The sequence below is a fragment of the Oxyura jamaicensis genome, chromosome 8, assembly GCF_011077185.1.
Source record: "Oxyura jamaicensis isolate SHBP4307 breed ruddy duck chromosome 8, BPBGC_Ojam_1.0, whole genome shotgun sequence".
NCBI lineage: Eukaryota > Metazoa > Chordata > Aves > Anseriformes > Anatidae > Oxyura > Oxyura jamaicensis.
In genome coordinates, this window is record NC_048900.1 from 1,466,240 (window position 1) to 1,610,418 (window position 144,179).

General features: G+C 39.1%; 3 protein-coding genes and 2 long non-coding RNA genes across 10 annotated transcripts; 2 read left to right on the forward strand and 3 right to left on the reverse strand.

The window, feature by feature from the left end:
• Nucleotides 1–1,251: 1,251 nt before the first annotated feature.
• ARHGAP29 (Rho GTPase activating protein 29) lies at nucleotides 1,252–61,131 on the reverse strand. Of its 6 annotated transcripts, XM_035333881.1 has the most exons (25): nucleotides 61,114–61,131; nucleotides 60,690–60,810; nucleotides 55,126–55,471; nucleotides 30,799–30,942; nucleotides 21,674–21,770; nucleotides 21,217–21,289; nucleotides 17,284–17,344; nucleotides 16,696–16,833; nucleotides 16,353–16,417; nucleotides 15,764–15,874; nucleotides 15,554–15,634; nucleotides 15,058–15,246; nucleotides 14,677–14,814; nucleotides 12,325–12,515; nucleotides 10,350–10,516; nucleotides 9,685–9,813; nucleotides 9,454–9,552; nucleotides 7,823–7,986; nucleotides 7,398–7,586; nucleotides 7,104–7,241; nucleotides 5,381–5,613; nucleotides 4,362–4,668; nucleotides 4,102–4,210; nucleotides 3,622–3,738; nucleotides 1,252–3,119 (listed from the first exon to the last, which is right to left on the reverse strand). In XM_035333881.1, the coding sequence occupies exons 3-25, from the start codon at nucleotides 55,385–55,387 to the stop codon at nucleotides 2,218–2,220; spliced, it is 4,104 nt and encodes a 1,367-aa protein (XP_035189772.1). In that variant the 5' UTR covers nucleotides 55,388–55,471; nucleotides 60,690–60,810; nucleotides 61,114–61,131; the 3' UTR covers nucleotides 1,252–2,217. The 6 variants fall into 6 exon arrangements, with proteins under 6 accessions (XP_035189772.1, XP_035189774.1, XP_035189775.1 ...); XM_035333883.1 differs by lacking the exons at nucleotides 60,690–60,810; nucleotides 61,114–61,131 and adding an exon at nucleotides 57,753–57,803 and having other exon boundaries at nucleotides 9,457–9,552; XM_035333884.1 differs by lacking the exons at nucleotides 60,690–60,810; nucleotides 61,114–61,131 and adding an exon at nucleotides 57,753–57,803 and having other exon boundaries at nucleotides 1,252–3,065.
• Nucleotides 61,132–79,657: 18,526 nt separating this feature from the next.
• ABCD3 (ATP binding cassette subfamily D member 3) lies at nucleotides 79,658–110,372 on the forward strand. The gene is made up of 23 exons (XM_035332673.1): nucleotides 79,658–79,947; nucleotides 91,936–91,972; nucleotides 94,290–94,388; nucleotides 95,164–95,252; nucleotides 96,470–96,539; nucleotides 97,270–97,367; nucleotides 97,840–97,963; nucleotides 99,077–99,133; nucleotides 101,046–101,188; nucleotides 101,506–101,575; nucleotides 102,926–102,995; nucleotides 103,121–103,218; nucleotides 103,297–103,388; nucleotides 103,920–104,008; nucleotides 104,089–104,161; nucleotides 104,816–104,879; nucleotides 105,249–105,326; nucleotides 105,424–105,489; nucleotides 105,591–105,680; nucleotides 105,908–106,027; nucleotides 106,465–106,569; nucleotides 106,741–106,797; nucleotides 107,356–110,372. Exons 1-23 carry the CDS (start codon nucleotides 79,829–79,831, stop codon nucleotides 107,431–107,433), a joined length of 1,986 nt encoding a protein of 661 aa, XP_035188564.1. The 5' UTR covers nucleotides 79,658–79,828; the 3' UTR covers nucleotides 107,434–110,372.
• A 9,013-nt stretch (nucleotides 110,373–119,385) lies between these two features.
• F3 (coagulation factor III, tissue factor) lies at nucleotides 119,386–126,197 on the reverse strand. Its single transcript, XM_035332677.1, has 6 exons — nucleotides 126,046–126,197; nucleotides 124,957–125,071; nucleotides 122,610–122,794; nucleotides 121,994–122,175; nucleotides 121,714–121,873; nucleotides 119,386–120,560 (listed from the first exon to the last, which is right to left on the reverse strand). Exons 1-6 carry the CDS (start codon nucleotides 126,113–126,115, stop codon nucleotides 120,421–120,423), a joined length of 852 nt encoding a protein of 283 aa, XP_035188568.1. The 5' UTR covers nucleotides 126,116–126,197; the 3' UTR covers nucleotides 119,386–120,420.
• A 1,043-nt stretch (nucleotides 126,198–127,240) lies between these two features.
• On the reverse strand, nucleotides 127,241–136,090 carry LOC118170447. Its single transcript, XR_004752721.1, has 3 exons — nucleotides 135,734–136,090; nucleotides 133,048–133,123; nucleotides 127,241–127,999 (listed from the first exon to the last, which is right to left on the reverse strand). It is a non-coding gene; the product is annotated as an uncharacterized LOC118170447 (long non-coding RNA).
• Nucleotides 136,091–142,502: 6,412 nt separating this feature from the next.
• On the forward strand, nucleotides 142,503–143,130 carry LOC118170448. The gene is made up of 2 exons (XR_004752722.1): nucleotides 142,503–142,552; nucleotides 142,870–143,130. It is a non-coding gene; the product is annotated as an uncharacterized LOC118170448 (long non-coding RNA).
• Nucleotides 143,131–144,179: the final 1,049 nt, after the last annotated feature.

Consider the following 144,179-nt stretch of genomic DNA (forward strand, 5'->3'; position numbering starts at 1 on the left):
TTCGGCTGCGGTGAAGCAACTCCAAGCGCAAGACCTGGAGAAATTTACATTAGAATAGAAACAAACAATAGGGCCCGTTCGTAACATTTCCAGTCAAAAACAAAACCAGCGGCTTTCCCGTCAACCTTACGGCCGTGCTACCCGCGGAGCCGTGCTGGGGGCCCGCCCCCCCACGTCCCTCACGCCTCCGGCCTGCTGAGGCGTTTCTCCCCCCGGGCGAGAAGGCCTCCCTGAGCCACCCCCAGCAGAAGGGCCTAAAACCGAGATACAGCGACTTGCGAAGAATTTAGAAATACTTTTTAAAAGAGGTCGCTGCCTCCGCTCCCCTGTGAGCGGTCGAGGCCGGGCAGGGCGGCCCCCTATTACTGCTCCCGGCTGAAGGGCAGCGGGGTCGCTGCTCGGCGCCTCACCTCACGCCTTGTTTGCAGACGTACGCTAGCTGCTACACTCATATTCAGTACTGGATATATGCTACAGTATTTAAAAATATAGTGAGATAATAGATTTAACTGAAGTTCAAAGATAGACTAGCCATCATGCAGTCCTAATCCATACAGATAATACCACCTTTTCACAACTGTGCTATAATGTTCAACTACTGTGCCTCTAGATTTCATTAATGCTATTTCTGCTCATAAAGCAGATTTTTTCCCTCCTCCATTCTCAAAACTCCCTTCTATGTCAAGATGATGTAGAACTCCTCTGATTTTATTATACAGCTTGAAATGCGGTTGTCTGGCTGGCATCCTCAGGCTCCCTGAGGCAGCACCCTCAGAACATGGCTCATACCATGACCAGAACTGACCAGTGGTAGCATGGCCTTTGACAAGTATGTGGGCTGTGCCTCTGTGCTAAGATGACAAGGAAATCAAAGCTCTGTACTTTGAGTTTATCTTTTGTTCTGGAAACTAAAATCAGATTATGTCCACTGAATGCAATGTGAGATTTATTTGGGTATTTTGGGAGGAAGGACTAAAGGAATGGAGTAGAAAAATTCAGTACGTTTAACACTAAAACAGAAAATTGTTTCTTTGCTCTTCCTATCCTTAGAGTCCTTTTAGTTATTTTTAGAAAGTACTATTGCTAACTGTGCTCTATAGCATTTTAGAAAAGGTCAAATTAACCGTAATCTGATTAAGAGAAGTGTAACCACCCCCCAAAGACAGATGCAGAAAAGTATTATACTATTGCAAAGGCCAAATGTCTGTATTTTAATAAGTTAGAAGATATCCAGATATAGAAGCCACAGAGTCACTGAAACGTTAACAAGTTAATATATTTTAAAGCAAATATAACAGTGTACACATAAAAACCATTTAATACAATGTGAAAACCATTAGATGCACCTACTACTGCAGATTTTTGGTTATTTTCAGCTCTTTCATTGAAACTTGGAAACAGTGCTTTTCGTTTCAGTTATACCAGGTTAAATGGCAAAACTGATCTATAGCAAGCAAATCACTGCCTTTTCATTCCACTGAGAAAGACATCACCACTGCAACTGAGTCTCTCCAGAAGGGCACCCATATGGAACTGACTGTGCACATTTTTCCCACTCACTGACATATATAAGAAATTAGATGTAGTTTGATTGCTGCTTCTGAATAGCAAAGCTCAGCAAGTGCATCTTTGCTGTACAAAAAACATTAAAGTGACACAGAAAACTGGCAACAGATAATCATATCTGCCTAAATATACACATATGATACATAATGATGGGCCATGCTGGCCAGTAAGTAAGTCTCTTCAGGAGCAAAGCTTTAATTGCACAGATTATAAAACTGAACAAATGCTTCTACAGAGCAAATTACAAGCTTTGGTTTATGCTTAGACAGTGAACAAACCCTTCCATTTTTATTAACACCATCTATCGTGATGGGTCATCTCATTGCTACATGCAATACTCAGTTCTCTATGATTAAGTACTTCATTCCATACAATGAAATGAAGCTCTGTCTTATCCAATGAACCCATTAGCTGTATCTAGTTTGGAAATGCAATAAATCCTTATGAAAATCCACTGAATTACAAAAAAGTTCAACTTATTTCCTTCACAATTCCCCCCCACCCCCCATTTTTAAAATGCTGCATATATAAAAATAACTTTAATATGGCACAGAAGTGGGATTCTCAAGGGAAAGCAAAGGTAAATGGGTAAAGGGAAGTATCCCCTGGCAAGATCAACAAACCACATACAGTCCATGAGGAGCTTGCACCCTACACAAAATGAGCTTCCCTGTGTTCCAACTCTTGGATCCTTTTTGGTCTCAGTCTCTGATAAGTAGGCTTCAAATCTGTAGGGTGAGCATCCTCTGAGCTAGTTTTTTGTTCATCTGTGTTTTGTCCAGGATCACCTGATGGAGGCACAGAGCTCCTAGCTAGTTTCACAGTATTATCCTGGTGAAGCACTGAGCTAGCACTGGTTGGTGTACAAGCTTTTGCGGTAGAACTCTCTTCATTTTGTTTTGATTTGTTAGAGGGTGGTTTATAAAATGTCCCTGGGGGTGGCTGCAATGTTCTCGGTGCTCTGAAGGTAGCAACAGGCTTGGCATCAGGACCATTCCCTTCTGCTGCTGTCCTTCCTGACCTTACAGAAACAGAGTATGGCTTAACATGAAGAATGGTGTTAGCAGAATTGTTACTCATGCTGCATGATGAAGATAAGGCACCTGCAGTTCCACTTTCAAGTGCTCGGTTTTCCTGGGGCACATTAGTCACTATCATCGCTGTCCTTGCTGTGATATCATACTGTTTATATTGCTTGTCCCAAGTTTTTCGCAGCATCTGGGTGTCACAACAAGAAAGTCTGCAACAGGTACTAACAGCAGGGACTGCCTTTACCTCTGAAACTTCTTCAATAGTAGGGCTCTTGCTGAGATTCTCCGGACTTACTGCTCCTACATTTTTTGTATTTCTTTCATTCAAAACACATGGAGGAAGTATTCTGTCTATGGGTAAGCTCACAGGGCGAATAGCTAGTTTTGTCCTTGGAGCCCGCAATGGAACTTTGTTAATTTGACGATTAGGTTTTGCAGGAATTAAGTTAATTTTACAGCCATCTTCACCTGGAGAAACAAATGAATCACTGTCTTTTTCTGAAGCTGGACTCACAGTATCACCTAGAAACACATAAACAGATATTAGTCAAGTCAGCAAGACTTTGACAAACAGAATACAATCTTCATTAATGACTCCTTCACAGCTGGTATTGTAATAGGCTAACAGCTTTTAGGTATAACTTTCCACATAGCTATGAGCAACCTACTAAAAACCAAAACGTTAGTATTTCATTAACAGTAAAACAGATATTGTACAGATGTGACTAAGGAGAAAGCAGACAAAGAGACACTAAACTCCTTTTTTTTTGCTAATGCTTTCCCATTTCCTGGATAACTTTCCATTTTTATGATTTTAACACGTTTCAGAATGTTGTACTCTACATACAGAACATCACCAAACTGGTAACAACAGCTCAAAATCATTAGAATTAAGAGATCACATATAGTCACACCTAAATGAAGTGTAAGAAATCATGCCTCTGTTAAAATGAACCTCTGTAGTAGCACATGCAAACAGGAGAACAAAAACCTTATATAAGATTCACAGCTAGGATAGGCAAACCTGTCTCTTTTGGAGCAGAGATAGTGATGTCCAAAATACCTGCAGCTGTTGATTCTGCCAGAGAGCTATTCTTTCCAGAGCCTTCTTGTTTACCACCAAGAGGTAATGATGCACGTTCTGGGAGAAAACAATGATCAAAATATGTTAATCACTGGATATTGCTTCATAGCATCACAGTAGATTGCAGAAATCCACAGCCACAGTGTTTTTTACCATTTTTTTTTCCTAAAGAAGTCTACTCACCATTGCATTGTCTTAAACACTTTAAGCTGATTCTATAACCACATTTATTTCCGATAGCCTTTAGAAAGATTTAATTCTGTTTCTCTTACTAAGATAAGTACTATATCAAGCACTGACAAGCAAGCTTTTAGGCAAGACTAGCTTGTTTGAATTGAAGAGCTGCATGCACTATAATCTAATGCATCTATGCATCCATCTAAATGGATTTTATTCACCCAAGAATAAAATTCCACTAACCAGTTGCAGATGTATCTACTTGTTCTTTTGTATTCTTGCTGTTGTTTGATTCCAAGAACAACACAGCTGTTTCTGAAGCTCTGTTTTCACTTGGAGCTATCAGAATACCCTGTTAACACAAGTCAGAGTGAAAGTAAATGAGAACAAGAGAAAAGACTCAAAAAAGTACTTTATAGTAATGTGCTTCAGAATGCTTCAGCATTTAACACAAGAGAAGATGGCACAGGTAGCACTGCATCAGCACAAGAGAAGTCACTCACTTCCTTTACAGTAACAAATGACTTCCTCTGCTGCTGTGGCTCCCTCTCTCCTCCTGATAATGCAACTCTGACTGTAATGGCAGCTTCTTCAGACTGAGATGTGCTCAGAAGTGGTTGCAACGAAACATCAAATATCTTTTCATAGTACGTTATGAGTAACTCCACTATCCGTGCCTGATATGGATAATCCACAAGTGATGACAAGGAAACTGTAGCATCTGTTTGACGTGGCCTGATCAGAGTTGGGCCAAATATTATGCCAAGGTTGCTGGCTGACATTTTATTTTCATCAGACTGTTCTGTAACCCTGCATAAGGAGAGGGGAGAAAAAAAACACAGGAGTAAGAGGGCATTTCACTACTTCAGAATTATTTTAGGTATTAATTCTAAGTTATGTCTAAAGAGGCTAAAAGAAAAATACCAAAGGTGGGTTTGGGTGGCATGCAGAACCAAGGATGACAGCACTTAACAGCAACTTGGACTAAGCCCTTTCAGTGTGTTTTTTATGTCTAATTCAGTGTTATTGGTGACCATCTGGAATTTTGAGTAAATGAGGCAGGAGGGTAGGCAAGGGTATGTGCAAACAGATTGAGAAATACAGGTTAGAATCTAGTAATGTGACAACTCAAAGACCTAAACCCAACATCATTACACATAGAGCACGCTTAGGCAAACTATAAAGTCTCTATGCTAGTTTTGAAGCACCTAGTGAGAGTAATTGATGAATACAAATACAGATCTGTCTTTTTCCATAGGACCTCTTAAAAGGTCAGAACGTGCCAAACTTCATTATATTTTCTTCTGGCATAAGGATGGGTAATATAGGACCTAATAATATAACTGCAGCACACTCAAAACCACATGTAACTATTTCTGTGAATAAACAGTGACAAATGACAACCAATCCTGCAACTTTTTCCTTTACAGTCATCCAGAAGGGTACAATGGTTTCCTGGTATACACCACCTAGCATGCAGCTCAATTTTCAACAGCAATTTGCATTTCAAGTCTTTTCTCACCTGTGAAGGTGTCCAATAAGGTACTGAAGAGTGTTATAGTTTGGTACAGGCAGCTGTTTCAGAAGGTCTTTAATTTTAATGATGATCCTATTCAGTTCAATACAGATTGACTGCCTTTTCTTTGATTTGGGGCTAACTTGTTTAGCATCCACTTCCTCATTAACACTCTGGCTTTCCTTTGCAAGTCCAATGAACTCATTGTAAAGCCGAAACAAAATCAAGGGTTCTGGAAGCTGAATAAATAAGAACATTTCAGAAACCACTCAAGCCTGAATTTTAACTTGTTTCCTTCCTGTTTTTCTTCAGCTTTGTCTGGTCTAACAGATTTTCTTAGATGACGTTTTATCTTTGTTTATTAGCTCAAACAACAAGTTCTCAAAAACAAACCTCAGTAACAGTAAAAGACTCCCTCCTACACTTTTTCCATAAATTATTTGCTAGCACCTTACTGCAAGAGCTTTGGCATTGAGCATTTATCGATATACGTAGGTATTTCCATAACAAGATTGCTGTGAGAGGTGTTACACTGCAGACGCATGAAACAAACATTTGTGATAACAAAACAGTATTCCTTCCTCCATTCTTTGATAGTTACTATATGTGGTATCCAGTTTAGTCCATATTCTATTTTTTATTGGATTTTAGGCCATAGAGTGTTTTAAATCATGATTCAAATGTTCTCTTGGTGTAACAGTAGTGTATTACAAAGTGAATGTTAAGAAAAAAATCACAGAAAGACAAAAAAACTCAAACCTAACCTGGTTACTTGTTTAGCTCCAGTTTAGATAAAAGTAAAAAGCAGGAAAACTAGTTAAAACTCAATTAGGGTAAATAACTATTTGTAGGGTTTAAATCAGGATTCTGTCTAAAAATGTCTGCAGGTTTCTAGAATTATTTCAACATTTAAAATGGACAGGTCTACTTAAAAAAACACAGATTATCTACAAAAGTAATTAGACCAGAAGAAAACAAGTTAGCTAGCTATTTTTAGAGTTATAAGCCATATTCAAAAGACAGCACAGTGCCTCAAACTATCCCACTATGATGTATTTAGGACAGGACCATGAAGCTAAGGAATGCTCTTCTCAGTGTTAACTTTTTTTTTTTTTTTTTGAGTGACTCAGTAATCACACTGGGCAACATCTCATCCTCATCTTTTCAGTTACACACTGAAATCCCTTTGGAGAAATCAATCCTAAAGCTTTAAAACCCCATTCTGTAAGGAAAAGATGGACGATCCCTCCATTATGAGCATATCATTATGATGATTATGAGTGTCTGATCAAATCATTGTTAGCATATATTAACAGCAATATTTTAGCATGTCTGCATATTGAGGCAAGAATATGAGAATATGGCAGTGCTTTAAACTACACATATAACAGCCAAAACACAGTAACCAAAGGTTTTTAAAAGTTTAGCTTCACTACAAATGGATAAATAAAAGCTAGGTCTGTGTATAGTACTGGTAGTTAAGAGACACCGTATCACATGGAATCTAGATTGCAATACAAGCTCAATACAAGCTATCAGCCATCTCAGAGCTTTCCCTGCCCTTATCACAGCCTCCATATGAAAATTAAAAAAGCCTACTGCAAATATACAAGGCATTCAAGGCATCTGCATGTGCTGCAGGATTGCTGAAAAGGATTTTTTTTTTGTCTTGTGCAATGAAATATACTATCCTACTATGTTTTTTCCATTTGACCTCTCAAGTGCATACCTGGCGGAGATACAACTTGAGAACATTGCTGATATCATGTGCATAGAGTTCTGAAAGCTCAACCAAATCCTTTCCGTTTTCAAAAGCTTGACAAAGCTTTTCAACTCTTGATTTGGCTCCATTCACACGATAGATGCCCTGAAATAAAAAGACCAGCACAACTCTATTGTAATTTGAAATGCAAGTGCAAGTTTAAAATACAGACAAATTCAACAGTATAATATTATCTTGAAAGCCTTTTTTATTTAAAAAAGTGTGTTCATACTTAAGTTTCATAAACAAACTTGGGCATACCTTGACATTCAGTGCTCTGCTTTCAATTTCTGATGTGCACTTTTTGATGATGAAAGGAATGCCATCAGGAACGTTTTTAGCAGCTTGGGCAAATTCCACTCCAAACAAGTGAAGCCTTCCATGAAGTTTTTTGTGCCCACATTGAATAGCTAAAGTCTCTAAACACTTTTTATGGCATGCAAGTGAACACTACAAGGGAAAAAAAAAGTACATGGTTTGACATAGTTTAACACTATAAGAAATCTCTGGTGTTTGTCACCCCACATGTGAACAAAAAGGAAAATTCATTAGTCAGTGGTTCTTTTGCTCATGAGGGTTCTGTGAGCCACAAAGTCTGTGCTTTTTAGATAGAAAAAATCTAAGCTTCCCAAACTCCCAACTTCACATAAATCCCAAGCAGCAACTTAAACTATTTTTCAACTTACCTCCTCACATTCAGCTCCATGAAATACCACTAAGCTGTCACATTCTCTGCATTTAGATGGAGCTCTCAGCTTCCGCAGTTTGTGTGTTTGTGCTGCTTTAGACATATTAGTGTTTCTAAAAGGTCCCGGAGAGTTTGCAGTTTCAGATGTCAGATCATTTAAACCTGGAGAGAATTTTTTTGTTTCAGTCACTGTAATATCTACTATTGGAATGGGCTTTTTTTTTTTAAGAACTGTGCTGTAGAACACGGAGTTCTGTAACAGAAACTATTAAAGTAACCAAAACCATTTCAATCACAAGGAAGCAAAGCATTGTTACAGTTTAACCATCAAATAATATTATATAGAAGTAGAATCAAATAGTTTTGCATAAAGTATTTCAGTTCTCTTCTGTCAATGGCACATGAAAACACTAGGATATTTAATTCCAGCTACCCCACAGATCAGGCAAGTTTCTTTCTATTTACTTCAAAGCCCTGTACTGGAGTATGAAAAAATCACACTATGGTTTGGTCTGTAATCTTTCAGAAGTACTTCATAAACATACACTGCATATGGTAAGAATTAATACACACTCACAGCAGAACTTATATAAAACAATGACTCCTCCCCAGTCACTAATTCTCAGTCTCCTATGATAACATCAAAATAGTTTCAGGGGATTCTACAACACAATAGCAATTGGTGCTTTTCATGACTTTTTTTTTTTCCAAGTTATCACCAATTCTGAGAAACAAAAATTAAGATTTTATCTGTAGAACATAGGAAAGTAATACATACAGTTCGAAAGCCCAGAAAGCTTCTGAATTGCTCAAATAGTGATTAGATACTATTCCAAGTGAAAGTTTACATTAATTGGTATGTTGTCATACTTTAAATCTAAATCTAAACTAGTATTAACAACAGGCTCATTCATAGAGGGTGAAGTATATATTTAGGAAATAAGGACTAACTAGAGGATTTCCTAAATGCTTTAATGAACAGTGGCACAAATATAGCTGAACTAGTTTGCAGGTACTGCAGATATCCCTTAGAATTATTTCTGATAATCGAGTTATTCAAGCTGCAGTACCTGTGGCAACTTCATCTTTATACAGTAAAAAATTAATTCATATGAAAGTTAGAAATGGTCTGTTCAAATGTGGGACAGACGTTATGAAACGAGTTTCTCCACATTCAAAAGGGTAAAATCCCAATTACCCCCCTAAACATTTGAATTCTATTTTTTCACAGATTTGACTACTACCAGCTCTCCATATCTGTGCATTTTACCTGACTTTATAAAGTTATCTTAAATAACTGACTCAATGCTATGCAGTTAATGAATGTTAAGTGAAAATGGTTAGTGGATCATTCATGTTTACCTCATGAGGCTGAAAACACTAGAAATATTCACTGGTTGCCTGCAGAGTTCATCTAAATGTATTAAGACAATTCAGCACCACTTCATTAAAATGACTTGAACGTTATTTCTCAACTTCCAACATCAAGTGGAAAATATACTGTACTGAAAAACTACACTACTGGTAACCACAGCACTGTATTTTTCTCGAGAGCATTAAAGAGAAAAAGACAAATTCCACAACAAAAAACATCTTTGGGGGAACTTTCAGGTGTGGAAACAACATTACCACAGTCTGAAGGAGATGGCGGTTCTCTTTCATCAAGATCATCTGCAGATGACATAGTACCAGTAGAAGGTGTTCGTGGAAGTCGTCTTTTAAAATCCCCTGGAAGATGACAAAAAAAATCAGGAAGCTGAAAGTATCACTTCTGTCATAAACTAATAAAGTTATCTTTATTAATTTAAAACAGTCCAAAGCAAAGATTTTAAATTAGTACATCAGTGAGTGTAACTATACCTGGGCTAGCAGATGGAGAATCCATAGATCGTGACTCACTGCTTCCCCCTGCACTTTCAGAATCACTGCACATTCCTCCACTCTGGTTTCCAACTGACCAAGATCTGAACGGTGGTGGCCCTCGTATTGCTTTTAGAAAGAAAATCCAAGAATTCCAAATGTAAAGGACAAAGTGACAGTCTTTTTATTGAAAAAAGTAACTATGATTATATTCTAAATAGGCAAATATTACAACAGTTATATGAACATGCAGTGCAGTGAAAAACACAGCATATATTTCTGTAAAAGCTTCAGAATGAAAGAAATTAATTTTGAAAACTTGACGCTTGTACTTTTGCAGAAAAGCAGAAATCAATGCAGTATTTACAAAAACACAGGATATTAAGTTGCTAATGTCAATGTAAGTAATTCAGTACACTGAGCTTAACAGAACTTACTGTTTGAGTTACCCCTTACCTTTCTTGCTCAAAGAATCTAAGCTACACATACATGTACTTTTCAATTTCTCCTTATGCTTGAATGTATAATTGCTTTCAGGCTTCAAACTTTAAAATGCATTTTTTTCCCTTGAAAACTGCTACGTTTCTGGCAGTGAGACATCAAGCACCTATTTCTTGATATTTTTATTTAGGGACTGAACTGCAGTTGAAATGCAGAAGAACTACCTTGGATATCTGTGCTGCTGGATGATCTCTTTTCTCCAATCCTTTGTGAACGACAGTAAATTGGACTTCCCACATCATCTAACATCTGGGATGGAAAATCTCCTGAACACTGCGATAAGTTACCATGTGATGTATGGACACTGTTGGTTGATTGTTTATTAAAAACCCTTTGGAAAGCAGAAAGTAATTTGAATAGTGGATAAAACAGAATTGAACAAAAGACAAAGTTGTCGTCGTCCCCCCCCGCCCATGCCAGGGCACTAAAAATGCTTCATTTAATGAACATTCTTGTTCATTAATGTTCATGAACAAATGTATTTTTACTTGTAATCAGTAAAGCCCAAATTTAAAAAGGCAATTTATTTCTAATTAAATAAGTGCAATTTCCTTTTTTTTCTTTCATGTAAATCAGCTTTTCCACATATCTGCAAGGTGTTATGACTGGTCCGGTAGATTTTGAAAATACAGCAGATCTGTTTAGCTGAAGACCAGAAAAATTTAGTGGCTATTGCATCCTACTCTCAGTCCTTTCATATGAAAGATTCTCTGCCCAGCCATCACCCCTATTCATCTATAAACACATAGATGTTAACACATTGCTAGATACTGCTGCAGAACCAACATTCACTAAAAACCAGAAAATATTTTGAAGCTACCAGAGATGTTAAGTCCATTGTGAAATACTTGTTCTCAAGCTGAGAACAGAAAACAGTTAGCAGCCTAATGTAAAATGCTGAAGCGCTCTGTGGACAAAATGGCCTGCTAGCCAAGTTTAGCAGTCAGGAAGTTGTTGCTTAATCAGTTTTACCCTGTCCAGCTGAAGGAAATAACAGACTTAAGAAACATTAAAACATGCATTTGTCCAAGCTACTATCCCTTAAATAAACGCAGACCTGAACAATAAAAACGATCACTTCAAGTGCATGAAGAATCACAAGGCCACGTCAAAGAAAACAAGAGGGAAGAAGGGAGGAGAAAAAACAAGCTCCTATGAATCTTAAGCATTAAATAGCTGGGAGACCATAAAAAGAGATTGAAATTTCATGCTCATCAGTTTCTTGGGGAGCTGCATAGTTACATCCCCTAAGTCAAAGTTTATGAGCATGTCTAAATCAGTCTTAAAAGGCAGGAAATTGACAGACAAGAACTAAGAATCTCAGCTTTAACTTTGAATTTCCTGGCTTTTGTTGGTACAAGTCTGACTCAAGCATTAGGTTTTTGTATTTAGTTCTCTTTTGAAAGACGATGACGACACTTTCCTGTACAACTGTGAAACATACAGACTGGAATGAGTATTCTGGTACTTTAGTGCCAAGATGACTATTTTACAACAAGTTAAAGGTGGAAAAAGCATTTGGCATACTGGCACAGTATCTTTTCGTCTTGCTGTCTTTACTTCCATATTAGCAATATCTTTAATAGATTAACATTAAAAGCTGCTATTTCACACTGCTTGGAAAAAAGAACTAAGGGACATGTAATAACAAAGGGACATGAGGACCTGAACTTTTTTTTTGTCACACAGCAAGAGACAGAAATCAAACTTCCTGCCTGAAGTTTTCCAAACCTAAACAATATACCAGAATGTACAGTAGCAAGCTTTTCTCCTGCAGAAGGAGAAAAGCACCTTCCCAGGCATTCTAAAACAGATTATCAAATATTACTAACACACCACACTAGTAAACCGTACAGTTCAAAATTTTTTTTCATATTAACTACTATCTACATTAAAGTAGTAATAAGTAAATTCTTGCACAGCAATTGTCAATGTTTTAGCAAGCATTGTCATATTTGTATGTGAAAATTATATGTAATCAATCACCAAATTATGTATTAAAGAAATAAAGAATGGTAAAATAAAACACGAAGATTCATTTGATGCTACTTTACTCCTCTGGAAGTTTTTACTAGTAAGCACGTATGCCTTGAATTTAACTCTGAAACAAGCAAATGCCACAAGTAGTCTGGGACTCACCCATCAACCTGGGAGCTATGGGTTTCAAAAGAACCTGATTCAATAGGAGCACCTTCCTTTGGCAAACTTTTCACGAACTCTGAATACTGCTGACCAGGGTCATAAAGTTTGGCACTCTCACAGAGGGACTGGCAGTTAACTGGAAGAGATACAACCTGAGCATGCTGCAGCTGGAACAGGTTAACTGTTGCCTGTTAGGAGGAGAAAAATTTGTACATGATTTACTAGGTTTTTCAATTCACTATGCTCAACCTAAATTAGCATCATGACAGCGATTTAAATAATACTAGAAAATGCTAGGAACTTGTAACACATGCAGGGATGGGTTTTGTGCAAGATTCCTGGACGTCTACTGCAAATACTTCATATGAGGCAGTATTCCTCTTTTGCTCTCTGGGTTATCAAATACTCAAAGTAGCAAAGGCAACTCCAGTGTTTTCCTACTTTGGGTTAAACAAGCAAGGTTTGTTGCTACCAAAAAGGCAATTTTAATCCTCTGGGAATTAAATGCTACAATGAAGTAGTTGGAGTTCCAAACCCAAATCATTTCTGTATCACCTTGAGACATGAAAAAGGACAAAATGCCTTGCCCCAACAAAACAGACTAACTGAACACTAAGTACAATAAAGCTTCTAAAATACTTTATCCAAGTCAGAGACGAGGGAAGGGGACACTTCATGGCTTCTGCTTCAGGTAGGGGGTTGCAGGAATAACTGCTACTGCTTTGCCCCTGTTTCAGCTAGGATAGAGTTAATTTTCCTCCTAGTAGCTGGTATCATGCTGTGTTTTGGATTTAGGACGAGAATAATGCTGATAACAAGCTGATGTTTTCGTTGTTGCAGAGCATTACTTACACTAAAACAAGGACTTTTCAGCTTCTCGTACTGTCCTGGCAGTAAGGAGGCTGCAGGTGCTCAAGGAGCTGGGACAGCTGACCCAAACTGGCCAAAGGGACATTCCATACCACACGGTGTCATGTATGGGGTGGCTGGCTGGGGTGGGTGGGGCCACTGCTTGGGGATGGGATGGGCATCAGTCAGGGGGCAGTGAACCATTGCCTCGTGTTATCACTTGCTTTGTACATTCTATTATCATCATCATAATTTCCCTTCCTTTTTTTTCCTTTTAAGCTGTCTTTATCTTAACCAACAAGCTTTTACCTTTCCTCCTGCCCCGATTCTCTGCCCCATCCCACTGTGGGTGGGGAGTGAGTGAACGGCTGTGTGGTACTTAGCAGCCTGCTGATTTAAACCACAACACATCTCCAACTTTTTCAAGAGGGAAAAGATTTTTTTGCCTTCACACCTTCCTTCTTCTTTGGCCTTTAACAAGCTGGTACCTGACCAGCTTGCACTAATGTGGCAGCATGCAGCCAGGTAAGGAATTCAAGCTTGCTCATTACATTATTTGTAAATGAGAAACGCTTTCATCTTCCTAAACTGTCCAACAGAATTTCTAACTTTCTTCATCAGCCAGCTAAAAGCTTGGGCTTTTGATTTTCACAAGCAGAATTCAATTGTCAGTGAAATTTATTTTGCTAGTGTGTTAGTTGGAGATGAAGATTAAAACATCAACTAGTTGGTAAGCATTACTTTTCCTCAAACCGTTGATTTCAGAATAATTTGCAAGAGAAACTTGCACTGACAGATTTAAGCTTTCCACTAAGCTTATTGTGTTTTTTTTGTCAACCCCCCCCTCCCATGACACAGCACTGTATCCGATTTCATCTCATCTAAAAAATATGCATCTATTAGCAAAATGCACTCAAGGTTTTGTACAAGCAGCATACACAGATATAACATTTTGACAATCCTTTGCTTATTTACACCCATTACATTTGTATATTAAATTAGTCACAGTAGATACTGCAGTAATCAGGGAAGTTTTTAAGGCTAGCAGGCTCCATGCTGCAGTACATTAACAAACACTTGAGCCAAACTTCTTTGCTAATGCACAAATGAAAATAACAGGAACGTGAGCTGTACTCAAGGTAACAAGGTAATACTGCTGCCCTCAATATAACTAGAAGGATTTAACATGAATTCTGTAGTCAAGGTTCTTGCAGTGCAACAGCTCATCAAAAACATCTACAAATTCAAGATGGGTATACTCACATCTTTTTTTTAAAAAAAATATTAAAAATACCTCTTAATACTAAGAGGAACAACAAACATTAAAAGTTTTCCTTCTTTTTCTACTGGCTTGCCCTCTGTCCTTTGAAAACTTTCAATTTTAAGCAGATAACACTATCAATACAGTTTTCTCTCAGTCTTAAGAATCTTTATATAGCTCTATTTAACAATTAGGCCAAGCCACTTCATTACCAAAGCTATTTTAAAAAGCATACTTACAGCTTTAAGAGTAAGATCACACTGGAAAATAAGCTCCCGAAGCTGCATTAAGACATCACTTTTAAAGCTTTCCAAATCATTTCTCTTTTCTTCAATCTCTGCTATGCTTGCTTTATAGTGTTCATTGGCCTCTTCAGCCTATGGAAAAACACATGTATAAAGGTTGATGGACAACAAACCTTGATACTAACAGGTGAGAAAAATACATACACATGACAAATTGTAACAGAAGATTCTCTTTTAGGATAGAAGCCTGAAAGCACAGCAAGATTAAAATGAAGGATTACTAACAGAACATTCCCACCAATGCTCTCAAATGGGAAAGAACAAGCGAAACCAGCTAAGACTTATCTTTAAAAGTAAGAAAAAAAAAACTCTTACTTTTTGAAGAGCCTCCTCCTCTAGCCTTCGTTTTTTTTCCAGTTGCTTGCTGAAATCTTTTACAAAGCTTCCACTTGAGCTAAGATGCTCCTCCTCAGCACGAGCGGTACAGGATTTCGCCTTTTCATACTCATCTTGACGCTGTGTGTATAGCAACTTCGCTTTTCTTAGAGCAGCTTCCAGCTCTTGCTACAGAATGCAACAAAGAAAAAATGCAAAAGAAATAATTATTTTCATTTCCTGTTTGTTTAATGTGATGTTTAAAGAAAATGTTACACCCAGGTCGGTACTCTTCAGTTCAGACTAGGAAGTCATAGAAGGATAACCTCTTACAAATAGGAATATGCCATGAAATTTACAGTTATATTCTACATCCATTATGTCCTATGGGTTCTACATGTGAATTAAGATGCGTAACATTAGACAGCATAGTTTGAAAATATTGACCTTTTGAATAATTTGAGATTGAACACTGCTAGGTATGAAAAATACCAACCATTTTTTTCTGTTCTCGCTGCCAAAGCTCCTTGATATCTTTCCTTTGTCTATCCAACTCATTTTTTCTTCCCAGAAGGGGCTAGATAAGAAATATTAGAGAAATATGTCAAGACTTACAGGTTGCAAGTTTGTTCTTTCAAATAAGCCATTTTGTTGCAAAACCTTTTACAAACCTAAACAATATTTTTGTCAGTTTCTGTAAGCTTACCTGCACAAATTTGTTAGACTGGAGAGCAGCAGCTGTTTGTTGCCAGAGCTGATTGTTCTCAATATCATTTTGAAAAGCATTAAGGAATATTGATTGAAATGGCATATAATCCTAAAATTATACAGAACAAAACGTAAGTGTTCTGGGTAAGGTAGAGCCGACGTTCTAAGTGTCAGTATAATTGAACTAGATTTTCAATTACGTTTAATACCATGTTAATGTGTGCGTGGAAGTCAGTTAAGCATGCATATCGAAAGTGAGATTTCTCAGCTACCTTTCATTTTTACTCAAAAAACTTGGGAAGGCAAGTCTACAAGTCCAAATTACACAACATACAAGATGTTAGAAAGAAAAATAACATGGAATATCATAAGGCTACTCTGTATTTTCAACAAAAATGTATTTATCCAAATTTCCATAGAGAATGGGAAAAGATAAAATGCAACAAGTCTTTTACAGTGATTTGCAGTATAAATCAATTTCTGTATCAACTTAAAAATATATTCCTTGATGTCCCGAAATTTTCATTTTTGCTCAAGGCATCTAATGCATATTTAAGACTTAAAAAGAGCTCCTAAATCATACTCACCTGGGGTCCAACAACAGCTTTAGCAGTTTCAGCCATTTTTGCTAGATTTTTAGCACACTCCACTTCTGTTAAGAAAATAAATGACATAATTAACTGTTTATGATAATTATACCACCTCCCAAATGCACATTCTTCCTCTAACAGATAGGCTACAGAGGGGACCACCTTCACTTTGTTACAAGCCTTTAATTATAGGAAATGGGTGTTAGTTCTGTCCACTTCAGTGGAACAGCTACTAATTTAGAAATCACATTATTGACAGTCTGCAGCACAGGAGCCTGACAACAGATTTAATTTTATCATGACAATGCTGATTAAATGCCAGGAAAAAAAAAACACTCACCCAAGCTAAGCTTTTTTTCTACCCACGCGACTACATCCTTGGTATATTTTGACCATGCTTTAGCATAGGACAGAGCTGATTCAATTCCGCTGTCATTCCTTAGAAGCATGTTATCAACCTCCTCTGCTCGAAGATGTCCTGAAAATAAAGCATCAAACACAAAGAAGTGAATTTTAGACATGACCACACACTGAGAGCAAAGCCAGTATTAGCCAACTGTGAATACTTAAGCAGCTCTCATCTTGAGTTGTTCTTTAATGCTAATTGATTCTAAACAGGACTGACAGAGGTTTTAGAACAAATTAACAGGTCATAGTATTTTATCTTGACTAGTCATATGGCCAGCATAGCTTTCTTAAAGAAATCAACCCAAAAAAACACTAATCAATGACATACAGAAGTGCTTTGGGTCTTGTTTTTTCTTTTTCCCAAAAAGCAACCTAGAGTGGTTATTCACAGAAGTGCAAAACCTCTGCAAAAGTTATTTACACTGAAATTTTACTGGCAAAAAGTGACCAAACAACTTATTTAGAAGATGAGAACATATATACAGAATTGTATTTATTAAATATTAAAGCAATGACCTACCTTGAATATCATCCCTTTCATGCAGTGAACCCCCAGACTCCACAGACAGATTTTCAAAAGACTGGTGTATAGGGAAGAGATCAAGTTAGGGAAGATAAGTTCTCACTAGAGCTGATAGCCCAAAAAATTAAACTTCAAATTATACCCTCCCCCCCTTTTTTTCCCCTCTGCAAAGTAAGGAAAGAACTATGCTGTAACTCCCTCTCATCTAATATAGGATCTAAGCTCCCATAGCTGTCAACTGAGACAGAACAAATAGCAGGGAATCATTATATATCTTTAAGCCAACAATCCTGAAAGGTTGTGATGAAAAAAAAAAAAAAAATCATTGTTTAACATTCAGGGGGTCTAGAGGGGAAGATATCTGAGGAGCAGCTGAGGTCCCTTGGTTTGCTCAGCCCAGAGCAGAGCAGGCTGAGGGGAGGCCTCATGGCGGCCTGCAGCTCCCTCACGAGGGGAGCAGAGGGGCAGGTGCTGAGCTCTGCTCTCTGGGGACAGCGACAGGACCCGAGGGAATGGCATGGAGCTGGGACAGGGGAGGGTCAGGCTGGGGGTTAGGGAAAGGTTCTTCATTGAGGGGATGGTCGGGCACTGGGACAGGCTCCCCAGGGAAGTGATCACAGCACCGGGCCTGCCGGAGTCCAAGAAGCAGTTGGACAATGCCCTCAGACATACAGCTTGATTTTTGGGTGGTCCTGTGTTTGAGCCAGGAGTTGGACTCGATGCTCCTTGTGGGTCCCTTCCAACTCAGGATATTCTGTCATTTGCTACCTATCTTTTAAGAAGGATTTCATCCAGACCTGATGTCATATACATGTAACAGACACCATTCTACAAGCCCTAAAAATCCTGAATTTCTTCCATAGGAGAATAAAACCATGATTTCACCTAAATTACTTGCAGGTGTGCAGTGCAGGCACAACAGCTGACTAGTAACACTTTCTAATGAAGCACTGATACTCAGTACTACCTGACAGAATTTAATCCAACAATAAGTAAATAGAATTTAGCTTAGCTTAAGATTTCATCCCTTTGTCCTCATGCTGCATCTCTTTTAATTGTTGAAGTAGAATTATTTGTAGGACTGTGCTGCAAACCAGGCCAATTAAAATTGAATTAAAAGTTTACCGTGTAAAAAATTTCCCCTGCTTTTAAAGACCTGAATCATTTTAAATGAATAAATTACTCTAGACAACTCAGAAGCAGAGAGCAGGCAGAAGACAAACTCGAAGACATGGCTGCAAAATAGCCTTAAGCTTCACAAGAACTTGTTTCCATTTTAGATTTTGGTGTTTTATCATCAGACAAAGCTAAAATGGAGCATGGTAGCAATGATGCAAGTAGGTCTTTTTGCATTTCATTTTTTTTAATGTAAATGAGAACTGATCATAAATCAGAAAAATCTACGATCACTGTTCACTTCACAGCAAAAATTTTAGCTTTTAAAGTGGGATACTGTTAGGTTAGAATAAATAAGAAAAGGAAAAAAAAAAAAAAACAACAACCACATCTTATACTAATTCAGTAAGTACTTAGAGGTTCCGGTCCTAAAAAATTACTTCCCATTCTATAAAACCTAAATCATTTTAGCCCTGAGAACTGTTCAGTCTTCTCCACTATCTCAGGCACACAGCTTGGTTAGGGCAGCTATTTAATGCTCAGTTGTCCATCCAGATTCACCCCACTACAAATATGCAATACCATGTTGTAAAGGCAAGCATAGACTGCTGTTGAGGCTCGGCTACTTCTCTTTATATACTACTTTATTGTCAAAACTCAGCCCACCACCAAAAAGACAGTGACTCATCCCAGCAAACCTGCCCCCCCCATAAACCCAAACTTGCTGACTTGTACATAGATTTTATTTTAAATTGAACTTCAACCAAGCCTGTTTTCCCATTGCCCAAGAACTTGTAACCTGTCAGAGGCAAAACTCTGCAAACAGCACACTTTGACATTTTATTCGTCTCTTATTGCGCTTTCAGACCTACATAATGTCCAATAGCATTCCAATAGCTTGTTGAACGATGAAAGGTCACACATGCCTGTCTCACTTCTCCCAATATATTCTAAAGCTCTTCTGTTTTTAATTAAGACATATCTGTTTCTACCTTGTACTGCTGGTTGTACTACAAGGACTAAAATGAGAATAACTGCACTTGCTAAGAGGGGGTATATATATCACTTAACTTAAGCCTTCAAGCTGAATGCCTGAACTAAAGAATGTAGGTGCCCCTGTAGTCAAAAGCAGCAAGATCAACCCCCTCACTCTGAAGCCTTAGAGCAATCCTCAATAGCTTAGCTAAGAAGGCCTTTAACAGGCAATTACAAGCTTTCTCCTAAATTAACCTTCAAACTGTTTATACATTAATTTCTCTCAAAATGCTATGCTCTAATCTTTAAGATACAGCTAGCTGCTATGTTTGACCAGTGAACATACAGATCTGAAGGAATGAAAAGTTAATACAGCTACTTAAATATTTTGCACTTAGCTCCTCCTAACACATCTACTAGTTAGCCTCCAAATTACTTTCTGAATTGCAAAACAAAGTGAAATGCTTCATCTGTTAAATACTTGTCTGAATGCAATGCATATGTATTTAAGAGAGATTTCCAACAAAGTGAACCATGTTATTCTACCTGCTCCAAAATTTAAATTTGTTCTTTTCCACATTAGGGAAAGCAAATGACACTACATAAAGGAGACTTTAAAAACAAGCTGGTGACTTCTGGAGAAGCTAGACTAGAAATTCTTCATGTCACTAGACCCTAATTTTTTCTTGGCTTCCACCTACCCCCACATTTAGACACATGACCATCTCATTTCTTGGGAATATATTTTTGCATTATGCAGCCATTACAGGATTAAAAAGCAAACAAATTCATCACCTTCCTTCTGCTGGTGAACTAATCATCTGAAACAGCACTTGTTCAAATAATTTCATCTATGTTACTTGAGATGCTGGCTTCTATGCTATTTTATTTCATATTTTTCTCAGCAACCTAACCCTCATGTCCTTTGAGGAGACTAGCTTTGTAGCAGCTACAGATTTAGAAGAATTTCCATGACTGTCCATCTTATTCTCATGTGTTAACAAGCATAGCGTAAATTTAAAAAGACTATTTCTCAGCCATAACTGCACAGCACTTCTATGATCAAGCCTGTATGAAGGAATGCTATGTCTTAAGTACATATCAGTAAAACCTAAAAAAAAAAAAAAAGAAACTTTTTTTTAACCTTGCTACAACTTCGCTTGGCATACACACTTTTGTTACATTAATCTGAATTGATTTACCTGCAAGCCTGATTCGACATAAACAAAAATTCAGAGTTGCATGCGGTACTGAGCGTTTTTTAAATCTCACCTTCAGAGTGTTTAACAGGGAGTTTAAAAAAACTAATATTTTTCTTTGACTACCTATAAGTTGACACTGCTATTTTCAGTTCTCTCAGTGAATTGTTCAAACAGCTACAGCACAAACTGGGCTCTGGAAGAACAAAAGGTTATTTTGTAAGGAATAACTGTTTTTAAAAACCCAAAAGACGTCATTAAATCTCAATTTAGAATCTTGATCTGACACGTCTATTCCAGCTACTCCTGCATGCAAATAATTCATTTCATCAAGTATCTTATTATAAAGTATTTAGCTTTTTTCACTAAACCAATTTAAAATATCAAGTGAACTTAGAGCAGGTTATCATTTATCCTAACACTTATGTGCTAGCCCAGTTGAATCATCACTGGCATTGAGAACAGAGAACATGTATGAGTACTTGAAACCCTAAATACTATTTTTTTCCATGGGTTTAATCTTATTTTCACACTCAGAAGACTTCAAGCACCCTAGACCCATGATGCACAGAGTTTCAGTGGAAATTAAAATCTCCTTTAAAAGATATGATTTCACATGCCAAGAAAACGTTTAGCCTACCTGACTTCTCCGAGATACAGGAAGTCCCAGTGACGAGCCATTGTCTACATCTCCCATAAGGAAGTCTGAAACACTACCAGAAAAACAAAGAGCTGTGTTACTTCATTAATTCACCTATGTAATTTCAAATCACTGAGAACAAAAATTCAGATCATCTCTCTAATACTCTTTAAAAGTTCTGCAGAAGTATTTTCAGAAGTAGTTTTGAATTCCCTGCAATTTCTATACCATGTCCTACCATTTCTATACAATCTATTTCCATCATGGCTTCCCTTGTTAAGAAAAAAACAAACATCAAAACAAAGCAGAAAAAGTATTCTGAATATGGTCAATTTAAATTCATTTATCAGTCAATATTTGGTTGTAAGAAAACAAAAGGCTTTTCTGTTGTTGTTGTTCAGATCTTAATTTGATTCAGCTCCACTGAACTCTTTACAACTCTTAGATTCCAACTTACACGTTTCCAAAGGTAAATGCCAATGTTTCAATGGAAGTAAATATTTCACTGAAGAATTCTCTCTTGTTTTCTTCATTAACTTCTTTGAAGTTCACCGCTTATGAAAAAAATGAAAACCAAAGGGTGAGAGGTGGGGTCAAGAAAGTTCACTGTGCCTGAAGACAAGTTTATACAGTCTCCCATAGAACAGGCAGTTGTATACCTCTCAACAATTTCAAAAACACATTAAAAATTCCAAGAACTTGAAAGGAAAGAAATGACTGCCTTCCAGATGCTTCCCACAATGCAAACAGATTACTCTTACATCCTACATCTTCCTACTAAACAGGAGTTTTGTGCAGGAACACGACGGTAATGTTGGTGGAAGAGGTGAATAGTTAAATGTCAGCAAGCATCAAATCAAACCACAGTAGTGACACCATCATAAAAGAGCTCACAAAAACAGAAACAAAATATTTGAACAATTGCTTCTTCCTTTCTGGCTAGATACTTCAGAACAGGAGCAGCAGTTTATGAGGGTCCCGCCTCCATCTGCATGCAATCCTGTGTACACCCAGAACGTGGGGTTTCTGTTTTGGAAAACAAAGCTACCAAGAAGTAGCATCCATTGCTAAACACTTCAATTATTAGCTTCATAGTCTGGCAAAACCCCACAGCCTGTTAGAAGTGTGGAAGAAGCAAGGCATAGCTATCATTGTTTCGAAATAGGAAAGGGAACATTTTGGACAAACTAGATGATTTGAACTGGTAACCAAGAAGAGTAGTTAGGCAGGCAACACTAACCCTTTAACAGGCTTCCATGACAAACTGGAATAACGTGGAGACAAAAGGAATGATTCATTCCGAGTTTCTATTAATACAACTGCCAGACAAGGGAGAGGACAGGGAAAGGAGAAGACAAAAACCACTACATTTTAAATCTAGTTTCCAACCCAATTCCTAAATCATTGGTGACAGGGATTTTTTTTTTTTGTACAAAAGTCAAATACACCCCCTTGAGCCAAAGCTGAGCCCTTTTCATGGAAGTCAGTTTCACATGGGGAGCCGTGACAGTCCCACATTAGCATTTTTAAATGCTTGATTTTATTTAAGCAATATACTCTAACTACATGCCTAAATTACTATAAATTATATACTGTTCCAGAAATCCTGCAATGACACACACAGTTATTCACCCCTTTTCATCGCTTCTATTGTGATTTTATTAATTACTTTTTGCAAGATCTGTGACTATTAACCCTCCATACATCTTAAGTACTAATATGGAAATAATCAACTGTGATGACTTCTGAAAGTAGCAAAAAGTAAATCACTTTATTCCATTATCCATTCTATGCACATTTTCTTAACAAATTAATGTAACAGACTTTAATCTTTAAAAGCATTCAAGCTTCCTGCCAGGTGCCTAAACCCCAACGGGTAACAAAATCTGCTCCCCCATAAGAACTTTTCCTTTCATAAAGGAAATCTAAACTAGTAAATTAACACAATTGAATCCATTCCTTTTTACACAGCATGCCAACAGGCCTGACCAACATTTCTATAACAAATATTTCTGTACAAAGCTATTACATAAAATATGTATTCTTCTTGAGGGCTATTTCCACAATTACTTGCAGACCTGGAAAAATGTGTTGTAATAAGCCTACAGCAATAAAAAACACCACGTATTACAAAAATGTTAATAGTCTCTGTAGCCACAGTTCCCTGCTAAATTAAGGCTTCTCCCACCTCTTCATTCTTCTGGTACATTATATTAAAAAAAAAGTTTCTGGCAGCTTTGTTTGAAATGAGACCCAAAACACCACAGTTTTAAACAACTTGGTAAATACCAGAGGATTTTTTTATACACGTATTTTTAAAATTCGGGTTAGTGGAAAGTCTCAGCTTTCCTGAGATAACACTAATTATAAATCTAAACTTTGCATTCCAAATCAGTAAACAACAACGGCTATTACGAGATCCATTGATTAACAGCCACTAATGACTAGAAAAATCCTTTGAGTGCCAGCATGACATGCAAACTGTTTCAAAGTTAAAAGGAACTGACAAAAGCTGACTGTATGTTCAAAACACTTACCACTGAAATATTCAGATATCCATTAGCTGCAGAGTCTTCAGAGAAAGAGCTATTCTTTCACTTTGCTAACAAGACATTAATGCAGAAAATCTCTCCCTAAAGAAATGCCGTCTGTTTCGCTCTGTCTTCCTTTTCCAGAAAGGGTTTTATAAAGCTTTACGTATTAGTCATTTCTTTTCAGGTTCCATAGCAAACAGAACAACAAATCTCAAAATTTTCAGTTACCACTTCTCCTCCACAGCAAAAAATAATAATAATAATATAATAATAAAAAAAGGTTAGCCCAATCTCCAATTCAGCTAGATACAAACAGCTTTCTTCTAGCTTATAACCGCTGGAACGCTGATGGACTTAACATCTACTTTAAACCATGCACGCTCTTTCCCCAGGACATCCTGACTGCACACAATAGCTACTGACAACAATGAACTATAGTAATATTTCCATGTCTGGAAGTGACAGCTATCTATCTATAGTTGTACGCATTTCAAAGTGAGAATGCAACGTAGCAATGCTTTTAAGTAAGACTTCAGATTCCACATGACAGGCTTTTAAAAAAATTATATGGTAGCAATACATTAAGATCTAGAAGCTTGTACCTGAACTGCAAACCTGGCTTGCATGAAAGTGTGTCTTTATTTCCAGTGCTAGCAAAACTGTCTTCAAACTGAGGCGGGCTTGGTATCCTCATGAAAATGCCGCTAAACACTGCAGAGTTTCCATTTCTGGGTCACGCTCTCTAAAGCTTTCTGAACCAAGCACAGAAGAGACTGGGGAACCAGCAATTGCTGTGGAACTTCAGGAAGCTGCAATCCCACGAGCTGGACTGAGGATACTTAGGCAAAGTTTTCTGAGACTCTGCAGAAGAGGCTGTCAAGCGTCAAGACCAAAGTGCGACCAAGGTCATCAAAAGATTAAGCTGGGACAACTCAGAGTGGCTACAGCACACAAGCTCCTGCGCTGCTCTCTCATCCCCTGCCAGTCCGGTGAGGCCAGCACAGCCCAGGAACCCAGGGGACATGCTGGAGACTGCAGCAGTTTGTTCGCTTCCTCCTTCCCCCTCCCAGAGACATGTGCAGGACTGGATGCAGCAAAGCTACCTTGCCAGCTACGTGCAGAGCCCAGGCAAGTCTAAATAAAGTACAGGCTGCGAGTTTCTCTCTTTGCTGATCAATTTTCTCACACCTGATAGGCTGAGATGGCAACACCACCACCCACTTCCTCAGGCAGGATATTTCAACCCATGCCTCACCAGCTGACTTTTAAGCAGCAAGTCAGAACCAACTTGCTGATTTGTTGGACCAGAGTATCCCTGCAATCTATTTGCTTTCCTTAAACTCCCAACAGCTTTCAAGAACATTTTAGAATTGTTTCAAAAAACATAAAACACCAAACAAGAAAACAGACAAAACTAAAAAACAGATGCCCCCCTCAGATGAAAAGTATTTAATGCTTATTACCTATCATCACCCCAGTTCCACTTTGAGCTCTCTGTGCCATAAAATTTCACCCACCTGTAACTACTACCAGGTTTGACAACACCCCTCTAGCTTACTCCCAGTACTTACAAGTTTGAGGAACTGTTTCCTACACACTCCATAATAAATTTTGCTTTGAATTTACACCACAGATACATCAAATTGAAATGACTTCACCCTGCTAGAGGTGTTTAACTTTGACACAGAGCTATAATAAGAAACATATCTAAACCAGGAATTCCTAAGTGCAATTTTCAGCTTTACCAGGAATCCCTTTTTATTCTAGGAATTCAATTAAGTCAAGAAATGCAATTTAGAGCAAAATAACATTGCAGCCTTGACTTCAGCATGTGATCATGAGAACCATGCACTTTGTGCTGTCTGTGGCCGTCAACAATTTAAGGATACTGAATGGGAAAATAACTACAAGTATGACGGTGTGCCAGACTGGGAAGTGGCTTCCAGAAATAGGAGTCTGAATCAGTTCCAAGTGAGAAGCTTCAGTAAGTCTCAATTCTTCCAGATCAAGTGAGGTGTTGTTTAAAAGACACTTCACAAAACACACAAGCAAGCATGCATGAGGAGTACAGTCCAAGCATAGAGGCACAGTGAACCACGTTAAGTCCACGCTGTATCAGCTGAACGTTCCTGGGGACTGACAGGATTCACTCCAGAGAACCGAGGAAGTTAGTGGGTGTTACAGCTGGACCTATCTCAACAATTTACCAAAGGTCTTGAGATTCTGAGGATGTCCCTGCTGACCCAGGAAACTACAGACCTGTTAGTTCAACCTCAGTCACTGGAAAATTTATGGAGAAGATTATTCTATGTGCTACTGAAATGCATTTAAACCACTAAGCTGTTATCAGGCATAATCTACATGGGTTAAGGAGGGCAACTCCTGCCTTCTTAATTTGATATCATTCTAGAACAAGGTCACCTGCTTGGTGGATGAAGGGAAGGCAGTTGATGTGGTCTTTCTGGACTTCAGTAAGGTCTTCGATACTGTCCCTCACAGCATCCTTCTGGATGAATTGTGCAACTGCGAGATGAACAGGAGGGCAACAAAGCTGGTAAAGGGCTGGAGGGCATGTCCTATGAGGAGAGGCTGAGTACACTTGGGTTGTCTGGTCTGAAGAGGAGGAGTCAGAGGCACGACCTCGTTGCTCTCTACAGCTCCTGAGGCAGGGAAGCCCAAAAGGAGGTGCTGGCCTCTGCTCCCTGGGAACTGATAACAGGACATAAGGGACAGCACAAAGTTGCGCCAGGCGAGGTTCAGATTTGGCACAAGGAAGAATTTCTTTACCTTAAGGGTGGGTGAACACTGGAACAGGCTTCTTAGAAAGGTGGTTGATGCCGCACACCTGTCAGTGTCAAGAGGCATTTGGACAATGCCCTCAACAGTATGTTTTAACTGTGATTAGCCCTGAAGTGGTCAGGCAGTTGGACTTCATGATTTTTGTGGGTTCCTTCCAACTGAACTGCTCTATTAAAGGTCTAACTTGAGAGAACACGGCTGTTGTTTTTTTTTTCCTTCACATTTTCCTGCAGCCTCAGTTTAGAATGGTTGAGTCTGACATGATCTGTTCTGCCAAACATCATTCTCTGTAACAAGATTAAGGTAACATGCTACATAATTAGTTTCTCCTTCAACCTGTCCAAAAGGTTGAAAATACCATTAGGTATTAAAAACGTATCACAAGCCTGATTTCCAACTCTTCTCCCAATCACTGTTTCTAAAGTTACTCTGATTTCTTTAAGAACAAAGGCAATCATTTGTTAAAATCACCATATGTCCCTGTGTAAAGTTCCAGATACAATCTAGGACTGAAAACCTGGCATTCTGCAGATTCACAGAGATTTTTCAAGAACCTACAACAGTTAAGTTTCTATTCCTGAAAAGGGAAAAAAATAATCATGTGTAAATCCCAAGTTGCTGTTGTTTCATCGTCTTCTATATAAAGAACATGAGAAATTTTCTGTGGCAGGTTAAGCTTCCTAGTCATAAATTTGACTACAGAGTGCTTCCACATCTTTTTATAGTTCTGTCCTCCAGTGACAAGAAGCAGATGATTCAGATGAACTTATTCCATAATGTCACATTAACACAGCCTGGGAAGACAGAGGAAAAAGGATACTACTTCTATCCTACTGAGTCCTCTCATTCTTGTAGCTTCCTGTTTATCCAAAAGTTACATTGCTTCCAGTGAAATAACCACAGATGAAAACCTGTGAACTCGTGTTACTGACAGGCCACTGTAAGCAAACACAAGGTCTGATATGATTACTATTCACTGCAACATGTGATATTTTTACTTCAATTTCCTCCCTTCCAGCAGCAGTTTACTTCAGTTTGAACCCAGACACTGAGTAACACAATGCTCACACAAAAACCAGCTGTGAGAACCGAACAGGTGCTGAGGAGAGGGACAAGCTGCCCTCACATTTAGTACAGATGATGCTGCGGGGGGGGGGGGGGACGACACACGACACAGTTTCATACAACAAAGGTTTTGCTGTTCTCTGAGAAGACTGCAGGAACAATCTGAACAAGCTGAAGCCCTGTAACTGCCCATTTCCATCTCCAGACCTGAGGAATACTCTAAGTGGCTGAGCAAACAACAGTAAGTGATACTAAAGTCTTCATGTACATGTTGTTTGTATCAAAGGCTACAAATACTGAGGCAGGACTGATGGAGACTATGGTCTTTAGCTTCAGCCCAGGCTCCATTTCCTTGGCAATTAACTTGGGAACTGCACAGTGCCAGGTCACACAGCGCAGGATCAGAAGAATGATGATTCACCACAGAGCAAGCTCATGTTTGCTTTAGCCAAAGAATAGTCAGACAATTTATGCCAACTTCTCAATTCTAGGCCAGTTGAATGTATGCTGCTATGAGACAGATGAATAACTCCATGAGAAACTATTCAGAATGCTATTAAGAGTAATTTCACACCACAGTCTTTTATTCTATCTGATAACCTATTTATATATTCTAACTGGAAGAACGCATTTGTATCAGATCAGCACTGTGCACCATACAATCACCATAGCAGGAGTCTTGAAGCTAGATTTTCAGTACTGTTAAACTACAAGAAAACTATTCAAAAACTAATGCAACCTGGTGTGTGTCAAAACTTGTACTCAATTCCAGCTCAAGGCCAAAGTCCAACTGTACCAAAATCACCCGCTAACTTGCTTTTTCTTTGAGAGGTTTCTCATCACACAAGATCATATTTAAGATAGTTCAAGTGAGCTGTGGCTGAACACACACTTTTCAGACATACCTCAAGTAGTGTCTTACAACTTGACCCACCTGAATACATTTGCCAGAAAACTGGATGACATGACTCTGCTGCTTTTGCTTCAAGTGGCATTCTTAGAATAAAGAATGTTTACTTCAAAATTCAGTACTTATACAACATGCAATAGTTTTCCTAACAGTAATTTCTTTCCATCTAGGAAATTATGCAATCCTCTACATATATAGTTCCTGATAACATATTAACAGTAAGTGAACTTAACTAGCTGCTAACATTGAGGTTTTTATTTGAAGTGCAAACATATTAAATCCTGTTACCGTGAGAAGTCAAGAAGTATTTGTAAGTATCTGTATCACCATAAAACAGCCTAATACAAGTTATTTCTTCTGCTCATTATCCAGAGAAATGAATGAATCCTAAAGTAACTATTCAAAGAACAGCTACTCATCAAACCAGGCAGAAATAGATACCTGTAAGAGACTGTATGAAACACCAGTACACCTGACCAGGGTTCAGTGCTATTGAAACTCAATGATGGAACAGAGTGTGAAAAGATGAGGGAATAACTATGCATGGTATCGGATTCAGAAAATTACAAGTACTCTGAAGGATTTGATTAGAATTTGGAACATCCCGGACACTCCCCCTCGCCCAGTATCAAAAAAAAAAGACAAAAAATGGCACTTGTTATAAAGAAGACCAACATATTTATGGGATCCATCAACATCACAACCTCACAAGAGGATGAAAATAATCCTACTGCTTTACCCAGCAATGGTATACTCAAATGGCATAGGAATTGGTCGCTCTGGGGGCACTGCATATCAACAGCAATCTTGAAAAAGCACATAGTCCAGAAATGATCAATATCATTGCAAAAGTTTTTGGAAATGGGATTTAGTAAAGGTTGACATAATTTGATTTGCTTGTGTATCTTGAGTCAGTTCTCCTCAAGGTTGTTCTAACTAAAGAAAGAACAGCTCGACATTGCCGTGTCCAACAAAGGAATCTTACCATAACACTACAGCATGGGAACAGCACGTCTAAGGTGGCTGTAGAGTTACGTTCACTAAACATTTAACCTATTCTCATTGATACATATCTGATTACAATTTCACTCATGTACTTCAGTCTTCCAGAGAGCAGCCAGGCAAACAACGTTTCAGGGGTACCCTCTTTTTCCACTGCTACATACAATGCTCTAAAGCAAGCCCAGAGATTGCAGAGTTACAATCCTGCAATCATATCAGATACCAGGGAGACCTAGAGCACATTCTACATGCAGCCAGAATAAAATGCAAAATGGGCTGCTAGTAGCTGCCATACTCCAGGATCAAACAAACAGCTAAAACTACCTATTAATATAAAGAAGCTAGGAAAAGCCTGGAAGAATCCAAGATAGAGGAATCAGGCAGCTAAACACGTTAGTATTTTTACTGAAATTCCTGCTTCACTGAGTTGGCAGTATATATTCAGACATACTAACATGAATTAGGAAATGAGGAAAAAACTAGAACAAGGAGAAAAACTAAGCTAGACATCTCTGATCGAAGACGTTCCACATGATTTAACACAAGAGGTGCAGATTTAACCCTACTGAAAGTGTTCTCCATGCCACTGAATAAACTGCTTGTTCCACAGGAATATACTGGATTTATTCCAGAACAGGGAGAGCTGTAGTCAAAAGCTACACAGTGAAGAAACAGCTATGATTTACCGGGCTGGAACAGTTGTATGCTACACCATTGGTATTTGTCTGACACACAGAAAACTGTAAAGGCCAACAACAGAAAGTATTAACATATATGCCTGCAATCCTTTGTTGTTACCTTTACCATGCTTATGATCTGTTTTAAGGAATTTATTTAAGAAGTGTTAGGCCATTCAAACTTGGATTGCTCATTTAAATATTTCTTCACTTGATATAAATCTAAAACCATCCCTATAAATTCACACAACTCAAAGACTTATGGCAAATCTCAGTGGATAAACCTGATGTTTATCATTCTGAGATATTATTCTGAGATAAAGGTAAAGAACAGATCAAGATCAAAGGTTTGTGCTTTTAGAATTCAGTGTGGTTTTGCAGCTAGCTTCCTTTCAACAGAATTTTATTACAACAGGAGAACAAACTATTTAATATTACATTTCACTTAGAGAAGGTATATTAAACATGTTAATGTTTTGCTATTAAAAAACTTGTTTCTTCTGTATACAAAGAACCCCAGCTAAAACTCTAAGCCATAGTCAAGCAAATCACTCATTAAATTTCTCTCTGAATTTAAAAGGCATTATTTCCTTACCTTTAACTTTTGCAATAACTGTTCCAGCAGCACTAAGAATATCAACTGAGTTTAGAGTCTGATGTTTATTTATCACTGCTTTTAGAACACGCAGCAACTCTCCCAAGCGTTCGTGTACTACCTGATGCAGGCCATCTCGATTTTCTGAAAAAAAAAAAAAAAAAAGTAAATGAGAAACTATGTTAGAACAGTGAATTAATACCCAAACATTACATTGAAAACTACTTTGCTGATATTTGGCTGCACTGAAGTAGGCCATATGGAAGCTGGGCATGCTTGAAACAGGGAAACTGTTAGAAAATAGGTTATACTCGCATTTGCCAAAAGTTTATATGTAAATGACACGCCACATTGCAAGTGAAGTCATTTTCAAAAAAAAAAAAGTCAAGTAGGAATAATAAAAAACTTAAAACCCATGTTAGGGATTATACACCAATACCCTCAGGCTTCTGAATTAAACCAACTTCTTGTGGCATTTGATCAATCACCATTTTAATAATTACATATATTCAAAAAACAGATACAAAAAACATAAATTCCGTGTCACTTCTGTATACTCAGAATTAAACAAAATAAATTTCTGGCAAATGTTGGTTAGCTTTTAACACATAAGTCTTAAGCATCTTTAATACATAGGCCTAGATCCAACAAAGGTCTGTCTTTGGGCATGTCAAACCAGATAAAGAAGTTGAAAACCAAAATATTTTCTGTAGAATTTTCCAAGCTAGGAGAATTCTCCAAAAAGCCTACACAGGACAACATACACTCCTTTCTACAGCATATTTCTCCTGCTTTGTGCCTCTGCCTTCAGTCACCCTCCCCCCCCCCCCTTTTTTTTTTAATAGTTCCTGTTGTATACATTGCACAGGTTGAACCACAAGCTCTTCTGCTCTGTTACAGAAAAGGTGCTGGTGCACAGAATAAAGTTTCACATGCATGAGAGTGCTGCGTTGCAAGTTGTGGTAAAAAGCTTTCAAAGTCAGGAAAGTCTAGCTTATGAAAAAGAAAAAGAGGATCTAGTACAAGCTGACTCACTTCCCCATAGAGTAGAAAGGAATGGCATTTCTGTGCTGTCTGTGGGCATGATAACAAACAGGTCAATACAGACAATTTAGTACAGTGCAAATTGATCCAGTATTACTTGGAGCAAATTTGAGCCATTTTATTCTGACTACAAGACATTACATTCAGGCCAGAAGTACCTGAATTTTCTAAAAAATCGGCAAAGTACAACACGATACATCAGTACCATCTATCACTACTGTTGTGTGTAGGTGGGGAAGACTATCAACAATACTGCATTATATCGCGTACAGAAGTAAATTTATACAATCCCCAATAGCGAGCCTTCTAAGGATAGCTATGTTTCAGGCTTTATGTCCCTAGATGTCCAGTATCAGGAGATTTTCTTTAACTCTGGCTGGCTTTTACAAAGGAAAAACCTTGACTCAGGAAGTGCACTAAGGCAAAACATTATCTACCCTTCACTGGCACTTTGCATGTTTTTTCCTGCTGAAGGGGGGTAGGAAGCTCTGTATCCTTGACAGGATATACAGAAGACCAGAAAAACCCATCTCACACAGCCATAAATTAAGCAAGCTGTATGCAATTTATTAAAGAGAAACCTAGTTGTATCTTCATCTTCATTTACGTTTATACATCCCGTGATTTTGAACTGACAAGGTAACAGCGGACAACAGCAGAAAGTGTGAAGAGACTGGTACAAAAAATGGCAAGAATCAGTACATACACATTAACAGTGGAAGTAATTTATGACAAATACACTTTGATCTAAAGGCTCCAGGTTTGAAATTTAATATGAAAAGTTATCCAGGCTTGAAACAACAGTAGTGGGAGTTGGGACACTGGATAAGAGGTGACTTACAGGGTCTGAAAGAAGCCTACAGAAATCAAAAAAGGCATCAAAACAGTGGATTGAATCAACTGCTTACCATCTCTGTCAGTTAAGAGCAACACACCTCAGAAGATTAAACCGAGTAAGCCGGAGTCAAAACAAGAAATGGTGATTCTTCACGCAAGAGACCTGCATAATTCCTCGCTAAAACACAGCATTGACAAAAGCTCACATGGAAACAAGGACGATTAGCAATGGTCTGCACCAGTGCACTATCTGACCAGGACTGCATCTCTCATGTAGCCAAGATGAAGGCACCCAATCTTCTGATGGACACACGTCCACTTGTGGCCAGAGAAAAAAAACATCAGGTTATGATCAGGTGATCTGGAATACCCATGCACATACGCCATAGCCAGGTCCTTTGGGGACATGGTGGGCAGACTTATGGTCCCATAACACGTATGGGAAGGCAAACAAGGCAGGAAAGCAGGCAAGGCAGTCTACTGACTGCTCCCAGATCCTCAGGAAGGACGGCATTACAGACATATGACAAACTGGACAAGTTCCTCTGCAGAGTTCAGTATGATCTGCAAATACAGGCTTGTTATTACGGGATAAAATAGCCTCTTATGGTTCCTTACAGGTTGGGGAAAAAAAAAAAAAAAAGAAAAGAAAGTCATCCAGAAGGCTAATTAAAGTACTTCTGATACCAAGATGCAGTTTCTGAGTATTAACATTTAATAGCTTCCCAGACTGGCAGAGCTGGGGAAAACAAGCAGAAAAGGGGAGAGAGGGAAAGGAGGTATAGAAAAATCTCAAAGGACACAAGCCTCTTCAAGTCTGAAATAGAAGCGGTAAGCTTCAAAGGAAAACACATGTTGAAAACAACTGCTGAGTTGAATTAGAAGTTTATCATACCATCCCAGAGAAACACTATCACTAAAAGGCATTCAAGCATGAAGTTAGTTATTTACTCTCAAAAGCAAAAATCTGGCTACACCCAACTGAGATTTCTTTGTATTCCACCACAGTATTATTTGTTTACAGAATAACAAACATTGTTTCTGTGCCTGTGAGGACAAAAGGACCGTGACACAAGGAGTGATCAGGGAAGGGGCAGAAGCCATCAGGAACTACAGTGACCCCGCACTCTGCAAGTGAAACTCAAACATGCGCTAATAGAAGGATTTCCTGGTCGTGACAGATTTATAAACCTCAGGTAGTAAAAGAATCTAAATATACCAGATTAATAAAAACAGTTTCAATACTAAAGAGTTCCCAGAGACCAAAACAACGCTAGAGCAAACACTGTTTACAGTGAAAAAATGCATGAGGAAATGTAGCAGCAATTGCTCCTGCAGCAATCCAATCTGACTTCAGTAGTCACAAAACTCAGAATTTACTTTCAGTTTTTCTGTTCTTTCTTGCCTCACTGTACAAGTTCATTTATCTACATGAAGGCAAGCAGGAATTTCTTCCAGCAATGGATACTATGTCAAGTTTAAAATATATATACGTTGTTCTCAAGCTTGATAACATCAATTCCAATACCATGAAAGACTAGTTAGCACTCTGGACCAGAGCAACGCAACGGTGTTGGTGGCAGAGAGGACACACAAGTCCAGCTGCTTGCCTCACTGATGAGTCTGTTGGAAGTCTTGCTTTAAGAATCAACCAGCCCTCTCTGCCCGGAAAGAAAAGAGAGCTCCTAAAAGTGAACAAAAATGGCTTGGGAGAGCTTAGTAGTTGCTCTGCAAATCTTCTGTCACTGGGGTTTAACACATCAGTTACTTCAGCTGAAAAAAAATTGATTCCAAATGTAAAGGCGACTGCAAGGGAAGTGTGTTCTGCAGAGGCAGAAAGATAGGACATAAAAAGCTTGTTTTCAAAGTTGACAAACCTACATTAAGATCTTACTTGACAGCATCAACTCACCTGCAGAAAAATCTAATACACAAGGACGGTAGAGCAAAGTAGCTGGCCTGACCAACAGGCTTTCCACCTGAGGAGCACGCTGTTCTGGCATTAGCCTCCCACTCCTCGATGGAGTGGTCGTGAATGTGATTGAAACAGCTACCCTTAGTGTAAAAAATATGCTACCTATTTTAATTGTAGATATTTCTCAAAGGGAAGCCCTCGTTTAATAAACATTAGCTAGCAGTAATGGCCTTACCGCTATGGATTCATCCAAAACAAAGGAAGATTTGCTAATCAAGCTTGCCAGCGCCAGTCACCCTCCCTGCCAAGTCAGGGCTGATCACAATACACATGGTTGGGAAAAGCACTGCTGTGTCAGTTGGCTGGCATTCTTTTGTCTGATCCGATTTATTGTTGGCCCAAACATTTCTGAAGCCGTTTATTTCAACTAACGTTTGCCAGGAAAAGTTTCAATGTGGACTAACATAGAGCTGTTCCCCTGCACTGCCACCACCCACCCTTCACTGCTGTTCAGACCCCTGCAAGGGACATGTGCCATCCTGGTCACAGCTGTTCCACCTAGAACATCAGCACTTTCTAGCAACAGCAAACTCATCGTCTACCACCCAACTTCCAGAAGCCATGAGATAAAAGAGGCCAGTTACACAACTATTGTTATGCCACAGCTAAAAAAGCTCATTTAAAACTGAAGCTGGTGACAGTCATTTGTTTGAAACTGAAACCGGTCACAGGCCGTCTAGATAAAACAGCTGAGAAGTAACACATCTGTGAAAAATTCTTGGAGACAGGTTACACGCGAGACATTCAAAGCAAATAGTCCAGTGAACACCACATAACGATATCCTGCTTTCCACACAAAGCTTATTAGAAACAGAAAATTTGAATTATTCTAGTACGTGCATTTCACTTCTTGTATTATCAGCGTGGAATAACACACCATGCATTCTTTCTAGAGTCACACAGACCAGACTTTGAACTACGAGGGAAACACATATACACTCATCTCGCATGTCATTAAAATTTTATTGTAAAACAAGCTAACCTGTGTTTTTTTCACAGTTTATCTCCCTTCACAAGTATGATTTAATGTTTTGTCTTTGATAGGGGTCTAATATGAAATAACTAACTAGATCCACAGAAGCTGTTACTAGTTCAAGAAAATGACAATGCAACTGGGTGAGAACACAAACTCCTCTCTTATCTGAAGGATTCAGACAGATTATGTTTGAGTACCCAATGTTTCAATCTGCAAGGCCAACACCTTGGCTAAAAGACCGCCATCTCTTATTTACCAAAATTCTCATTTTTTGCATCACAGTAATCCACATTCTGTTTCTGTTATGTTACTGAGAAAGTTTAAATGGTATTGCTACTTATGTCACTGAGATTTAATAATAATAATAAAAAAAGAACAGTTTTAGAATGAAGCTAAGAAAGAAAAGACAACATTAAGCTAGAGTTGTGTTACTGTCAGGTTCAACAGTGCCCATGTTGTGTACTAGGAAACTGCCAGCAGTCAGTTCTGAACCCCATCCAAATGGCTATGAGACTTCCCAATGAGCATCACAGCGTAAGCAAAACAACCATACAGCAGTGAACTGTGTGGAAATCACCTAATTCATATATCCACAGCTCTGGGAGACAGCCTCAGATTAACCCGTTGTTTTATTCCTGCCTTTCCTCCTCCCTCTCTTTAGCCCCACTAACACTCCTGGCAGCCTGCCCTACTTGTCTGATCTGACAGAGGTCACTATCAGTCAAAAACCTCAAGATCTAAATCAAAGCGTACAGTTGAAGTGTCTTTTACACAGTGGGCTGACCACATGTACAGCTGACCTTTATCAGTGCTTTTTATTCTAGTCTCTTGGAAGCTTTTGTAACAAAATATACGTATCAGCTAGAAGTGATTTTATTTAATTGTACAAACATAAAATGAACAAATTTTATTTACTGCAATGACAGTGTAGGTATTTTATTTCTTGGTGGCCATGGTTCCGGAGGTATGAGAATAACAGCAGCCTTAGCTATCATTTATTCCTTTATTTGGCTGTATAAACATGCTGCAAATATAAAGAACAAAGCATTTTAAGTAACTGAAAAACAAAAACTCAAAATTCTGAAATAATTTATCCTAGAATCTTGTAGTGTTAACATCTCTAGAAAGACTGCAAGCTGCCAGTGGCACTAGGGAAGTCATCATGCTTTAGCCTCATTTTATGGCACAGAATTAGAAGCTACCTACCTCTCCTTTCAACATCAAGAAACCGTAAAGGGGCTGGTGACAAGCAACCTATCTTTAGGTTTGTCCAGTGCCAGAAAATGCTATTGCCACACAGCACAGAGTGCTGACTAGTCATAAAGCAGCCTGAGGCTGTTCAAAATGGTAAGGGGTTAATCATTAGACACCACCTGAATGTACCTCGAGCTTGATGCTAAATCAGCTGCCTGTCTTCTCACAGCTGACAGACTACTGGTGAAGCTGGCAGAACACCCTGAAATGAGCCCAGAGTTTGTATTATGTGCTCTGGCAAGTGCAATAAATACAAGCATGCACCCAGATCAGTTTGGGTATTATTCATCTGCTCCACCGATTTTATACCAAATTAATTATTGTTGTTCTTCAGCAGCTGGCCTGAACTTTAGGAAATCTTATTTTTCAGCTACTTAAGAAAGTCACAATTTCTACAGTAGCAATGCCTCCCCTCTGAGCTATGCAAGCCAGTGTGAATGGTTTAGAGAAGGGCAGGAGAGGTGGCAATCAAATGAAGTCTTTTTACACAGAATGAAACCCAGGACTTATAGCTACGAATCCTTCAAAAGTCAAAGTCTATAAGCTATATTGTTAAAGCAAATCAGGTGTTGCTAACTGTATTTTCATTCTTTTTTTTTTTTTTTTTGTCAGAACAATTGTAAATGGATTATTTATTCTCCTTGGCTTTGAGCCTTGTACACCTAGGCTTTCAAGATCCATCTCTGACTACAGTTAGTTTATTAAGTTTCATTGGGAAATGAAACAACTATTCCTATTAGCACGCATTGAAATTAGATCCTGTATATTTATAAAAATCTTCATTTCTGTGAAATTTGTACTTTCACATATACTGCTACAAAACGAAAGCTGTAATTGCTGTAGCACAGTCTCATGTTCAAGTCGCACTCAGTGTATTAAATGGTTCAGACAAAAACTAAGCCACGATGATTTCTGCTCTGGTAGAAACCTGTAGGCCTGAAGCCAAAAACCACACACAACTAATCATCTGCATAAAACAGCTAGCAGTGTTCTTCATAGAAAAGCACATTAAAACAGCATTAGTGTCCGTTACATCCTTAGCATTGCTTTCAGCCATTTTCCTGCTCTGCATGCATAAGCACCTGGAAAAATAAAAACACCCAACGCACTTTTCTAGCACATAACAAGGCGTCTATCCACATCAACTTTTCATTATTTACCTGGTTCACAAGAGTCACAGACAAAGACCTACCTCTCACCACAAAACAACCACTACATTTTTTTGAATATTGCCTTTGTAATTGATCACAAAAAAACAACCACCACCACACAACACAACACCACCACCACAAACAACTATCGGAAACCCAACATGTGAAATAACTTGTTCTAGAATTTCAGATGAGAAAATGTGACCTGTTTATGAATTTTCCCAAGAGGGATGAACATTAATTTCTGCAGAAATAGCTAATAAAATACTCAAAAATTAACAGATGTTTTTAAGAAACTACTGTAAAAACCTCTGAGGAAGATTTATGCCAAGTGAAAAGTATATACTTTTCAGCTATGACTGCTGAGCTCATTTCTTCCCAGATTATTCAACATATTGAGAAGCTGTCTACTTTTGAAGATTCCAAGGAATAAATTACCTTAAAACAGCTTTAAATCTAGAATTTTATTTTTTTTTATTTTTTTTTTCCCTTGTACTAGAACTTTTCAAAATAAGCTGACCAGTCCTACCTTTTTTGTTCAGTATCATGGCAATGTTATCATAGCATCATTAAGAGATACTACACCAAATTCATAGTCTTTCGGAACATGGGCTCCAGAATTCATTGCAAACAGTACTTCAATCACTTTATATTGCAGCAAATGTGACCACTTGTGGAAAACAAACAGTTAAACAAGTAATTCAATAAAGAAAATCTACGAACATTTGATATTTCATTAGGAATGAAGGCATAAAAAATTGTAGCCCCAAACCCTACATTTGACATAGAAGCATCAAAATTTAGGACTTATTTTTAGAAGAATAATGTACATATCCAATTCTATGAGGCTCCATGGATATTTTATGCAAATGCTTATTGAGTATAGTACATTAAATTTAGTATTTTTTTTTTCATTTATTGTATTATAAAAACATAATTTGCACATCAAGTATTTCACATTTAGCAAGTTGGTTCCCTAAACTATTAGGTTTTATCTTAAAATTAGGTTACAAATTTAGGTTTAAATGAAAGAATATCTGGTATTTGCTGTTTTAGATATTTTAAGGGCAGTTCTTCCTTGACTTTTTGAGGAAATCAGTGTAAAAGTGCAGATTTTTTTTTTTCAGAACAACTGCTCTTGGATAAAAACATGAGACTATCCTCTGATAGAAAAGAGTTCCAAGCAAGATTTCCCGCATGAAAACCTTTTGTTGAGTACCACATGAATATCCACCTTGCTCTTTTGAAATCTGTCATTTGACCAAAACACATCACTCTACCCAGTCACGTTCTACTTGAACGAATCGCACCTACAGGGAGTTATCAACGTGCTGTAAGAAGAAAGCAGCTGTTCTTCGTGGCAATCCTCTTTTCAACTGCTCTTACAGAAAAGAAGTATACATATTTATCCCACTCCTCACAGAATACAAAAGAAAGAAATACCAGGATGGAAGAAGACAGGAAGAGCACACGGGCGCCCAACACCTACCGCTCGTCACAGCTGAGGCAATGCAGGTTCCACCCACAGCAGGCCTCGCGCTGAGTGACATCAGCCAGCAGGGCCTCTTACAGCACATCCATATTGCCTCAAATGTCTCCTACCTCCATTCCCATCCCCAACCTGAGCATGGACAGTATGTGGTTTTATAACAGTGGGAACTGGGGTGACAGACAAAACAAGCAGACATCCCAATTATTTGGTAGGTAGCTAAGACCCTACAGGGTTAGCTCTGTAAATGGCTTCCCACCTCGGGTCAGGAGGTGGGGGCTCAGGTTCTTACTTTACACATTCCAGTCAAAACCCTTCAAATCATTATCAGACAGCAGATGGGTTTAGGTCTTAATGTTAGCAAGCCACTGATGACTCCCTGAAAGTTGAGGTACACTTCACAGGAAGCTTCGGGACCTCTAAAGCCTGTTCTCTGATTAAGATAAGTGTCATTAAACACTCAATGAGGCAATTTAAGATAAAAAGCCTTTGAATGGGTCCCATAGAAGGAACAATAAGACAATGATCATACCGAAGACACATTACGGAAGGGTGTCTAAGTACCACTTAGGCACTAAGATGCCATTATCAGGGACACCCCAGACTCAAGACTTCTGCAACACCTGTTTTTTTTTTTTCCCCCTGTTAGTTACAAAAAGAAAAACACTGCCAGTAAGGAGTTATGTGGTGCGTGGGAAAGCTGCTATCATACAGTATTTGTCTGGAGCTTTAAGCATGGAAGGACTGTTTTGGTCCCAAATGACCATACCTTACCAATGCTGGACATAAGTTACAACCAGTACAAGAAAATCTTACCAGGTTATTTCACTTCTGTTCCAAATCAATTGCCTGCAGCCATTTGCTCGAGGACAGGGGGTTGCCACTCTTTATAGCAAATATTACCCTCATCCGTGCAGGCAGAATTAGCAAATAAAAACATTTTTTTTCCATGGCTCTGTAAAGGAGCTCAAGTGCTTTTTTTTTTTTTGCATTTTTTTAGGCATAGTGGTGGTGGTAAAGTAGCCTATTTTGATTCCAAATTTCTTTATAAGTCTAAATTGGTATAATGACAAACCCATGACAATTAAGGATGTACAATTTAATTAGAAATGATTAGAAGTTAAAGAAATTAAAGTTGCAAAAACTAAGATGTCCTAACAAAAAAATCTTAGAAAAGTTACAGAATCACAGAATCATCTAGGTTGGAAGAGACCTCCAAGATCACCGAGTCCAACCTCTGACCTATCCCTAAGCTCTACATCTAAACGTCTTTTAAAGACCTCCAGGGATGGTGACTCAACCACTTCCCTGGGCAGTCCACTCCAATGCGAAACAACCCTTCCAGTAAAGAAGTTCTTCCTAATATCCAACCCAAACCTCCCCTGGCACAACTTTAGCCCATTCCCCCTCCTCCTGTCACCAGGCACGTGGGAGAATAGACCAACCGCCACCTCGCTACAGCCTCCTTTCAGGTACCTGTAGAGTGCAATAAGGTCGCCCCTGAGCCTCCTCTTCTCCAGGCTGAACAACCCCAGCTCCCTCAGCTGCTCCTCATAAGACTTCTCCAGACTCCTCACCAGCTTCGTAGCCCTTCTCTGGACTCGCTCGAGCACCTCCATGTCCTTCTTGTAGTGAGGGGCCCAAAACTGAACGCAGTACTCGAGGTGCGGCCTCACCAGAGCCGAGTACAGGGGGACAATCACTTCCCTGGACCTGCTGGCCACACTGTTTCTTATACAAGCCAGGATGCTGCTGGCCTTCTTGGCCGCCTGAGCACACTGCTGGCTCATATTCAGCCGACTATCAACCACTACTCCCAGGTCCTTCTCTGCCTGGCAGCTTTCTAACCACTCATCTCCCAGCCTGTAGCTCTGCTTGGGGTTGTTGGGCCCCAGGTGCAGGACCCGGCACTTGGCCTTGTTGAACTTCATACCGTTGGCCTCGGCCCATCAGTCCAGCCTGTCCAGATCCTCCTGCAGAGCCTTCCTACCCTCGAGCAGATCGACACACGCACCTAACTCGGTGTCATCTGCAAACGTACTGAGGGGGCACTCAATCCCCTCATGCAGATCATCGATAAAGATAGTAAAGAGTGGCCCCAGTACTGAGCCCTGGGGAACGCCACAAGTGGCCATTCTCCAACTGGATTTAACTCCATTCACCACGACTCTTTGGGCCTGGCTACCCAGCCAGTTTCTAACCCAATAAAGTCACAATAAATAGTGTACACATGTAAAATACATTAGAATAATCAAAATCTTTTAATTCTGCCTACACTGAAAACAGTTAAATGTTTTCATTATGCTTGGTGTGCCGACTGATATCAACAGAACAGTTGTTACTTCACATCCATTTCACATTTAAATTCACAGATAAACTCCGCATTTGTGTGTGGGAGGAAGCCTTTCAAAAAACCTACCACAATGCAGCTTTTCATTAATCTATTTCAATATGCTGTACGCCACATTCCTCCAACTTTTGTATTCTTGAGATTCCAGTCAACTAACCTAGATGTGCTCAGCCATGCAGTTTAATCTTTAGAATATATTAAATTTTCTGTTAATAAAACATTAAAGACCAAAAAACAAGAACGAAAACTGCTGAAGTTTCCTTCCATATTTACCTGCTTCTGACAAATGTGAGTGGCATAACTATAGGGCCGTTTTAGCCACTATTAATATTTCCTCCGCTATCACCCCCCCCCCCCCCCGAATATGCCAGCAGTTCAAGAATAAAACTAGGTAAGGGTAATATGTCAACACTTCCAGTACACATTTTGAAGTCAGAATTGTAAATTGTCAAGTGGATGCAAGACTGCATTCTTAATGAATACAATTACACTGTCAGACCAGTAACATTTCACCAGTCATATCCATCAAGATTACTGACTACTGGCTATCCTTCTAGTAGTATGCTACTAATTTCTAAGTCAATGGCATTTCACTACAGCCTAGCACAATAGTCCCAGTTTACCAAAGATGCTCATAAAATAAGAAGTAGAAAACAATTATGCCTCATCAAGCAACTATGTTTCTTGTGTACTGCTTCAAATTGAGTATTACTTTTTTTTTTTTTCCCTCCCAGAACTTTCACAACACAAATTTCTGGAGGAAAAGAAAACAAACACCACATCCCCTAAAAGCACCACAAGTCAGAAAAGAAAAAAACATCCCCAGAAAGTTGATCACACTACCAAACAGAAAGGACAGTATGGACTTTATTTTTAATTCATTCAAAAGAAAATGAATTTAGCCTTTGGTAAACCATTATCAAAGAATACTTAACCTTTAACTCATTTTACTTTTAGTCTAAATATGATTTGTTCTACATGGCTGCTCCTTCCACTTTTAGCCTAAGTCACTGACTGAGTGCAGAAGCTATTTTATTGCTGCCAGCCCACCTAGTTTTCAAAAGACCACACAAAGCCAGGATTATCAGATTATATAATGTTAAAGAAGAGGTGAATTTACTTTGTCCATTTCTTTTAAAGGATCTTTTAAACACAGTTATGGACTGATATAGGGTGTGATAGCATTCCACTTCTATTTTGCTGAAGAAGAGAAAACAAAAAAAAATCAACTTATATTTTAAGTAATATTCAAATCACTGCAGTAGTCACCAATTGCATCCATTATCTGGGAAAGTGGTGAACATAAAGGATTAACTGAAGTCTTGCTGAAAGAACCACCCAACAATAGAGTACAGCCTGGCTATATGACTTCCACAGGTGACAGCAGAACGATGAGCCATTTGAATGCTCAAAAGGAAATACTTTCAAAATCTTCCCATTTCCTAGAACCAGGAACAGCCAATCCCCACTGCAACACAATGCTTTGGTAGCAGGTAATTCACACCAAAGCATCTTTGATTATTTTTTATGGAGAGAAGACACAAACACTTTCGTTGTACTAGTAAGCAATGTCATACTAGTACTTGCACACACCCAAAGACAACAACAACCCACAGCACAGCTCACTATATATTTTTAGCTGAGCAGTATTTCTTCACAAATAACTTAGAATAGAAAGGTGAAATAAAGACAGACCACAGAAGGTTTGCTTTATGATCCTGGATTGACACAGCTGTTGTAGAAAACAAAAACAGTAACAAGCAAAGAAACCAAAACAGTAACACGCAAAAGGAAGTGCAGGCAAGTAAAAGTTACAGAAGGAGAAAATTGTAACAGAAACAGGCAGAACTTGGTCAACTACATACTTAGTAGCCCCATGCATTTCATTTTTCATCCAGAGGCATGCAGCATTTGAGGATGCCCAACAAGCTTCTCTCATTACTAAGAAATTGATTACTTACATGCTCCAGACCTATTACTTGCTTTCTAATTAAGATCTCAGCCTGTTTCTCATGTCTAGTCATCAGCTGAAGCCAGCTACTGCTAAAAGGAATTCTCCATTTCTTGTTACATTTGTTAGTGTGTTCTTACACAACGGCTCAAAGATGAATAAGAGAGAGCATTTAAATATGACCACTCTGCAAGCTTAATCCTACTGTTAATTTCGCCTTATTCATCACTACATAAGCTATTTATCATGGTCACTTTGTTTCACATTTTCACAAACTGTCTTTGCTCAATCAGCACAATGCCAATTTCAGTCACTTACGCTACCATGCTTTCAGGTAAACAATTCACATCTTACCAAACGAAGCACAAAACATCTGGGATCATCCTTTGAGCAGCTGCCTCCTTCAGCAGCTGCCTCCTTCAGCAGCCCTTCACTGGCAGCAGTTAACTTACTTGTGTGACCATGGACCACTGTCCATTTTGTTGACCTGCACTCAAATTTGGCCCCAAACCATCAAGATGTAAAAGCCCTTTGTTGAAAAGGGATGAGCATGGAGTAAGAGAGAACATACTTGTGCTTAAACTCCATCCAACAAATATATTTCCTACAAATTATTCATCTACAATCCTGCAACTTATTTTAAACAAAGCCAATTTTTTTTTCAATACATCTTAGCTGAAACTTCCTTACCAGGCCTTCCACATCTTGCAGATTCTTGAAACTAGAAGGTAATTAAGACATAATTACTAGAGATTCCCTTTATTCTTTCTAAAATAGAAACCTTATTCTTTCCAAAATAATAGCCTCCTTTTCCCTTCAGCTTTCAGTGTGCAAGGCCACATGAGCGGTATCACTGTCACTATCTCCTTGCTTAGTATTTACATTTTTAAAAATATATAAATGTAATAGTAATATAATATAAACCCACGTAATATACAGCACATAGAGTCAAAAGAGTCTGTATGTTACTTCGTGAGTTACAAGAAAATGAGTCCATGAAGTCCTCACATTCATTCTCTATTCATTTGCCTTTCTAGACCAAATCAACCAGAAGCATTCCAAATGATGCTTCACATGTAAAAGCACTGCAACTGAGAACTATAACCCCAGAAATCAGTCCTCTAAATTCCTTTAAAAGCTTTTCAATGGTCCACGCATTAGATACATCATCATTGCCATTTGAAATTTAAACAATAATAGAGCTTTCATTGCCACTTCAAACTTAATAACTGGGTTTGCTCGAATATCTCAAGCAGCTTAATCACAACGCAGAGCACAGCTCCAAAGAGGTTAAGTTTGATCAACCAATCTTCACCTTACTAGGCTGACAGAGTCTGTGAAGTAAAGGTAACTAAAACTGGAAAACATGAATTCCTACAGATTTTTAAAAATTAGCCCAACAAAGTGCTTTGAAACAGCAAGGAAAATGGTAAAAAGGAAGAATCTCTTGTTGAGCTAAATCACAGCCTCTACAATAAAACTACTTTGGTCCTATGCTTTCCACTTACACTCTTCTATAATGGATGTCATTAAGATGAAAGTTTAACCTGAACATAATGATTTGCTACAGCATCATATAAGTCACTTGAAAGTTCTATTAAAAAGTGACATTTTAGGGGAGACAACGGAACGAGTCCCCATAAAATCCCTATTTTCCTTTAAAAAAGGCAATCAGCTCCCTATGAAGATCAAGGTCCCAGCCGCATATCAAACCTATTATCCTGCCATACAGTTCTAACTCCAATCCATTAATAAGACATTAAAAACAAAACAAAACAACCAAATCACTGCAACTGCCAGGTTACATGAACATTTACTCAGAATTAAGAAACAAGTTAGCTTCAGTTCTGTGACTTAGCAACATAAATAGGAAGCACACTTCCAATGAAACAGAGGGAAGGTATGATGTAGTCTATGAAAACTTCACGAAGTCACAATCATTAAAGGGACAATCAGAACTTGTTTCTATGCTGTTAGGTTCACAGTAACCATTTGTATTGATGTTCTTGTTTTGCGTTGCAATTTATCGGAATTCATGCATCAGAGAAATGATAAAACAGAATACATTTGTGGATATGCTATAATGTATTTTAGCAATAGCGGATATATATATTTTTTAAACACAAGTACTCCTACATTCATGGAAACGGCCATTTAAAACAGAAGATTTCAGTGGAAATGGATCAAGTCTAATCCTTCAGGTGCTGGTGCAGAGTTCTCAGAGAGACAAGTTTGTGTGTCCCAGTGTTCCCTTTTCTCGATGAAGCTGCCAACTATATCAGAAAATACTCTGTTGTTAAGAGGCCTAACTTTACATTTAAAGTCAAATAAGAGAAAATCTGACTTGATTTTCTCCCTCACTACTCAAATTTCATCTTGCTAATCTTACAATAAGTTTCATTAGTCTAGTTACTGCTGTGGAAAGGAAAGGCTCTAATTCTCATTAATAAAAAACTAAGGTTCTTTAAATGAGATGTCCTGAGATTCTTTTGCACGTTGGAGAAAGACTGGAGGTTTTACTTGTATTACATTTGTTGGACTTCCAAAGCAACATGAAAATGGAAAATGCTGGTGCTTTCATAATAAAAAGAAAGTTTTCCTCAAGACAGATATGCTAATTATTTAAGTCAACAAAAATATCCGGAGTACCCATAAAGGTTGATTTTACATTTTAAACACTCACAGGCAGCCAAGACACACACACCCCTCCTGGCTGCTGCTCCTGGACACTATAGCAACAAGTGAGCATTTGTTCTGCAGGAATGCTGAGTATGTGGCTGGGGGAGGGGGGTGGTATCAACCACAGACTTGTCTACCAGTCCACTAAGTTATTGTTTAACTTAAATCTTCTCCAAACCCTGAAATTGAGGAAACAGCATTTATTATCCAGCATTAGCAACCTGCGTTTATTTAGTAGCTTACACTTTACTTTGACTATGAAGAGCACGGCTTTGCTGAAATGAACTTCAAGAAGTGTTTTTGCTTACACCGTTCAGAGAATTGGAAACAGCAGACTTGTTCCATGACTGCAGATTAACTAAGCAGCATCCTAATAGTACAAACCTGCAAAGAAAAGCAATTGCCCAATTCCTCCATTTCTCCTTAGGTCACAGCCACTGAGAGTCCAAGACTCCCTAACAAAAGCCTGAAAGATGTAGACTGGTGAGAGAGAAACAAGCAGCTTGGGCAAAACAGCTTTTGGAATGACCTGAAGTGAAGAAGCAAGACAGGTGGGAAGTTCTCTCCCCTGGTTCAAGCGTAGCACCCCCTGGGAAAAGCAGTCTGTAGCTACTGATGACTCCCATCAGGTTTGAAGGTAAACTTAAATAGCATAGGCTTGTTGTGGGCTTCCTTCATACAGGTTTCACTAGTGTTTATGGACTGAGCTCTCTGGAGTACATCAAACTTCTGCTTTCTTTGCAGAAATTGTCAGGTTTGAGAAATCTAGCACTGGATAGGACAGGACTCACAACCAGGGATCTCAGTGCTCTGCTCATCAAAGAGACAGTAAAAACACAACAGCATGAAGGAAAGGGAAGCATAGGAAAAAAAAACACGAGGTCTTCAGTGTGCTGTGGTCATGGAGCTCTTCTAAAATGTTTACAGGCCTGGTTATTTTTCCCCTGCAAGTTTTACCATAAAAGTATCAAAAGCTGTGAAAAATGAGTAAATCACTACTATTGGCTTTGAGCTCTTAGTAATAATTTTTAACTTGTTAAAACAAAGAGTTTAAGGAACTATTTACTTTGGTCTTATCTCTGTTTACATCCTTTAGCTTGAAAGACATTCACATTTGTCAAAGACCAGTTTCAATTCAGATTGGCAGTACTAACATTTAGAAGTGACTACTAGGATATGGATATGTGTGCAGGGGTATGCTAAGAAATTTCCAGGTCAGAAAGACTACCAGAACCACTTCTGTTTTAGCATACATATAGAAAGCAAGTTTCAGAAGGTGAGTTTAAGAGATGACTGTCCAATTCAAATATGCCTAAAGCTCAACCAACTGATTAATTTGCCATCTACAAAGGGCGTTTTCTGCTTGCAGTCCTTTCCTCACCACCTTTCATATATCTCTGCCAAACATAACATTCAACAGAGAGGACAGAAAAAAAGCTGGGAGAGCTGACATCACAGTGTATGCTGTAATGTCAGGGTTGAGTGCACCAACCATCAAAGTCTCATTCCATTTTTAACCTCTGGCCACTTGTTCCTTTGCCAGCTGCCTTCTCCCTCTTTAGCTTGTACTCTGTACAACCTTACAGCCAGTCAGTTCAGAGAGCTGATCTGGCTGAAAACTATTCCGTTTTCTTCCTAGGACTTGTAATCCATCAGATCTGCTCACAGGAGCACTACGCGATCACCAGAGGACTACTGCCACTACCAGAAAGAAGTGGTGAGACCACAGCAACTCACACTTAAATTTAAAGACAAATACATTATTAGCATGGTTTAAAACAGAGTACTAAACATAACAAGCTTTATAATAACATGAGTGATCAACAATATCTGGTAGATATTCAACACTTACAGAATTGTACTATCATTCCAGCTGTTGATGGGGGAAGAAAAAGCTGGAATTTCTGCAGGATCACTTTCAGAAATTCACTTTCAGCTTTGCCCAGCTGCCTCACACCTGCCCCAGTCTGTTCGAATCTCAGCTTCTCTGCTACTGCAGTTCACAAGATCACTTCTGCCAGTTACGGGAGCAACAATATCCAAAACAGCAAATGCAAACTGCTAGAATTCAGCTCTTAACACATTATTTGATTCAGCAGGAGTCTGAACAAAGTTATTGTAAGTTAATACATTTAAAACACACCGTTAGTCCCTTGTGAACCAAGGGTGAGCAGAGCTGTGAAATCAAAGAAATGAAAAAAGGCGTATTTTAACAGTAAGTTACAAAATTTACAAAATCATAACGCAGATATTACATGTATATATCACTTCAATAGATCCTGTAAGTGATCAACCTGAAATTCCACTTCAGTCTGTATGTTAGCTTTCTGAAGCGGCATGATTTCTGTAACAGGATTTATGTTCCAGAGGGTTTATTTTCCCTTTTTTTTGCGCTACATGGAATAAAAGACAACACGCTACGCTTCACATGAATTCAGGATTCTCAAAGGTCACAATCACTTCACAAACAGATTGTTTACATATTTGATAATCACTGTGTTCTCACGGTCCCTGAAAGTTAGCTGCTCTATCAGCATTTTACTTTTCCCTTCCCCAAAATGCTTTTTAATTTCAGACATAAAACACTATCAAGAAGAAAAACTGCATCATCTTCCCCCCAAAACTAAAGAAAACAATACATCACTCAAAAAAAAATAATCTTTCAGGCAGTGCTACAAAGAAAGGTAAACACTATTAGAACCTTGCTTAAAGCAGTTTGCCCACCTATCAAGCAATACTACTACCATACTACAAGTTACATTTTTAGACTCTGAAGTGTCATTAGAGAGGTAATACATCCAGTTTAAGGTGTATCAAAGACAGCAGCTTCCACTAAGAAGCAACAAAACTGGAATAAAGAACAAACAGAATTACACTCAGTATTATAAATTCTCATAATTTCAATCTGCAATCTTCACTGCCAAAGCTAATGAACTTCAGATTTCCCTAGCAAAACAGGACAAGCTAACTTTCCAAAATACTGCCTCAGAACTTTGCTGCAGAGAACTTGAATGTTTTACACTACAAGCAGATAAAGAAATAAAAAGCTAAGATACAGCAGTGCCTTAATCATACTAAGAATGTAAGCAGTATGAGAAAAAACACACAGTCAAACCTGGAAGGAGTGAAGAGAAATGGTTCATCTTTGACCCTCAGGCACTATATTTAGTAGACAACTTCTGGCTTTTAGCGTAGCATGCGATTAATACTAATCTCCACAGTGGTTTTGAAGTCACTAGGGCCTACAAGTTCCTTATTTTGAGAAACTATTTAACTTGACACACCTTTACAGACGTCCTGTCCACTGGGCTGAATATCTAGCTTTCAAGAATAAGGGCCTGATAGATTTCAAGTTTGGTAGCATTCCTGATCCTTTTGAAAGTACTGCTGCTGCTACAAGGAGGATGCAAGCATTCCTGACCAGGCCATCCAGCTTCACCAGTATTTTCACTTCTGCTTTGGATAAGAGAAGGAGAAAAAAAAAAAAACCAACACCTTATCAAACTCTCAGAAACCAGATAGTGAAATCTGATCCTCAAAGTGCAACTTGTGATGAAAGGCAAGAGCTCTACCTTGCTAGTCCTTGCTGTTTTTTCTAATCTATCTGGAAAAAGAGTACATTACCATTTTAGAATAAGCTCCAATTTGCATTAGTTGAAGACAGGATGAACTTGAGGAAAAAAGCGTTTGCTCTTGAAAAGTATGCAGAACTGCCCACATGAAGCACACAATATCATACTTTGAAGATTAGTTCAAAGTGTGTGATAAAGAAAGCAGTAACACCTAAATATATTTTGAAGTAGAGTCAAGCCGATTATATATTCGACTATAAAGTATAATTACACCAACACTTTCAGACCACATGCAAATTTTACCCTTACAGCTATTCATAATACAACACTGTTTCCCACAGTCCCAAGGGCAGACCTTACAGTATGAAGCATACGCTACATTCCTTAAAAAATAAATAGCAGATGTCACAAAACTAGTAGTTAACTATCTTCAGACCAGGGAAACAGGAATGTTTCCCGTCTCTGACTTCATGCAAGTAAAAGCTACTATTTACTACTTAAAAATGAAGCCCTAAGTAAAATATTCTAATTAGGAACTCAGACTGTGCCCTAAATATTCTTTTGTGTGATCCTTTTAAATCTAAGTAAACGACAGTCATCTGAGCAGAGACCACAGTGACATCATCTGCTTAAGGCAGCAGTGGAATTTATTATGGGCAGTAACAGACTATGATGGCAGCAGCTTCACAGAAATACCTTTTCTTAGGCAGATTCTCAACTTTGCACATCTATCCAATAAGCAAAACTATTTTTGAATCAATAAATTCTGTAATAGAAGTTTGTAGGAGTTAGGTCCTCTATGTTTCACCCCCCAAAAGTGGCTTAGGTACTTTCTATACAAGTTCTATAAAGTATAGGCATCCTTATACTTTGAAGAGGTTGGACAGTATGAAGTAATTACCCCATATCTCCTCTCTGCCAAAAGAAGATATTCTGCATGCAAAAGTCACTCAGACTTATAAAACTGAAGAGCATTTATTTGCAGACACATGAAACGCATGCTTTGGGACAAGAATTAACCTTCTTTCAAGTCACAAGATGTAGTTTAGGTATATTCCACACACTTCAAATTCTGAAGTATTTTCAGTCCTGTGGTCAGGTTGCCAGGCCCTCAGCACGTCTGTGGGAGCCAAACAACCGTTCAGTTTCTGCAGCTCTCTCAACTGTGGCAAGTTACTTCTTCTCTTGTGTAACACTACCTCTGAAGATCCAAGATAGCTCCAGCCTTTAGACTGTACTTCACTGGATGTCCTACCATTTGAAGGAGGGGTGCCAGCTGGAGCCAGCAGACACTTTTTCACACTCTCAACATATAGCTGAAAAGCCACTATTTGGACTCAAAACACAAACAGAAAACCCATCAGCTTTCAAGCCATCACATCTTCACAGCTTGTGTTTAACATGTACATTAAAACTGAGACAAGAAGTAAACCTGGGGTACCAAATGCAGGATGCCATCAGTAAAATTGAACACCAGATGAACAGTCTTAGGAGTAGCACAGATTGTAGGTGACAAAAATAGTGTTGAGTCTTCTAGGTATTAATTCAGCATATACACTCAAGTTTGGCCTTCCAGGCAGGGATTCCCTTTTTCCTTTCAGGGATCCCCTGATTTCATTTTTTTCTTATCAGAAAGGAAAGAAAACTGACTTATTTTGAGCCTCCTCAATACACTTCAATTATCTTTGACCCCAGAAAGTACTAATGATACAAAATTACCAGGCCTTTCAGCTCGAGCACAAATACATGACGACAATGAAGTTATCCTTACTAATATCAGCCATATGACACAATCTCACTCATCTGGAAACCTAACTTAAGACCACACCAACAGATTGATCCATTAACTGTTTGTGCAGTTCAACCACCGCAGATACAGCCTGTCATCAGCTAGAATTAAATACAGTTTCTCTTGCAAAACAGTACTGGACTCATTGACCTACGTTCAAAAAACACATGCAGCTCTTCTTTAATGAAGACCTTGGTAAGCGCCTTGGTCCTGTGCCTCAAGATGGATTGCTAATAATACATTATTAGGACCAGCAAGTACAATGCCTAGAGTCAGAGAGGGAGTTGAACTGAAGTGCAGGGAACACATGGTATTTCACTCACCACCAGAGGCAACTGCAGCTCCCTCACGTCCAAGCAGCTGAAAAACTTCCAGCCGGCAATTCCATTCAGAGGGTGGGTTGGTTGTTTTGGGGAAGGGGGATGATTTGTTTAGTTTTTGTGTGTTGCTGAGAAGGAAGTTTCCTACTTGGTGCCAACAGGGAGACTCCCCGTTTCGTAGATTTCAGATAGCAATCATTGTTACCTATCTACACTTAAAAGTAATAGCCAGGTTTCATTCAGTATTACGACAATGAAGCTGCTCTAAGTGATATTAGTGTAAGTAATGCAAAGAGAAATAGGACCAAAGTTTACAAAAAATGGTTGAGAAATTTCAGTTATCTAACACTCTCCACCTAGTATGAAGTTGTTGAGGTCTTTCATTTATTGACTCGCATTGGTACCATTCAAAACAGTATAACTCTGTATCTCAAGACACTTAGGATCTAGTCAAGACATGAACGCATGTTGTAGACCAAAATAGCTTAAATTTTTCACTCCAAATATCATCACTCCATCAGGAGAACATTAAGCGAGCTGTTGGCAAGTACCCACAGAGGCTGGCAGTGCGCAGCTCACGTGAGCAGGGCACACACCGCCCTGACCGCCGGCACAGCACACAGGGCCAGCCCCTCCAGGCGCCAGCACACGACTGATGCAGACCCGAGCCATGGAGCAGCCTGGAGCCAGCTGAGCCCCGTGGCCAGAGTGAAGTTACTGTGCACTGCAAAGGAATTTGTAGACGAGTCTGGCAAAGCAATGACGCTATGGCTAGGAGTAGAGGCTGAAGATAACTGGGGAACAGCAGTCACAAGTCAAGAGACCTGCACCAGGCTCTAGGAACGCCTGCCAGACAAAAAACACCAGAGCTTGTGGTTGCAACCCCAACCCTGCTGCACCACTTACATGTGTTGCTTCTGAGCTGCTTGAAGATGCACGTAGTATATGCACATCAGGGTAAGATGTCTGCTGCAGCTAGAAGCAGAACTTATTTTTGGTTCATGAAGTCAGAACTTCAGAGCAAAGCTTTACTATTCAACAACAAAAAAATACATCAAGTCATTACATTAATGCTGTCCAGAAAGGAAAAGAAAATCCTGTACCTGCAATTGATTCCACCTTGAAATAAATCACGCAAGTAATTCCAGAATGGTGGTATAAACTGCAAGCCTTACAAGCCAGAGTTGTGTAAAGAGAGTGTTCAGCCACCTTAGTAAGTTTTTGTCAATTTTTGGATAGAAAACTATAAACATTTCTAAAGATAGGATGGAAAAATGCAACCCAAACTACTCGGCTTCAGAAAGGCTGTCTCCAGCCAGCAGTAAGCAAGCCCAATATTACAGAACTCACTATATGATGAGATTTTGGGGACAGAGATCCAAAAAATGTGCCCAATGAAGGAAAAGAAACATCTCTCCTTTATAAATAATCCTTTAAATGAACAACATTGTTTCACACATTAGTTCTGCAATCTAATGTAAAACAAGAAGACAGCTCTCATGTTCCACGTTAGCTTCTCCAACCTTCCGAGTCCAAAATTTTATACTGAATATTACTTAGCAAGCACTGCATGGCAGCTGGAATACATTCCTATTTTGATAGTCCTTTCCTAACAGGATGCCTACTTCACTGTCAGTAGGCACCAGACACCTGACCTCACAAATAACTGTGCTCATCCTGTGTGTTCAGCAGAAATACTGTTGACATGAAGCAATCACGAGTCTCAAGTTACTGCCCTGTTAAGATTTGTTCACACTTTTTGGTACAGCTGCTTCAGCTGTGTGCATACTCAAGCACTTTGGGTTTACATAGCACCGGATCCGTTCACTGTCAGGCCTTCTCCTCCTCAAAGAAGGCTCAATGCAAGACCTGAAATCACAGGGTAATCATTCTTTTCATTCCTGCTAAGGCTTAGTATCAGATCTATAAACAAAGTGGTAATCCCACATACAAAGTTAGAGGTAACAAGCGTTGCACTGACCCAGTATACAAGATGAACACTACCAAATTCACTGCCTTTGAACTGAGGAGGGCTCTTTAAACATGATTTTACTCTCCAGGAACAGCATTTTCTGAATATCTACACAGTACCCAAATCTGCTTATTGGCAAATTCAAACCAAAAAGAGAAAACGGATATTGATAGCACTAAGACTACCAATGGCAAAATGGGGAATGGCAAAAAAAAAAAAAAAAAAAGTGCAACACTGCTTCATATTCAGGACATTTATATAAAGCTGCTTTGGATGTCAGTTCAGCTATTAACATGAGAACATTTCTGTAAAATGTAGATAAACACTTTCCTTCTGATGATCAGACATGGACTAATATCTTTTCCCTAAAGGAATCTGAAGGCACAATGAGAAACACTCCTCGTAAGCAAAAATTTTGCAGTTTCCACCTGCTGGCAGAAGATGGTAAACATCATGTAGAGGAAGAAAGCACAAAGTTTCTTTCTACCCTAAATTCAAACTAACATATGAGCATCTCAAAAAAAACAATCAAAGCAGAACAAAACAGATCAATCATTTCCAGTACGAGCCTAGAAAACTGGAACATGGCCAACATTAACATAATTCTTTGAAATTACAAGAACATTCAAGTGGTTAAAAACTAATCAGTTGTCAGTCTCACTTATTTTCAGTTGCAGCCTCAACAGCCTGCAAAAAAAAAAAAACTATTCCCCCTTGCCCTTTTAAATATTACATGCTCAAAAGCACTACGTGACTGATTATGAAACAGGTTGCAGTGTTCTGATGAGGAAACATAGAACCCAAAGTAACAACCACCATTTCCCATAACCATCATGCACGGGGGGGTGCAATAAAGGGGAGAAGTAAGGGGGAAGATAACCACAGCAAACACTAGATAAAACCATATGAGTAGAGGTGTGGGAGTTTCAGAAAACCTAAGAATTTAGGATAAAAAGCAACTGACATACCTTCTGAAAGAATGGCTTCCTTCAAATAGAGTAGCACATCTGCAAATTTTCTGACATCATTCACCAGTTGCATGATATATTCTGGATCCACAACAGGATTGTCATAACAATCAGAGTTGGAGCTAATGCTGCTCAGAGAGCTGCTCTTGGTGCTGCGCCCCATTCCCCAGTTTCCTGAATTAGAGATGGTGAAGAAATTGGAGGTAGACAGCCGGGCTAATCCCAAACCACGTTTGTTACTTCCGCCGTTCTGTCGCAACATCCCAGCAGCCGCTGTGCTTATAGAACTCCCGCAGTCAACATTCAGTATTGGTTAACGTCCATTTGACAAGCCCAAGTTGAAGCCCTTAAAAATTGGGGGAGGGGGAAGGAGGAGGAGAAGGGAAAATGCTGATTAGTGTAGAAATACAGGTGATGTAACATTTTGTACTGACAAGATCCAAAAATTCTTTTAAGATGACACTACTTCGCATTACAATGTTTAACTGAAGCTTTATAAAGGTTTTTGACTGTTCAAATGTGGTTGTTTTTTTTTGTACAGCAAATAAAAATCAGTGGTGTGCAAAACTCATTTCTAAAGCTAAGCATGCTGCATGCTTATTTCATGAGAAAAAGTCTGTTCCTCAAGTGCTTATTTTGGAAACCTTAAGAATTAAGGTGTTACACTTGCCCTTTCTTTACCATGAAATGTTACTACAACTGAAAACAATTGCAAAAACCTTTCTGATACAGACCACAAGCAACAACCCAGCTTGCATCAGCCACCAAGCTGCATTCAGCATCCTGTCTCTTAAGATAATAGCCAGCCGTGATCTGATAGGGTGATTTTCTTTGCGTAGATCGTGCTGAGCAAGAGACTTTGACTATCACCTAGAAACGAAAACATCCTGAAAGAAGTTATATGGGCCTTTAAACCTGCTATCTTTTAATATGAAAGCCAATCAAAGGAAAGGCATTGCAAAGTGAAGCCATTTTACACGTTTTAGTGGCACAGTTTATCTGCAAGTCTCAATGCAGTTAGATTGAAGGGTGTTATTCTGCTTTAGTGCACCTTGAAGTTCCACCATAAAAATACTCAGATTTGGAGGCTATTACATTGGTGCAAGTAAAAAAAAAACAACAACAACAACAAAAAACACTATCTGCATTCATTTAGTTTTGGGAAAACAGAATGCTAACCACGTCAGGTTAAGCCCTTCTTTCCCAAGCAGCGAACTCTCAGGTGGTGGAGTCAGGTTTGGTTCCAGCAGCTCTCACAATACCTGCTATTATTTTCTCAACACCAGGAGAAATTCTCAACATTTACACTACAGGGAAAAAAAAAAAAAAAAAAAAAAAAAAAAAAAGAAAAAAAAAGGAACATGTCAGATTAAAACATTACCACTGGTTGCAGATACCAACCAGTTGGAATTTCAAATTCAACCACTTTTAGAGAAAAATAAGCCACTACTATTTGAGTATTAAATGCAGGTTGGAATAGGATACTGTCCATATTTCTGGTTTGGGTTTGACTAAAGTAACAGTGCCTTTAATATTTTGAACACTCCTCCAACGTACCTCAACAGGCATTCAACAGGCATTATTCTAATGCAGTGCAATTGTTCTCCCATTATTTCTACTTTATTTCTCCTTGCAATTTCAGAATATCAAGGGAAAGGCAGTGAGAGCAGTTGTTTTTGTAATTACCCTGGCACTGCTTCCAGGGCCTGCGCACAGGGGGCGGGGGCCAGGGGAGAAAACTTCAGAATTTAAGCCAGGTTAGCTGCTCTGCTTTCTGTGTGGTGTTTACAGGCTGTACCTGGAGGAGCACACATAAGTCCACACAAATAACGCCGATAATTAAGCAATTCTAAACAGCTCAGCTGAAGTGCGGTTTACATTAAACATCAAGCATAATGTTTAAGCAACTTTCCTCTGTTCCCACATAAAATTCTCAGGGGTACAAAGCCACTTTGCAATTACAAAAACAAAAAACCAAACCGCCCGACCTCCTCTCCTTTAACGAACCCGCTATCTACCTATCTGTATCAGGACAGATTTCCCTATCATCTAAACCAGACTCGTCCCTTTTAAGTCGGGCCAGCTCCGGAGGCAGCTCAGGGCAGCGTGCTGGGCTGGACCTGCTCCGGGGCGAGCCCAGGCTCCCGCGGGCACCTTGCCGGAGAGCTGCGGGCCGCGGGCCGGTTACTGCTCCGCTGCGGAGCGGCTCCCGCGGGGCACTGCGAGCCACGCCGGGCCGGGGGCTCGGGACAGCGAAGCCGGGGGAGGAAAAGCGGGCCCCGGCCTCGCTACCGACGCGTGCAACTGGTCCGGGGCCAGGCGCTGCCGGTCCCCACGGGGAAGGGAGAGCACAAAAGAGAGTTGCTCCAGAAACGTGCTCTCCCAGCACAGCTCCCCGGCTGGGAGGGAAAATGAAGCACGCGCGGCGCAGCGGAGGGGAAAGCCGCACCGCCAGTCCCGCCGGAGCCCGCGGCTCCCCGTCCCCGTACCGTCCCGCCGGGGCGGCAGCTGCTGCCGGCTAGAGCCCAGCGCCAGGGTCCCGTGAGGGGCCGAGCCGCCCGCCGCTCCTTGCGGTGGCCACGCCGCCCCCTCTCTCTTTCCCCCCGCCCGCCCCGCCCGGCCCTTACCGAAGACCGGCGGCCAAGGCAGGCAGCAGCCGGCCCGCCGCGGGCCCTGCGCGCCGCCGCCCCGCTGCCCATGGAGCGCAGCCCCCGCCCCGCCACCGCCCCCGGGGCCGCCGCCGCCAGCCCCGCCCCCTCACGCCCGCCCAACGCCGTTGGCCGGCTGAACCCCTCGGGGGCGGAGCCTGCGGAGGCCACGCCTCCTGTCTTGCCAGGCCACGCCCCCGCCGTCGACGCGCGGTGCTGGCGGGGAGCGGGAAAGCGCGCGGCGCTCGGGGCAGGGCTGGGGCCGCAGCTGTGCGGTCAGAGGCCGGGGGGAGCCGTTAGGGCATCATCGGCCACGCGGCATCGTACGGAAACCAAAATTGTTCCGCACCGGCGGGACCTTTGGACCTCCGCACAGACCTCCTGCATCACCTCAGGGTGGCCGGTGGCAGCAGGAGCTCTGGTAGAGCAGGGACTGCAGCCCACGCGGGCCACTGGAATCCAGCAGTCCTAGGTGCGAAGCTCTGGAATGGGACATGCACTAGATCAGACCATAGATGCTGAGGGCCTTGGTACAAGCCTAGGCTCAGTCCGCCATCCCCAACAATTCCAGGTCTCCCATCTGTTTGTTCCCTGTCCTCGCTCCTCCAGTCTCCTTCCCCAGCCACTCCAGCACACTTCGTTCAGGGATGTGCCAGGGCACCACCCTCCTCGGACCCTTCTTCCACTGCATATATGCAAACAATTGCTTGCAGTTGAAGAATTCCATTCCCAATTCTACCAGAATTTCTGAAGCCCAAAACTAAGCAACCAAACTAAAACAAGCTGTGACATTACTTACCTCTTGTGCTAATTTCAAGTATTGTTCAGTAACTTCTTTACCTTAAAAAAAGCTCCCCACCACTAAATAAAATGTGGTGTAAATTTAGAAATTAAGTAAGTGGTCATAAATTCTTCAAGTCTTCCAAGTGTGGAGAAAAACAAACACAGAAAACAATGCCCTGAGCTTCAAAAAGATTTTGATGATTCGGGTAATTGATCCAGCAGATGTCAAAATCAGGCCAGGACAAACAATTGTAAAGTCATTTAATGTGAAAGCAAGGAACTATCATGGGGAGCGTGCGTTAAACAGTATAATCAGCAATCACATGATCAGGAAAAGTATTAAAGGTTTATTTTGGGAAAAGTCATTGAAACTGTTAGATAAATGTACAATAGCAATAAAAAGATAAACAAGAAATTCCACCTATACTTATCGATAGGCTACAAAGCAATGGATACCATTCAGTTTCCCAAACCTTTCGGAAAAGCATATAGTAGCTACAGCAGACTCTCTGTCCTTGTTACACTTCTTGAAAAGGCATTTTATTTTACTATAATTATACCATTTCCAGGCACGTTTTAGAAAACGCAAGGAAGAATAAGCTCTGCTGGCCTGAGTACGTATCCCGCTCTAGTCCTTTTGCTGTTTCTGAAGCAGACATACATTTCTTCATGCCTCGCCACTCTGTGCATTAGTCTTTTATTTTGGTCCCCCCATAGACTAACATGCGTCTATATTAGAATTCATCAATTTATTTGGTGAACCATTTATTTGCAGAAAAAAATCAGAAGTGAAACTGAAAGTGATGGAAGTTAGAAATCCTAAGATTAAATGCTTTTATGCTTCTGAAATATTTTGTTGCTGGCACATGATTTAAAACATGAAGAAGTTCTATACTGTGGGAGAAAAAATGATTTGACCCCACATCTGCCATGTTACGTGAATGTTAAGTGACGTTTGGGGTTTTCTTCACCAAAGTACTTTTCCATTTCAGGTGTTCAGAGCTTTTTTTCGTCCCTGTTTCCAGTTTGGCTGCCAAATTGAATACATAATTTTCTGCATTCCCCCTGAATCAGAACTAGCACAAAACAGCCCCAGTCATGTCACAAACTGTACAGTGTTGATAGCCTCTTAAACTGCCTTAGAAAATACTTGATGAAAGAAACACAGAAGTAACAGATACACCTTCAAGAAAATATGGCTTACATCAAAGGCCAGGTCTACATCCTAGCTTGCATTTTTTGCTGCAACTGGTAAACTGAAAGGAGGATTAAAGTCTGACAGCTGCTATGTTTTTGTCATCTCTTGTTACTCTACACGGCCAAGGTCCTTTCTAGCCAAATATAACCTACAGCATCACTAATGCAGGCTTCAAGAAAGCAACAGAAGTTGAACATGTGAAAGTTATTTAAAGTCACCTCTTTTTTCTGCACATCATCCAATATCATAGTTTACTTGGAATGAACAAGAACAATGAACAATCAGTTATTAGGCAAATAGTGAATAGCAGGGGAATAAAGATAGCATAGTACCTCAACAATGTATTCTCCAAGAAGAGACACCAAAACTGAATTTAGTTTCATCAAAATTGCTGTATTTTCCTCTGAGCAGGCACTGAAGTCTAACTCATTAAGAGCCACCTGTGCATTTTTTTTTTTTTAAACAGATTTTTCCCTGTATAGCACATGTGTACACAGTGAAAGAATAGCCACAGCACATTTCTTTTATGAGAATACAATCTATGGAGTAAACTCCAAGTGCCTGTTTCTCCCTTCTCGGCATTGAATAGTGCTTTGTTCATAAAAAAAAAAATTCTGTTTGAAATCAAGGAAAAGGCTGCCTGATGAAATCTAGAAAGGAGCTAGAAAGAAGATATGTTTCCACGTAGCACCATTGATGTAACTAAAACTGCGAAAGTGGTATTTGTTAATAAATTCATTTCAAAATACTGGCTCTGTTCTTCAATTTATCTGCTGGAGAGACAAATATTCTAGACTAGCTGGAAGACATAATTAGTATATAAGTTAATACGAGCAGCAAGAGTTCAATACAGAGCTGGATATTTGTTAGTATTGTAACCCCCCTTCTACCACACACTAAGCAACACTGCAAATAGGATTAAACAAATGACTTACGGAGCTACGTTGGAAGAAGATTCCACATTCTGTTTACATTCCAGTGAAGAGAGAATTCTGCTCTGAAGGAGCATTTCCATAAACCATTTATTTCCAAGAATCATTTCTTACATACAAGCTCCTGCAAAAGACCAATATCATTTGTGTATCAGAAAACAGTTCAGGACTCAGCTATTGTTAAGGGAAATAATGTCACATTTTTGGTAAAATAAGATCTTATCTATAGCTGCTTTATAAGATTTAACAAACAGTCAAAGAAGAACAGCTAGAACACAAAACTGAAAATTCTTTGTACAAAATCATCCTACCTGACAATGAGAAAACTCAGAAAACTGTTCCTCCACCATTACACCTACTGCTGGCTTGGAAAAGTGTTTTTTGCTCTCATGAGATCTCCACTTTGACTGTAATAAACACCGCCTACCTGAGAACCCCCTGAGATACCCAGATCCACATGCACTTCCTCGAATGAAGCATATTTCAAGCAGTGCACCAAATGCCCTCGGGGAAACTATGTGGGTGAAACTTAGGCAGCCGCTGTGCAGTGGAATGAACTTGCAGAGCCAACTGATGGGGAACAGAAACCCCCATCACCTGCAGACACAGGCCTCACACCGAGGGATCGTGCCGTCCCTCCCTGCTCAGTCCTGATCTTCAAGGCAGACCACAAAACACTTCAAAAGACAAGTACAGGAAGTGAAAGTCACAGCTCTAGCAGGTATTAAAAAAACACGTATTTGGTTTAAGGGCTGATTATAATTCACCTCCAAGATAATCCCTCCTTACTTCTTAACGTGATGAATGAGGCCTCAGTCTTTTTCACAGGAGATAATCACCTCACCCCCTGCGAATAGCCCTCTTCTCCACTAAGCTCTCCTTCTTCACAGTTACTGACTTTTCTCTCTCAGGTAACCTATTTGATACATATATATGGTGTAATGTAGAGCAGTTCTTCTCAGCTTTATAGTTTTGACCTTTCACTGCCTCTATCTCAAACCCAGTGCCCCCAAACTGGTGGGCTTTTCTTTTCACTTATATCAGTTGGTATAATTTCAAACTCTTTCCCTGGCCTTTCCTCTTTTTGTACAACGTCCTGCCCTGCTCAGGATGATCTGCGTACTGTCGTGAGCTACTCCTCAAAAATGATGCAAGGCTGGAAGTGTGATGGGGGAGTTGCAGCTGGACACAGGGCAGCTCAATTTGCTAATCCTCCAGAGGAAAAAGATCGCTGCTGGCATGGGCAGCACCCCATTTCCTAACTTTTAACAAGCCATGTCTTAAAAACTTCCACCTTAACTAGCAATTGTCAAGGACAGTGGGTGGTGAGGAATGAGAGGAAAGACTGCATGAAGGAAACAACTTCCAGAACCTTCCTGGCTTGCCAAACGCGCTATTAACCAACTCTAATTATGGCACAGCGACCTGCTGCTCACAGAGCCAGGAGGCCTGAAGCTAACCACCCTGCTCCTTCAGCCCCACCTGCTGTACCGGTACCAGCTGGATTCAAGGGAGACAAAGCCCAGCAATTAAGGGGTAGGAGAGAACAGGGGTTTGGCTAGGAACTGCTTGTAGGTGGTATCTTAGTGAAGGCTCTTAGTCAGGCTGTTGGCTTGATGTGCTCTGTTATTGCCTGCTGGCTGAGAAAGAGGTGGTACAGCAAGCTGCTGGTCTTGGGCTTTACCTTGTGGGGGAGCTTCTGCTGGCCTTGTGTTTTCAATTCAGAGTTTGAGGTAGATCAAGACATACAGAGACTGTGTTAGGTGGCTTCTGATGCTGCCCGGGATGCTAGGTCTGGCAGGGTGTTGTGGGGGCTCCTGGCACCCCTGGGCTGTTTTTCACTGCTCTGGAGCATGCTAAAATCACCCTGAAACCACCAACCATCACTGCTCTCAACAGCAAAGCAAGAATTCCTTTGTGCGCTCCTGAAAGTTTTGGTAGCTTAAGTGTTTGATAAATCTGATGAAAACATCAGAAAAGTATATATGGCTAGAAATATGTTTGCTTGTTTGTTTTTCCTCCATTTGCATAACTCCTTACACAACAGTAAGTGACTTCAAAGTTGGCAAACAAAACCCCAAATCTTCTACAGTTTCAGAACTCTTGCTAGAGAAAAAGGAGATGTAAGAAAGGCTGTGTAACAAGGCTTAAAGCAAGCTTTCAGAGGCAAATTAAAAGTACTTCTTTGCAAGAGAGAATGGTATATATCATGTTAGGAAACCAGGTAAGGTCCTTAAATAACAATCAAATGCATGATGTGATTACGAGGTTAGTACTTCCAGAGCTATATTTTTGCTTTCTCCTTCTTTCTCCCACCTCTGATATTCTGGTGTAATTGTCCTACCAGTCCTGATAAAATGATCCAGTTGTAAATAACCCTACATGGTTCAAGGTCTTGTAGTCAACTAGAATCATTCTGTCAAGAAAGAAAGTGTCTTGCATCTGTGCTGGTATGCAATATGTAAGCATAACAATTTGTGATGATGTAGGGAGTTGCAGTTTCTCAACCGGCTTTAGGTGAAGCTGAAATATTTTTTTTCTCATTGTGGGTTAGAGTTTCCTGGGCTAGTCTTGTAGTCCTTTTTGGCAAGTATACGCTGTTTTGCTGCCAGGGATCATATTTTTATGGTGCAGCATAGACAAGCATAAGAGAGACTCACTAAGGACCAGCACTGTTGGTACGTCAGCCGTTATAGAGTTTGTGTAGAAAGAAATTTTCATATTCACTGTTCATGCCAACATATGTTTCAGATATAGGGATGTATGTTTTTTTTTTTTTTTTTTTTTTTTTTCTTCTGTCTATCTTAGGAGGAGGGGGGGAAAAAAAAAAAAAGAGTAGTTTAACCAAAACTATTCCTAGCAGCTTACAGTTGAAAAAGTCTTATACCACTGCATTCAGTGACCTCGTAACCATGTATGTTAGTATAAGTATGTTTGTAAGAATACAGCTGAACCTTATTTAACGAGCAGAATTGAAGGATAAAGTTGGTGGATATTGGCTAGTAGGGACAATCGACCTATTTGTGGCAAACTTGAAGTACGGTGACTGTGTGTGCCATTGTAACGCTGCCTGAAACTGTGGCTGGGGGACAGGTCGGATATGGGGCAGCGGGGAAGGTGATGAACTGTGTTCTGCTGTGCATGACTAAAGCCCTGCATGTGATACTTCAGAAAAGGACTGGAGAACATAGGCTATTCTCATCATTACAGAGCAAGGTATATTTTACTCTTACCATAGCTCATAAATAGTGAATCTCTATGCTAGAGTAGATCTATCTGATAATTTAGTTTTATAACTAGAGGCAAAATCTGACCATAATATTAATGATGCTACAAAAAATAATCCAGCTATAATGTATGGCTGATCTGAAGATTTTACTGAATTCCATACCCTGGTTGCGTTTTACTAAAGGAAGTATTTCTTCATATAAGGAGCTCATTCAGCATTTTTCATTCTGGAATTTATAGCTTGAATGTCTCAGGCAAGTTCTTTCTCATGTCTTCTTACCAAATCAAGTAATAGTCTGCTTTGTGATGCAGTAGTCTTAATCACCTGCATTAATTTAGGTCTTTAAATATTATCCTTCTTCATTGAACACTGATGAGTACACATGCTAGAGGCTATGATATTGTTTAATGAAGTTGTTAAAGTGATCACAATGTGTTCATAGGTTTTTGAAAGTAAAATGCTATTGCCCGTCTCTCTTGCCTCGGGATGTTAAGCATTTGCTAAGACCAATTGTGTTTCTGTAGTATGTAAGTAGGGTCCAGATTACTAACAAAAGTGAGACTCAGGAGAGAACTCTTCTCTTAATCCTGCTGAGCACTTTACATAAGTTGTCAATGGTATTCCTCATCTAAAAAGTCTGTTTGCTTCTGTTAATGGTAACTATGAATGTCTCAATCATGAATGTGAACTTCAGACAAAGCTTCGGGGAGAGGATTTGCTACTCTAACATTTCTGTTTTACATTATCAACGTTCTTATCCTGGGGCCAGGTACTGAGCTTTTCCACCTATCAGTATTTCCTTCCTCTAATCCAAAGTATTGGATCTTCACTTAAGTAATACAACTATGAATAAAGGTAAGAAAACACATGACATGCAGTTGCAAGACTTATCCATGTGAACACATCTGCTACAAATGCATGTAAATTGAAAAGATGTAGGTATGGGTAATCTAAGGGTAAGCAAGTTAATAAACATCTCTTAAATATCCTTGAGTGTTATAATTCCTGGTACAGTAAAAATAGTGAACTCCAGTCCATTTTTGATGAAGTCATTGTAAATGTTTGTGTGCCTCAGCTGTGAACTTCCCTGCAGACTACGTGCAGCACCTAAATTTCTGAAGGTGTTTTTCTGCTGACCTTAGTGGCTCTTTCCTCAAGGCACAGGTTGTTCAGCTGTTGTTTAATGAGGCTCCTAATTCTTCTTGGGCACAATACAGGGAGTGTAGGTACCAGTACATAATTCTTTGCAGGCTACAGGCTGGGACACTGAGTGTTACAGCCCATCACTTTCTCACTGGACTTGGCCCAAAAGTTGCTAACCGAACATCAACAGTGGTTTGGCTGTTGTGTTGTTTCCTGTTGCTGCTTTAAATAGTTACCATGAATCTCAATAGCTGTAAGACAGCAGATGCTGTTGTAATATAGGATTTGAATAACATGTGTGAGCCACGCTCTGGCCTTTGTTTAAATGACATGTTATTTACTATTATTTAACATTCTACTGTGCAATGAAAAACAGGTTTTCTGCTCTTTGAGGAACTCCTTACTGAACAATATGCACAAAATCAGGACCATTATTTTATACATCTATATTAGAAGATACTTCTCTATCTAATAGAGCAGTATGTATTTTAAAGTACCATACTGATCACAGAAGGCTTACGTGGTAAGGTAATATGACTGATCTATTACTGTCATCTTGCCTAGATAAAAGAATCCAGCATGATATTTATTGGTTAAAGGTCAACAAAGGAAATATGTACTTTTGATATGGCCTAAGAATACAGAGTACAATTAGCTACACTGAAAACCACTGTATTTTAATGCTTTTATTCTGATAAAAGCCATAACTGGCTGCCATTTATTGCATAGCTATTAAGAAAGAGCTTGGTTTAATCAAATATTAGCTTATAAATCTGCATTCCTAATGAGATATCTGAATAATACATAACTCAGCATAAAAAGAAAATTGCAATACTGAATGAAAATAACCAAAACTCTAGTTGTTTATGTCCAAGTCTTGGACATGTTTATGTTTATGTCCAAGTCATTACTGGCTCATTGGCACATTAGCTTTATGGAATTGTGCTTGCTAACAGCATCAATGAGAAATCTACATTGACAGGCTTGCAGATCCAGTAAACAGAAATGCCACTGATGTCACCAGAGCTGTAGCAGAACACACTGAGCAGGGAGCCCCCCCCCTCAGCTTTCCATTGTGAATTAACTTGACTGGCTAGGAATGCATGACGAGAGTCGCCACGAGTACCCCAGCTTGCCCCATGGCTCAGAAAGGTGGTGGTCCCCATGCATGATGGGGTGCCTCTGTCAGCAGACTTTACCACGTCGGGCCTACGTGACAAGGGCTGCTGTGGAACATGGAGGTTCAGTGGCAGGTTCTGTCAGTCTCTTCTTGAGGGGACCATAAAACCTGAGGGATAGCAGAGAACCTAAACTAGCTTCCAAGTGGCAGAATTTCCCCCTCCCAAAAATGAACACACATTTCTTTAGGAACTGAGAGAAACTGCTTGGTTAAAAGGAGCTATTTGAAAACCAGGAACCTATTTCCATGAAGAATACAGGAGGTATCTCGGGAACAAGAGAACTCTCAGGGCAGAGATGAGGGCTGAGGTTTGTACTACTTTTCTCTCACCTTGGTATGGTAGCCCAGTACCTTAGCACCTCCCCTTGTGACTGTAGATGGAGACCTTTTGCTTTGGTGGACACTGCTGGTAGCTGCTCTGGAAGAGACGTCTGAGTAGGTCCAAGCCTATGGAGAAGAAAATTCCGTTCTCCTAGAGCCAGAGGTCTTTACTGAGGGCAGGCCACAAACCAAGGCTGGTTTCTTCCTTGCCACCCTGATACCATTTTGTGGAGTGCTTTTGGAGACCATCTTCCCCAGCCACCAAAGCAAGGTTTAGCTGTGAAGCAGCATATAGTCAAGAAAGCAACGCTGGCAATCTTCTCTAGGGTAGGAATGTGACTCCAGTGCTGATGGAGGATTTGCCACTTAATCTCAATAACTTCTTCCAACCAGAAAAAAGCTCTGAGACAGCTTGACTGCCAAATGCTACAGGCTTTGAAGTCTGTTGGCAGGTAAAAACTGTATGTCAGTGACTTAGAAAAACATCAAAAGGTATGTCAGGGAATGCTGCTGCAAGGGCTGGAAGCCAGAAACCCATGAGAAAATCCTCAAAGATAATATAAAAAGACTTCAAAGGTGGAAGATACGTGGAAAATTGATAACTGTCTTCAAAATCTGACAGAAACAAAAATCTTCAGACTTGAAGAGAAGTTGGAAAGGAAATAAAAGGAAGAAATATGCACTGCCTCTTTATGGTCTTGTGTGCTGTGTAAGCAACAGCTATCTTGTCTTCAGACATATATAAGTACACTCAGAATATAAATATATACAGTTAAGTGTCTCAAAAGGAAACTAATAATTGATGTCAATATTTTTTCCTTACACTTAAAAAGCTGGTGTATTATATTTTTAAATAATGTAGCTTATCACAGCGTAGGAAGTAAGTAATAGTGAAAGGCACCATTGTTACAGAGCAGGTTCTTCACATAACCTGCCCAAATCGAAGTGTGGCACTTAAAAGACTCAGTGCAGGGAACTTACTGGGGTATGGGTTAGTCTCACTAGTATGTCTTTTTATCATCTCTGGTACCTTGTCTCTCAAGTAAAGAATTCTCAAGAATAAAAATGTAACGTGAACATAAAATCTATGTAGAAAGAACTCTGGAGTGAGGTAATGCTTCACAAGGAGAACATAAGAATGAGTAGGCTGGGTAAGATCCTGTTTCTCATAACGCCCATGAATGGATGCCTAAGGAAGATAAGCACTGGACAGGAATGTATAACAGCTTCCCTGAGCTTCCAGCCATTTGCAGGTAAGAGACCTCCTGAGCCAGGCATTATTTCTGCATTCTGTATTTTAGTGAATTCCTCTTCTGTTAACTTGTGCAGTTCTCTCTTGAAACCATGTAAACTTTTAGCAACTCCAAAATTCTGTAGCACAGAGTTCCACAGCTTTAAAAACTAGACTTGTGGTATTTTATTTATTTATTTTGTGCTGGTGGTTTGTTTTTTGTTTTGACATTTGAGAACCACAGCTTTGTACAGAAATTCAGCCGGAGTTTCTGAATCTGGTTTCTGCCACAAAACCTGATCTGTGAGGACAGACTCTATGAGAACAAGTTGCAAGAATCAGGGTCTCCATCAGTGCCACTGTGCAATGAGTGAAACAAATCAGTAAGGAGAAGGAAATAACAGCACATGACCCTGCACATCAGAATGACCTTTTGAGGACATTCCCCAAATGCGTTATAGCACATCTTGTATGCTCTGTGTGGCTTAGCATGGTGCCAGAATACACAGGGCTTTAGTTAAAATTCCATTGATAACTTTTTCTTCCTTTTGTGAAGTCCTGTTTTCAATTTTCAGTGTGTAGCAGCGTTACCAAATATGGGAGAATCTGCTACTGCTCTGGACTTGTGTGACTGCCTATGCACTGGGGATGCAAAGCAGATGCTTCCCCCTCCCAGTGGGAAGCACTCATTCCCTGTAGCCTCCAGCAGGGAAACTTGCAGGTAGGTAGTATGTGAAATCAGAATTTTCCTGCTTTGTACTCCTACAAATAATTTTTTTTTAAAAAAAGACTACTGTTGAATATATCATACACAGCAGGAAAGGGTTAAGCTGTTCAGATCACCTGCTTCAGGTGGAACATAAAACCTCTTTTTTTTTTTTTTTTTCCTTCAAGAGGAAAATAAACAATTCTCGTATCCCTAGGGTGGCAGCAAGCCCTAACAAGGAAAAGCAGGACACATTCCTTCCTTCCTTCCTTTATAAGTAGTCAGTGGATTGCTCCCAACACATTCCAGATCTGGTAGGATACCTTAATTGTCTTCACCTGGAGGCCACTGCCTGAATTCCTGACAGTTAATATAACACCTAGCAAGTACGGCACCACAATCTTTCTGATGAAAGTGGGTTATGCACCCAGTCCCATGGTCATAACCAGTTTCATGTGTTCATTTGCATCTGAAGATTTAGAAGTTTCCTGGATGGAATTGTGACTATAAAAATTTGAGTCTAGAAGTGTCATCAAACACAATTCCTCACTAAAGGCTTAGAACAGATACATGAAAGAAGAAGAATTGTTTATTGTAATAAGCTGTGGTTATGAGTGCAAGTTTTAATTGCTTCCTTTACAATGAAAGACCTGTATGGAGAAGGGAATGCTGTTGGTTTGCTTTCACTTGTGATGAAAGAGGAAAATTTCAGTTATGATTCCTGATCAGGCGTGTAATATTATTCTATAAGGCAATGGAATTTTGCAAAACTGTTCAGGCAGATTAAGACAAAATAATTCTTGTCCCAGAATATTATCAACTAGTAGTCTGGATCACAGTTCCATGTTTCTGTAGCCACTGATAGAATTTGCACAGAATAACAAGGAGTCCTATGATCAACACAAGACAGATCAGTAACACACCAGCAAGTTTATACTTTTTCCCAAACAATCATCTAAGCAATTAAACTAGGAAAATAAAATATTTGAGTATACAAACTCAGAGAAGTAACTTGTCACTGTTATGTACTTGTCCTATTCCTACCACCATTTCTGAGGCATTTTATAAGCTAACACCCCACTCGTGTTGCCTGATCTGGTTCCGAGCAGAGGTAAATGTTCTTACTGTTACAGGTAAAGTCTTAAGAATATAACTGAAAACAGTTGCTTCCTAGAAAATGTTTTGACAGTTTTGGTGAGGCAGCAGAAGTTCCCCTACAACATGCTAGCAAAGCATTGGCTAGATAGCCAAAAAAAGTTTTGACATAGAGCAGCAATGGCTCTTTTTTCATACGTCCACAGCAGAAATGAAGATACAATAAGAGAGACCAGAAGGCATCTAAGACTTGAAAATTGTGGTAGACATGATTCTGAAAAGAGTAAAAACGTGCACTACTGTAACTGGGATGGTAAGTAATAGAGTGAGAACATTAACAGTACTATTTTTACTCATGTTTACTGATTGATAAATCTTGAGTAGTATAATGGCTTAATTTAAGACTTTTGTCAACAAAATTAAAGAATTGCACACTTGTAAGACAAGTACAGAGGGGAATGAAAAAAAGAATGGCATCTGTTTCACCAGTGCCATCCTGACTTACCCTCAAGTGTTAATCTAAAGTAGACTGATATTTACATAAATTAGAGCTTTGAATTCCTATTAATAAAGAAACAGGTATTACTTCCTGAAAACTGCATATAGTTATCACTTGTTGTATATATTCTGTATCAACCAGTCTGTAATTTGAGCCATGTTCAGAAATGCTGGTAGTCTTGTCAGTTCATGTAATTAATTTCAAAATCAATCTGAAATAACAGAGGTGCCCTCAGTGACTGCAGGGCTCCTGGTAGAGTGAAATTAATGGTATCACTTTGTTAACCTCAAAAGGTTAAGGTCTGTGACCAACAACAAAAAGCATTTCACAATATCAGTCACTTTAGTTTTATTTTACAGATCACTCCCTGAATATTTGTATCAACTATGTTTATGTTTTTGTAGGAATTTTAGGAACACTTTTTTTTTTTTTGTGTATAAAAAACCTCAGCATACCACAGAAATGGAATATCATACCCGTTTCTCAGGTGGTCTTTCAAGTATGCCTCTTTGCTAGTCCCCAGCGTACTAAAACACTACCCAAAGTAGACCAACAGTGACTTAGATGGGTTTAACTATAATGACAGCAAGAGGAATATGCTGTTTAAATACACCATTGATAAATTAAAGGAAAATGAAGAGATCTGTAGACTACTAGCTTAGTAGTTACACTATTCATATTATTTCTGCGCTGTTTTACAAAAACTATAAAATCAAAGTTATGATGGCAAAGAAGTCTACTGTGTTTCAACAGCAATAAGCCCTTAGCATGCAGATGGTCCTTTTCACTGTTGTTGGTCCACAGAGCTACCTCTAATATGTGCATGAGATCTGGGGATGAAGAAGAAATGAATACAGACCAAGAAAATAACTAACCTAGCTTTAGGATGCAAATTACCTGTCAAGATTACAGCAAATGCAGACATTGCCCTCCATTAAGTGTATAATATTTGTGTGTATTGTTTCCTTTAGCGTTGCTTTTTCATAAAGTTAATGTAAGTGACCTCTGAGTGATCCACAAAGCTAACCTAATGGCACCATCCCGTGGCACACTGGTTAACTGCACGACTCCTAGCTGCTGTGATCTGGCTGGGACTTTGCAGCAGTGAGTGGCCACAATCTCTAACAGTGGTGAACATGGGATAGTTTAGAGCTTACGTTTCATGTCTGTCTCAGGCTATGATACTGGGTACTCTAGCCAAGGTTCAGATTATCCATAGCAAAGTGCTTTGAAGTCCGGGAGCTTTCCCTATGAACCTAAAATGGGTTTAAATACACTCCTCAAACGAGGCTAGTATGATTAACGGAACGAAGAATACAGCAATAGGGTATGTGTTTGAAGAAGGAAAAAAAAATCAAATTGCATGGGCTGAAAATCTTCATCCCCAAATTCTGCAACAAACCAGAATACGAAGGCTGTTGGATCAGTTCCATGGGAAGTATTTCAAATGAGTATAAAGTCAGGGTAGCACTATGGGAGATCAGGGAATACAGTAACTGTAAAACGGAGGGAGAGAACAGCTTTTTATCAAGCTTGCAAAGCTGATAATTTTTATAATGGATTATAATATAGGCAGGAAAATGATTAAAAGTGATAATGATAAGGTACTGAATGATTTTTGAATGGTGAATCCAGCCTAGAAGACAGCTATTAGATTTTTGTAGTATTTGTATTTTAGCCCTTAATTGACTAGAAAGCCTCTGGGAAGAAACACAGAGCCACACAGCATGGTGTCATGTATAGTGCCACGCTCTCCAGTGTTAGTTTCAAACAAACTGTCCTTCAGGAAATGTTATTGAGTCTTCCACAAGCTGTCAGCCCAGCTTTACCTGTGGTGGGTCAGGTGTTTCCCAAAGACTGGTTGGACACATGAATTTATTAGAGCTGCTAGGAAGATGCTGAATGCAACCTTCAAAAGTTAAGAATGTCATTAAGTAAGATAACTATACCAGAAAGGGAACTGAGTGAATAATCGCAAGCATAGAAGAACTTTCTGTTTTTATGGCAGAGGCTGACTAAGAGTTTTGTGCTACATCTGAGTTCTCATTTGCATTACTACTACCTTGAGAAAGCAAACAAACAAAACCTATCATCAAAGCAAGTCTTTGAAGAGCTAGTTTGACTTCCCAAACCCAAGAATTCCCTACCATATATCCAATCTTTCGAGTTCTTTTTCAGAATTCATTTTTTATTAATTAGCATCTGGGAAGAAATCCTGAGTTACTGTGTTTAGGTTGGGTGTTAGTCAAAATATTTCATGCTCTTGCAGGAAACTCTGTAGATTTAAAGCAAACTTGAGAGCATCTTAACCCTTATTCTCAAACTTGTTCAGCTTCTATTTCCTACTAGTTCTCTTGCAAATTCTGAGAGCACAAGCGATGGCATCCCTAAAATGTTAATGCTGTGCTCGTTGTGGGATTACACTTTGCATTCAAAAGGAAGATGACAAATCTAGAACATTTGGAGAAGAACCTTCAAGTTTAAGATTATCCAAAAGTTTGAAAAGATGGATTAAGTTTTATAGAACCAGTGAAGTACTGCTTATGTAACCACAACTGAATAAGCTTGGTATCTACGGCTTGCTGTTGTGATTGGGAGGTCCTATTATCCATCTCTGGAATTTCTAGGGAATGACTGTTAAATTTAAACTATGTTTGTAGGAACCCTCCCCTCTTTATTGTTTCCTCTTTCCCTAGACCTTCATTGCTTGTGTTAACCTGTCTTGTTCTTCTGAGATTTCATTTATTAACTTGTTTCCCTTCTTTATCCAAGGCGTAAGTCACAGTGCTCCACTTTCTACAACATCCTACTTTATTCAGGCATTCAGTCTTTTCCAGATACTGTCTTCCCAGCAGGAGAGAGAGAACACACAGTGGTTGTGCTACACTGCTACCCAGGCCTTATTTCTGCTACTAACAGAAGCTTCTGATTTTCCTTAATGAGAAGAAAAAAATAAAGATGTATGTTTCTGAAGAAGTAAAGGTCCACCAGTAAGCAGAACTGTTGCTTTAATGTACAGTGGCACAGATGAGCCCACTAAACATCCATCTGAGAAACAGCAATTTAAATGGTGTCTGAAGTAACCTCTGCAAAATGTGCTTACAAGGGATCCTCAGAACTTGTGTCTTGATCTTTGCTTGCTTTTAACATTTTCATTCATCTTTCTCTTCTCAGGACCGTAGGGCTTTTTGTACTGAAAGGTATTTCAATACAACCAGGACAACATAACTGTTCTGCTTCTGATTTACTCAGGCAGTCACATGAGTCAAGCCTGATTTACAATTTCAGATCTGGAAAATCTAATACGCTTAAAGATTAGGGAGGGGACAGGTGTTCCCCAAGGACAAATGTATGGCACAACTAAGTTCAGGAAAAGAACTAAGAGGATTAAATTCATTTCTTTTTGCCTAGTTAACAACTATTAAAGGTTTGGTCCATACATAGCATTGCTTATTTTTGCGGCCTGTTTATGCTATTCCCAACAAGTTAGTGTGAGATCAAATAGGGTGTGTAGGGTAGTGCATTAACAAATCTGGGATAATAACATGCAAACTTGCCTTTACTTGTGGTAAAAGCTCACTCTCATCTTCAGATAAGAGGGCAATGACATTTGACTTGTAATGATGTAATTTGGATGATGATTTACTTAATAGCTAAACTGTGTATTTTCTATTTATATATTCGGCATTAAGATGGACTGTGTGGGTTCAGTCTTGCTGAGCTGGAGCAAAGAATCCTGCCCTACCCTATAAACTCTGCCCTAGCTGGCAGGCAAGCAGGATGAGCTTTCAGCTGTGGCTTAGGGTGTAGCTCTACGTAGGAAGGAACAGAGAATTTTCTCACGTTGGTTAGACATACAACTTTATGCCTTAAGGCAGAAGAGTAGTATGATTTTTTTTTCCTTCTGCTGGAATGGGATAAAACTTCACTGTTTATTTTTTTTTTTTTATGAAAGATTATTTTTTTCTGTACCAATAAAGGAAAAAGAGTGCATTTGTATACATACACGTGTATATTTACATACCTACAGAGACTTTCACCATTTTTTTCTAAAACATGTAAAGCACTGGCCTATATAGTATGAGGACAAAAGTCCTGAAGGGTAATGCATTTCGACAGTTTTCTACAGTATATTCCCTGAGGAATTCAGTTTCAAATTTTAATTTCCTGTGGACACGAGCTATACTAGAAAGCTGTGTAAGCAGTATCTCTGCATGCTGAACAAGTGAAAACATGTTTAACTGCAAGCATCGTCTTGGGCACTAGTAATCTAAAAGACTTATCCTAGTCATCTGTCATTAAATATAATACCAGTATCATCACAGAACTACTACTACTACCAATATATAATATAAATAATAAACACTATTAGTAGCATATGTTGGTAGTGATAAGTAATAGTAGTAGTAGTAATAGCAATAACATGTAGTAGTCATGTCCCTTTTTTAAAGAACACCAGCACTCTTTCTATGTGTCTTCATGGAGAGGAGCTTTATATTTAACAGCTTACTATTTTCTCCACATTCTTTACTTTCTGCATCTACTGTTTCTGATCCCGTACTTATTTAAGAAAAGCACACTTGTTTCACATTTCTGATTTTTCCTCACTAAATTACACATTTTATTACCTGTTCCACAAGATATTAAGAACATACTTCTTCCTGGCTGTCCCATTCAACTAAGAGGGTTTCCATGTTAACCTTATTTCCCTGGCCTTTGTCATTCCTCTCTTTCTATACCATCTTTGCTGAAGCCAATCCAGATGGTCCTAAAGGTACCTTCCAGTCCCATTTTTCACAACTTCATCATCTTTAAACAACACTGAAGTCTCTCTTGGTCTCCTCAAACAAATTCAAAGATCCACCATTTTTATACTTTCTGTACAGTTCCACTGAATTCTCTGTTTTCCTGTCACTTGATAAATCATTGGTCATTCATATTTGTCACACAATTGCTGCTTCATTTGGTGAATAGACAGTTATTTAGTATTCATTTGTAACATTGAATTCACTTGTAATCAGTATGTAGCTCTAGACTTCAATGAACACCATCCAAATACTATGCAAAATTTAAAAATGTTATTAAATGCTAAGTACTTTAAGAATTACTATGTTTATAGCAAACTCCACTTAACTACAACTACTTGGTAGCACAGAATGCTTCTGTAAATGTATCTCTGATATATCTCATGTTGTTCTTAAAATGAGAAAATGCAATTCTCTGTCAAGTGTTTCTCCTACGCTTATAGACTCACAGAATATCCTGGGTCATGGAGGGGACCCACATCTCCTCCACCATAAATTGCTAGCTCAGGTACCACATGTTCCTAGGTCTAGACAGTTCCATATCATAGCTCATCAGATTTAAGTACCTTCTTTCATCCTTTTTCCTCTCCAGTCAGTTAGTTCTAAATCCCTCTTTTCTGTTTACCTCACTAGCTCAGTGTTACCCTTCTGTTTTGCAACACACATCCAGTGTGATCTTGCTCAACCATTTGATTCCTTCCCAATACCAGAATCATTGTTCAGCCCCTCTAATCTCCTTGCTCAACTGGTCTCTAAACCCTTCTTCCCCTGGCTTCCTGACCAAGGTGTCTTAGTTGCCTGTCCTACATACTCTCTTGCTAAGACACTCCAGTTTCTGCAGCCCTTCTTCACCAATTTCTTGTCAAGCCCTTTATTTTTTTTTCCAGTCTCAATTTTGCCTCATCTTAATTGTATTCATTTCATCCCTTACTTGTCTTCCTCCAGCATTTAGATCAATGGGATTATTCTTAAAGCCAAAAACTGAGGCCCCACTCAAACCACAGATCCAACTCATGGTATAACCAGCATATATTTCACGGATGTGCAGGCTTCATTTTTGAGTGGCTGATAGCATATCCACATTACTTCACCCACATTGGAGTTTCAAGCTGTATAACTAAACATATAATGGTATTAGCTGTATTGATGAGCTTGTCATTGGAATACTCCACTCACCACACATGTACGTACGCTGATAATTAAATGTAGCTTAGCTTCAGAGGTGTTTTCCTTCTGTTCAAAATCAAGCAAAAAATTAATACTGTGGCATGGTACTTCAGTAGAACTGACAAAACCTCATCATTTTATGTTGGTGCCTGCACAAATGGAGTAGATCATTAATTTCCCTGCAACCCATGCCAAATTCTAAAACTATAAGGTAAGAACGGCTGGATATATGTAAGAGAGAACACATATTTGACAGAAGACAACACGACAATCCCTGGAACTGTCTCTCTTGCTCTGCTACTTCCTAAGTTTTTAAATATTGCAGTACTCAACATCAAACAAGTGAACAATCTTACTGAGTTTATATGGGCTTAGAAATCAAGCAAGTACAGGTCTACAGAATGGAGACCAGCACTATACAAACTACTTTCAAACTTAACTTATGTATACTGTACAGTTTGCATCTTACAGCTGACTTCAACTTACAGAAATTAATCTAATTCTTCTGACACCTTTCACAACACTTGTAAATTGCTCTCCCTAATATTAATGTTACAGTGGACCGACAACAAACAGCATGATTTTCATTTAATTAGTAGATATGTTGCTCTCAGAATGTAGTTGGTTGTTGTACGCCAAGTGCCAACAGCAAATAATACAGGTTCTTCCTGTTCTGAGAGAAACCAAATCAGAGCATCTTATTTGTTAACCCAGACTACATAAAAAAAAATGAAAAGCATTCACATAATTATTAGTGGGATAAAATACTCTGTACAAGTTTCTTATGTTCCTGTCTTAGAGAAGCTTCCTAAAATTCAACAGGCTAAAATCAGTATTGACAGAGGACACGAGTCTGAACTGTTTAGCAATTAATTTACTACTATTTATTACACAGACATTTCACTTATTGTGAAATTGAAGCACAACACATTATTTTTTGCGCACTCAAGTATTAGTGGGGTTGCACTGCAAAACTTGTCAAAAGCTCTTGTATTTTAATCTGGATCAAATCCCTGACTCTCTTCTGTCTCACAGTGTTAATTTTCTGACTTATTTCATAAGCTGGTCTCACAAACCAGCATAACTGAGAATGTGTCATCCTGTGTAGAAAAAAAGCAGCCTGCTTGGCTGGGAAGTGTTTGGATAGTGCTGCTTGACACTTCAGACACAGGACGATAGCCTAACACTTGCTGTTATGAGGTCTCCTTATTTCCTTTACTGGGTTTTAGGCTTTAATAGCAAATAAGCTTTTTTCTTCCTACTGACTTCAGTCTTCCATTGTGCTATTTTAAGTGTAAATAGCTTTCTTTCTATGAATGTTCTTACACAGCCAATGAGAAGTTGAACCATACCGTGGACCATAACAAAAGCACAGTTATCAATTTGATCTTCCTTCTCCAGAGAAACTGTATGTGCCATCATTAATACAGACGACAGTCCTGGTACTGTTTGCTTTGCTTTCTTCCAAGCTACCTGTCCACCTCTAGCTTTTATATTTGAAATACGTTTTAATTAATGTTGTTGTTACTTGCTACCTTGGAAAACTCTCGCAGTTGCCTTCTACCAAGAATGCCAAGAACAGGAAGTGGCTGCAATGTCTAAGTATTGAAATGCAGAAGATCTCAAACTGCAGAACAAAGAAGGAACTTCTGTCACAAAAGCATTTGATCAGTGTGAGTGATTTTATCAGGAATATGCTTATCCATGAGTGTAGCTGTAAATTGATGAAATAATGGATCAATAACAACCTCATGTTTTACAGTAAGTGCACAGTTACATTAGGAAAAACTAACAAAGCTAGTTACACAAGGCAGCAAAAAGCAACACTGAAAAGTGGAGACAAAGTAGAAGAAACAGTAGAGGACTGGATGCATGGTACAAGTTTCTTAAATAAGATATGTATATGTAAAATGATTTAAAGACAAGTTAGAAGAAAAAATATGTAGTAGGACGTGGTATTGGGCAGCCTTAAAAAGTGAAATAAGGACGCTGAAGAAGATAAACATAGCAGAACACAAGTCACACAGATAAGCAAACAACAAAGGTCAGCATGGCCCAAATAGATGGATGCTGAATGTAAATAAAGTTGGACTATATTAGATTGCTAGTTCTGTGGAAAGGTGCAGCCAACCTCAGGTTACGGAGAGAAGGGGATTTGTAAAGAAAAGGGTCACAATACCACCCTGCTTTTGATCTCAGCACACATAGAGAGATGAAAAGTAGCCACAAAACTGTAAGATTCAGTAAATCCAAAAATTTGTAGACTTTTATTTTCATAATGATATGAATATAAGAAATTTTATTTGATGAGGAAACTACCTCTTTTTAGGTTCTTACACTTACCTCCTGCCAAAGTATCCAAGGCTTAAGAAAACATGACAGGACCTCCAACTTTGAGCAACATATACAGCAAAATCTTGATATGCAATAAACTTAATAATGTTGTCCGATTCTGCAGTATATTTTCCTTAGGATCAGAAAACAAATAGTTTATGATTTTTCCCTCAAAACACAAATGATGCTTTAAAACAGAGAGATTACCAAATTGAGGTTACACAGCAAATTAGTGCCATAAAACTAGATTAAACAGCCCTGACTCCGGTGCTGTAGAAAATGTGAACAATTTGATGTTTTGAGAATCCAGTTTTGGCTCCAAAAACTAAACTTGTCCCCAAATGCCTGATGATACCAAGGATGTGGAGAGAGAATGAGAAAGAAAAGCATATGTGGTGATTCACTATGAAGAAACAGAGATTATTTCTCAACCAACTGCAGCTTCAGCCCTGCTAGTCCTGGCATACATATTGGAAAGAAATACGGGTATTTGAGAAATGGACTGACCTATGCACACAATCTGATACTACAATGACAAAAATGCAACATTCAAAAGTATTTAAATATTTTTGAAAGCCTTTATGAAATGCTTTTCTCAGACTAAAAGCTGATACCTAGATTTTAACTGCATTGTGTTCTGCATTTAAAAGGTTGACCAGAGTAATTGTCATACCAGTGTCAACCATTGCACCAGTACAGGCTCTAAACGTGCAATCGACCAGATCCTGCATGAGGTACAGACACTTCATGGCAGTATCAGGTGTCTTGTTGAGGGATATGTCCACAGACAGGATGATCTAATCTAGACACGGTTCTGCTGGCATGGGTGTTTTGCTGGGATAACTCAACTTGTCCAACTGTTATCGACTCCGAGGGAAGAAGCACCGCGCGAGTCTAACTGGTTTTGTAGGGGCTGGCTGGCACGGCCGCACCTGCTGTGGCTCCGACTGTCGGGGACTGTTTTCCTGTACTCACACAGCTGACGGTTTGTTCTGCCCTCTCAGCGTTAACCCTGGCAGCTGCTCGCATGGCCCTAAAAGACAGCAGGGGCAAAACTCACACAAGAAAGCTCTCGGGAAGGTTTATTTCGCATCGCCTCTAGAGGTGGGCAGCGCTCGCCCCGTGCCCGGCGGGGATACCACAGCGGAGGCCGAGGCTCCCGGCCCAGGGGCGCGGCCGGGACCCCGGGAGGCCCCTCAGGAGGCCCGGCCTCCGGCGGCGGGGCGAGGCTGCGGCCGGGGAACCTCCCCCTTGCCTTTCACCCGCTGCCCGCGGCCTGGCGCTGCGGCGGGGCCTGGGGACGGAGCTGCTCACCGTCGCCTCCATTGCACAACCGGCCCGCGGCCCGCCCCTCGTCCCGGCATTCCCAGCGCCCGCTCGGCTCGGCACGGCACGGCACGGCTCGGCGGGGCTCCGCGCCTGCACTCGCGCCATGGCCGCCTACAGCAAGTACCTCACCGTGCGCCATTCCGCTATCGCCGGCGCCACCACGGCCGCCGCCTGCGCGCTGCTCTGCCTGCTCAACAAGCGGCGGGCAGCCGCCCAGCACGGGTGAGCGGGCCGGGCCGGGCCGGGGAGGGTAGGGGACGGCCCCGGGGGGACGGAGCCGGGACCGGGGTCGGCCTCGGCCTGGAGGCCCGAGCCGGGGCAGCTGCCGGCCTCCTCCCGGGGAGAGGTCCGCAGGGAGGCTCCGGAGCTCCACGTCCTCTAGGTGCGGCCGCGCATCCAAGCGCCGCCGCCGCGTTGCTCAAATTCTCCTCGTTTGTTCCATTTTTCCCTCAGTGGACTAACGGTAACCAGCAGTTGACTTTTTAGGTGCGTCCTGTCTGCACAGGCAAGTAGTGGAGCCGGGCTGTTGCTCAAACGCGGCCGTGTGGTGGTAGGGTACGCTGACAGCCCTTACAAAGAGCTTGTAGCTGCGTCTCGTAGCTGTGAGGGTGTTGTGCGGGTACCTGTGTGCTCCTGTCTGTCTGCTAGCCCTCCGTGAAGCACCTGGCCACCACAACGTGCGGCGGATCCAGGATGTGCAAGGATGTGCTCCCGACTCTCCTTTGACTTCAGTGTCTTTGTGGATGTAGTTTGCTGATTGTATACAGAAGACCTGCTGTGTTACAGTGGTACAGTTAGATGTTGTGTGGTTGCTATAGCCTTATCCCAGTGCTAAATCTTGATGGTGAAATGGGCTTACCCAACAGACTTAAGTAATAACATACCTGCAGTTAAGCAACAATCTAGTGTTATTTTACCTAATTCCTTTCATGTACATGATATCTTTAGAGCTTTGTGAAGTTAGGTAACTTTGTCATATAACATACATGAGTGATTGGTAGCATAGTCCTTTACAGAATTTGCTACATTTTGTTGCTTCCATGACAATAGAAGCAAGATTCCAAGCGGAGATACTCTTCTATCACATTGCTAGGGAAGGATGGTCTTTTTCAAGTATCTCTGCTGAGGTTAGTGAAATAACATCGTAAAAAGGTGAAAAGCTATATAGAAGGGCTTGAAAGTGGTGAGCAGGGAGTATTATTGGTACTGTAATACAAGATTTGCACACTTAATGTATGGTAATGGTGTTTGTAAGAAAGACAAGGCCAAGCAGATATTCTGGAAGAATCTACTTCAGATTCTTCAGATGAAGAGTGTGCTTTTAAAGAGAACATCCTGGGTGTCCACACTTACCTTGCTCTCCCTTCGTTGAGGAGCACACGCTAGATTACATTCAGTTCGGAGCACATCTCCAAATGTAGATGGAGGTCCAGTGTAGTTTTGAAGTACATTTAGTATACTCCAAGTGCTAGTACTGAGTTGATAGAATAGGCTAGAACTTGTCCAAAGTTATCTCCCTACCCCTGAAATCTGTAATGTGGGTTACATACACCTTTAGTCTCATTAGTTCATGTATCGTTCATTTCCTAATGCTTTGTTGCTAATATGAATCACAGCATACTTTTGGAAAGGACTGTCATTGTGCCTTTAAGATTGTGCCAAATCTTTATAAGTTCCAGCACACTTGTGCTTGTATATGATACTGACATAAAATAATAAACAGTAAACCTTCATGCAAGGTTTACCTGGGTTGTCCCCATGACGTGCTCTTGTTGCAGGTCTCCTGATGTTAATCTGCAGGATTTGACAAGAGCAGTGCCGCTATTAGTTTGAGGGTGGTGGGTATGCTGAAACTGAGCATAAGCATTACACTGAAGATTGTATTTAGAATGCATTCCTATTGTATGGATCGTCTGATTTTGCTAGGTAGAGTGTTAAAATCTGAGGTGTTCATATGTATCAGCCATATCAAATGCTGCTCCAAGATTAGTGACAGCAGGAAAGTGGAGAAGATTAATAAATTACATTCAGCAGTTGAATGGAGTTGAGATGGTCTGACCTGACTTGTCCCTTTTCTTCTATCTGTATTTCAGTCATTCAGATACTTCATCCTTTATCTTTACTGCTGTAATCTTAAGCCATTTTTTCCTCAAATTTAGTAGAAAATGTAGTTGCTAAAATAAGTACCATGTGTACCAACTAGATTGTTCCACCTGTGTGTGTTGGTTTGTGCTTTTGAATCCTTCCACAGCATAGTTCTTAGTACTGCTACCGTATTGTGGCTGTAGATTCCAAACTCTACATCTTCCATTCAGTTATTTCAAAAAGAGCTGTGCTGCTGCATGAATGTTGTTTTTGAGGATTTTTTTGCCATTGGTTGTCATTCTTTTCTCTGTGTTTCCTTGTGTGGCAAATCTTGCCAGGAGCCTTACAGAATGCTACCTATCAAGACTAGGCGGTAAGTAAGCTACATTGCCTACACCGCTCGCCTATACAAAAGCATCCGCTTATTATCATTGCCTCGTCCTCGTTTAGTCTCACTAGTTCATGTATCATTCATTTCCTAATGCTTTGTTGTTAACTTTAATTATAGCATACTTTTGGGAAGGACTGTCATTGTGTCAAATCTTTATGTATTCCAGCGTACTTGTGCTGGTATATGGTATTGGCACATAATAATAAGCAGTAAACCTTCATGCAATAATGATAAAAAAATCTGCAGGGCCTAGTGTGCCCTCTAATTTGTGTTGTATTTCTCAGAGTCCTTAAGAGAGAGAGAAGTTGAGAGAGTATGGCTGACCTAAATTTATTTACTTCTTCAAAAGGAGGAGGATTTTGTCTGGCAATCTACGTAGTCTGGATAAGAACTGTATTGTATCTGCGGAGTGAGGTTGGCTCAGAAAAGTGTATGTAGTAGCAACCTATGGGATAGTTTAGTTTTACATATGTGGATTCCTTCGTTCACCTTAATACCAGAAAATGTTGTCTTGTTTAGTGTGAGATGAACTTCAGCTTCTTGAATTCAGAAAGGTGAAGTTGTGACTGTGAGCCTCTTAAAGGCAAAGGTAAATGTTGCAGACTTGAAATTTGAAATGTTGCAGGCCAGTGTTTTGCTGTTCACTTTCAAGTGAATCATGTAAGGGTTCTAGTGCACCTGTAAACTTTACCTGCAAAACTTCTTTGTTCCTAGTATAGCTTAAATATATATACCTTCAGTATGTATAAATACTTAAATTCAGAATAAGATACGCTATTATATCATGCTTTCCCAGAATAACTTCTTTTTTTTCATGTCTGCTGGCAGGCTGACAGTAGTTCAGTATCACTGCTGACCAAAGTTAAGAAGTAATAAAACATAAATACAAAATGCAAATGAAAGAAACACACACCATATTTTAGCAAATCAAGTATTTGTTGAATCTGTAACATAACAAGAACAGACTTATGCAGACTCTGTATTGTGTGTGTGTTAATTGTGATATGGAATGGTCAACTGTAGAATTTAGAGTAGGAAAAAGAGACAACTTCCACCTACATTTTTTGCTGTCAGACAATAGGGGCAAGGTCCAGTACAACTCATATCAAGTAGTAATGTATGAATAATTAAGCCGTATGTTATGCTAACCTACCCTAGTAGGTCAAAGATCACTTAATTAGTATTAGTTAGATTAGTCACAGCTGTTCTCCTGTAGTACCTATTACATTGCTCATCAGTTTTTTAGGACTGAGAAGTGGCATCCCTTGCAATTTACAATATATTTTAACCACAACTTTCTAAAATCCTCCAAAATGGCACGATGTAGAACTGTTTGCTTGTAGTAAATAACTTGCTGGTATGCCACGTTACTTCCTCAAGTCAAGCGGAGAAATAAAAACTGCAGTTTCTCCATTTGAGTTGCTGTCCTCAAAAAGTCTGGTTTCTTGGAAAAACTTTCATTTCCTGGGAGAGAGGAAGTTATGTGTAAATGCAATTATGGCTTCGATTGTAGTATTTGCAGTCTTTTTAGAGTTATAACAAGTTCTTTTTTGAGAAACTACATTATTCTGGATATATAATGCAGGAACAGGGAAATCTAATTGTGGTATTAGTCAATCCCGATCTGTTTCTGCAAGCACAAGTGGCTGCAGCACTCATCTGTGTCTGATGATTGAAAAATCTTGCTTCTGTTTAGGGAAATTACTTGTAAAATCTGTTTTAAAGACTAGTGGTACTATTTTTTTTCACTATTGAGTATCGAAGAAAGATTTAAAGAGTAAAAGGACAAAGGAAAGCCAGTAGAAGTCAGATCAGGTCTGTACTTTGTCCTCTGTAAGATTAAAAAAAAAAAAAAAGTTTAATGCCCAAGACCTTGCCACTGAGCAAGGTCTGAGAAGATTGGGTTTTGGAATGGATTTTTTTTAATTTATTTTTTTAAGTAATAGAGGTACTGAAATAAAACTTTGAACTAATCTTTACAGTTTTTCGAAGTGATCATGTATTCTGGTCTAATACAAGTGCTGTTTGGATGTGTGCAAATCAAACAACAAATGTTTTTCTTTTTAAGAGCTGCTGTTATTATGGGTAGCAGTTTGTTGCTATGAATTGCTATTTTAGTGAAATGCAATTGACTTCAACCATATGGACGATGCATGAGTGGGGTTTGTAATCCATATTTGTGTGACATTAAAAACAACCAAGACGGTTGAAATGTTGAGCCCCTCTTCAGCCCTTCTCCCCGCTTCTCGACCTTTATCTTTCTGCTTCTCCTGTTTGGTTCACCCAACCATGTTATGTCTTTAAACAAAGACAGTAAGTCCCTAATGGGTAGCAGCAGACAAAAAGGTGGTAAATGATGGAATCGGGTTATACATTATAGGACTGTAAAATGGAAGGGGGGGTGACGGGGAGCGAGCCTTTGCTGTATAATGTGTAAAATAGAATGAAGTTATATATTATCTTTCTTCCCCAAAAGTTTAACCCCAAGTCCTATGAGCTTTGTCTCGAATGCTAGACATTACTGCCTAGAACAAGAAGCAGAATATTTGCTTAAGATCTGATTGCTTCAGAAATAAAATGTTAATGGGTGTTACATAAGAAAGCTGGGCATTGTCTGTGATTCCTCCCAGAAAGAAATGTTCCTGATCTCTATGTGGTTTAAAATAAAGGACTTATAAAAATGGAGAATGTACTTAGATAAAGTATTTAACACAGATTTCTGCTGGAAGAGGGACTGAAATGAGTATTAGGAGGTAGTTAAGGTTAAGAGTTTGGAACTGTAAGATTAGTAAATGGGAATATGGAGAATATAGGAGGAATTTATCGTAAACGGCAAGGTGCCAAAATAAAACATTTTTAAAATCTTCTCCTAGGGATGGCCAGTGCGTCTATCACCTAGTATGTCTGTTAGAATCCAAGGGGATGCCAGAGTATGGATATTTAGTTTTCTATAAATTCAGCTTCTGAAATCCAGGTGTTTTCTGTCCCTCCTGTGTGGGGAAAAAAATGCAGAAGGGAAGCAAAACGTTTGCTTGGGTCTTTAGAGTTTAGGTCTGCCTAAAGCAATGGGAGAGGCTCATTTGTGGTGAGAGGAACAAGCAGAGCTGCTGAGGCAGTGTGCATCAGACAGGGCTTTACGCAGGTCATCTCAAGTGGTGCGTTGCCCATGTGCTCGCCTCTTGTTGGGCTTCCCAGCCTTGGGCCGCTGGCAGGGGCAGTGGGCGTGCTGCTGGTGCCATCCGTGGGGCTGCCCATCAGCTTGGCAGTGCTCTGCACAAGCGCAGCCACAAGTGACAAAAGCTTGTACAAATGCTTGGAAATGTAATTACAGGAGTTAAAACCTAACACGTGGCAGTTGTAACTTAAAGCAAGTCACACTTTTTTTCACACTTCTTTTTTTTTGTTTTAAATTCTGTGTTTGTATGTTTGAATTATTCTCTTTTGTTAGCATGCCTTGTTTCTTCAGATTCGGAGAGCCTGGCTTGAGTGCTTAGCCCAGAGGGGCCTGTTCTGGTTTGGAGTCCCCATGGCTGTTTGACAAAAAGGGGGAGGTTATGTTACAGCGGATGGATGAATACACCATGCAGAAGCTTTACAGAGAATCTGTGCTTTTTTGCAGAAAGGTTTAAGAAGGTGTCAAGAAAAACTGCAGCTACATTACGGTAGGCCTATCCAGAATGGGAATGGGGCTGTTCAGTCCACTACTCCATACGTGTGCACAAAACCAAGCATAAAAAAATAAAACACCACACACACTGAAACACAGAGGTAGAATTACCAGAAAAAGCATCTAAAATCTAATCTTGTAGAAAAAAAAAACAACTGCCTGGGGCTCAGGAAACCTGTTTTTACCTGGAGGCTACAGAGACAGGAGAAACCAGATGACTCGGGTCTACTCCTAGCATTCAAACTGCCTTTCTTTGGAGCCTGGGTACTTAATTAGTGGTTTCTCTTTTACTAAATTGCATAAAATGATTGCTCTCTATGCCAAATCTAGTGTAAGTATGTGTAATAGTGTGAAGCAGATTTCTTCTCCACTTTGCAGGAAGTAGGAAATGAATTGTAAGTTTTTTCCACTGTCGTACATGAGCGAGAGCTACAGCCACAGTTTAGGCCTAAGCACAAGCTTATGGAAAAACTGATAGCATTTGCCTTCTTCCTTCGTTACCCTGTTACTGAGATGGCTTCTACTGAAACTGACATTTCCCTCTAGAACAGCGCTGCTTGGCTGCCTTCTAAAATCTGCGTAGAAACTTTCAGCACAGTGAGGAGTCAGCGCTTGGCTTGCAGTTACGTAGCTGTCTGTGACCTTCTCAGTCCCTGTCCTGCTTGCCTGAATGCATTCTCTCACATTATTTTTGGTTATGCTGCAACCTAGAGCCAAGAAAATTTTCTCTTGGTTTCTGTGTGTGCTCTGGGTGTCCTGTGTAAGTGGGCGTGCTTTCAGAGTGTGCCCGTGCTTCTGAGTAAGGTCGCTGCCCTTGACCCAAGGTAACTGTGCTGTTGCTGCCTCTCGCGCTGTGTGCAGTGTGAAGCTGCCTGCCAGTGACTGCGCTGGGAGGTGCGTGCTACGCGATTCTCAACACGTGTTACTCCTTCACGCTGTAACAGTGCATGCAACTGAACAGTGCATGCAATCTTCAGTTGTTTGAGTTGTATTCTGCCTTTACAATGTCAGAGTTCTATTCCAACTATGAAATGGACTGAAAACTGCACCTAGAATCATGCATGGTGTACAAAAGACAAACACAAGAGTTGCTTAGGGGTAAGAACAGTCTGAAAAGCTCAATTTACCCCTATAACAGACACTCTTCTTCATCCTGCATCGAGCAGAAGCTTGGCAGCCTACTCCACAGAAGGCAGGTAGCATGACCTGAACCTTGTACTTTCTCCACAGTTACACACAACATACCATTTTCAATCCAAAATTTCCTTTTCACCCATCATTAAACTGGAAGACTTGCTTATCTCGTCTGCAATTCCGTGTGATTGTGCCTAGCTCGGTGTACATTGCTTCCTCAGAACTTCAATTAACTTTATTCTGGAAACAGATGGATAACCCTAGAAGCTGTAATTCTTTAACTTTTCTGTTTGCTAATAAATGCCACAGAGCTTCTAGTACTCCTGAGACCTTTCAGTAACTAGATAGTCTCTGGAAGACTTCCCAGTGCTTCTCAAATCACTTTCTTCTGCAGTAGTGTTGAGAGTGATCCTTTTTGAGTAAGCACCATTGTGGCCTGTTTCTTTAGGAATAATAGTTTTACTGATAAGGAAATGCAGAGGCAAACAGAAAACCTAGTGACCAACATTGACTTGCAAGCTGAAATTGCACGGTATTATCATCTTCAAGTTTTGTGCTTCGCTGCTTCCCTTAAAGTGGGATCAGCTGCCAAATGCCTGTGCACAGTCCTGAAACCATATCAGTTTCTTTAAAATACCTTTTTACCTCATCACGTTTCTTGATGTTGGGGAACGGTGTTTTGTTGTTATTACCTGCTACTTATTAGGTAAGTACTTAATTATTTACTTAGTTTTAGTGAGTTGCTATTTATTCAGTAACCGTGCCTGTATAAATGACAAGTTTGGCATAGCTGTTAGCGCAGTACTGCTGGTAGCTTCCTTGGCTTGCCATATGTACATTTGTTGCAAAAGCTCTGTGCAGTTAAATAGCAGATAGCAGGCTACATTTGGGATGTTCCTTTCCTGAAATTTCTTGGTGTGATCCCTGTCTCATTGTATCTCTGGCCTTCTCTTTTTTTTTTTTTTAAAGATGCAGAAACATAGAATGAATTGCAGAATAATTTGGAGTAGAAGAGACCCCAATGTGTCACTTAATCCAAGTGTGTGCTCAAAGCAAGATCTACATGGGAATTTGTCTGCTTGTCATCTACTTGCTACTTAGTGAAGCCAGTTATTTCATTACTGTGCTGATAGGCCTTTTTTTCTGAGCTCTCCAGCAGTACCCTTACTTTCAGTTCATGTGAAACTCTTCCAGGTGGGAAAACAGAAGAGCAAGTAGCCATTGGAGTGAAGTTTTATTAAGGAATAATTCTGCTACAGAAGCCTTTATTCCTCTTGTATGCTGACAGAAAAAAAAGCTAGGCTTTACATTTCTACGGGGCTCGTTATCTTGGAGGACTAAATTAGTAGGGCATTTCAATATACAAATTATTCTGTAATCTTGACTGATGTTACTGTATTAATTTGTGTTTGAGTCATGCTTTCAAAATATTCTTTCTATCTGTAAACTGGCATGATGCAGTTTAAAATCACATTGTTTTTAAGCTGCAAAGTTAGGCATTCGTAAGTTCAAAAACTTAGTAATCTACTTTGCTGGATGTCATTGCATATGCCATATGTGTTTTGGACTTATTTTTGTTGCTGTAGGTGCTCTTAAGTATTTATTCTTGTACCCTTATTCTGGCACCTTAACTTTTTTTTTTTGTCGACTAAAACAAGGTTTTGTATTCTGCTCTCTGTAATCTGTTGAATTCTGCTTGATAAAATCTGATGTCCCAGGGGAACTGTTCTCTGGAGTTTTTTTTAAGTGTGTGTGGGGAACTTTATATTGTAGAGGGGAAAGGTGGAAAATGAATGGCGACAGGTCACTGCACGGTTTAGACCTCAAAATAAAGAGGAACTGAAGTGTGTTCCTTATGGGACATCTGTCGTGTCACTGCTGAATCCAGCATTACTTCCATCCAGACTGCCTGGAAGTTGCTTTTACTTGGTACTTCTCGTGACACCAGCCAGTCAGCCTCAGGATGTGCACTCAGGAAGGGTTTCATGTCAGTATCGTGTGGTGGAGTGAGAGCAGCTATGCTACAGCTTGGAAGTAGAGCTCTTCTGCAGTTCAATACTATTCCTACAATTCAGGCAGCTACTAATTGAACAGTTATGTGACAAACTGTACTAACCTGAGCTGTACCCATATTATCCTACCACGTCACTAAGCATCAGCAGCACGTGAGCTTTGAGGCCCACCTCTGACAGGTCCATTAGCTCAAATGAAAAGCACCATTTAACTCAGACTGGAGGGTGGTGTGTGTGGATAGGGTAATCTCTCAGATGAACCTGGCAGTAAAAAGCAGCATCGTTTCTATTCCAGTCAGCCCTTACTACTCAGACATGACCCCTGCACTGGAGAATCACTTGCAGCAGAGGATTTGGACAGCACGTAGCAGTTGCTCTCCTTCAGCACTAAGGTTTGCGATGCTCCAGCACCAAGTAAGTGAGAGGGCTGGAGTAATAGAGAGGTGCATCGATTCAAATGAGAACTCTCTGCTGCAACAAGATGGTCTTGTTGCATTCTTGCTGACTAATTTGGTCTTTAAATTCGTGGGAATGCAACCACAATTCTCTCACACAAAGTTGTACAATAGTATAATGGGGTCTGGAGTAGCGCCAGTTTTCAGTCTCTCTGAAGGAGTGAGACTTCGGGAAGGAAAGTTCTGCAGTTTATTCCAGGCAGAGCTATGGCAGAGTCTTTTGAAAGCAAAGTAGTTTTAATTTTTAAAGTAACAATGTACTAATTTTTGTTAATACTGAGAACAACTTTATGGAGCTGTGTAGCCAGTTGGTTTTCTGCATCTAGACAATCCACAAATCAGATAAAAGATTATTTTCTTTCTTGTTGAAGTATTGGTCTTGTTTTGAGCTTGCATGATCTTTTAAAAAGGAAAAGCACTGTTAAAGCTTTATTTTCATCAGGTTTTCAATTTACAAATACTTAGAATTTATATTTATAAAGTTTAAGATAAAAATTAATTAAATGTAAGTTCGCAAATATAAGATGACTGTTTCTGGACAATTCTTTAACGAACAATCAGTTTCAGATGAGCTCAGTCACTTCAGCTACTGAATTTTTCTCTACAGCTACTGTAGGAAAAAGTGTTTTAGTAAATACAGCAAAGGTTTTCAACTGCCACAATGGTTCTGGGCCACATATTCCTAACATTACTGTTTTGATGTATTCACTTCTGATCCTTTTAAAGGTGCAATAGTTGTATGTTGAATGTTGTGACTTCAAACATTGGCTAGCCTGGAAGTAACGAAGGTAGGATTTATGTGTTACTGCAAGTCATGAATCATCCAGAAAAATACCCGCTTAGTTTGATCATAAACTCCTAAGGGTACTACTTTTCTCCTGATCCCAAACCAGATCCAATTGGACTTCTAATCGGATCCATACTTAGGGCATTTTTAGAATAAGTTACTGTTTTGTACCTTGAAAAACTAACAGATGTGTTGAGGAGGAAAGAAGTTTCTTGTACCAGCAGTCATCACTCTGACACCACCAGGATGTAGTCTCTTAACGAAGCTGTTCCTTAGGCTTTGCACGCTGCTACCATTTCCAGACATTTCCATTGTTACACCTTTTCTGAAGCTTTCATTCTCTCCTGTCTGCCATCTACTGTCTGTCATGTTCTTTGCTTTGTGTTTTGCACAAGTATCTTACAAGATTTTTATCTTCTCCTCTCAGGCTTATGTCTCATCATTACCTTTAATTAAGTTCTCGTTAAACTGGCATCTCTTCCTTCTCGCTTTCCTGGTCTCTTCTCATATTCTGCTGCCTTGCCTCTTCCTTCCTTGTAATTAAGTTAACTTTTCTTCATTGGTCAATGGCATTCAGATCTGTAGTCTAATCGTGGCAAATTAAACTAGCCATAATTTCATCCTAGGTACTTTCTTCATGGTGCTTTGAAGCACCGATGTGAGGTGCTGGTGCTGGCAGAGGTGTGGGGTAACTGCTCACGGGGCTGCCTGCAGCTGTTTCGGTGTTGTAGGCAGAAGCGCAGTGCCTTTCTTGGCTTCTGCTGCCCTGTCACTTCCGAGGTGCTGTCTTGCAACTGCATGAATATTGCAGTTTTGAGGTCAGCCTAATGATAATATTTTGTTTGATATGGCAGCTTACAATGTAATGTGGGTAGCTGTCACTTTTAAACTCCAAAATGCCTAAACGCTCCCCGTGGCTCCATGTGCTTATTTGATACTTGAATGGTCAGAAAGGAAGGCAAACTAGAACTGTATTACACGCCAGCCTGCCTTTTTATAAAAGGGGAAAAAGAATACCATTGTATTTTTGGATGGTTGTTTAGTAGTAGTTGATAAATGTTTTTCCTTGAATAGCTCTAGAAGATGCGAGGAAAAAAAAAGGACAGAAGGAAAACCAGCTCCGCATCTTTGCGCGTCTTTACAGAACCTTGGTTTCACAGGATCTAGCTTTTTTTCCCCTGTAGCACAGGCTTATGAATAACTAATCTTTACATGTAGTAAAACGAGTTAGTTGAAAGTAAAATACCATGCAAAACAAATCTGTTTGGCTTGTGTAGATAGTGTGAAACATCGAAGTTGGATCGCTGAATCTGCATTCATGTAATTTCATTTGTAGTCACTGGAACCTCATAGCCATACCTGCAAAGTATATGTTACAGGCATAAAAACACTGGGCGGTCAGGCTACAGAAGACAAGGTGAAGCCAAACTTGGAGATGCAAGAGGTAGCTTTCATGTATGAAACCAAGTGGCAGAAGGGGTAGCATTTCATGGAAACAGTATAAAAGTAGCATGCAAGTTTGACGCAAAGGGTAGTTGCACTGTGAAGGCCCTGTGCTGCTTTGAAATAAATAGATGGGGATATAATTGCAAGCTTTCTTTTTTGTCTCCTGCAGGTAGAGATCAAGACTAAGAACTTTGTGCTAATAAAAAGTAAAATACTTTATTTTTCTTCCACAGTAAAAGAAGTGGAAAACAATCCCTGCAGAACAATGAGGTAATTATTCCTTCACGTGTTGTTATTGTAATAATTTTAAATGCTATTTTTTTTGTTTGTTTTTGTTTTTTTTACTTTTGGTCCCAACAGCTTCATTTTAGACAATATGATGGGTATGATGCAAATGTGGCTTGCACGATACCTTCAGACTTGCATTGGTGAAACAAGTGGAGGAATGAGATTAATCACATGTGGCTGAAATTTGTATAAGAGCTTGATGTGTACCATGTGCTTTTCATCTCTTCATGTTTTATGAACATTTAAGGACTAGTTTTGGAAGTTTGACTACATGCTTAGCAACAAATAGCTGCCTGTAGGTTTGGTGGCATCTGTAATTGTTTTCTATTTAAGAGGGGAAAAAAAAGTAGGCAATGTGATGTAGTCTGACCATTTCTAAAAAGTAATTCTCACAGGAGGTTTGGCATTTTCCTGATTTGTGTGTGTTCATTTATTTTCAAAAGGGTGTATCCCTTTTAGTCAAGGTTTTTTTTCATGTTAAAATAAAATACAACAGTTAGCCAAAAGGGCAGAGCCCATAATTAGAAGTATAGAGTCTTGTCATGGTATGAATAGACAGCTATTCCAAATACTTCAGTCTTTGCTGAAAACTTGAGAAGAGGCTTGCACTGGACATATACTAAGATGTATGCAAGTATCATCATGTTAGCTTCCAGCCAGACCTTTACTGCAGTATCTGCCATAAAAATATGATTCACAGACCAATAGCTATTTTTACAAATTTTAGCTAGCTGTCTGTTAATCCTAACCATCTTGGATGTAATTGTACTCAACGAGATATTAGCAGTGTAAGGAAATACCTGTGGGAAAGAAGATACTGGAATTACTGTAAGTTCAGCACAAAGGTAGAAACAGGGAAGACATGATTAAAAAGGAAGAGTAAGTTCAGCTCAAATATCAGGTACGTTTAGTCAGGTATTCCTAGAAACATTGCACTTCAGATACCCATTTGTCTTTTCTGTTCCAAACAAAGCAGTAACTTTGTAGCATCATGCTTCATACAACCTTGACAGTAGTCTTTGTTGGACTGGCTTGAATTTCTGCATAAAAATTCTTAGTTAAAATATTTTTACCACCTACCGTAAAGCATCCTATCAAACAGAAGTTTTATCTGTAGTTTCTATTCATACATGTTTGTTTGCAAGGGACAGAGCTCTGGCTGTCTTCTTCCTATGGAAAACAGGTAGGCTTATTCCCAGAGCATTCAGAGTAAGTTGGTGTTTGCTGGGGCTCAGAGCTTACACTTACTGCTCATCACGTTGCATATGAGAACGGCAAGTGAAGAGATTAAGTTGGACCCTCTGTGCAAGCTTCTGGGTTTTAATAATACTTGGGAATTGGAGGGGGGTTGGAAAAGATGAGTGCTTGATAGCATTGTCCAAATTGAGTAATGGTGAAACAGAAGCTTTTTCTTTCTACTTTCTCTGTCTTCACTATACCATTTCTCTAGGTTTTTCTTTCAGATTTCCTGTTACAGTATTACTATGGATACTGGTAATTCCTGTTTCACACACATCTTGGGTAGCAAAGACAGCAGTATTAGATTAATAAGGCAGGACTTGTTTTAAGAACACACGTATGCCCTTTTGGTCTGTTTTCAGGACTGAATCCTTATGTCACAACTGTAGAAGAAAAGAAAGAAAAGATCTGGACCATTACTTTGTTAAAATACTCAGCTGGGACAGGAGATAGGGCTGTATGATTAAAAAAAATGTAACTGACACATGAAAAAAAGAGGCACTTGAGTGTGGGAGGGAGTGGTTTAGTCTAGTAGATGTATTTCTCAAAAACAGTGTAATGCACTCCCAGAGAAGAAAAGGAATAACAAATGCTCGATCCACTTGAAGCAAGTTAGTGCTATACAGTGAAGGAGTTTAAACTGTTGATGGTCTAGAGAAAAGGTGGAATACATCTTTAAAAACACTGGCAGACGATGTCTTCCAGACACACGCAACTTTAAGAGATAGCAAATTGCATTGTAACCTATAATTGGAGGTTTTAATGCAGTGGTCTGCATTGTTTGTGTATTACTTTTAACATAAAATTGAAATAAATATAATTTAACATCATGGCAGCTATTTCCTATTGCAATTTGTTCTGATGGCTTAGTTCTTAACATTTGTGGTAGCTGTAAAGGCATACAATCCTAATTCATAAGTTTCATGTAACTTGTGTCTTAAATTGACAGGAAAAAAATGCAAATGCTGCAGAAAGAAAGTAGCTGTAAACAATGAGGATAGGAAAAGTATTGCATCATTTAAACTTACTTTACTTGTTTTACTTGTTCTATTTGGAACAGAAAGAGGGAAAGAAGGAGCGAGCAATGGTGGACAGAGTGTTTATTGCAAGAATATGTCGAATTCTGAAAATAATGGTCCCTAGAGCACTTTGTAAGGAGGTAAGCATTGCCTACAGTTACAAATAAAAATGAGTAGTTTTGGAGTCACGTTTTCTCGTGCAATTACACTAGATTTTAAGTGAAAGCATATCTTGCTTGAACAGGACCAAGTTGTAATACATATTTTAAAATAGCAACATAACACATACATACAAAAATCTACATTCACGTTTGGTTGTTAGATCACTAAAAAGTTGCATTCTGGTTTTAATTGCAAGGTAAGCTATTGGCTGTCAGCAAGTAACTGCTGCCTGTAGCATATGTTTTAAAAGAGCATCCAGGTTTTGCAAGGTAGTCCACTTCTCCCTGTAAGTGCTTCACATCTCTAAATAGTGTGCTATTCGTCCATAACTTTGCTTTGTAAGTTACGTCTAGGCCATCTTACCATGAAGTCAAATTGTCCCTGCAAAGAAAGTCTGTTAACAGCATTTCAGGAAAGCTATGCAGACTAGAATTTAGCATGGTAAGACTGTTTGCCTCAGCATCTTAGTCATGATTTCCAGAACACTTAAGTTTGCTTTAAAAAAAAAAAAAAAAAAAAAAAAATGGATGAAAAGGGAGAGCTCTGACAGCTCACATATGAAAAGGAAGCACAAAGAATGTGGAAGCAGGGATGGGTTACTGGGAAAGAGCATAGAGATATTAGGCATACAGGGATGGGGTTTGGAAAGCCAAAGTTCATCAGGAATTAGAACTAACGAGATTTGATGGACAGCTAAGAAAAAATGTGACTCTTATCCATTGTTTAACTGTTATATTTTTTTTTTTGTACTAGACGGGTTATTTGCTGCTTATTGCTGTGATGCTGGTAGTCCGCACCTATTGTGATATTTGGATGATTCAAAATGGAACAGTCATTGAAAGGTATCCATAAACTTCTTTAAAATATTATTTCTCATGTATGACAGGGAGCATGGCCTGATTCAGACACTTTATTCCTTTCTTACTGCTTTTATAAGCAGTTGGAAACAGGTATAGTCATGATTTTAAGGGGTGAGAATTCTATATTTTTGGAAAGGAAAAATAATTCATTTTTGAAAGTACCCAATAGCAGAATAATTGATTTTATTTTTTAAAGCCAAATTTACCTCTTAGTAAATGATTTTTCAGTCTTTTCGTCACTTTGTGTACACTGACGAGAGGGTGCTTTGGAATAGTGGTATAGTAAATTTCCAGTGAGGTCAATATACAGGTCATTATAGATCTGAAACAGAATTTTGGGCCTTTTGAACTACATAGTTTTAAAGTTCAAAATGACATTGTATTACAGGAGAGACTTTTAGAGCTTTGTAGAATGGCGATTGATTCTCTTCTGTAATGCGCTTCTGTGTGCTTGTCCCTGCCTTCTTCCCTCTACCATTTTGCTTCTTATTTTTTCTTCTATAAAAGCAAAAAAAAAAAAAAGTATCTCTGAATTCATTTTTTCAAGTGTTAGTGTTTTAATTTTAGCTTGAAAATTTCCAAGAAAATGAACACGCAGTTGGATTTCTTTGGGAATACTTTGCAGATAAGGCTAAAAAAAAATTCTTTTTCTTTTAATTAGTCACAGGTAGTTGTTGTTTAGCTGTGTATTGTATCTCCTGTCCAGTTAAAGGGATGTGACAACTGGTTGCTATGCAGCAATTGGTATGCTCTGTTCTCAGTTTTGCTCCTTATTACCCTATTTTCCTTTTTATTTTTTTGCCTTTTTCTTCTCTTGCATATTTTCACTGTTTTTTTTTTTGTCATCTTTCTTCAATTTTATACATATACTAAACTTGCAAAAAATGAGTACTACTGCAGCACCCTAGCCTGACCAGATCAAAGAAGGAAAGGAACTCTGTGGAAAGGTATTCTGTGACCCGGTATCGCTGAGCCCTTAATGGAAGCAGTTACTGCAGGAACAGAAGGCCGATAGTTGCTTACGATGGGTCACTTACCACTAAACTTACAGAACTTTGTTATTCTTGATCCTACTAGATGTCTTCACCATGTTGTTTTTTTTTTCCTCTGCTATGTGGTCCACTGAGAATTTGTTCACCTAAGAAATACTAGTTTATAGTTTCTTTCGTAAATAACGCTTAGCTTATGCTTGTTTGCAGTGCCATCATTGGTCGCAGCAGAAAAGATTTCAAGAAATACTTGTTCAACTTCATTGCCGCAATGCCTGCTGTAAGTGTTTTTCTTGTGTCATTCTTTTAGTAGAAAGTATTTTAAATGTTAGTTAAGAATTTGAGGACAAGATCTAAAATGATTGTCTCAGAATCCATAGGAAATTGTTGTTTTACATGAAGATCTGTATTAATGAGATTTCATGTCAGAAAAATTATGTCAGAAAATAACTTTCTCTGCATAATAACGTTCTGTGGATTGGATGATGTTTCAGCAATGTAGTTTTAGGATGCTTTTGATACCATTGAAGATGATATTTTTAGTCTTCAAGTTTAAAATTTCTTACAGCTTTTTCTAACTTTTTTTCCTCACTGTCTTTCCTTCGGCATGTCAACATCTGACCCCCACCACATAAAAGTAAATGTTACTACTGAATAGATAATGTACCTGCTTTACAATAGATTTTAAAATGAATTGACCATTTTACAGTAGAGATTGTTAAATGATCAAGATATGTTCATTATATATTTATCCAAGCTAAAGATATGTTAACTGAACGGTGGTTTATATTAGATCCCTTGATGTGGTGAATCGCTCTGAGAACTGGAGTTGTCAAAAATGTAGTTACAAATCAGTGGTCCTGCAGACTCTGTATGGTTGGTGTTAACAGTATTGTTGACTCTAAGGGGACAATTTACCTGCTTCATAGGTTTTGCATAATCTATGCTGCAAACTGATCGAGCTAAATTAAATCTTCCTGCCTAAATATTGAAATTCTATCTCTTTATAGATTTCCTTAGTGAATAACTTCTTGAAATATGGTCTAAATGAATTGAAACTCTGCTTCCGAGTAAGACTCACCAGATACCTCTATGAGGAATATCTTAAGTAAGTAACATCTTGTTCTTAAACCATTAGATATTAACTAAATTGATCAAAATCAAAACAAATCATTTTAAGCCCATAGTAAGAAAGTCGCATGGTGCTTAGTAGCTATATTGTTTAGAAGAGGCTTTTGATTACAATTAAGGATAAGAGGTTTATCTAGGCTTTATATGGCACCAGGTACAAACACAGCAGAGTCTGCGTTTGTCAATGGGACACAAAAAGTACGCACCATACTGCTTCTATTAGTAGGTGAAAGTAACCAACGGACTTCGGGAGTTCATTTGGAACTGTGGTAATAATTCCGCAAACTGGATTGGGTGCATGAACTACATGCAGTAGCTTCTTATATTCTTCAGCACTGCGTTTAGGTTGTCAGGTATGCTGATGCGGGGTTCATGAAGATTTTCTAACTCTAAATGCAACACTGATTTTGTTTTTCCCTACCTCTTAAGTAACCATTGCTTTGTTTCAGAGCTTATACATACTACAAAATGGGAAATCTGGACAACAGAATAGCTAATCCAGATCAACTCCTTACACAGGATGTGGAAAAATTCTGTAACAGTGTAGTGGACCTGTACTCAAACCTTAGCAAGGTAAGTCTTTTCAGAGAGAACTTTGAGTAATAGCTGTGGATGCTTGGAACCTTATGTCAGAGCTCAAAACTATTGCTTGCGTTTAAATATGTATTTGCCTGGGGTATAGTGTTGAAAAAAAACATTGTTTAAGGTAATATATTGTAATTTTTCCTTCTCTCTGCAGTTTATGTGATCTCTGCTAAAGCACTGTTGCTGATTGTAATAATTTTTCGTGAATTTGTTTTAAGGAACTTAATGCATTCTTTTGCAGTTAAACTGGGATGAGTATACTTTCTCAGCTAGTTACATTTCTGAAGAAAAAACAATTGCTTTTTTTTTTTTATTAAATGCAAATATTATTTTGGCCAGAGAGATATGGTTGAACAAGCATTTCCCAGTGTTTCACATGTAAACCTTTGTTTTTTGAGATAACAAAATAAAATAAATATATTCTAAAAATTTCAACAGAATTGTTTCATGCTACATTGTTTGTACAAGTAAAGTATAAAGTAAAATACAAGTTAATGTTTTCAGAAACTTCTGGCTCCAAAATCTGTAGATCAGCTGCTCTAGATTTGACAGAGAATACTTTGCTTTCAAATTGTAATATTGCTTCTGTCAGGTACATGACCAACTATATGGCATTATTTTTCCACTCTATTTCTCACAATCATCTGTGTTAAGAGGAGGATGTAGTCCAACTTTACCTAGTTGGGTAGCAAAGAAGTTATTACAGACTTAAAATAGCAAACTACTTTTTTATATAGTAAGTATTTTGTCTGATGCCCCCATTCCTGGAAGTGTTCAAGGCCAAATTGGATGGGGCTTTGGGCAACATGATCTAGTGGAAGGTATCTTTCCCCCCTGCCGGGGGAGAATTGGAACTAGGTAATCTTTAAGGTCCTTTCCAACCCATACTGTTCTATGATGTTCAGTTCTTGAATGAATGTTGTCAGGAAAATATCACATTGAAATTCCTTTTGTTTTAACTTTGTGTGATAGATTAACTGCAGTATTGTGCTGTTAGTGCAGAGCGATAGCTGTTTTTGGGGAGGTAATAGTTTCTGCACCATTTTATATTCATATTACATTGGTGTTCTAATGCTTTTTTTTTCTGTGCTTCTGTTACAGCCTTTTTTGGATATAGTTTTGTATATCTTCAAGCTCACGAGTGCAATAGGAGCTCAGGTAACTTAAGAGTTTTCAGCACTTTAAGTTTTCCCTTTGGTTATAGCATTGTACCTGTTTGGAGTCTGAGGAGAACATTAGACGTTAATTATAGATTGATCTATTATTTGAAAGGATGTACTAAAATACTCATTTATGCTTAGAAAGCACTAAAGCATTCAAAACAATATCTTGAGGTACGCAAGGTAAAAATAATTTGTGGGCAGTCAACTCTCATAAAACCCAAGAAAGTTCTTCAATTTCTTCTAGCAGCTACTTGGGAATCCCTTTAGTACAGTACTCTTCCTGAGTGCTTGTATCTTGCATGACTTTAATTGAAGGGAGAAAATATGTTTCTTGTTTCTTTGCAACCTCTGTAAAGGGGAGCTGGTCCTTGCATAGAGCTTAATACACTTGCTGATGGAACATAAGAAGCAGCAATAGGATAGCAATTAGAGACCTTGTACCGTTAAAAATGTTTCTTAAATGGCAGACTATTCAATGTTTAATTTGCTAGGAATCTTTTCCAACATGAGAAGAGTTGTAAGAGTCATGCTCTTGAGCAGGAGCTCTGCTTCTTCTTTCCTTGCTTGCTCCATTCATATATCTTACATATTCCATGTACTAAAATTTCTATAAAATCCTGTAATTTACTACTGTGATCTGTTAAATTGAGCTTATATGTTGTACCTAAAAAATTTAGGTAGAAAAAAAGGATATTAAGATGAGAATATTTTAAAAATTGCATGTGATCCACAAAACTTAATTGTAAAATCAAAACGCTGGTTTCTATTAGGACTGCATTCTACATACTTGCAGCCAACATCATGAAGCTCTCAGCTAGTTTCTACAACTGCAACCATTTTTTTTAAATAGATAAGAAAAAATAATTTTCAAGTGTGTATGGGGAGAGGAATACATTTGTTATCTTTGGATTCTAGTCTGCATTTTTGCCAACCAGCATACTTTGTGTCATTTGGTAAATGTACAGAATGCCAAAGAGCAATAATAGAATGTTTTTTTCCCTGGTGTTAAAAGGTTTCTGAAGTTCTAAAGCTTGAATTAAAACAACAATTTTAAGTAATAATAAAAACCTAATGTTATTGAATCCTGTATCATGAGGAGGTCGTCTTTCTCCTTTTAATGAGTCAAATCATTAAAAAAATTGTTTATCTTAACACTTCTAATAATGCATTTTTTTAAGGTTTCAACAAGTAGCAGCTCTTGGGCATGTGATGTAGATTTTGTAGTAGAGGATTGCAGTAAGGCTTAGCTGAACTTAGGTAACTTTTCCAGTCTTACAAGTCTTTGCATTGCTTTCCATAATAGGTAGTTTCTCAGACAGTTTACGTCAAATTCAGTTTGTGTATTTGGCTTTATACCATACCACACTCAGTAATGTTCAAGTGCATTATGGCTTAAGAGACTTATTTTGCTGTTTTGGAGCCTTCGTGTCCTGAATCGTAGGTTCCAGAAGAGATCCCTACCAGGACTGCTCAAGAGAAGCAGGAAATGTTTTAGAGATGTATAAATCAAAGAAAGGAAGAGGGGATTGAAAGAGCAACTGCTGTGGCAATGTAGTAAAAACAGAACAAGAAGTGGGTAGAAATGAAGGAGCGGAAATAAAAAAGGTCCAACAAATTATTCGTGAAATTAGCAGGGAAAGTAGGAGATGGAGGTTGCACTGGGTGATGATAAAAACTTGAGTAGAAGACTGGGGTGGGGAGGGTATTTGGGGACAGGGAATTAGGAGGAGGAAAGCATTATCTACAGCACAAAAGAGAAGGAGCATGTTGGGAATTGTAAGAGGTTGGTAATACAGACACATGGGAGGAAAGTATCAAGGAATTAAAGCTTTCTGTGCACTTTGGGTACAGATGTTGCACTTGAAAGCATTAGATGGTAAATTTTTATTCTCTTTTCATATTTACAGGGTCCAGCTAGCATGATGGCATACTTGATTGTTTCAGGGTTTTTCCTTACACGTTTAAGGAGACCAATTGGCAAGATGACTATCATTGAACAAAAATATGAAGGGGAGTACAGATACGTCAACTCACGGCTTATTACAAACAGGTAGAAATTGACTTTGTTACCAAGATATGCCACAGAACTATTTGGTCATTTATAGATGTTAAATATAGTCTGAAAGTCTGACACAAGCAGCTCTGAGCAAAAGTGTTTACATCTTTATGCAGATTATTAAATAACTCCTATTGTCATTATATTTCTAATTTAAAAGAAAAACTGTAGCTGTAGTACAATAAACTTATGTTCTACTGTGAGAGGATACAAACTCTTATTTCAGGTGAAAAACAGCTGTTTGCGTTTTATAGTTGACTCTTTCAGACTGCCATTAAAGTAAGTTTCATTCTTTGTCTCTTTCTTTAAAGTGAAGAAATTGCTTTCTATAATGGAAACTTGAGAGAAAAACAGACTATTCACAGAACTTTCCGTAAGCTGGTAAGACTTTTTTAATCTTTTAAAACATTTTAAGCAAAACTTTGCGTAATTTTATAATGGTGAGTCAGAGTTTAATTAACCATGTTTTCACTGACTTTCTCTCAAGTCTTTCTCCGCTTGCATATCATCAGAATTTGTGAAAGGATAAAGAGTAGAGAAAGGTTTATCTAACTCAGTTGAGTTTATTGAAACAGCTGATTACATACTCACAATCTTAAAATCACTTCAGTTATTGCCAACTTTGCTTCAATGAATTTGTGTACAAGTTGGTACTGTGATTTCAACTACCATAATTATTATGCTATAAGTGTACTGCATAAGTAGTCTTTAAGGTTCATGTCAGAAGAAAGGTGATAGTGTGTAATACAGAAATGGATATCTTGGAAACCTGTAGTATATGAGTTCTTGAAAAGTTGTCATGTACTAATTTCTGTAAGAGTTTATTATTCAACAAAATATACTGAAAGACTTGAATTTTTTATTCTATTGAGAGTAACTGTTGAATACACAAAGATGTAGTGGAAGGAAAGTGGAGAACATAAAGGAGAAGTTGAAAATCGGAAATGTCCGAAGTGTGCGTCAGCAAAAATAGTTATTCAAACCCTACTCATAATTCTCCTGATTAAGTCTTATTTTCCAATTCAATTGTAGTTTTAATTTTTAACACTGATTTATGTCTGTTAAGCACATTAAAAATTAAAACATTCTTCAGTCTTGTCTTGCATGTGTGTAGGTCTGTCTTGTCTTTGATTTCTCTTCTCATGCATTTGGAATGTGTGTTCAGAACTTAAACACCCTCTTTTTTATTTGTTCTTCTGTCATCTTTTTCCTTAATTGTTTCTGCTCTTTGTTTTGACGTATTTCCATACGTTTGTCCACTTTTCCTCTTCTTTCTGTTCTTGCTGCACAACTTTATGCTTTGTTTCTCATTCTGTTGTATGCGTTGTTTAATTTTGAACTCTATTTCAAGCTCTTCCCTTGGTCATGGTGTGTATGTTAAATGGAGGTGGCTTGGTGTTTGTGCTGCTACAGTCATCAAATTAAAAAATAGACTTGTAGGCTATAATCAGAATGTAGTTTTCTGACAGAATGGTCTTTCTCTTGCTGCTTAATTCTTTTCCACCAACCACAATTAATGTTTTCTCACTGCTTTGTTTCAGGTGTAGATAGTCTTGATTTAGAATGTAGATCTTTGCCAGTGGGGACATATGTAGTGCTTGTCACAAAGTCCATAGGCATTGTTGGGGTATTCATGACTTACTGGGAAGTAGCTATACTTGGAATCAAATTTCTATAAAATAATAAAAAATAGTAAAACAAGTACTGACACTTTTGTTTGTTATTTGCCAGGTGGAACATTTACATAACTTCATCCTGTTCCGGTTCTCTATGGGTTTCATTGATACTATCATTGCCAAATGTAAGTGTTTGTCCAGTGCTGATGGACTGTAATAAATAACTAGGTGGTAAACATTTTACAGGAGAATTCTTTTTTCAATTGAAGCTATTAATATATTGTTTAATATTTATCCTTAAAAACTACAGACCTTGCCACTGTGGTTGGTTACTTGGTTGTTAGTCGTCCATTTTTGAACCTGGCTGATCCTCGTCATCAGAACAGTACCCATGCAGAACTTCTGGAGGTAAGCAGAACAGAATTAAAACAATTTCTCAAATGTATACTTTGTTAGTTCACCTACAGAGACTTAATTTTACTCTAGGATTACTACCAAAGTGGAAGAATGTTACTGAGAATGTCTCAAGCTTTGGGCAGAATAGTCCTTGCAGGTCGTGAAATGACGAGATTGGCTGGGTAAGTTTAATAGTAGTTGCATGAAATAACCTTTCTTAAAGTTGTGTTTTGGCTGTTTCTCACCTCATTTTAAGAAACTGGTAACTGTAGAATTAAAACAAAATGAGCTATGTGCTTTGTTCAGAACAGTAAATCTAGAAAATAAAAACATTTTTTATAAAAAAAACACTGTATTTGAAGATATGTTAATTATCTCCAGTAACAATTTTGTATCTGGAGAGTAGCAGCATACAGTTTGAATGGTTAGTTGAAAAGACATTGGCAAGTATATGTAAATCAACTGTGTGTTACTTATTTTGCAAAAATATTTGGGGGCTTTTAATTAAGAAGTCTTTCACTGAAGTATCAAATGCTTGGCTGAAACAGGAAAGGTTCTTCCAAATATTGCGAGTGTTGGAGAACCTCAATGCAACTCTAAAATGTAAAGTCTTCTTTTTCTGTGGGTTGGAGAACTGTGTCATTTTGGCATCCTAGCAGAGTATTCATTAGAGCTTATTTCCAAAACTTTTAAGGATTGTTTATTTTCATTAGTTTCACAGCTCGAATTACGGAATTAATGCAGGTTCTGAAGGACTTGAACAGTGGCAAATATCAGCGTACTATGGTATCGCAAGAAAAAGGTAAATAGGATGTATACTATGCAATGCTTGTGCCTCTTTGTAGTGCTCCGATTTCTAATACTTTTTTTTCTTAATTTAAGATGCAGATAAAAAGCCAACTTTGCCTTTGATACCTGGATCTGGAGAAATTATCAACACTGATAACCTTATCAAGTATGTTTACAAAATTCCCATTATTTCAATATTTTTAACATTTCTGGCTTTTTAGTCTTTTCTTCTACCAAGGTTAATAGAGCTCTTAATACACTTTTTTCATCCTGAAAAACATAGTATCGATGTAGTAGTACTACTAAAACCAAAGTATAAAGTAAGGCAAATCAAGAAATAAAATAGCCTCAATCTGGTCAATGTGCAAAGCAGATAGTGGAGCAGAGGGGAAGGGGGCAGGGCAGGCAGGAGAAGAAAAGAGGCGGTAGACCTATTTAAAAAAAGACAAGCCAGCACACAAGTCATTCATTCCATGTCCTAGAACTAATGGAATATACTACCAGGTTTAAAATCAAGTGCATCCATAAACGTAGATTTATATCCATAGGATATTTTGGAGGCCAAAGATTTAGAAGGATAGAGAAAACAAATATATGAAGGAAAAAAAGCTTGAAGAGGTTCATTAAACGCTCTTGAAAAATGGTACCTTAATTTCCTTAGCTATTGATAGTAGGAAAGTGGGACAATGTACTGAATGAAATACTGGTGAAGTCTTGCCCTAATCCTGAAGTCTTTGAGTAAGCATGCAGTGCTAGCTGCTTTTAGGCAACTGCTCTTATTTTGATATATTTTATTTTTTTAACACCCCAATACAAATAGGTTTGATCATGTTCCATTGGTGACACCTAATGGAGATGTTTTGATTCAAGATCTGAATTTTGAGGTAAGTTTTTAAATATAGCAACGTATATTACACTTCATATAATGCTTTAAAGTGAAAATGGTAATTTCAGAGGTAGTCTGAGTTAAAAAAGAAAGCAAACAAAAAAATGTGAAGAGCTGTATTTATATGGCATGCTTAATATTTAAAATAAATTAATCAAGTTATTTTAAAAAACAAAAAGCTATTTTCACAAAAATGCTTGTTAGAAGCGTGTTTTCTTCCAGCTGTAGTTGGTGGTAAACAACTGCTAAGTTGGTTGTAAGTTGGGGAAAAAAATTAGTGTTGGAAATCACACATTAATGTCAATAGCTACTGTGTACAGCAGTACTTTCTAACTACTGTTTTAATTCGTTGGCTTTGCATTTTTAGGTTCGATCTGGTGCAAATGTTCTGATTTGTGGGCCAAATGGGTGTGGGAAGAGCTCACTATTTCGTGTTCTTGGTGAGGTAAGGAAGCTTTCAGATAAACAGGGAAAAGTCCAAAGCACTGTGATTGAACTTTTTTTTTTCTCAAGTTTAAACCTTTTTTTTTTTCTTGTTGCAGTTGTGGCCTTTGTTTGGTGGACGTTTAACAAAACCTGTAAGAGGAAAGTTGTTCTATGTTCCCCAGGTGAGGCAAAGTACTTTAATTGACAATAGAGTTCTTTCTTCCTCCTTTGACTGTGTTTATAAATACTTTGACATATCTTATTGTTTGTAACTTTGTCTCAGAGACCATATATGACTCTTGGAACTCTCAGGGATCAAGTTATATATCCAGATACTTTAGAAGATCAACGAAAGAAAGGGATTTCTGACCAGGTAATGATGAGCAGTTCACTTACTCATCTTAAGTGAGACAAATTGGTATGCTTCAGATTAAAAAAAAATATAGAAGTCACTATTCAAAACACTGCATGTAGTATGTTTCTAATGCTTGTTGTGGTTGATTGTACACCTGCATAGTAGTGTAACACTTTATAAACTTTTTTCAGTCACTTTTTTTTTTAGCAAGTTAACTTAAGCTTTGTTATTACTGTTCGATAAAGGTGCTGAAGGAGTACTTGGATAATGTCCAGCTTGGTCAGATCTTGGAACGTGAAGGAGGCTGGGATAGTGTTCAGGACTGGATGGATGTACTCAGCGGGGGAGAAAAACAGAGAATGGCCGTATGTCACAAAATCATAAACACTTAACAAATATGGTATATAAGTTGAAAATGCAGTCTGAATTTTAAGATTTTTTAAAATAATAATATTTTATTGAAAGAAAACACCAAAATGTGGAGTACCTGAAAACTGAGAAAACTAGCTAAAGTAAGGCTTACTTGTGCTCCAAATTTAATAGGAAACATTGAACATCTACGACTCCTTACATTTTGTTTATATAAACAAAAGTTCTAAATTTATTAACAACAACAAAAAAAAAGGATAATAAGGGTAATATGCAGTACTCAAATTTCCAGGCATCAGTAAGTGCCAAATTAAAGGAAATTCTATTGCATTGCAATAGGCAAATTTTGGACATGGATTTTTAGTTTAACATGTCACATTGCAGTACTGGTTGTGGTCCTGTATCTACATTATGGTTTTGGTTTGCATTTCAGATGGCAAGGTTATTTTATCATAAGCCCCAGTTTGCAATTCTGGATGAATGCACAAGTGCTGTTAGTGTTGACGTAGAAGGCTACATTTACAGCCATTGCCGAAAGGTGAGCCCGTTCTTTTTATGTCACAGTAAATAAAAACTTCCAGTAGTCTGGAAGTTTGTATTTATGAATTTAATCTCTTCAGCTGTTAACAAGCTGAAAAATAAATACAACTTAATACGTTAGAAAAATGAAATTTATGGTTTTATTGCATGTGCTTCCTTCTTCATGTAGGTTGGCATCACTCTCTTCACTGTCTCCCACAGAAAGTCGCTCTGGAAACACCATGATGTATGTAGTCTTTTGTTTTGCTAAAGGTATCTGTAGATGGTTACGGTTTTGTTCTTTGACTTTTTCTACTAAATTTAGGGTGTTTGTATTTTGCTTCCTAATAGATCACATTCTGTTTTGTTAAAAAGGTAATTCTTTCGTAATCCAGTTGCAGTATTTGAAATATTCTTACACTTACAATTTATGAAAGGTGAAATAACCAAAAATCTGTCTCTGTAAAAGTAGCTTGAAAAGTATAATAGGCTCATGAAATACAGTCTTAGACTTCTTAGCCTGAAAACAAACAAAAAAAACAACAAACGAACTTTAACCAGAATCCAGTAAAGAGCACGGAGATCTTGCTTTCAAAAGATAGCCAATATACCTATGCATAATTCCATCTCTAATACATGGACATCTTTAGACCAAAATTAAGATATTACTGTTATCACTTTTTACATAAAATGACTGGAGGAATACTGAATTAATATACAGGGATGAGTAAACTGCTTTATAAATGCATAAATTATATTTTTGAGCTGGAAAATTAAGGGGTTGATAATGTGTTTTTCATTTCAGTTTTACTTGCACATGGATGGCAGAGGGAATTATGAGTTCAAGAAGATAACTGAAGACACAATTGAATTTGGATCTTAAAATTCATAAACTGAACTGCTACAGAGACTGATGATTACTGGAAACATGTAGAACGGCAGACATTGTACAAATAAACTACTCAGCTTGTTTTTAAACAAATTAACTAGGGTAACCTAAAACAAGCTGTTACGCGTTTACTATTATGTAGGATATTGCTAATTGTGTATATGTTGGTTTAATTATTAATATGTACTAAGAATGTCTTTATTCTTGTGGTTTAAAAACCTGCCTAAATTAAATTGGGCTTAAATCAGCGTAACCTGATTCATCCTGGGATGCAAACCATTTGAAATCAGCTGATTTGACTTTTGTAGACCTTCTTTCCCTTCAGTGAAAAGCCCTGTTAAAATTAGGGTTGCTACCTCTCTTGTTCCTGTAAAGCAGTCTTGGATTTTTTGCTCTCTTCTATGCATATTTCTGAGTTCTCACATTGTGCAGGACATTATCCCATCTTCAGATCTGTGCCCTGTTTGGTTGATGAAAGAGCTTTTTCCTTGACCAAGCCTTGTGATGTAGCCAATATGCCCTTGCTGATAAAGAATGGACTGAACCTAAAAGATGAAACTAATTCCTTCTGCTAAGAAAATTCAGCTTGTTCTGTGCTGGGTTTGGGATTCCTTTCACATTTGTCTGTCCGTAGTTCTTTGCTGCTCACCAGTCCCATTCTCTTCCAATTTAGCAAGACCCCTTTTCCTGTTCCCCACTGCCCCACCTTTTCTGTCAATGAAATACTATGACAATGAAGAGCTGGGAGGAAAGGACTGACCAGAAAAAAAAGGGAAAAGATAAGTGATGTATCAAAAAACACTTTGTGCCAGTTTCAGCTCTGAGAGAGTGGGAGCTATTTGCTTCAAGTGTGGCACCAGTCTTCCTCTTTAAGTTGGCAGGAGTTAGAATGGACTCAGATCTTCATTCCTCTGAAAAATAACGTTAAGCTGAAAATGGCGGGCAGATGTCTGTCCTGCCTGGGTTCAGTCCTGTGATACAGCAGCTACTTTTCCTGAGTCTCTCCTTTTATCCCTCTTCAAAAAATCAGATCTCCTAATGGTTTTAGCTGCTCTTCAGATCTGAATTTGAAAGTGATAAGGGTACTTCTTAATTATTTTTCCAGTCTGTGAAGCCTAAAACAATGTTTTGTCCTTCAAATTTTTCTCTCATTTATGTTGTGAGGTTTCTTGATTTCTGATAGATATTGCTCAGCATTGATTCTTGCTGTTGTCTACGAATTGCTTGTCCCTGCTGGTTTTCTTATTCCAGCTGCCAAATCCCCTTGAAGAAACCAAACTCTTTAAACAGTTTACTGTAAACTTATTTCCTCTCCCCCCCGTACAAATGATTACTGTGCTGGCCATGTGACTTTTACAAAAATAAATGCAGCAAGGTGATTTTTGTCATCGAGGAATAGGAAGGTATAACTTGAACTAAATCACTGTTTAGGCTTTAAAACAAACAAACAAGAAAACTGTTGTACAGTGAAGGTCTAGTAGTTCTTTATTGTTCCACATAAGATTTAATATATGAATGCACTACATGAAGGCATGCATAAAATATGCAATAAATCTGCTCTGTGCGTCTTTTATCACAGGTTTAGATTTAAAAAGGTATCTTTTTATAAAATGATATGAACTTGGATGTACTGCTGTCTGTTAACTTTACCCAATTTCACTCTATTTCATGTTAAGATTGCTACCTGTTAGTATTTTTCCTTTTATCATAGTTCTTGGCCATATCCATCACTACTAATATTCTTTCATAGTACTCAGATGCAAACAGCTAACCTGGTTTAATAATCTGGTGATCACAGTAGACTCATTTTACAATGCATCAATGAAAATCAAAGTGTAGCATATTCAGGAGCATAAGATGCCAGAATAAATTTTTGTGCTTTGTCCACAAGATAACAAATACATAATCACCTTTTACTAATTGTTTTCTGTGCGCTCAGGTTCTCATATCAGCCTAGTTTATAATGTAGCAGGTAGCAGCATGCAGTATGTGAGGTTGTAATCTTTTATTTTTAATTGTAACTGTGAACATATGGATGCCAGATTTTTTTTTTGTGAAAGTTGTCAGCACAAATGCAACTTCTTTTCTTGGAAGGGGTGTTTTAGTAGCTTTTTAGAAAGATAAAGAAAAAAAACAAAAACACTTTAAAATGAGAAAGTTGTTATTGTCCCTGTGACTAGGGCCGTGGAGTAATGGACTTTAGATACTGTAACATATTTCTAACACAAGCAAAACCACACACAGTATACTTTTATATAGAACCCCAGCAACCAGTGTTGTGTCTTTACAGTTCAACTGGTTAATAACAGAATTTTGTGTAAACTCAGATTTAACTAAAAAAACAAAGTCCAATTCTGTAACCAAGGAGGAATAGGCTTGCCTTTGTAGATGATGTGAAATTCATTGACATGGAGGATGCTGCTGTCTCCTTAGGGCCAGGACTTAGTCTTTCTAAATATACTGGGAAAAAGAAAAAAAAAAAATCCATGCTTGATTGTAAGAGGCTTATAAAGAAAGTACAAGAAATGACTTAGAATGGTATTTTCTAAAAGGCCTTAACGTATTTGGAGGTAGACTTGGTCTAATGAATGATTATAAAAACGTAATGAAAATGATCAAGTCCCAGTTATGTTGCGGAATCACACTGTGATACTGTATTTTATCTCTTAGGTCTTTTTAATAGCACAAGTTGAAGGTTTGTAAATTGGAATTCTGATCGATCTTGGTAAGGCAGAGTACTGATCAATATTTTCAGTTTCAAACTGTTGGCGATTTGAAGACGGTACTAGTAGGATTCAGATGGCTGCATTTCAACAGCGGTGGGAAACATTCCTGTATGTAAATACTGTAAAGTGCTTTGGAGGGGGAAATGGCGCTATATCAATGTAAGACATTAAGTGCCTCTGAAATAATAAATCTAAAGACAAAATACATCTAGGCCTTTTATGTTTCTTTATGTGATTAGGAATTTTGTATCCATATGGTTGAGTGCATGTTAAACAAACACTGAATTCCTTAATCAGTTGATTGACTTGTGTTCAACTTATGACGTCAGTAGTACAGCCTGAAATTCCCCTTGGAATCAGCCAGGTGATGCCATCCAGTTGTAGGCTTAAGAAAAACATCAACTCAGTTCTTGAAGATCTGTTCTTAGATCAATCAGGTTATAGCTGCATTAATCTGTTCTAAATCTGCACTGATTCTGATCTCTCTTCTCTTTTTCTCCACTGTCCACTTCTTTTCCTCTCAAGGCTACTGATACTGTAAGGGTGTAGGTCTGAATAAGATTAACAGCAGTACTTATGTGGTAATTATTTTGAGTGCTTCCTAATCCTTGTACTTTGGGGAAAAATAGGTTAATCGCTACTGTCAGGATACTTGAAACTCAGTCGTCTAAGAGTGAAACCAAGATATACTTAAATGAACTGATACTAAGGGTATTATCCTGTAATCAGTGCTTTCTAATGTTAATACTATTTTTTCCTTCTCTGAGATTACGTATGCAGTAAGTGTGTTGCGTAGCATTCTTAAAGGGTAGGGCTGCCTTTGGAAGGAAGTTTCTCAACTAGGGATTCAGTCTAAAAATCATTCTACTTGGTTGATGAGCTGGATGGAAAAAAAAAATGACCTTTTATGTTGTAAATGTGATATTCAGTACTCTAACATCTAGGGCAGTGAGGTCTTTTATGTGTACAGTTCTGGACTCTGATACCCAGTTTGTTTCCAAACCCTTGCTTTGTATGCTTGAACACTAATTCTTCCTTATGTATGTGAGGAAAAACATCAGTTTATGTAATGGTGCAACTGAAATCATGGAGCAACGTGTTCAAACTCATTTTCAATAATCAATCTACAATCTTTTGAGGATGTTCAATACCCTTGGTCCAGTGTTTCTGAATGGTTTGCAAAGTGTCCAGGCTACTGTCCCTTCTTAGCAAAAATTGAGCTTTCTTGACAAAGACTGTGCTTGTTTGGGAGCTGATGGTACACATAAAGCACAAGTAGGGAATGATCTACAAGGTGTACAGACCACCGTCAGCCTTGTCATCTTCCATCCCCAGAGCCAAGCGTGCATCACTGCATAATGGTTTTTTTTACCCCCCCCCCTTTTTTTTTTTTTTGGTAAGAAAAATCCAGCTGCTTTCTGACCCTTGTAGGTAATCTGGGAAAAGTTGGCAGTGTGAGCGCCATCCGGGCCAGTACTCATTGTAGGGATGTTCCTTGCCCAAAAGAGGCATGCACAGTGGAGGAGACACACCTGGCTAGACAGCCCACATATAAATTCCTTCAGCACCATTTGAGGGTAACTTGTGTTCTAATTTAAAGTCTGGAGGCATTGCCACTTCGCTAGCTGTGCTGTATACAAGAGAAGGCTAACTAGTGGGACACGAAGTAGCAGTGTGGTTCTCTTCATGGAGTGCCGCTATGATGCTTACTTGACAGACTTCTATAATGAAATCGTAACTGGAATTGACAAAAGAGTTGTTACACCTTAGCAAAACCAGGGGTTTGATCTTTGTGTTTCTTAAATCTATGTAGTGTGTATCCCATAGCTTAGCACTGGAGAGAGAGAATTCAGTGATTTTTATTTTTTACTTTTCCACCCATAGAATTCAGCCTTCTGCAGACCCAACAGATAGCAGTGCATTGTCTAATCTCAGTCTCCTTCGAACTGTCAACATGGAATTTGCATGTCAGGATTCTCATCTGTGCCCCCTAATCCAGAGTGAGTGTGAGTATATGAAGTAGAAGACTAAAATAGAGAGCTGCAGGAAGTATATTTGCTCTTAAGTATGTGCAAGCTTGCTTTTTAATTTTTTTGAGGATATCCTTTAACAGTTGTTATGGGTCAGTCTGCCTACTCTGTCCTTAGATTAGCTTTTTATTAATTAATAGGCATCTTATTCCTTGACTTCAGTGGGGAACAGACTGCTACCCTTGCCCCTGCTACCCTTGCCCCTCTTTCCTGCTACAATCAGATTTTATTATAATTAATAATCATACAGCTATATATTGCCTTAAACTTCCCTTGAACGTTTTGAATTCATGTACAGGAAAGGTTTCTACAACACAAGTTTCTGAGTTCTGATGAAACTCGTCATGTGCATTCAAACTCAAGATGAAATGAGTTTTGTCTTGAAACAGAAATACAGCCAAGCTAGCTTACTACAGAAGGAATTTATCTTTTATGTTAAAACCTTAGAAGAATGTTTTTTCATTGTTGCACCGTCATCTTTGAACTGCTGCATCATTTTCTTGTCCTGCATGCAAAACCAGAGCCAGATTATAAACAGCCTGGGACTCCACAGACTGTCCTAAGGGAATAGTTTAAAATACACCATGGACTTAAAGTTTACATAAAAATAATATGCTCTATGTCTGCCGAAATTCCATAGGGTTTGGCTTTGGAAACTAAAAGACATTTTGTCAGTAGTTCTGTGATGAATGCAACAGCATAGGAATGATCGAGTGGCATTTCAGAATACGAAAGAAGGGGAACTCAGACACCCTGTGTGTATGGAATATATCTTTCACAAACCAGCCCTAACAATGACAAACTCTTTCACTCTGTTCACTCTGGTTAGAAAGCTCACCCATAGCGACCTTTGTCAAGTCTGTTCTGTAAAGATTTAATCCATCCTTTAGGGGTAAGGGAAGCTATTGTGCTGTAGCGCCCAGCCCCACTCTCCACTCTGCTTTTCCACAAACCACCATCCCTGTTCGCCATCCATCCCGTTCAGGGAAACACAGCATTCACACATGATGCCACACTAAAATAGCACAGAACTGGAAAAATGAGGTCAGTGCTGTCTGGACAAAACTAAGGCTGCTGAGAGTGGTTTACATGGGCAGAAATAAGGAACTCCACCTACATGACAGAGCAAATTTTCTGCCTGAAAAAAACTTGGGTTTGGCACATTTTTATTTTTATTTTAATCTTGATTATAGAAAGTTTGAAGAACACTGGAAAAGCCACACCACATATGTTCTTCCACGTAACCAGAGATGTTCTTTCGCATAACCAAATATACCCTTTATTTTCTTAGATGGAATGGCTTATTGCAATCAGGTGCTAGGAAGCATTTGACTGTTTTCAAAGTTTGTGAATCACGACAATGTAAGTGGTGTGAAGATGCTCCCCAAAGTAGACTAGCTATTTATTTATTTGTTTTATTAAGGTGTGGCAGCTGCAGGAATGTGTTGACAAAAGCCACAGAGCCCAGGATAGCTGTGTCAGAAGCTGCTAATATGCCAGACTTAGTACAACGCTGAAAGATAACTGCCTATAGAAGGGCCAGTGAGCTGAAGGGCTTTGGGGAATCAGTGGTTAAAGAAAATAAATGTGTGCTAGAGGCTTCTTAAAACCCCAGTGCAATCTTATACATTGCAACAGGGCTCCTCTGGAAAGCTATGAGCTATTAGCAAATTTTTTTTCCACTCATAATAAGGAATTAAGGGCCAAGGTCAAATCTGCACACTGGCATTCTGTTCTTTTTTAACCCACAAGCTCTAGGTAGATAATAAAAAGTTAAAGCAGATTTTCTTTGACAGAGTAGTTGTATTTATAGTTGTCCAAAGTAAAGAATTTTGGAAAGGCTGCTTGAAGTTAACGCTTTATTCTTCACAAAAATCTCTTAATGATTAGGATATATTCCGCACCTTCCCTGCCCCTCCTCTGAGTGTACCGTGCCAGTGGGATGCTGCTGGTGAGGACCAGCTTGCGTTGGTGAGTCTGATGGACGGGGTAGTTCCTGTGTCCAGCCTGTGAGTTTTTCTCCCCAGCGCTGTATATAAGGTAGCGATCTATCTCAGAGAAACAGCACTGATGAGCAGCCTCTCACATGGGGCCTGTTCCTCTGGCAACTTCTTGTGCCTGTCTCGCCTCTAGGGTGGAAGGCCTTTCCCTGAAAAGTTTCTGGGGGCTTGCTTTTTTTGAGACAAGCTCAGTAGAACTCAAAGCACGTAAAGCCCAAAATAGCCCCTGTTACAAATGCAGTTGCATTCCAGCTGGTCTCTTCCTATTTGTGCCTTTTTTTAACTTGTCACTGGACAGAGAGCATGTTATCATAGTTCTAAGCATACTTGTACTTCAACTTATACAGCTTTCACTGCACAATTTTTGTTGCGTGCAGTATTGACACATTTTCTAGTGCTCCTTGGAAGACCTTAGCTGCTTCTCAGAGGTTCTCAGTCCATTCCTCCAAGAGTTAAAAGGACTGCAAAGCATACTGCTTGAGGCATACTGAGAAAAGAAAGTCTGGTAAGTCTAACATTCTCTGTGAAAATCTCTTGATACCGAGCTACTTCTGAGTTTTCTGAGACTAGAGGAGAAGGAAATATGGTTTTGTGCAGATTTTAACACCATCAAGCGCAGGGTAAATAAGTACTTGCTGCTACCTGAAGAATTGTTGACTATGGCTGTGTTTCCAATGGCACTTGAAAACTGGACAAGATAAGGCATGTATGTTATAACCAAAAATCCTTGGAGCATCTGGCAGAGTGAAATGCAGACCCAATGGAAGATTCAGGAACCGTTCAGGGAGAGAGCTGCTCCCACATTTCCCATTGTGTCTCTTCAAACTATTCTAATGACCTGTTGCTCTTCATTACTAGGAAAAAGAAGATTAACAAATTTCACATGCCCTTTTCCTTCAAATTCTGGTGAAATCTATTTAAATTGGGGGGGGGGTGGGGGGGAGGGAGTATCAGCATACTAGCCATTTAGGAAAATTTGCACTGATAACATACTGATTATGCCCCTTTTTTGCCACTTGGGGTCATCTTTCCTAAGTCATTTGAAAGAGCAAAGATTCTATTGCAGGATTAATGTTGTAGAGATGTCTCATGGAGTAGAAATTGCTTACACAGTGCTACTGTTCTAATATAGCTGTACGAAGAGTAAAGGAGGAGTAGATGTGTTTGTGGTTTTACTGCTCTGGTGACAGCTGAAGCTGACATACAGTGGTATGGCTGCAACCTTGATGCTTAATGGAAGCAAAAGAACACATGAATAGAGTGGAAAGATGGAAAATAAGACTGTCAGTTCTGTGGAGATATGTATTTGATGTGAATGGATAGTGAAGTATGAAGGCAGCAGAGGGAAAACTTTTTATGTTAATCAAGAATGTACTCTTAATTAAATTGAAAAACAAAACAAAAACAAAACAAAAAACTTTTTTTTTTTTTTTTTTCCCTGAAATAAGGATTACTTCTTATTGGAGTAGGTTTTAAAATCTCTCTTGTCACTCTAGATCACTTATTACACTAGGTTTTTCATTGTTATATGATTACTGAAGAGCAAATTTAAAAAATACAAAATGAGAACATCTCTATTCAGAGGAAGGAGATTTATAATTAAACCACTATAATTATTATAATTTAAATTATTATAATTTATAATTAAACCACTCTTTTGATGAAATAGTTTTGTGAATATAATACTACTTAGCTATTTCAACATGACCTGAAGTAATATGGTAAAAAATATGAAAATAAAAATAGAAGAAAAGGCATTGTAGAGGCTTACTGGAGATCTCTAACTCTCTTTGAGTTCAGATTAATGACTTCATTGCTAGTTAATAAGTCAATAAAAATGTGGCTGTGTAATGGCAAGTAGGTCCACTGAGGCACTCCGCACAGTGTTCCAGCAAATGCTCTGGAAGTTACTGATCTAATTATGGTGACCAAGGGAAGCTGTAGAGAGTAAAAAAAAATGCTGCCATGCTATCAGTATATTGCTAGTTGTTGATTAAGGCACATACATTTATTCTGGTCATTTTTGTTTAAATGAGATCCTAACAAGTTGTTTGCAGAAATGGTAAGTGCATCTTCGGGGAAGAACAGGTCATGGAAATGAGTAGGAGATGGATGGGAGGAACTGAAACATCAAAAACAGAGCAGGGGGGAGTAAGGAATAGAAAAGTTGTGAACATCTCATAGAAACAAATCACTGAGGTATGTCACTAATAGGGCACACATTTTTACAAGAGAAACAGGCATAATCCCTGCAAATGGATTTACAAATAGTACCTGGCTATTAAAGCCCTGGAGGCAGTCAGTAAGGTTGTGTCTTTATTCCCAGGTAATGGCAGGTTTTACTGAAAGAAATCACCCCTGAAGCAAATCTTCCTGTGAAATTGCCTAATTCACTTGCAGTTAGAGGCTGGGGAACTGCAGGAAAAGTCATTCCTTCTGGGTCCTTATTGAGATACTGACATGGGCTGGATGGGCTGGGTTAGGGCCCGTGCCAGAACCAGAACAATCTGGGTGCTGGGAACATTTCCCACCATAGGGTGGAAGGAAGAGGAGATTTGCAGCACGTCTTTCCTGTTGGTTATACCCCGAGCTGTGTAAGTGTCCTGCTGCAGGACACTGGACACTGGAGGACACACCGAGCAACAAATAGGAAAGGGCAGCTTTCTGTGACTCTCTCTGTTCAGGGTGTGGGTGAATAGCGTGAGAGAGAGCGTACGGCATGGTGAATAACACCACACCAAATGGTTTGGGAAAGATTTTCAGCTGGCCAAGTCCTGTTTCTGTCCTGTCTAGCAGATTGTCCTTTGTGTTTGATAAGGGAGGAAGAAAACAAAGAAAAAATAAAATCAACAACAAACCACCACACCAGGACCTCTCTCTCTCAGTAATGAAGCTAGGTGATAGAAAGCACAGTTACAGGTATGTGGCTGAATACTGAGGAAGTGCAGTTACTGAATTGACTCTCGAGTCCTCTCAAAAGCCCACATGTTCCTGTGTATTATAAAGTTATAATATTGTGTAGCAATTACTACTAACCTGGAAAACAATTAGCATTGCAAAACTGACCGAGAAGGCCATATTTCATAGCGGTTCATTCTCACTTCCTCCATGTAGAAAGTTTGTCCTGAGTTGCCACATGGACAATGATCCAAGTTAAGCTTATAATCGCATCCTTATCGTTATATGCCTCTCAGCAGCAGCCTTCTCACAATGAAAAGCTGAGTCCGCTAGAAACAGATTAGCTTAGCTGTCTGCTGGTATTTGTCATGTGTTTATGAAGTCCTGTAAAGTTTATTTTAAGTGATGGCACTAATTTTATCATCTGCAATGTTAGGACTAGCAGAAAACTAGCATCACATCAGCTTGCATTCACTCGTGTGAAGAATTTGGTTTTAAAGCAATATTCTGGTAGCGGCTTGTTACGGTATGCAGTGTCACACGATCATTGGTACAGGAAGGGCACTCAAGTATATACCGTGGATGCCTTTTTCGGCAATAGATGTCAAGGAGCAAATCAGCAGATGGGAATTAGGATTGTCAATAGGAACACTTGGTGACAGAAACCTGCTTACGAGATAAGCCAGGGAAGTTAGGTACGTAGGAAAACCTTCCCTTTCTGCCATTGATTCCCTGTACTGCTGGCTCTGTCTTCAGTTTTACAGTGCTAAAGCTGGCCACGTGTGCTGTAGGTGGGATCTAGTATTTCTCCCTAGTGACAGTACCTTTATTCAACAACTTTTTTCCACCCTGATACTGTGAGAAAGTTGAATCTCTGCATAAAGCAGTTCACCTGGGCTGTATACACTGATCCAAGGAATAATGCTTTTTTGGGTGGGGGGAAATCACTAATACCCAATTCTTAACTGCCTCCACAAACAGCAATAAAACTTTTGAAATTGGATCTGTAAGCCCCGTGACTCTGTTTACTGAGCATTGTTGAGGCAATAAAGTACTGTAGCTAGGGAGCAGAAGCACCACAGGTTTCCAAAACTTGTGCAGCAGGGGTCATTCTTAATGCCATTTAAGGCACTCTTTGCATATCTATGGGTGTTCTTTCTTTCTTTCAATAAAAACAACCTTCATATTCAGAACAAAAGAAAAATCTCCGAAGTAATGAAGCATGATCTGTAATTTTTCTATGTAGATGACGATAATCAAATGCATGATATAGCTTATTGAATGCTATACAGTATTCTACGGGCTTTAATTTTCCTATGAACTTTCCCCTTTTTTGAGCCTTGCACTGAATGAAACCACTGAAGTAGAATAGCAGAGGCAAGGGGAGTAATGGTGACAACTTTGGAATGCTTTTAAATTTACTCCCACACACTCTTCATATTTTTGATTGCTGGTGTAAGATTCCTCTTCCTTACAAGGTTTGTGCATCAGCAGAAAATGCATCAAGCAGTTATTGCACAATATTAAGTAAGCAGTTTTTTTCTCACCCTGTGAAAAACAGAAGTCAAGGACAAAGAAAATGACCGTAAATCACACTGGACTCTTAATCCATACAAAGAAGTATCTGTCGTGTAGTAGGGATGACAAATATCAAATACAATTCTGTAAAAATTGATAGGTTGGGATACTCATAGGTTATTATCATAAACACAATGGATATTCTCTTTAAAGGCACATACAAAGTTTTGAGATACACAGCCAATTAGTGTAAACTGTAAGATGCATTTTTTTTCCCCATTCCTTTTTTTTTTTTTTGCTGTTTCATTCCTGTTTTGGTGCCTATCCCCACCATTAGCAGCAGCAAGAGGTATCAAATTGCAGCAGTTCTTATCTCTGGGCCATGCCCCACACTGCCTTGAATAAACACAAATACCACAACTGCTATAGGCAACGGTGTGGGAATCCCTAAATAGACATCCAAACAGGTGTCCAATATACTTTCCTTTAGAATGAGAAATTGATACTGAATAATCACTCGAAGAAGCAACTTGGAAAAAAGCAAGAACAAGAGCAAACCAAGAGCAACTTGAGTCTCTTCAAAACCTTTTGTCAGTTCATGAAGTATGTCTTCTATTTTTATCCTTACAGATACGTACCCTGATGGTCTATTTCACCTGGTCCCATTTAGACTTCCAACAACTTTTCTAAACTGCTGTCACAAGTTATGTTTCCTAAACGTATTTTTAACTTGAATGAATATTGTCCTTCATTTAAAAAAAATGCAAAAGAAAATCCTGTTTTCCCAGTCACCTTTATTTCCCTAGAAAAGTATAAATTAGTATCATAAATACAGATATCACCAGTACAAAAATTAGATTGACGTCCATAAAATAAATATTAAAATAGTCATAGCAAAAGGTACCTCCGAAACCTATCACCAACATGATTTGAATGTATACCACACCACAGAACCTATTGATTCACCATTTAATACAAAATAAAATTAAAAATGCAGTAAATACTGCTACCTACTCAGTGTTTGCCTGAGGTGAGATATTATTGCCTCAAACTGCAGAATATTTATCCTAACACTTGCTTGGAACCTTAAGACTACCCTGTTTATAGAAGTATAGGTGTAGTGTAATCCAGGTATGCTTTCCATATGGTTAGCAGCTATCTACTTCAAGAGTGTTCATTAGAGTCACCAATACACTAGTTTCATTTTGTTTACCACTGATTGCATATATGCAAAGATAAATAGACTAAGCCACTTTTATCCAAGAAGTGCAGAAATGATACTAGCATCCTTGTCCCATCTGAACAGACCATTTCACCAGTTAATAATGTTGTAAGAAAGTCAGATAAATAAGGTTTTTGTTTCACAGAAACAGAAAATTGTTCCTTTTAGTTAGTAAAGGAAACGTATTTTTCAAAAGTAGTGTTTTTTCCCATCACAAGTACCGTAAGTTGTCTGGCTCAGTAAGGCTTATACTTTAGAATACCTGGCCAAATCAAAGACTCATTTGATTCTAGCTGAGACGCCTGTTTCAAACAGGACTATACAAGGTGCTTGGGAAGAGTCTATGTGCAGGGTAATCATACTGTAACAGTCAGAATACTCTTCCAGCCTCCAGCCACTAGTGACACAAGGGCTTCCAGGTATCTTGGGATTTTTCATTTGTGACTGTCCAATGGATCTCCGAATCCACATAAGGTTTTGGCTTCACAACTCCTGTACCAGAGAGTCTACAGGTTTCACCCAATTCACTTTTTTTTTTTTCTTTGTTTTGCTTTGGAACTGCCATGAGTATCCACCGTAGTTTTTCCTTAGATACCATTAAGCGGTTCTTTTTCTCTTGCAGCTTTTGCTTTTTTGCGTTTACACAGGATCACTGATAGAACAATGGCAAGAGTGATGACAGCAATTGCTACCACTGCTATGATGATAAAGACTTCTGCTCCATATTCTGTAAGATAGGGAAAAAAATCCAAGGTTCCGTTATCAGAGACATAATGTCACAATACAAATTCTTAGAACCCACCCGACTGAACTCAAAAACTGCCTTCTGTATTTAACAGCATCACAGAATTAGAATGATCACCGCAGCATGAACTAAATTCATTTTAAAATGAAATTGTTAAACTGATGTAAAACTACATTTCACATGGTCCACAATAGGTTTTAAACTAGATAGTACACTAAAATACCATGTTACCACTTCAAGACTAGGCCAAGCACCTCCCCAAGCCCCTGCATTAATTCTGTGAAACAAAGTCCAAGTGGATTTTTTTTTCTAGGCTAGAAATACACCAATACAAGAGATTTTTATTCAAATTTACCACAATTCAAAACTATTGTGATATATGAAAGTATACATCTAGCTAAGAAAGTTAATTAGAGAGACAGCCAATTTTGGGAGAGGTTTTCTTTTTTTCCCTACAGATGAGATAGTCTCATCTGATATAGTAATGGGATACTATTTAATAAATAATCATGGCTTTATACAGAAGAAAGTTGTTTTCCAGTTTGTTTGTTTGGAATTAAACTGGCTGATTCACTGACCACTCATTAACTTATTTACCAGTAAAGAAGTCAGTTTGTCGGCTGACACGGCAGTGTAACACTAAAGGAAGTCTTAGTCTCGTCATCTGCTTTTGAGATAGTAACTAAAGTTTAGTTCAAACTGCAAGTCAACAGAAATGCCTGTTGTGCATGTTTCCAGCACTCCTATTCTGGATTGCTAATCAATCACCTATTACGGGACCCAGTACTGGAAGGATCTGAGGCAAACAATGGAACAACACAAAGACGAAGGCCAGTGATGAGATCTGAAATGTCGGTGGCCAGCCATCAACTCAAACAATTTAAAACTAAACCAAAACAGTTTAGCAAAACCCTGAAACCAACTCTATCCAGCTGAAGATGCTGGACTCTTTTTTCCTTAATGGCATTCTTCCCATGAGTTTCCACATTTGTCTGTGTCCCCGTGCTTATAGAGCAAATAGTTTATTTCACAACATAGGCATCACAGTTTAAAGAAGTATGAAATATATTCAAAATCAAAGCACTTTTTGCTTGCAATGCCAAAGACAGCATGACAAAATTCATGAGATACATACCATCTAAGATAGTTCTTCCTACACTGGTACAAAGCACCATGCTTTCTTGACCAGTACGGATTTCTCTGCGAGAGGGAATGATTGCCTGTATGTAGAAGCAGTAGTTGTTTTTGTTGTCAACGCTTATTTCGAAAATATTGCTTTTTGTTGTTGCGTCTTTCTGTAAAGAAAAAAAAATCAGGAAGATATTCTCTGCAAAAATGCTAGCTCTTAAGGTGGTACAGAAATTATTCAGCATTATATAGCTACAGAATATGTAAAAACTAGAGCAAGACCTTACCTTTCCAGAACTTTGATCTTTCCAGTAATAGAGTTTGTATTCCAGGTCATGTTTGAAAATATCTCGAATACTTTGAAAGCTTCCATTAGGAAACATATACGGTGTAAGTGGATCTCGGAACACAATATTCAGTTTGGAATCCTTCTGTGTGTAATGCTGGATCTCTGGTTTTCCAAGAATAGCTAAAAAAGCATTTTTAGAATTAAAACACTAGTATTATCTCCACCCCCCCCCCCCCCCCCCCCCAATATCAGCTGTTCTATGGTTTTATTGTTGTCTATATAATAGGCTCTTTTTCTCTTCCTCCCTCTAATTTCTTCCCTCCTCAAATGAATTGTAAGTTTACTGAGCCACGGCAGTACAGGATTATTGTATCTAGTACACAATGGTAATAAAATGTTCAATTTACTGCAGTGAGAAACAAGTGGCAAATAAAATCTTACACACTGCCCTGCAACAGGGAAATCTTTACACCTATATGTTTTCTTCTAAACTATCAGTAGGGCTACTAAAAGAATCTACAGGAAAAATCTTTAGGCCAAATACAGACCTTAAGTCCATGGAAATCATTTTGAAATGAAGTTTATGGTAAGATATAAATGGCATTCCTACTTACTCTGATTATAAGGCGTGAATTTTTCAGAGCTTGCAAAAGGCGGTTCTTCGAAGTTATCCACCCCTGCGGATTGTACAGACAATACGTGTGCTGTATAGGTCTCTTTCACGTTCCTGAGTGCATCAGTAACATCACACTCTGTTTCCGTGGTCAGTGTGCATTTTTTTTTGGTGTCAGATGTCTGTCTGAAAAGAGTAAGAAAAAAGTGTCAACTCTTCCCAAGCAGGGTTTACAAGCTATTTATCTATGTTAAAAACATTTTTCCCCTCAGACTGTATAGATTTCCCTCAGTCAGTGGAACAACCTTTCAGTATAGGCTGACAAGTAGAAAAAAAAAACAAACCAAACCAGACCACTGTTCTGTACAGCTGTATTTTGCAACTCGAAGTAGAATCAAGTAAGTAAAATATGAGCAATAGTAATTACAGTAAGATGTCATTGGATACACGTATGAATTAACAACATGAACTTATATGAACTGAACTGAAACCATAAGCAGTTCTGATGTTGTTTTTCCTTCTGTTGACTTATGAAAAAAAAAAAAAGGTGTGTAAATCATCTAGAAAGCGTTCTCCCTGATCACTGATGCATGTGAAAACTATTACCTTAAGAAACATTAGTTGTACTAGGAAGCTGCCACATAAATGAATCGTTTACAACATCTCCTCATATATGTCACTTGTGTTTGCATCTATGCAGGTAGAAATGTCACTAAGAACCTGACACTAGCAGCAATTTTAATTGCAGCATTGCATTATAGAAACCAGAAAAAGTATTGACAAAAAACATGACCCATTAATTCTCTTGGTTTTTAAAGGGCTGAGGGTGGGTCCATTTTCTTGAGAAATTATGAATAAACTGGTAAAAAAAGTGTTAATGGCTCGCTTTGCATCCTCACGAGACGGAACAGAAAAACAGATGTGATATTACTGCTTCAGTTCTTTTCCTTGTTTTTGTTGGTGAATTAAGGAAAAGAAAAATTGTGTCAACTTAGCTGAAAGAGAAAGAATGATGAGTGGAAATTAACAAATGAGTTTTCCTCCAAGCAGGTCAAACTTTATTTAAGAGTTGCCAGAAGTCCCTTCCCAGTTTACTAGATTTCTTATGTCACAGATCTGTTCATTTTAGTATCCTTGCTTTGAAATAGGACAAAATAGATTTGATCTTGGTGATCAATCAAATGTAGTTTCGTAAGAGTACATGGAAGAGAAAGAAAACATTTAAGGGCATTTCATCCATGGGAACACCTTGTCTAAAGAAGTGCCTCTGTATCCGAACTACACTTGATTCTACACTGAACCTTGGGCAAACAGACTTCAGTATTTCACAAACAAAAATGTCTGGAAATAAACTCCAGATTCACAAAACATTTCAAAGTGCACAGTGCTAGATAAGGCTCTGTGTCCTTTTGATGTCTTTTTGTAGAATCACGCTGCTAAGGTAGGTTGTGCCATTCTGCTAAGTACGTGCTTTTAAGTCTATTCCTTTTAGCGCTCCCTTAGATTAAAGAACAAGAGAGCACATGAGACCACTGCACTGGTATTTCATCCATTAGTCATGAGAGCCCTCATGTCTCGGCAACTTTTATACAGAGAAGAAACTACAGTATCATATTTTCGTTAATATGTGGGAGAGCTGATGATGTGTTTTCCCTTCAGGGCATGTTTAATAATGGTCTATGAATTAATATGGGAGCTAAGAACCATACAGATTTATTACTGAACTTCACAGAAATTTTTGTGCAGTATTAAAAGAGGTGTTAGACACTTCACATAAGCTGATTGGTTTTTATGTCCATGGTATTTTATAGCTTCTATAAAACATGATGACAGAGGAAGTCTTGACGGAGCTAGACAAACAAAGGGGATTTTTAGTATCAGCCAGCAAGATTAATTATACATTTATAGTGATTCACTGATTAGAATAAAATTCAGACTCATATTTATCAGACACCTCCCAAGACTGAAGAACAAAGACTTGGTCCAGACACCTTGAAAGACATAAAAAGGTGAAATTCTCTCTAATACATGATATGTCACATTGAGTGTCAACTTCTTCTGAGTATCCTGCCCTACATCTCCAGTGTAGCTGGCCCACACCAAACCTCAGAATTGAAATACTGATGTAAAGCTCAACTTATCATTTCTGAAGTGGGCAAAGCCAGAAACCTGAATCAGATATTGTTATAGTTGGATATAAAGAAGTATTAACAGCTGGGTTGGCAGTTTTCCTAGACCCCTTGCCTGAGCTCTCTTCCTGTTACATTTAGTCTCAGAAATAATCAAACGCTCTGTCTGCGTCTTCTCCAGTTGCCATTAAGGTATGTGCCATGGTGTTATTTACTTACCCATGTATTTCTACTGTATAGAAGTAGCCTGACGGTTTTGGTTGCCATTGTAGTATAGTTTTAAAATTGATTGAAGACCAAGTTATATTAACTGCTGTTGGTAGTTCTGAGTTACCTTTAAAGAGAAAAGAGCATCATCAGTTGCACTGTAGGTAATTCCTGTCTCCCTGCATTCACTGCTTTGTTAAATGAGGCAGTTGCTGTTAATTGCTAATAAGAGAGGTTATTTTGGGCAAAAAGGCTCGGTCCTGCCCTTTGGGCTCATGCTTGTCTCCATGAAGGAATGTGTTCTGGCAGAGGTGAGAAATATGAGAAGAAAATTATTTTCTTTCCTGGATCCTCTAACTCCCGGGTTGCTGAGGTAACTTAGTTGGAGTCTTGTCTAAGGCTGCTTTTACTTTTTGATCCAAGACCCCTCAAGAACTTACAAAATCTCGGACGCTTGCGGCAAAGTCCAAGCACCAAGCCAATACGATGTAGTTCAAAATCAGTCCGGCTGTATCTTCCGCAGAAAACACGAGCCCCACTCCCCCTTTGATTTACCTGGGGAAGCCAAACCCTTTATTTACTTGGAGAAGACAAGCCCTTACACTCGGGGAAGGCGGACAAAGCCCTCCTGGGCAGCGGCCGCCCTCACCCCGCGCCCCCCGGCCTGCCCCTGCCGAGCCGGCCGCGGCGCCGCCGCCGCTTCGGGGAAGAGCGGCGAGAGGCAGCGGGCCGGGAAGCCCCGAGCCGCGGGAAGCGCCGCGACCTCCGCGACCCCGGGCGGCCGGCGCTGGCCTTGGCGACACCCTCATCACCTCCCGCAGCCCGCTCTGCCCCACGGCAAGCTCAGCCCTGGCCCTGGGGCCGAGGCGCACAGACCTCATCCACCGCTCCTGGCGCTGCCGGGGAGCCCCCCGCCCCAGCACGCCCCCCCCCTCCCCCCCCGGTACCCAAAGGGCTCCTCAGAAGAAGCCGGCCCGAGGCGACCCCAGCGCTCCGTAGCCGGAGCGGGGACGGAGCCCCCGCCGTCGCGGGGCGGCTCTCCCCGGGGGGCCGCCCTGTCAGAGGGTCCAAGCCCCGCGCCCTCCGCCCGCTGATACCCACCGGCGGCGGCCAGGCGGCACAGCAGGGCGCCGAGCAGCAGAGCCCGGGGTCCGGCGTGGGCGCTCAGCATCTTCGTGGGGCGGATCGGCGGTGAGCTGCGACGGGGCGGGAGGCGCGGGCTTATATCTGCGGGACGAGAGGCGGGGACTGCGGGTGCCTCGCCCGCGGGGCAGCCGGGCCGGGAGGGCGGTGGGAGCGGCGGAGGCCGGGGACGCGGGGGACGGGAGCGGCGGGGTGCGGGGCGCGGGGGAACGGAGGCGGGGTGGGGTGGCGTTGCTCCCCGCTGTCTCCGCTGCCCCCGCTGCCGGGCCGCGGGAGGGGCCGGGCGCTGCTGGGCGGCTGCCGGGCGGCACGTTCCGGAGGGCCGGGGGCGTGTGGCAGCCCTCCCTCGCCGCACCGGAGGGCTCCGGAGGGTCGCGCTGTGGCCCTCGTCCTCGGTTCTCTCTCCCTGTCCACACGCCTGAGCGAAGCCTGCCAGGGCTCACCTGTCCGCACAGGCGCCAGGCGAAGTTTCTTGTGGCACCTCCCTCATAAAGCGGGGACCCGTTGACCCTTCCCCTACAGGGCTCTGTTGGAAGGCTCCACGGGCAGCGGAGGATCCCGCTCTGAGGGGCTCTGTGAAGCCCCCCTGCCCGGGGGCCTCACGCCTCGGCGCCGCCTCGGGCCCTAGAGGGAGCTGCGACCGCGCCGAGCGCCCGGCATGTGGGGGGGGTGTTAACCCGGCACTTCTCGGTGTTTCGGTGCCTTTACAAAGACTTATGCTTGGAAAGTGTGGGTAGGGGAAGACTAATAGGGAAGCTTCGCATTTAGTTGTCTTTCATGCGTGGTGCACGCTTGGATACAAGCAAGCGGTTCTGTCCCGTCACGTAAAACACGTATGGACCAAACTACATCAACTTCACAGCCTCCATCATATGGCGTGTCGCAAGGTGTGCCTAAAGCCAGGGTTTTTTAAATTATCAGCATACCTTCATGAAAATCCAGCTGTACACCTGACTCTCCCATGGTTTTTCTTACCAAATTTCAGCGCTGTCTCCGTGCAGCTGTATGCCAGTATGACATCAGCCCAAAGGCTTGCATGCCTTTAGCGCTGTGTCGAATCCTGATCTCGTGTGACTAGATTTTCCAGATCGTGATCTTTCAGAATCATAGTTGGTTTCCGAAGGTCTTCACAAAGAGGGATGACACTCATTTTCTTACAGAAAAGAGATTTTATAGAAAACCGTAAATCACCTTTAAGCTCTAATTCCAGTTAAATTTCCTGGCAGTTTAGTCACAAAAGATGGAAAGCAGGTCAGCTGTGTTACGGAGATGGTCTCAATATCCTCTCCTCACTGCCATCTCCTCTGTTGTGACCTCCCATACCTGAGATAGGCAAGGAACCTTCCAGCCTGTCCGGAATAACCACCTCGACCAGTGTTACCTTGCTCCAGATTCCGGCAAGATAACCATTCCCTGTTGAGTGGTGCGAGGCTTTTAGAGACTGTTCACCAGGGTGCTGGGAAGCAGGGCCTGAACGGCACGGCCTGTGTGGATCTAGCAGGGGAGGTCGGGTGTGAGGCCGGAGGAAGCAGTGAAACTTTGTGTGGCGAGGGAAGGAAGTCGGAGGGAAATTTTGATAGCTGTGGGAAGAAGGCAGCGTGCTCCGGGGACAGTGGCTGTATGAAGTCAGCAGGGGAAGGGGATGACAGAGAAGAGAGAAGCACAGAGGCGAGGAAAGCTGCTGCTGCCGCTTCTGCTTTCTTCCTCCATCAAGTCTTGGTGCAGATTTGACCACAGGATAAGAGTCACTGTGCTGCCCAACTCCAGGCACCGAACCGTGGGAGGTGAGGGGAGCCCGGCACTGCCTGACGAGGGGTGATGCCTCTGAGCTGGGAGCCTGCTCAGCAGCTGGTGACTTTGCAGTGACACTCTGGGTCACATTTCCTGTCCGCTTTGATGGTATTTCAACAGCCTGTTTAAGACAGAAATATTCCCCTTATTTTAAAGATGTGTTGCTGCGTGCAGGCAAGCATTATGCTGACTTAGACGTCCAGCAATTTATCTAGAAATTTAGAATTTGACTTCCATGGTGGAACACCAAAATGTAAGCATCTAGTGTGTATATGTCTATAGCTGATTTAGTCATCCTCTGCTCATTTTAGAGTCAGCAGAGAAAAATGTATCTCCTAAGGTGAAGTCCGTATTTTCCTAGTACAGGCATCTAAAGCAAATCAGGTCAGTCCACTTAAATATTGAAATAAATGGGAGATTTCTGTTGGTAGAGCCCACGATCTTGATTTTACTGAAAGTGTGGGAAACATGCAAGAGCACAAGCTTGGCTGCACGCCTTAGGCTAAGGAGATGACCTTTTCCACTCTGTGTGTCTCTCTGATGAGCTTAGTGGAATCAAGGTTATTCACCATTGGGAAAGTTTGTTGGATTAGGAGCAGCTACAGATTTTCATTCTTTGATACGTACACCATGGACCCAAACCACTTATTGATTATGGGAAAGGTGAGGAGAAAAGGGGAAGTAAATCTGTAAAACTCCTGGTTTCTGGGGAGAGATGCATGTATTTATTTTTGTCGTATGATCTACTAGATCTCTCAACTGGTTAGCTTAGAGATGGCTAAGAAATACCTTATTGCTTAGCAAAGCAATTTCAACATCATACATTTTGTGTGCTATCATATATATTTATTGCCATTGAAGTAGAATGCCTCAGATAACATCAGTAAAAGATTGGTTTCCCTACGCTGATAGGTTTGCAACATTTTAAGTAAGATTTTGTAATACTATTAAAGTTTTGTAATACTATATTAAAGTTTTGAAATTTTGTAATGCTATAGAACATTCATCATTCCATGCTAACATGAAACTCAGCAATGTTGTCATGCCCGGTAGTGAAAAATTTACTTGTGTGAGTAAGATTTGAAATCCCTGGGAGCTTTTTTGAAAATGAAATTTCTCATGATATTTGCTCCATTCACTTGGCTTTCTAGATCTATCTTTAATTTGTCTCAGCAATGCATATTACTGGCTAATAAATTTACATATAAAATCAAATATATTTATTTAGATAACACAGAAGTTTAGAGAGCATTCACTGACTTTGGTACCTTCTATAAATACCTGAACATTTATATTGCAGAGCTGCTCAATCAAGTACAGCACTGGAGAGGCATACACAGACTTACAAATACTGCTGCCTTTTAAACATTAAGATTTAGCAGTACTATAATTAATGTATTTATTTGGTAAGTGGAAATACTTGCCAGTTACAATATGTTTGCTTTTATGCCAGTAAATAGGCTGTGAAATTCAATAACATACACTGTATATACCCGGCATAGTTCTTTGTTGTTCTTTCAAGTTTTTTCAGTTCCAACCAAGTTTCTAAAAGGAAAAATCTTGAAATGAGAGCAAGTTTACATCAACATTGCTTTTTCCTGTGCATGTAAATGCCTCAAAATGATCATTTAACTTAGCTTATTTACATGTTGTGAGTTGTATTCCAACCATTTTATACACTGGAAGGAACGAGTATTTACCCAGCTTTCCTATGGACATGCTGAAAACCCGTGGTGAAGTCAGGTATGTACAATGTACATTTTATACTGATTTCTGCCGTCTGTGCCACAATCACAGGCTTGTGCTTCCTTTTGTTTGTTTGTTTGTTTTTATTAAGCAAAGAAAAAAATCTATCTGTGGAATGCCTCTAGTGAAGATAAAGGAAAAATACAGAAAATTGATAGCAGGATTTAGATACTTCATATATGTCTAAAGGCTGAGTACCTGATTGGTGTGAAGGACCTGCAGGGTAGCAAGGGCAGCCATGAGCCCAGGCGTGGGAGCTGGTGGGGTCGGGCCCTGGTCAGCAGTTGCTCGGGTCGCTGAGCTGCTCTGCAGCGCTCTGACTGCTGCTGGCCCGCTTACGTAGCTGCTGAGCGGCTTGCTGGATGAGGTGTGGTGAAGGAGCTGAGCTGATAGCAACAAAACAGGTATTTCACAAAGTGGGATCCCGTGTACGATAGGAATTACTGGTCCATATTAGAATCCCTGAAGCAAATCTTTCAGGGGCTTCTCATACTGTGCTTTCAAATTTTGTTTCATTACCACATTTATTGTACACACATTCTCTCACTTACACTGATGCATGAAAACCAGAAAACTAGCAGAAGAACACAGGCTGTGGGAGCTTCTGGGTTTGCACTGGCTCTGGGATCTGGTGGCGTGGAACCGTGCCTGCTGGGGAGCCCTGCTGGGGGGAGGCTGTGGGCTGTGTGTGTGCTGGAAAATCCTCTGGACACGTCTTCGGTGTTAACTCCAGCGAACTGGCTGCTTTCCTGTTTCCTGCTCGTGGAATGGTATGGGATGCATTTATCATCCTTTTCAGAAATTGTCTCACAGCATTATTTCTTGAAGAGGAATCTGAGCTACAGACTTGTGTACATTTAATTTTTGTTGTCTTCAGGGATGCTTTACAGTAAAGGAAATAGTGTAAATGAACATTTAAACTATTGTTTGCTTAGCTTGATGCATGGAAGTCTTCTCAGCATCTGTTCTTACGTGCATCTGAGTGACTATGAAATGCCACAGGTGTGTGGTCAGGTGCAGTAAGGTGCTGGTGTGACGCTGCACACAGCTGTGTTTGTTTATGGCACTCCTGCCAGAGGGTGAGCAATTCCAAGTACTATTTAATGTCACTGAAACACAACAGAAACTGTGGAGATAGAGAAAAGCACTGAATTGTATCAATTCCTTCTGTGCCTAGATGTTTTTGGTTAGCTTAACCAAACTGTTAGGAGGTTGCACTATTGTTCAGCACTGCAATGTTGTCGGTCCTCCCTTTGCCTCTGTGTTCCACCACAGTCATGAAGAACTCTTAGAGTAATTCCCTTACCCCAGAATATCTTAATTACATTAATTATTCTTGCAGTTCTTTTGCATCTCTTAAGATTTTATTTTCCAAATGATGATGGATGTGACGCAGATGCAACTCTCAGACCTTATTTACATATATTTTCTTTTAATGCCTGAGCTCGTGAGGAATGGAGACTCTTTGCCAAAGCCAGTACGCCTAATCCCAGCTAGCTTGCTTTTGCAAATTTCCTCACCAGTGACACCAACAGAGGTACTTCCTGTTACATTTTAGTATATGCGAGGTCAGATTAAGTTTTGACATTCTTTCACCTAAGCCAGTATACATTCTTCATGCATGGGTCAAAAGAAAAATCATTTTTTCTCCCTGCGATTTATTTTGGGTCTGGTTTTCAAACGTAAGAGGCCAAATTGGGGGAAAAAAAAGGAGCAACTTAAGTATTAAGTGGCAAGCTTCCTGTTTAACAGAAGGCATGTCCACTAATAGTAGCTTTCATGTTAAATCCAGTCTCAGCTCATGACTTTTTAATGAAGTAACTGGAATAAATTAATTCTACTAAGCAGTTATTTATAGCTGCTAGTAGAAATCATTTCCTTTCCCACCCAATCTTGAAAAAAAAAATCGGACTTTTTATATTAGTTGTGGCATACACAACTTCTCCATGAAGAAAATGGAAGTCAAGTTCTGTGCTCTAAAAATATTGTTGTGAACACGCCTTCAAGGTCAGGCAAGCTTCAGTTTGAACAAGTGTGGTTCCCAGTCTGTCATTACATGCATTCTTAAGAACTGTGGGAGATGAAAAGGTAAACTGAACCTTGTTTGATTTGGCTGTTACAATGTTTAATGCTATTGTATTGCTCTCTTTTTGAGTTACTTGATAGGAACGAAACACATCTGTACAGAAAGTACCCTGCAAAATTAAAGTGATAGTTTCTTTAATATGCTGTATCTCTGTTCTTTGACATTACAGTACCCTGTTGATGCACTGCTGATTTGGGGGTGAATAGATTAAAGATAATTAGAGAATAGCTTAGTTATTATAGGAGACTAATTCTGGATTTGATAATCAGACAGAATTAGCCTGCTGCACCAGTGTAACTCTCACTGGTAGCTTGTCCTTTCTACAGTTCAGGAGATTTCCCTCTGAAATGATTTCTCCACTTCCCAAGTCTGCTTTTCTGTATCACACCCAAGGACAGTCAATGAGATTATCAAACATAGATTAGACTTTTTAAAATGTATCCCAAGTTGCTGTTTAGCCCAGCAGTATATAGACAACTTTTTCACTATCATGTATTTGAATTACAGTCTGTGCACTAATGATTACATTAGGTAGATACACTTTTCTTCCCCAGGTATCAGACTCTCAATTGCTGTGTCCTGTCAGTCATCTCTCTATATACCTTCCTATATTTTCTGTGTACTTTCATCAAAATACTGCATTTGTCTCCTTCCTGTAAAACATTAGGTAAGTTTGTGTGGCACTGTAGGTTACTATGAGACCTAGCACTGATTGCTTCCTTGGTTGGAGATAGTGCTTGAAGTTTTGAAAGCTTTCTGCGTGATGGGAAATGGCTGATTTGTAATGATTGTCACAGTACAATCTTAGTTTTGCACTTTCTAAGTTTGTATTGTGATTAACTTAGCTAATTTAGTATATTTTTGTTATCACTGGAATTTAATATCCTTATGTTTCTTGTTTCCTCAGAAAACAAACCATGCCAGTGGTAGTTAGAAATGTACTTATAATATTAGTTACCCTATGTGATTAAAAAAAGGGTTTTGTTTAGAGATTTCAAAAATAAATAGTGGCATTTTTTTTTCAGAAAAATATAACTGAAGTATTCTTATTGTTATCTTCACATTCACCTTATCTTACTCATCTTCTTATCTTTTTCCTTAATAAAGTCCTAATAGAAAGAACAATACCCAAATAGTAGGCATATCTATTTAACATGACATAATTGCTTACAATTTACTGAATAAATAACATTATTGTAAAGAAATATTACTTTAAAATGATACAAAACCAATGTAGATTAGGCATACTATTTAGTGAAATCAATGCATTTGTCCCTCAGAGTCAGATTGGAAACCTTCTTAAAAAAAGGAACAAAAAGAAGTGTTAAAAAACTTACATGACTAACAGTGCACCATTGGTTTGAGCTCAGAAGTCATCATCATGACAAGAGTGAAGTCTACCTTCCAGATCTTCTGAAAGATATGGAAAGAAGTGAAGAAAAAGAAAAAAAAAAAGAGGAAGAATTAAAGAAGGATTTGAGTTCTCTGTGTCAACTAGTATTGACAGAACACTGGCAGAGACCATGTCACCTGTTAGATGTTCTCTGCTCCTTTAGGCTATTTGTCAGCTCAAATCATAGAGTCATTGTAAGGATCTTAAAATTTAAGCTCTGCTAACAAGCTATGCCGAGTGGGGGGGCCATCACCGTTACTAACCAGTTTCTTAGCTGTCCCATACAAAGGGTAAGAACCATTATAGATCTGATCTAGGGACAACATCTGAAGTGGTTTTCTTGAATATCAATACACTGCACTGGTCTTTGCAGACATACTCATTGTCTGTGTCTGAAAGTCATAACCAATTTTAACTCAGACAGCTCTAGACAGGATGATTACAACAAAAACTGGTAAGAACTCAGGCAACACATTCCTCTGTGTGGAGCAATCCTCCTGTAGTGGCCAGCATCCAAATGCATTCTTTCACCATATCAGAGGGCTAACAGTACACTTCACTGACCTGTGTGGGTTGATTCAGGAGTTAGTAAAGAAGGGGTGAAGTGAAACTTCCAGTAACTCATGTTTAGTTAGAAAATCTTTGTGGTTTGCATTTGTTGAATGTTGAACCCCGAAAGTCTCAAGAAATTTAAAACAACCGTATCATTATATTCTTTTAATGCAATAGGAGGCAAGTTATGAGCTCTTGTAGAGCCTTAGTTCTGGCATTCCAAAGTGTTACCTTCAAAACATAGCAATTTGATTAGCTGCATGTGGAGCTTGGTGAGTGTATTTGAATGGAACATAAAGCACATCGTAATGAAAATCGTTCTTAAACTGAAGGTTTGCCTTGGAAAAAAGAAAAACTGAAAATGAATAGTATTAATTAGTCTGAAAGTTCAAATGATTTTGCTCATAAAAAAGTGTGATTTCAAATGATTCTCTGAACAGCTAGAGACAGCATACCTGTTTTAAGATTGAAAACCTGATTTTATTTGGAGCCCAATTATAATTGTTCTTTCTCTGTGATATTTAACTTCTAAATAACATTAGATCAGTTTTTATTTCCTGGTATCATTCTGCATCATCTAAACCCTGCTGGGCCATACTGACTTCTGCTGATACCAGCAGGAACATCTTGGACTTAATGCCTCCCGTCCAGCTCCTAATTTGGTCTGTCTTGGTTGTAACTGATTGATAAACCAATTGTCAGTGTAGGAGGAAAAGTAACTTTCATATGAAGAGAAAATGCTCCTTGGCTCTCTAAGACACCTGGACAGCCGAAAAATAAGAACAACCCTGTAAGCTTCCAGTTACGAACTTAGGCTCTTCAGAGCTTTGGTGACGTCCTATTTCTGCTGGTAGCAAGTCCAAAGGTTAGTGCAAATTTTGAAGTACAGTTGCCTGGGTCTTTTTCATACATTGCCTACCCAAAGTGTTTGTAAACTCAAAACAAACTTGCATTTAGACTACTCCTTTCCTCCAAAAGACTGTCCTGTCCTCTGGGTTTGTGCTCTTTCCCAGTTTTCATGGGCTACAAGACACTTGATAGAGACCTTCTAGGTCCCTAGAAAAAAACTTTTTTTTTTTTTTTTTTTTTTTCTTTTCTTTTTTTTAACCTTTTGGAGAACTAGTTGTATGTTTTTTCCCAGATCTCAGCAGTCTCCCAGTGTCTGCTTGTATTGCAGGCTCCTGCTTTCTATGCCTCTCACTCATTCTTTTTCTCCCTTTCTTTATAGCAGAACACAACACACAGGACACAACAGACTACAAATAGAAGAGAGAGAATCTATTGCACCGTTATAACAGATAGCAATTCTGCAACAATGATTCCTTCAGAAGAAAAATCCGTAACATATCTCAAATGCTACATGCCCTGAGTTTTGTGGTCAATCGTGAGTTTACCGGCAATTTGAGACAAAAATTTGTCAGTTCATAAATAGGTCAGTACCAAAATCAAATGCTGTGAATTGTCACCTAAGAAGTCCCAAAGATTTGGCAAAATCCTTTTAGACTTTTCCAGGTTTACAAAGCAGGGTCTTAGGAGTTCCTTTAGTACTAGCACAAACACGTCTGAAACTCCCATTAAGATGCTGGGGACAAAGTTTTGAAGAAAAACTATTTCTTATCTAAAGAATGTGATCAGGTGAGTGTTAGCTGTGGAATCCTTGTAAACTGCTGTCCATCAGGGACACCTTAAGAAACATAATGCTTAAGAAGTTGAGAAAGAGGTTGCTGAGTTCATGGGCCCATGAGGGGAATTCATGAAACTAGCATGGAATTTGGTACTTATGTAATCAAGTCCAATTCATTAAAAATAGCAGCACTTCAACTGTTCAAACAGAGGGTTGAAAACAGGACTTCTTATAAAAGTTTCCTCTTCTAACTTCTCAGCTTCTCAGAGTTAGAAGAACTTCTTTGAGACTAATGTTCAAATGATATGCAGAGCAAGTATATTCTTCCCCTGCAATTCAGCACAATTATTATTATTATTATTATTTTTCTCTTTGGCTTCTGGGGAGAGAGCCTAAGAAAAAAGACGTAAATAGAACCAAGTTGTATCTGATAATAATAGAGAAGCATACTTACAGCCCTGTACATACACAGATACAGCACAATATACCTGCTCCTGAATGTCGTACGTGTATGTCCAGCAGTTAATCTGCTTGGAGGTTTTTCCATTCTTTAGTGCAAGTCCTAATTTAGTGCAAAACCTGACTGTCCAACTTGCATAGTTTCCTTCGTGCTTATAGAGCTCAGGGTGTACACTATCAACTTGGTAACAACCCCATGCACTCTATGCAACTCCAGCACATTCGTTTTTGATAGATATGAAAAGATTTGGAAAGATTTAGATTGGTAGGGATAGCTTTGCCTTTCCTGATGAATAATCTGTGGCATTTGTGCTGATAATTTCCTGGATCAAATACAGTATTGTACAGCATGTGTAAGATATTGAAGGCAGATAATGTGCTGATAATTAGCAGTCCCAATAAAATTAAAATTGGGATTATGGATCTACTGTTGCTTTCCTTGATAGCATTTCCTTTATTTTTTATTTTTTGTTATTTTTTTACAATAATGATCAGCCCTGATGAATTTTCCTGAAATGCTTTAGTAAAAAGAGGCATAAAATTTTATAGCACCTAATTCTCATTTTACGAATTACTTTCCTTTGTTCTTAATCTGGTTGGAATTTTAAGAGTCTCCAGGTCTTGCAATTAAAACGTAAAATCTGGCTAGGCAAAGAAAATCCTGGACTGCATTTTTTAAATATTTCACAGGATCCTTTCTTGCCTCTCTCCTCCTGTTCTGAGGCATGCTTGGCATAGGCATCCTTGATACACAACAGAGGCTTGAGCTGAGTTTCTATCACCTTGGAATTTTAAAATCTCAGCAAGAATTCTGCAGTCCTTTGAACTTGAGGTGTTACTTTTGCAAACACTTAGTACTGCCAGGCGGAGACAGGCATTAAATGGGAGGTGGAATTCCAGTAAGAGAGGCTGGAATTGGCTGGATTTCAGCTTCCAAACTCTGTTGACACAGCCTTAAACCCTCACTGCACAATTCTGCATACATCCAGTCTTGTTGTCTTGTGTCCAATCCAAAACTGTGTCCCCAAAATCTCAGATTGTCTCCAGCCCCTCTGTTCTTCTGTCTTAAATGTTTCTGAATACTTCATAGGTTCTTGTCTGAAATCATTCAGAGTTCAATGAGTTCATTACTCTGCTTGAAAAGGCTTCCTGCATTAAATGGGAAGTAGCGTCGTGGTGTGCAACTCACTAACAGTTTTGAATCTGTAACTTGAGGTTTTCATTAAGCATGCACTGAGGATTTCCTCTTTCATTGCTTGTTCTAATTCCTATGTATGATAAGGATTTTGATACTTACATCTTCTAGGAAAGAAAGGAGGTAGCCCTAGGAACTGGAACACAGACCTTTTCTGAATATAAATAGGGGCTGCTTTGCCCATGAATTGACTAAGGCTTTAATGATTCAATCCAACCAGGAATCTGACACACATAATACCAGACTCATGCAGGCTTTTATGAGCTACTTTAAAGAGAGGATAGAGACAGACACTTTTTTGGTCTTAGCCTTGATGGCATAGAAGAAATTCGAAGTCTGAAGAAACTAACAGAAATATATGGAAACAGATTTTATTTTTATTTTTATTTTTTTTTCTGCCAGGAAAGAAACAGAGGCAGATTTTGTTCTCCTCTCTGGTTATTTGCCAGCGATCAGTGGTGTAGACTCCTATTCGAGAGGGGCAGGCAGGAGAGCAGCTTTTGTTAGTCTCTTCTGCCATCCCTCCTTTCTGTCACTTGTAGCTGACATTCATATCTTGTCCTGATTTAGCCCTGAAAGAAATATCAGGTATATAAAAAGGAATGTTGCAAATAAAAATGCTGTTAAATTAAACTGACATGGTACTTAGCATCTATAAGAGCTTTACATTTTGTCTTCATCACTTGGGAAATATGACCTGTGTTTGACACATTTCCATAGTTTTTGCTCAGCAACTAATTCCCCTTTCAGTTGTGTTTTTTTTTTTTGTGTGGCCTCCCACTCAGCTGGGTTTTGTAATTCCCTTCAGTACTGTTGCCTCAACGCTCCCTGGTTCTCTTTCTCAGTATAGAGGTGGAAACTAACTGACACTGTGAAGTACAATGAAGAAAATTTAGTTAATAAAAAATAAAACATGTTGATAATATAAAATAGCTTTTAAAATGTTCCTGTAATGGATAGAATTAATGGTAGATTATTTTTGTATCCTTAGGTTCATATATCCTTCAGAACAGTAGTTCCAGATGAAAAAGTTTAAGATAATTTGCTTTTAGATGCAAGGGGAATTAATATGAGAAAAAACATGCCTCGTAACCTTTTTTTTTTTTTTTTTTTTTTTTTTTTTTTTTTCCCCATATAGAATGCTTGTTTGAAATAAGTGAACTGTCCCACAAAAGCAAAGCTGGAACATCAAACAACCATACAGAAAGTGTTTGGCCAGGAAAGTTTCACAAGTCTAACTATATCAGCAAAAAAAAAAAAAGAAAGAAAGAAAAAATCCAATGTAAATTTATCTTCACAGTAAAAATATTAATCTGTCTAGAGACTTCATTTTCTCTTCATGACATTTCATGACATTTTTAAATTGCAAAACACACATTTGAGTTGAATATATCCAGAGACTCAACTCCAGCTTTATAACTGGAGTTACTGTTCCTGGAAGTGTTACAAAAAGCATAATGGCTTTCTTGTTTTTGTCTTTTTCTTTCAACTGTCTTGGATTTGAGTGACCGGGTCTGTGACTAAGTTGCCTTCAATAGTGCTTTCAGAAGAAAGACAGCAAGTAATAGTCATCTCAATTACTTCTGTCCTAATTCAAATTTAGAGATTTTCCTTCTACACTGCTAGCTAAACTACCTTTGTTATCCCAGTTTCTGTTTTCAATTTTTAAGATAGATCTGATGTCTGGAAACTTTTTCTTTAGTGTTGGTATAATACCATGTAAGCAATACCTGATGTGCTACTTGAAAGAACACCAGCATTCCTACACATCATTAACCTCTGGGAGCAAAAATCTGTACTACTGAAGAAGATCAGAAGTCACCTTCTGGTCCTAAAGGAACGTAAGTTGTCTCCAGATCTGAAAGAGTTTTTCAGGTTTTCAATTACAAGCCACATTTATAAATTGAAGGTATGTGGCTTATAACAAGTTTGAACCAGAGGAACTTGGAACTGAGTTTTAAATCACCTACTTCCAAATCATTTGCATTTATTTGTAAACTTTATATAGCCGTGCAACTCTATTAAAAAGACATGTATACTGATTTTGTTTGTGCTGCTTATATGAGAACTTAAGCTTTATGAAGTTAATTTGATAATGAAAAGAAAATCAGGTTCAAGGTATATGAGATTTGGATATGCATGTGAGACCTACATCTGTCAGCCGTAGTACCTTCTTCATCAGCAGGCTTAAAACATCGATTCATACAGGAACATTGTTTTCTCCATAAGACCTGACCCTCGCTGCAAAGGAAACAATCATCAGCTAATGGTATCTTCCACCAGCCAGCTCAGTGGATTTCACAGCAATTCTGGTTTAAAATTCCAAAGAAAACTTTCCTGCTGACATCCAGAGTTAAATTCTCAGAGCATCATAATTTCCAGGTATGAAACAACTACACCCCCAGCTGTTAACCACTGCAGTGACAGGGTAGAACCATACAGCACTGCCTGTGTGTTGCAGACTTTCCAAGGCACATGCTGACTAACGTACTTCTGATGTGGTGAAAAAGTGTGTGTGCATTTTCACTTTTGCCACTACCAGTAATATGGAATACACACCTAAAGGATACACTGGTGCTAGTAAAAATGAAGGAATCTTTAGGCCTTCTTAAATATGGGTTTAACTATGAGTCTGCATTTACTTTGTGGTAGAAACTGGTCCAAGGACCACTTTTTTCCCTTTTCTCAGAGGGGTTCTTATATTAACACAGAGAGCAATGAGATATTCCCAGATGCTATATCCAGCTTGACAGATGAGCTTTCTGTAAAACATCAGTTTCAAATATACTCTGAAATTATACAGCACATACTTTAATGCATATGAAGAACCAAATTATTTTGCTTTTTTGTTCTCAGACCCTAGCTTATGCTAGTCATCAGCACCATAACTGTGTGCTAGATTTTTATTGCAAAACTCTCATGTTTTTGTTTTCCATTTAATCTCTTTATTTGAGATCTACTGAACTTCTCCTTTTTGTGCTTTTTTTTGGGTGGAAGTGTTGCTTGTTATGTTTTTTCATCTGGAGCAGTGAGTGGAAAGAGAGAGGCAGACATGGGATTTTTAAAGAAGCAGATGACACAACATCAGAAAGAGGGAAGATTAAGGGTTGTGGCTTTCTAGCACATTTGGACACTATCTGTCATGTCCTAATGCTATGCTGGGTCATAATTTAAACTGCTATATGTTTAAAAATGCCTGTTACCATTCGCTCTCGTAATCTCCACATTTTCAGAAACCATAGTGCTGAAACACTGAGACAAAACAAACGAGAAACACATAGTTCGCAACATCTGCAAACTGTTTATTAATATAAGCTTTGAATATGAAATGTACTGAGTTGATTCTGTAGTGTCATACACCCACTTGGTAATGCCTAGATGGCTGTACAAGATTTGAGGTTCTGGTTTTATTAGGGCTGCTGTAAATTAGTAAAAAAGTGAATCTAAATAATTCAGTTAGGACTACTTTATTTTTGCTCTTGAGTGAGAAGGAACAGAAGCAGCCCATGAAATCACTGGAATTCTATTGGATTTATTGTATTTGTAAAAGTCACTTATTTGCTGCATTATTTTATTCCTTCCTTATTTTACTTCTCTTTACAACTACTAGTCACATCCTCGTTCTCTTTTCCTAAGCAAGGCAATTTTTAAAAGAAAAAAAAAAAAAGAAAAAACCCCGTGAATGACATCATGATTTATATGGGTATTCCCAGACAGAAAAATATACTGATTTAGTTTGATGGTATACATTTACAGCAGTATCTCCACTAGGGACATAATCCACATGTGAAATCAATGTTGTTTAGCTGAAAACTGTCAGGAGTTGAATTTCACATTCTTCTTATTGCAGGATGGATAGAACTGTATGTTAAACTAAGAGACTCCTGCACAGACCTTTTCTGTTTTAATTAATGCAAACTAAGAAAATACTGTTAGAGATATGGTTCATCTCTGGACGTGTTGGAGTCATGGTCCGTGGGGGTGTTAAGGAAAGGATGGACGTGGTGCTTAGGGACATGGTTTAGCTGGTGGTACTGTTGGTAGGGGGGTGGTTGGACCAGATGATCTTGCTGCTCTTTTCCAATTGTAATGATTCTATGATTCTATAATCTCAGTGTATGGATCTCACTGCTTTTGGTCTCAAGCTCTTCTCCAGACTTATTCTCTATGAGCAGTGTCATTGGCACAGTGCCTTCAAAACCTGGCAGCTGAGGGCATGCCTGAATACTTTTGTATTTTTGTATTTTCCATACAGGAAAAGCAGCTCTCCTTCTTTCAAAAGTGTTATTTTATTTTATTTTTTCCCTAAAAATTATTGGTATTGAGACAAATTTTGTTTTTAAATCACTGGGCCAAATTATTCATCTTCAAGTGTTTGAAAATATTCATGTGATACTGTTTCAAAAACCAGCCAGGTTATCCTGCTGTTATTAGTGTATAGGTTTGAAGAAAAAACTATTAATACCAAGGAGTAGACAGCTAAAACCATCACTGGGGATTTCTACTAGGAAATTTGCCCCATCTTTATAAAAATAAAAACTGAACTGAGACACATGCAACTAATTTAACAGTATAATCAGCTCAAATGCTGAACTTTTATATGTTTCTCAGTATTAACTCTTTTTAATAACGTGGTATGACTAGAGAACAGCCTCATCTTCCCACCGTAGCAGACCTGTAGGAAAGTAGACTACTGCTAAAATGAACATTGTCCTTTGTTGCTTTGCTTCTCAGATTTTCTGGAGATCTTTTGAAGGAATAGCATTCAAACTGAGAAAAAGTTAAGGGATTGGCACACTTGCAGATGGCCTAGCAGGCCTGACCCAGCCAGTGCTGACTTTGTTCATCCTCAGGAGCATAATTTTCTGATGCCTCTGTCTACAGGCCTGCTTTTATTTAGAATGCGAGTGGAAGTGAGCATGCCCCGGGCAGGCAAGACAGAGGCAAGTCAGAGAAGAGGTCAAGGCTGAGGTCATCCAAGGCAGGCAGATGTCCTCCATCAACAGGGAGGCAGGCACCTGGGCTCCTCTAGCCCAAGATGAGGTCTTGTTTTCTGCAGCCTGGTGAGAAAGATTGTCCCAGCTGCAAACCCATAGATTCCTCAAATTAAAAACACAAAAGCATAATAATGCTTGTACCAATCTCTTTCTCTGTCTATATTTCCTACAGCCTTTCAGTCACCTTGTGCCTCAGATAGCTTTAATTTTCTTCCAGATAGAGTTCCTTAGTGCAAATCTTTCTTCAAAGAACCAGTCTGAGTAAATCTTCAACGTTTCTTCTAAATCTTTGTTTACAAAAGCCTATGTAAGTCTACAGAACTCCATTAATGATTGTCAGTTAATGATGATAAAAAACATGATAGGTATCACTGTGAAGCTCTAATTGTCAAACTTAATTTTACTTATCAGAACTCATGACCACCTGTAAGAGTAGTAAGTCCCATTTACTTTGCCAAGTAATGCCCTAAGAACCAGCATGCTTCTCTTCTGTAGTTTTGCAGTAACTCAAAAAGGGAGGAAAGGCTGTTTCAGGAGGTTTAAGTCTCAGTCAGGAAGTTAGGAACTTACTTTCCTTCTCTCCCCTGCATGCCTCCTTTGTCCTGAAGTGATGAGAATGAAGGTTTGTTGAAATTTCATTTGTATATGCTGAGATTTTGAGGGATCTTGCTAACTGGAATTTTGTAGCTGCTTGGGACCTTTCTGTATATGGTTTCTATCATATTTCTTGGCTGAATGTTTATGTTCAGTATTATGGTATGTTACTTTTTTAAAAAAATGGTATTTTTGAAGTTTCTAGTAGATGCAAGTATTCAGCCCTAGGGGAATTTTCTGAGCTGAAGTCAGATGTTGAAAAATTTTCCTGTATAAAAAAGCTCTAAAGAAGATTTCATTACTTAGTTAAAAGCTTAAACATCATTTCTGTGTTCCTGTTTTCAGCATAGCCTAAAAAGGACTATTTTTATCTTCTGTATTTGCTGACTTAATGTATTAAAAGGCAGCAAAATCTACCAATTAAATTTCTGGAGGAAGAATCTGGGATGACAATTTCTAGCTCTTCCCAAGAATGTTTGTTTATTTTTGGGGACATACTTTTTCTGAGATTCATTTCTATTTTTGTAAACTGTTGATACCTGTTATTTTCCTTATCTCACCCATTTCTTGTGGAAGTTGATTAAAATTTGCCTACTGTTCTAGGCCTGTCTGATGGGAGGGGGCCATGCTGGGGGTGCTATTGAATGTAGTATGTTAATATGTAACCTGACTCTTGGTCTCTGCAATCCAATACCATGACTTTATGCAGAAAATTCATGCAGCATCTAGTGAATTCTTTAATGTTTTAGAATCTTTAATCGTTAAAGAAATATTGCTGAAGGGCATCATAAAAACGTTCTGCTCTACTTCAAAGCCTGCTTTGAGTTCAGAAGCAGGAAATGGTGATACAGAATCTCTCCCCTAATAAGTCTCTCTAATTCATGTCACAAAAGACCCATATTCCACTGTCAGCCCAATCTATCTGCCTGGCACTGTTTACCTGAGGACTGCAATGCAGAATGCATCTCAGTCTGAGTGCATGCTGGCACCCCCGTCAGTTTCCTACACCTTCTGGAATGAAATGAGCGGTTTGCACAGTAAGCGTAAGTGGATCGGGAGGCATCTGTAGCATTTTCAACCTCCTAACATCATCTACGTAACAACATAAAACACACTGACAGCTTCTAAACATTTTATAGCTGTCAGACAGAAAGAAGCTTCACTTCTTTCTGTAAGAGAACAGATATTGGAAACCCTTAGAATGGGGAAGGAAAGGAAGAGTACACAAGGTGTGCAAAACAGGGAGATGTTGAAATCAGTGGGATATTACCTCATTAAAGAGAGAGATGGCTCCCTAGAATACTTTTTATCTGGTGTGATGCTAAAATGTCTTCCAGGTGTCTTCATATCAGCAAAGTCCCCTGTGTGGTTTAATCTGAAATCATTAATAGTTGATAAAGCTTACAGGAAGCCTTTGTGATCTCACAAGCATTTTCCACCTCTTTATTAGATGGAGGGATGATAATGTTACTTTTTTATAGTGCTTACAAGGATAATGAACTTCTTTGGATCCACAAATACGTAGCTTAAAATATGTTTCTATGAATAACCAGTCTTAGGAATATAGTTTTATGAAGACATATAAAACAAAAGGAGTCCTGCGTTGTCTTCCTGCTGTGAAAATGGTGCCCATAAAACAGTGGGAGTATCAGTCT

Bases quoted from the DNA above. Each gene is read 5' to 3' on its own strand.
- F3 (XM_035332677.1), bottom strand. From the start codon at position 126,115: ATGCTGAGCGCCCACGCCGGACCCCGGGCTCTGCTGCTCGGCGCCCTG. The intron at 125,072-126,045 runs GTGGGTATCAGC...TTCTCTTTAAAG, and splicing joins GTGCCGCCTGGCCGCCGCCG to GTAACTCAGAACTACCAACA. The intron at 121,874-121,993 runs GTAAGGTCTTGC...TTTTCTTTACAG, and splicing joins AAGATCAAAGTTCTGGAAAG to AAAGACGCAACAACAAAAAG.
- ABCD3 (XM_035332673.1), top strand. From the start codon at position 79,829: ATGGCCGCCTACAGCAAGTACCTCACCGTGCGCCATTCCGCTATCGCC. The intron at 101,576-102,925 runs GTAAGACTTTTT...GTTATTTGCCAG, and splicing joins ACAGAACTTTCCGTAAGCTG to GTGGAACATTTACATAACTT. The intron at 104,009-104,088 runs GTAAATAGGATG...TCTTAATTTAAG, and splicing joins TATGGTATCGCAAGAAAAAG to ATGCAGATAAAAAGCCAACT.
- ARHGAP29 (XM_035333881.1), bottom strand. From the start codon at position 55,387: ATGTTGCGACAGAACGGCGGAAGTAACAAACGTGGTTTGGGATTAGCC. The intron at 15,635-15,763 runs GTAAGCTTACAG...TTTCTTATCTAG, and splicing joins AGTCTAACAAATTTGTGCAG to CCCCTTCTGGGAAGAAAAAA. The intron at 15,247-15,553 runs GTTGGTATTTTT...TGCATTCTGTAG, and splicing joins AGCGAGAACAGAAAAAAATG to CAAGAGCTGGAAGCTGCTCT.